We start from the raw sequence: 137,337 nt of genomic DNA on the forward strand, positions 1-137,337 counted from the left end.
CATGTGAGCTGGTGATAAGATTGCTATCTTTCTAGACAAGATTAAGTTCAAGAGTTTTAGCTGTGTTTAAGACTTCAGCTGAGATTTTTTTAAAAAAATGCTTCCAGTTTAATATAATTTTATGTACATCCTTCCAAATGTTTTTCCTTTTCATTTTCAGTCATTATGCTGAAATTTATTAGGCTAAATTTATTCTACATCTTCCTTTTAATTTATGGAGAACGCATCAAAATGTTTCTGAAACATTTAGTGAAATATCAGATGATCTTTCTGATTTAAAAAAGGGATTTTTTTAAAGTCTAAAATTCAGGAAGTTGGCTTACCAAAGCTAAACATACTATAATTTTAAAAGTTTAGGATTGCTTCAGAATGTGAAATTAATAAATAACAAGGTGTACCTATAATTTAGAAAAATATACCCTCTCCCCTTTATTTCTTTTACTACTATTTTTATGAAAACGATAGAAATGTACAGAGCAAAATGGACCCTTTCATTCTTAAAATCTTCTCTTTTTTTCTGTGTGTTTATAATTTGGAACCGTTCAAGGTAGCATTTCTCAGAGTGTGGAACACAAGACCCTCAGAGTGTGTTTCAAGGAACAGAAGACCTTCAAGACTGCCCCAAAAGGTACCTCACCAAACCAAAGCTTTCTCATTAACTAAGGGCAGAAATGTCTGGGAGACTCACGGTGAGATGGTAATGCAACCTGGAGGCCCTGTAAGAATGGAAGGTAATGAAAGAATGTTCTTAAATTTATCTACCCCAGTGTTGCCTGCTTTGCAAGTATATCTGTTAATATCCATCGATTGTCCGTTGGGAAATACTGACCAAGTTTTTCCTAGTTATTTAACCCTTAAATATTTTTCCTCTTCAGAGAAGAGAGGCAGTATAATTAGATATTTGGATTTTGGACTCAGACAGCCTGAGTTCTAACTTCAATTCTGTGACCTTGAGCAAATGACTTAACCTCTTTGAATGTCAGTCTTTCTGTCTCTAAAATGGACATCGTAATAGTACCAATCTTATGGAGTTGTTTGTAAGACAGATCTTCTTTAAAGTACCTAGTACACTGCCTGGCATGTAGAAAGCTCTCAGATTTTTATACTTGTGATTGTACTGTTACTATTAGAGAAGGCTTGGGAATATATACATCTTAGGTACTCACAACAATGGGAGTCAAATTATTGTGATTTTCATCATCTTGACCTTTTCATATATAGGCAATAGGTTTGGGCGGATAACAGATCTTTCTAAAAGGCCAAGTTTTGCATCTGGATTCTGCTCCAAATGTCATCTACCATACTCAAGGTTAAAGAATTCAGTCTCACTGAGACCAGACTGTTTAACATAGTTTAGTTATCTAAGCTAACAAGTTTATCTTCCTTATCCTTCTGTCCTTTCAACCCATTCCCTTTCTTTTTTTATTTTTAAGCATTTCAGCTCCAGTATTGCTTTGATTAATGTCTCATGTTTCCTTCTCTCTTTTATCCAGCATCAACTGATTTATGGTGACCTGGCCATGTTTTGTTAATCCACCAATTCAAGAAATATTTACTGAGTACTTACATGGTCCCTGAATTTATGTATCATACTGAGCACCGAATTCTAGGATCTAGCTTTGGCAAAAGACAGAATCTGAATGCTTACATGAGGGGAAAAAAATGAAAAGAAAACACAGCTTCTTTAGCAAGTTACCTGAAAAATAGCTGAAATTCAAGAAGCGCTTTGACTAGGAGTGAGAGATTGTGCACACAGCGCACAATCTGAGATTGTGACTGAGATGCACTGAGATTGTGACTCAGTGGCAAAGGTTGAATTTTTCTATCACAAGCACACCTCTTTCCCAAATGCTCTCTCCCTGAAAGCTGCTGACAGAGCTTTGGCAAAAGATCATCCTCCCCTTGGCTGATAAGCTAAGCCCTGTTTTATATTTAACTCACTCCAGCGCAGGAGGGGTGGGGTGAGGGATGCGTTGTTTATAAGAGGAGCCGTGACAATGTTCTCGTCAGCCTTCTTCCTCCAGCTCAGCCCCTCTTCTGGAGTCCTTACTCCACCCCCTTGTTTCCACATTCATCCTGTGGCTAGTGGGAACGTGAAGGCAGAGGAAAAGACGCAAGAAGCCAGAGAGAGGTTTGCGAAAGGCGAAAGCAGGCTGCCAAACCAGGGAATTACTTCCAACTGGAAAAGGACTGCTGACGTTAGTTAGTTAAATTTAACATCCTTTCATGTGTAACATTTGACTTTGGAAACAAAAATGATCTTGGAGGAGGGATCATCTTGGGAAGGCTCTAAGAGGTACTGCATTAAGACGAAACATGTGGCCATTATCTGCGCAGTGGTGGTGGCTGTCGGAGTGATAGTAGGACTTTCTGTGGGTTTGACCAGATCGTGTGGCTCCACAGAGACTGGACAGGGCACGACGCAGGCGCCTTCCCACCTGCCTCCCGTTACCAGCCCTCCACAGGACCAGGGGGTCTGCCCGGCCAGTGAGAATGAAAGCGGAGGCTGGAAAGATTTCCGGCTGCCGGACTTCATCAGCCCCGTGCACTACGACCTCGAGGTGAAGCCCCTGATGGAGGAGGACACGTACACGGGCAGCGTGGACATCTCCATCAACGTGAGCTCTCCCACCCGCTACCTGTGGCTACATCTGCGGGAGACGAGGATCACCAAGCTCCCGGTGCTGCGGAGGCCGTCTGGGGAGCAGGTTCAAGTCAGGCAGTGCTTCGAATACAAGAAGCAGGAGTATGTGGTGGTGGAAGCAGAGGAAGAGCTTGCGCCCAGCGCTGGCGAGGGTCCCTACCACCTGATCATGGAGTTCGCCGGCTGGCTGAACGGCTCGCTCGTGGGATTTTACAGAACGACATACGTGGAGAAAGGACAAACCAAGTAAAAAAAAATTTTTTGCTTTGTTTTTCCAAAGCTTTTATCTTTGCTTCCCGTTTCTCTTCCTTTCCTCTTTTCACCTTTCACTTATTTTCATGGCCTGATCTTTATCTAAACTTGACTGCGTTCCTGCCTGTTTCTCTGGGAAGCAAAAACTCGCCCTGTTGTGTTTTCAAAGCCTATCACAAAATTTGAAACTATTGAATGAGCTGCATGGAGTCCAAAAAATCAGTGTAAGTCCTTTTTTTTCATCAGGAAAAATCATAATATACTGCATTTTATTCTTAATATTTATATAACTACCTGAAACTTTAAAAATATATGTTTTTGGTAACTTTCACTGGTGATATTTGTGGGCTATATGGCAATGATTTTAAGCTGAACTTTTAAAATGATATCACACTAAATTTAAGTGAAAATCAGTAAATATCAATTTTAATTTTTTGTTTTATTGGAGACTAAACATTGAAAGAGTATATAAAATTCATGTAACTGTCTTTGTGTTTTCACTTAAGAAAGGTACGGCTGTGTCTTTTTTATCTCATATGGCCAGAACTATGTTTTACTCGATAAATACTCATTGAGTCCATGCATCAGTAGTAGCACATGGATAAATCTTTAGGCTTATTATCTGCCATGCAGTATACAGTAGTTATGCTAAGTCTTTTGTGACAAAAAAGATATATTAAGCAATTAAGGACATAAAAATATCCCCACACACAGAGCCCTTCAACTATACCTGTATATATATTTGCATTTCCTGAGACAAATAGTTACTTGTCTTTCATTTAGTTAGAGGCTATTACTTAGAGCTATATCAAAGACATAAATTCTCTCAATGAATTAAAAAAACCTTCACCCTGTGGGTATGGTTCTTGCATCAGAGAGGAAGGTTACACCTGAGGTACCACTGAACTTGAAACTGTTTTGACGTTTACCTCCTTAGATTCTGAACAAGTGAATAATGAAGAAACCTTAAAATTTGGCAACCGAAACTAAGGTTGGCAACTAAAAACGTATAAGCAAATATCTGATAATCAATCAAACTTGGTATATACAATACAAAGTATTTACATTCCAAAAAAAAAAAGGAAAAGAAACCTTATATCACTGTTTAGAGAAAGTTTAAGGCCAGCCCTCTGAATATCCCTTTCCTATGTGTTTGAAGCATTTTATAGAGCAAAGCAAATCTTTTGATCAAAATGCTTCCTGTTTTTTATCAGAAAGACCAAGGGATTAAACTAAAATATTTAGATATTCTTATTGTGTGGTATAGTATTAAACTGAGTAGACTAGAAATGATAGTTTGAAAAAATATTTGGAGGGATCATGTTTATATAGATAGCATATATTAATATTACTAGCAATAAAACAAGCTTCTTTATTGTTTATGTATTTTTCTGTTTATAAAAATTGCAAATGTTGAAAGCATAGAAATTATAAAAAGGAAAATTAAAAGAATGTATAAATAATTTCACCATCCAGTGGTAAGCCCTGTTAACATGCTAATGTATATTCTAATTTTTTTAGGTAATCAAAATTGCAATTAAGTTATCTCTACATATCTCTCCATCCATATGCCTTTTAACTGAATATATTATAAGCATTTCCCTTTATTAAATATTTTCAAGAATCTGATTTTAAAGATTGAGCAATATTCCACTCCATGAATGCACTGTTATTTTTTAAAACCAATTCACTATTGCTAGACATCTGAGTAGCTTCCAGTGTTTTATTACTATAAACAAGTCAGAAAGAACAGAGCTGTAAGTACATTTGTAAGTGTATTTACAGTGTATTTCCTTATGTTAGGATGTAGTCTGAAAAATAAAATTGCTGGGTCAAAGTAAAAATATGCCAAGAAACTTGTAACATTTATTTTGGTTAGTTATTTCATAAAATATATTAATGAGACATTCACTACAGAAAACTTGAGAATCAAAAAATTATTAGAAAAATCCATCTATAACCCCATCACTCAAGTATAGTAATTGTTAGTATTTAGGCAGATAGTTTTCTAGTCATTTTTTTCTGGACACAAACATAGCATTATTATGCTTTATATAATGTTGTGTAACATGTTTTTACAATATATCAACACTTTAACATTTATTTGGTGTTCTTCTGCACATGACTTAGTGCATACACGATAGTCCATGGTCTGAATATAATGTAACTTATTCAACTTTCCCATTAGATTTGGGCACTTAAATCACTCCCACTTTTTTTTACCTATAAACACCTATAAAATGTAATAAACAGCCTTTTAAAAAACTAGGAATAATATTTTCTCATATTTCTATAGGAAAATTCTTAGGAAATTGGCTCAAACTATGTAGAAGGAAATGGCAACCCACTCCAGTGTTCTTGCCTGGAGAATCCCAGGGACTGGGGAGGGTCGCACACGAGTCGGACATGACTGAAGTGACTTAGTAGCAGCAGCAGCATGTATGTATGAGCACATGTGTGTGTGTGTATACATACATCTACACATATATAACACATGTGCATGTGCTTATGTATATGTATGTATCTCCAAACTGACTTTCAAAAATATGTCCCAAATTACATTCCCACAAACAATTAATAAAGTACCTATTTCTCTGAGTCTCACTAACAATAAAATGATTTAAGTGTTTGCAATTTGGGAGAGGAAAAGGAATATCTAAAGATATATCTACCTCTAAAGAACATCTACCTTCAAGAGATTCTAAAAATCTGTTAGTGTAAAGTGAAAACAAGTCAAAACTTTTAAATGATTATTGCTAAGAGTTTAAAATTGCTTCTTGGGTTGTGAAAACAACAAAAATTGCATCTGAGTAAAGCCATCAAAATACTTTATAAAAATTCTATACACTATAGGAAGGCCAAAAAATAAGGAACACAGTTCCACCCATAAGTTTCTGTTATGTATTTCATATGTTTAAAAATTACTGTATGCTAACATATATTATTCATTCTGAATCTTTGGATTATTTTACCATATGAGTTAATTTTATAATAAATATACACTTGAGAGCTGACATTTTGAAACTTAGCTGTTGAGAAAATACTCAGAAGTACTAAGTGACCGCAAGGTGGGGGGAAGGCCAGTGGTCAGTTAGGCTCCCTTGGAGGACTGGTGTCCCCAAGTTTGTCTGTTTTCATTGGTAGCAGTTGAGGCTCTCACATTACACAGGATGCAGCCAGTTCTGTACTGCATTCATGATTTTGGAACGATTCTGGCACATACTCAGTAACCTCATTTAGGCTCAGTGGAATACTTTTTGTTTTTCTTATTATGAAATATTTCAAGTGTATGAGAAAAGTGTATTGTTTTCTTTCTTTTCTTTCTTTCAATAATGTTTTGACAATGCAGGTCTCCAGTGGGTTTCATACAAAATGCAGAGAAGAGCCACAAGAGTGTGTTCAGGGGGAATAGCACCATTCTTTCATAGCACATAGTGAACTTTGTAATATTTGATGCTTATACAATTTCAAATGCCATCAGAGTAATACATTTTTATGTATACTGTCAAGATTATATTTTCTAGCTTTTCTGCCTTATTGTAAAATTAACTCTGGGATTGAGTATGTGTGGTATGGGATATTACTGTTGGAACTGCAGTGTAAACTAAAGTGCACTCAATAATAACCAAAATTACTTGATTTCTGTAAATACAACGGAGACTTGGACTTCACAGAAAGGAGACAACTGTCTGAGCTTCTTTCCATCAAAATTCAGAGGCAAATGGAGACTTGGAGAAGAAGGTAGAGCCAGTTCAGAGTTCCCTAGCTATAATAACCATACCATCTCACTGGGGACAGAGTTGTAGTGAGGCTTGAGAGGAGAAAGTTTGAGAAACTTAACAGCTACTTTTTCTACCAGCTGGTCTGTTCCTTTGGGTCTGAGGAAAACCACTTCAAAGGACTGAGACCTTTGGAATGATTTCCTGCCCACACCACTAAACCCTCTTAACACTCTCAACAGTTACATAGGATTCCCAGTTATTCTCTTCTCAGAGTTCCCCTCTACTCACCTCTTCAGCATTTCCTTCTCTACATCTGGATTGCTCTTACACAGCATTTCCTAATTATCTGTTCCACAGAGTTCTAGTTGCATGAAGGCATTAATAGATATTGCCAGAAAAAAGCAGGGGAGTTATTCTGTGGCCAAAGTTGTTTGGGAAATAATACTGAATACAAAATGATTTTTTTTTAATGGTGGGACTTTTCAGAGACTTTTATATGATAAAGTTTATGACAAACCTCTAGAAGCGGCCATAGTATGCAGTTTCCCAACCACATAACCGTGGAATCGTCTGTGGCCCCTGAGTGGGGTCTCTGTGTCTCTCTTGTTCACTACCTAGCCCACAGAGAGAACTTAACTATTATTGAATGAATGTATAGAAGCATTTTCACGTAGGCTCTCACATAACTAGTGTGCTCTGGCAAATTCTGGGGCCCACTGCATCGCCACAGCTCCTTTCCTGTAGAGGAATCCAGTTTCCACCACCGACGCCTTCACTTCCCCACTAAGCATGGAAAACTTCTTTTGGTTCTTTTTCTCCCCATCTCATGTCAAAGGCAAGAGGAGCTGGCAAAATCTCTTTTTTTGACTTAGGAATGACATCTTCATACTTTAAGGACTGACAATCATTGGAATTGATAGGAATTACAACAAGAACTTAAAGAAGGACAGACAGTTTTCAGTTTGGGTTTTCTGGGGTTTTGGCAGAGGATGAGACAGGTAGTATCACTGACTCAATGGACATGACTTTGAGCAAACTGTGGGAGACAGTGAAGGACAGGGGAGCCTGGCGTGCGGCAGTCCATGAGGTTGCAAAAAGAGTTGGACACAACTGAACAACAACAGTATTGCTGGGATTGAAGCTGAATTTTGATGTAATGGTGGGATTTCAATAGGCAGAGACAGGTAATAAGGTAAAAGCAGGCAAAAAGGAAAGGCACTAAGTCAAAAAAGCAGATTAAGGAGAAGAAATACGTTTGTAGGAGAGGTTTATATGAAGAGGCTAACTAGAGATAAGTCTGGAAAACCCATTGGGAAAAAAAGTAAGGATAATTAATTAATGAGAGGCATTATGCAGAAAATGTTAACCCATGACTATTTACATGGAGAGAAAAGAACTAAATCTATACATGAGTATATGAGAGAAACTGCAGGTATCCAGGAAAGAGATGATAAAGATCAGGTAGGACAGCGACTTCAGGACAGGCAGAAGAGAATACAATGAAGGCAACGTAGTCAGGATTGGCAGACTAGCTGGCTATAGGGAAGAGATGAATTAAAGTTACAGATCAAGGATGCTCCAGAAGTCTGATCTGATAGCCCACCTTTCACTGATATTAGAAACAGAAGAACCAGGTTTAGAAGGGAAGGCCATGAGTTTGGTGTCAGATGTGCTGAATGTTAGATATCTAGGAAGAGATGTCTAGAAGGCATTTGGATAAATAAATCTGAAGTACAAGGTTAGGACTTGCGATAAAGATGTAAGAGTTAAGTGGAAACATGGCAGAAAAGAAATCAGTGGGATGGTCATAATTATGGGTGTGTGTGTGTATGTGTGTGATATGCTCACACATGGATATGTATACTCACTGTAGTTCTGCTCTTGAAATTTTAACTGTATGTTGGTTTATTCATTATATTCTTAGATTTTTATGTCAAGTTATTGGTATGCCCATTATCAATAAAGAACAGATTGGGGGGGAGGCCTTGTTTACTTGTTGCAGGATGCACAGTAATTTCCTTTATGTTGGAAGCAAGGAAACAAAAAGAAATTTTACTTGAGTATCCTCCACTTAGGAAAAAAGCCATTGGAAAATAAAATAATTAACTGGTTCAAATCGCCATAAAAATAGGTTGGAGTCTGGATAATAATCTAAATGGGTTGTTTTGCACTGATCAGCTCCCATACTTAATTCTGGAACCCCATACTAAGTCTGCAATGATAGTTGTGGCTGCCTCACCTGCATCAGAAGTCCTTCGTTTAAGTTTTCACCCAGACCTTGCTGTTCACTCTGCTGGCTCAAGTTATTAAACTACTGAACGTAGCCTGACAGGCTTCACTGGAAACGGTGTGCCAGATGATTTATGAGGCCGTCAAGCAGTTGTTTTTATTTTCAGTTGATTCCAAGTGAACAGCTTGGTGCTTGCATCATCACTTCCTCTCCCTTCAGCTTTCTCTGAGGTTACCTTAATCTCCCACACTCAGAGAAGTCAGAGGAATGCCTTCCCTTTTGTAAAACTAACAGGCTACACAGAATTATATTTTTAATGTGCTGGGTCTAGTAAGTGACTTATTAACATGACATGGAGAGGCTCCTGTAGAAAAATGGTCTGCCTCAGCATTTTTGCCTAGCATTGTAATTATTCAGGACATACCCAAGAGTTACTCCTGAGCGTACTGTGATTAGCCAGGCTTTTTCCATTAAATTTGCAAAACAATTCATCTAATTTTAAAAAGAAGCTCTTATCACTGAATAACACCTCTCCAAAGAAGTCACTGTCTGAAATGGTTTTGTATGGCTATCTCATATACATTGTTTTCAAATTTGCATATATTTAGAAAACTTTAGTAACTCTGATGGAATTTAGCATATACAAATAGGGCCTTTTTTAAAAACTGAAGAATACTTGATTTATAATATTAGCTTCAGGTTTATAGTATAGAGATTCAATATTTTTACAGATGATATTCCATGTAAAATTATTATAAAATATTGGCTATATTCCCTGTGCTGTGCAATATATCCTGAGCACCTGTTTCATTCATAGTGGTTCACACCTCTTAATCCCCTCCCCTTATCTTGCCTCTCCCTGCCTCCCTCTTCCCACTGGTAACCACTAGCTTGTTCTCTATATCTGTGAGTCTGTTTCTGTTTTGTTATATTTGTTTATTTTTTAGATTCCACATATAGGTGACAACACAATATCGGTCTTTCTCTGTCTGACTTACTCCATTAAACGTAATACCCTTCAGGTCTATGGATATTGTTGCAAATAGCACTCTCATTCTTTTCAATGGTTGAACAATATTCACTGTATACACATACACCACATCATCTTTATCTATTCATTTGTTGATGACACTTAGGTTGTTTTCATATCATGGCTATGAACATTGAAGTGCATCTATCTTTTCAAATTAGTGTTTTCACTTTTTTTCCAGATAGATCCCCAGGACTGAAATTACTGGATCATATGGTAGTTCTATTTTTATTGTTTTGAGGAACCTCCATACTGCTTTCCACAGTGACATTGGTAAATGTACCAATTTACATTCCCTCCAACGTCCTACCAGGGCTCCCTTTTCTCCACATCCTTACCAACATTTATTATTTGTATTTTCTGTATTCCTGCTGTCAATGTGGTGTATCACATTGATTGATTTATGGATCTTGAACCATCCTTCCATCCCTAGAATAAATCCTACTCGATGATGGTGTCTGATCTTTTTTATTATTGAATTCAGTTTGCTAATATTTTGTTGAGGATTTTTATATCTATATTCATCTGAGATATTGGGTTATAATTTTCTTTTTTGTACTGTTTTTGCCTATTTTCAGTATCAAATTAATGGTGGCTTTGTGGAATGAGTTTGGAAGTGTTCCCTTCTCTTTAATTTTTTTAGACTATTTTGAGAAGGATAGATATTAAGTCTTCTCTCCATATATATATATATTCTATACTGGTAGAATTCCCCTGTGAAGCTGTCTAGTCCTGGATTTTTGTTTGCTAGGAGTTTTTTTAAATTGGTCTGTTCAGATTGTCTATTTGTTTCTAATTCAGTCTGGAAGATTCTATGTCTCTAGAAATTTATCCATTTCTTCTAGGTTGTTCAATTTATTGCTTTATGCTTTATAGCTGTTCATAATACTCTCATGCTTTTTAATCTCTGTTATATTGGTTATAATTTCTCTTCTTTCATTTCTTATTTTGTTAATTGGTGTCCTCTTTTTTCTTGGTGAATCTGGCTAAATATTTATAAATTTTGTTTATCTTTCCAAGGAACAGCTCTTGGTTTTATTGATCTTTTCTATTTTTTTTAGGTTTCTATTTATTTCCTTCTGATCTTTATTATTTCCTTCTTTCTGCTGACATTGGGCTCTGTTCTTTTCTTTCAGGTTGTTTATTTGAGACTTTTCTTGTTTCTTGAGGTAGGCATGTGTTTCTATAAACTTTTCTTTTAGAACAGTTTTTGCTACATCCCATAGATAGATAGTTTTTATTTTCATTTGTCTCAAGGTATTTTCTGATTTCCTCTTTGATTTCCTGATTGAAACATTGGGGTTTTTTTTCAGTAGCATGTTTTTCAGTCTCCACCTGTTTGTGTTTTTTCTCATTTTTATTCCTGTAAATGATACCTTTGGTTTCATAATGCTGTAGTCAGAAAAAATGCTCGATATAACTTCTGTCCTCTTAAATTTGTTTAGACTTGTTTTGTGGCCTAACATACATCCTGGAGAACACTGCATGTACTCTTGAAAAGAATGTGTTCTGCTGTTCTTGGATGTAATGTCCTACAGACACATATTAAGCACAACTAGTCCAAGCTGTCATTTAAGATCACTGATTTCTTAATGGTTTTCTATCTAACAATCCTATCTGAATGACTGTCCACTGATGTAAGTGATGTGATCAAGTCCTTACTTATTATTGTACTATTGTCAATTTCTCTTTTTGTCTGTTACTGTTTGCTTTATATATTTAAGTATTCCTATAATGGGTTCATATGCGTTGTTCTTCAGTTGCTAACTTGTGTCCGACTCTTTGTGACCTCACGAACTGCAGCACACCAGGCTTCCATGTCTTTCACTATCTCCTGGAGTTTGCTCAAAGTTAAGTCCACTGAGTTGATGATGCTGTCCAATCATCTCATCCTCTGTCATCCTCTTCTCCTCCTGCCCTCAATCTTTCCCAGCATCAGAGTCGGTTTTCCAGTGAGTCAGTTCTTTGCATCAGGTGGCCAAAGTATTGGAGCTTCAGCTTCAGCATCAGTGAATATTCAGGGTTGATTTCCTTTAGGATTGAGTAGTTTGATCTCCTTGCTGTCCAAAGGACTCTCAAGAGTCTTCTCCAGCACCACAATTTGAAACATCAATTCTTCGGCTCTCAGCCTTCTTTATGGTCCATAGTTTCTTCTTGTACTGATCCTCTATCATTATAAAATGCCTTGTCTTTTGTTATAGACTCTATTTTCAGTCTACTTTGTTTCATATGAGTATTGCTATCCCAGCTTTCTTGACATTTCCATGTACATTAAGTATCTTTTTTTAATCCCCTCACTTTCATCTGTGTGTGTCTTCAGCTCTGAAGCAAGTCTCTTGTAAGCAACATGTAGAAGGGTCTTGCTTTTTGTATATATAGTTGTATATTATTTATACACAAAGTAATTTTGTTCCAGTACAGATATTTCTGCCTAATGAATATATTTTGAAATCTGTTGTGAAAAGTGCTATATCAGATAGCATAGTTAGCCTTCTATAGGAAAGAAAATAAAGTGTATTCTAATACTGTTGTGAAAATTTCAAGGGAGTTTCTAATACATTACTACATGTGATCTACCACTTTTCCTTCCCCTATAACTCTGTGGAAAGGCCAGATGTGCTCTGGTAACCAGGTTTTATAGATGAAGACACTAAATAGTAGGTTTTGTGACTTGCACAAAATCACACTTAAAGGGCTGGAGTAGGATTAGAATCTAGGAATTTTTACTTTTAGAAGAGGGTTTTCCCTATAAAATCACATAGGCTCTGAACTTTAAAAATGAAAAAAAAAAAAGAAATCCACATTTTGTAGCCCTTCTGGTTGATGAATGTCACTATATGTATACCAGTGTAAGTCCAGATCACTATGATTGAGTGGGACTTGCTGTAATTAACATTTGCTGACAGGACCACCAGACCACCAACATGGACCAAACATACGACACAGAGATCTCACCAATACCGCCCCATTCCACTTCCAAAGGTAGGCTCTGATGTACTGTAATATAGTAAGGCATCTTTCCCCTACAATCAAGCACAATCTCTTTTAAAGAGAGATTGTGAGCAAAGGATGGAAAATTCTTCTTAGATGCTTAGGAGTACATACTGTAGCACAGACACTGAAACCAAATATTTGAAAAACTACCCAATGGCTGTTGCTTAGAATAGTATTATTCCATTATTCCACTCCTTCATCACGCCACCTCCCCCACACATGCAGGTGCATGCACACGCACATGCTCACGTGTGCACACACACACACACACACACTCTCTCTCTCTCTCTCTCATATTCCCAAATTAGTTGGCTGGCTTATTTCTGGGATGTGACTAAACTGAAACATTCTTGCAGAGAGTAACTTTTCCTTTTCTTTTGTCTGAGAAAGAAATCAGAATCTGGAAGAATTCAGAAGAAAAAACAGGCCGACTAAACATGGAGTTGGAGCTAATGAATCTTATTATAAACCCTCAGTACTCTGGGAAAGTGTACAGATTTCTTTATGTTCTGATGCATTTGAGATTCACACTTCCCTTGTAGCTCAGTCAGTAAAGAATCTGCCTGCAGTGCAGGAGATCCGGGTTCGATCCCTGGGTTGGGAAGATCCCCTGGAGAAGGAAATGGCGACCCACTCCAGTCTCCTTGCCTGGAAAATCTCATGGACAGAGGAGCCTGGTGGGCTGCAGTCCATGGGGTTGTGAAGAGTTGGGCACGACTGAGCAAGCACTTACTTACTTAACAGTCTCGGGTGTTAGAAACTTCGATTGACTAGTTAAACTGTTATCATCACAAAAACTAATCAGTAATACTGGGACTGTTTGGATAACTTTCTGTTTTGAAATAATTTCAAACTTAACAGGAAAGTTACAATAATAATACAAGGAATTGTAGGAACACAACCAATGGTTTACATTTTGTCCTATTTTCTCTCTTCCCCACAGCCCCACATCTCTGTCTCTCTCTTTAGACTATGTTGAAACATTGTCTTCCTTTATCTCTTCACATTCAGTATATGTTTTTTAAGTACAGAACCTTTTCTAACATAAACCACAGTGCAGTTATCAGAACCAGAACATTAAACATGGATATAATTTTTGTGATGAGTTCTGGGTCCTTTTATTGGAGAGTGGTAACGGGAACTAGTTGTGCTCACTGCTACAAGCGTGTTATTTCGTCTAGTCCTGTTCAGCAGACAAAGATAGGGAACACGTGTCTTGTATATTTTTATGTCCATTTACATATTTACAAAAAAATCATTGAATTTAAACTGATCCTTCAGTTACAGTTCAGTCTCAAGGTCTAGTCTCCTTTTTTTTTAAAAACAAATTCATAACTCTCTTCCCCAGCAGTTAGAAACCTGCCTTCCGTCATCTTCTTCTTTTTTTCTTTTTTAATTTGCTCAAACTCAGAATATAGAAAAGTTTGTTTTTTCATTGCTAACTCATATCACTGCAACAATCCAAACCTACTTACTGGAACTCAATATTGATTTACAGTTATTTTAAGATAGATTTTATATATATTAAGTGCACAAATGTAATGGGAACAATCTAATGAATTTTGAGAAATGTACACATCTTTGTTAATCACACCCATAATAAAGTATAGACTTTTTTCAATCATCCCAGAAAGTTGTCCCCTCAGTCAACAGTATCCCAAAAGACAGCCCTTTTCCAGTTTTATTTTTCAGAGATTAGTTTTATTGGCTAAGTTTTTAACAAGTAATTTTTATATCCAGAGGGTTTTAAAAGGAACTTCAAAAATATTTTAATTTCTTGTAGATGAATGTTGACCTATGACATATTAGTTTTTAGATAAATTATGTATATAATGCATCCTTGAATCCAAATAAAGTGCAGACTTTTACTATGGCCTCTGCTGATCATTTAGTCCCTCCAGTTCACTGTACTTCAGCTACTCTGGACATCTTTCAGGTCCTCAACCACAGTAAATTCTTTTCCACTTTAGCAACTATGCACTTGTTGTTCCCTCTATTAAAGAAACACATTTTCCTTAATCTTCACCTATCTGGGGTTTTCTCATCATTTAAATCTCAGCAAACCATCACATCCGACAAGAGACTGTCCCTGACTATTCTGCCTTATATTGCCCACCACTTTTCCTGGGTCATTCTCTGTCACTTTCCTTGTTTTATTTTCTGCATAGCTCTTATGACTCTCTTTATCTATCTATCCTTTGTTATATCCTCAGTATGTAGAATGATACCTGGTAAATGTATGTGTGTGTCTGTGTATGAAAGAGTGGGTTTAACAAATATTTATTGGATGAATGCAGGATGTAATAATTTGTTATTCTTTATGAAATACCTTCATTAGTCCCTCAGAATTCTGAAGGACAAAATATTTTTCTTATATAAATTATTAATGAATATGTCAACATTTCTATTTTACACTTTTTACTCTGCTTAGTCTTCAAATGAGCCAATGTACAATCTTACTGTACTATAACTACATATAAAAAGTATATATTCATTGATTTTTTTTGAGCAATTACTCAAAAAAAATAGTCCCACTTTGAAATGATGGAAACATTATAAAGTAACATTTTAGTTTAATAACGTATATGCCTAGTTAGAGCCATGAAAGAATATTGTCTCTTTCCAAAAGGAGTTTTAAATCTGGCCAAAGATTGCTTCACTGGGAGATTGTTCAGGGACTGCTTTGCATAGAAATGAAACTAAGGGTTTTGTCCCTGGTGTAACATAAGTAAGAAAGAATGTGCTATTAGGGACAGGATCTGTGGACTCTAGAATATACTCCTCTACTCCATGACAGAACACAGCTGTTCACACTTACAAGGACAGCTACAAGCAAGCCTTTGAGTTTGGCTTTGTGTTTATTTACTTGTCACTTGATAGCTTTAGGATGGAAAGAATGATAGCACATAAATTGGATTGATTTTTGCTCATCACAGATTTTTAGTTATGGGACCAAAATACTTAACTATTCATATAAAATAACCAAAGCAGTTTCTGAATTTTCATTTGTTAACCTAAAAATTCCAGTGAAGACTTTGACAACTATTTGATAGATTTCTGGATGGACACTTGCTTTAAGAAATGCAAGAGTTGATTACATAGTTGATTGTTTTCTATAGGAATAGAGGCTGTCAGAAGAGGCAACATATATTTTGTTTGTGTGTTTGTTTCTAAGGAGCATAGCAGCCACTGATCATGAACCAACAGATGCCAGGAAATCCTTCCCTTGTTTTGATGAGCCCAACAAAAAGGCAACATATACAATATCCATTGTCCACTCCAAAGAATATAAGGCACTTTCAAATATGCCAGTGGAGGTGAGTATTTTAAATTCTTTTAAAATTTATGCAGATAGTGTGTTTATAATATCAGGTAAATTTCCTGATTTGCTGTGAGAGAACCTACTGAATTCTAAAATAAATGTGCTCTAATAGCTTATTTAGAGGCTTGAAAATACATTTGGGCAATCTCTTATCTTTGAGTACTAAGAGTCTTTAATTCAAGATATTACAATCTAGTCAAAATACCATGTTGGGTTTTCTAAGCAAGAATGGATACAGTAGACATATGTCAGCTAGGCTCTGCTTAAATGAAAGAATCCCCTAATCATGACAATTAAAGGCAAACAAATGGAATTACAGATTTAAAAATATTCAGGGGCCTAGTCTTCTTGGTTTCTAAAAAAAAAAAATCATCACTTAAATGTTGAAATATAGCTACCAACTCCAGGGATCACCATGCCCATAGGTATTCTAGTGAACAAGAAATACTCATTAAATGTTAAAAAAAAAAAAGGCTACAATAAATTCTGTTTGTATAATTATTAACATGACTCTTCCCTCTGTTCCAGCTCCTCAACCCTATAATGGATAACGCACTTAACTAAAGGATCATTACCTCAAGGTTGAGGTTTATTATGCCTTATATCTTTGACATGTGAAAGGGTGAAGCTCATCCTTAGATATAATTGTCACCTACCCAATACCAGAAAAGCACTGTGTCTACATTACACTTCCCATCTTTCTGATCCACTATCTGAAGTATAATCACTGAAATCATCCTCTTTAATTACAGATATTCCTCAAAAAAGCAAACAAAAGCCTTAAGGTTAAATGCAAGCTTTTCAACGTTTCTTCTAGTGTCAGACTGCTAGGCAATAGGGTTTTGACTGGAGAAGAAAGAGGAAAAGATGAACTTAAAGGATGATACACTAATCCAGAGGACTGGGTCAGAGTACAATGCCATCAGAATTCTTGGCATGTGAGGGTGGGAGGAAGAATGCAAACTTTACTAACTGCTGTTTAAGGTTCTGCCACAGGACCTTTTTGTCGTGCAGAGTACACACTTCTTCACCTTCACCTAGTTTCAGAAACTAGCCCTGGAGGAAGGTGCATAGCCTTAGGATATCAGAACTGCTATGAGGTTTTTATCACAGAGTAACTGCTGGGGCTTCAACTCTTCTCTACAAGCACATGCTTGCCTTGTCTATCAGGCATCAAGCTCTAATCCAGCCTCCCTCTCTTAAACCCTTTTTAACTTCCCACTGTAGAGTGACTCACTGTGGTTGCAGGGCATGTGGAAGTGTTTACACAGTGGGCAGCAGGAATTAGGACTGGTGACTGGCAGTGAGGAAGGCAAAGTGGCATGGACAGAAAGCCAGACAGATGGAGTTGGTAGCTGCAGCAAGTGATACAGTCTTTCTCTCTCTCCATGGTAACCAAGGCAGTGACTTTAGTGACCATACCTAGGTCTCTGATGGAGACAACCAGAGACAACCCGACCTCCTGCTATGCCTGGCACAGCTAATGCCCTCTTGCATGTAGTCAAATTAGCAAATACCTGCTTAGTTCTTCCTGTGTGCAAGGCACTGATCACTAGCCTATTCTTCACTAAGCGGTCATGGTGTATGCTCAAATATTATGGTCAGGATTTTGTGTTTAATGCAGAAAGATAAACTCCTGTCTAGTTTATATCACAAAGTTGAACTTCTCCCTAAGAAACCTCATACAGTATATAGTTCAATCACAGTCTCACAGTACTAAAAATAAAATGAATTTTCCTCCAGTCTTTTCAACATCACCATTTAGGGGTAAAATTTCTTGCTACTATTAAGCTTTGACAAGCTTTTTTTCTGACTGGAAAGCCAGGTTTAGAGTAACTGTTTGTCTTGTCCATGATTGATCATTTTATAAATAAAAGATTATCTTTTGCTTTCAATAGAAAGAAGAGTCGGTGGATGATAAATGGAATCGGACAACTTTCCAGAAGTCTGTTCCCATGAGTACTTACCTGGTGTGCTTTGCGGTACATCAGTTTGACTCTGTAACGAGGATATCAAACAGGGGGATACCTGTGAGTACCACTATATTTTTAAAAATTTACCAACTATGCATTTGTGATTGTCTACTTTTTTTGAACAGTTTCTTTTTACCCCACACTAGAAAAGCCCATTAGTCACCAAGGTCTGTGAGTCTGATGAAACACTGAACAATATAGAAAAATGTAAGCTGAAAGGACCCAGGTGAAAAATAAACAAAACAGCCATAGGAATGGATGGCCTTGAATTGTTTCAGGAGAAAATTCACTATAAATCCAAAGCTAGTTTCTAAGGATATCAGCACAAAGGTATTAAATATTTGTGCATGCTCAACTCAGTAAAATGATTGGGTTTATGTGTTTGGGTGGCGTCCAAGATGGAGGCCAGAGGGAAAGGAGGAAATCCGAGGTAGATGAATATCCTTCAGGTAGCTAAGTACTGAGATGTTTGTGGTGCCATCCCAATATGTAATTCAACATTAAGACTGCAGCAAGGTATCAAAAACAATTTTCTTAAAAATGTAAGAAAATACAAATAAGCTTTTAAAAAAAATCAAAATGATGAACTTAATAATTCTCTTGAAAAATTAAATCCTAAATACTTTTACCTAATTATTACCTAATTATTTTTCTCTTATTGGAGGCCCTCGTTCTGCTCATGCCCTAAACTTGCTATCTAATGGTTAGTCTGCCTCTGTGCCATATAGTATACATATGAAACATTATATTCTTTGTAGTATAATTTTATAAGGAAGAAATCATCACTCCCACTTTACAAATGAGAAAACTGAAATAATGGGTTTAAGTAATTTTCTCAAAATCATGCAACCGGCAAGTGTGGAGACTCAAATTCCAGATTCTTTTCCAACAATGTACCCTGCTGTAAACCTCCTGAAATGTGACATCCTGAAAAATATCTTTACCTCTTCACCAGTCACTGGAGGGAAGAGGTACTTCTCCCTCCATCCTATCTATAGAAGACAGCTAGCCAGAGTTTTCCCTCCTGCAAAAACCTGTGGGGCTCTTCAAAATGGAACAGAACCTTGCAGGAGAACTTAAAGGCATCTAGTGTGAATGTCAGTCCAAGGTAAATTTTGCCTCGATGGCATTTGACTGGCTCCCTACCCATTCACTCTAAAGTGAAATCTAGCTCTTAGCACCCAAGCACAGATGCTCCAGTACAATTTCCCACTCCAGAGAGAATTACAGGAAAACCACACCACTTTTATCTACTTAAAAGTAACCTCAGTGGGAACCCACATTATTCTCATAGTACTACATTCTTATAGCTAAACAGACAGCCTAAGACAAACCGGCATATGAGGAAAACAAGCAACATAAAAGAGAAAATCCAAGACAAATAAACAGCCAAGCACAGTGTGAGCAAATAGTAATAGTTAGAAACCAAAAAAAGCCATAAAGATTAAACATTCTCACACACCCAGCCTTTAATTATTACTCTCAGAGATTCAAGAAGATATGACCACCGTAAAATAAAAACAGAAAACTATGAGAAAACAATCAGAAATAGTAGTCAGAGTTTAAGAACATAACTTTCAAAGCATGACATGGCTGTAACCCCCAGGAACTTGTTGCTAATTCTTCCAAACCCAGAGCCCAGTAGGCCGATAGGTTTAGTTCCTGCCAACTGCTCTGTGTTTTTATCCACTCCACAGAGATGCTTATGTTGTTTGAAGACCTGATGTGTCTTGTGGGCTTTCCACTTTTATGTTGCAACTGTCATTTCTGTTTGGTAGGAGCAGTGTGGTTCCTCTTTAGTTGCTAAGTCATGTCTGTCTCCTTCTGACCCCAGGGACTATAGCCCACCAGGCTCCTCTGTCCATGGGATTCTCCAGGCAAGAATACTGGAGTGGGTTGTCATTTCCTTCTCCAGGGGATCTTCCCGACCCAGGGATTGAACCCACGTACCCCGCATTGGCGAGTGGATTCTTTACCGCTGAGCCACTGGGGAAGCCTGTTAGGAGAAGTAGGGGTATATTAAAGCATTAATATGCTGTATGCTCTAGAACCAAAGTCTCCATATTACTGGTCCCCCTAACAAATGAAGTTGGTTTTTGTGTAATACAACATTTTTAGTAGAAATTTCATGAATCAGAAAACCGTTCTTATCCACTCCACTTCTGACAGTATTATTCTGGTACATGTATCACCTGCTTTCACAATCAGGTTATACTGTACAATCCAAGACTCTACAATACCCTGACTGAAGTCACCATTCTGGCAAGAACTACTTTACATCAATAAAAACCAAGTCAAAGCCTAATGTTCTTCTGATAGCAGATATTAGTATCTGAACCATTCACTATGTTTAAAATGTCCTTGTTGCTCTTGAAGATTAGGGACCCAACCCTAAAAAATTGTTAGGAAAAAAGGTAATCAAGTTTGGAATGCAGTTCAAAAGACTTAACTCTGCATATTTCCTTTTGTGACTGTCAGTTGCATTACACTTTTATTGAGGTATAGTTGGTTTATAATATTATATAAAGTTCAGATGTACAACATAGCAATTCATAATTTTAAAGGTTATACTTTATTTGTGGTTATTATAAAATTTTGGCTATATTCCTGGGGCTGTACAATATTTATTTTATATATAGTTGTTTGTACCATTTAATTCCCTACCTATATTTTGCCCCTCCCTTTTTCTCTCTCCCCACTGGTAACCACTAGTTTGTTTTCTATATCTGTGAGTCCGTTTTCTTTTCTCTTATATTCACGTTTGTTTCATTTTTTCAGATTCCACATATAAGTGACATCAGAGAGTATTTGTTTCCCTCTGTCTGACTTATTTCACTAAGCATAATACACTCCAATCCATCCATGTTGTTGCAAACGTCAAAATTTCTTTCCTTTTTGGCTGAGTAGTATTTCATTGTGTATATATACATACCACACACTCTTCATTCATCTGTTCCGGTCATTTAGTTTGCTTCCGTATCTTGGCTATTGTAAATAAGCTCCTATGAAAACTGTGGTGCATATATATTTCTGAATTAATGTTTTTGTTTCCTTTGAATGTATACCCAGCAGTGTAGTTGCTGGACCATATGGTAACTCTATCTTTAGTTTTTTGAGGAACCTCCACACTGTTTTCCACAGTGGCTGCTCCAATCTGTATTCCCACCAACAGTGTACAAGGTTTCCCTTTTCTCCATATTCTCAAAAACATTTGCTATTTGTGGTACATTTTCAGAATGAATTTGATTTTTACAACATTTTTATTTCAATTTTTTTAAATTTCTTTACTGGAAGGACTATTCTAAATTAAGGGCTATCAATCTTCCCTGAAGGAATGCATGTAATTCAGGAAGCCACAGAAGATTGCTAATGATTCTTATTCTTTATTTAAATTTACAAAAATAATATTAACAAAGAAGTATATAAAATTCTGTGAGGTAAGTTAGATTTTTTCATGTTAATTATTTGTTTTGAAAAAACTCTACTGCAGTCATGATCATCACTACGCATCAAACTACTCAAATTTTGACTTAGATGAGAAGTGAGCAGCCAGTAAATGTTCTGTGTAGCCTAAATGATGATTCTGGGCTGCGTCTCAAACAGCACCTCATGCCGGCCGAGCTCTGGGACTCAGAGTCCTGAACACATGTTGAAACTTCAAAGCCACAGCAAGAACACAGTCCTAAGCCACCCAAACTTTGAGCCAAGGGTTTTCCATATTTATAATAATTTATCTATGGATAAGGGACAATCTAAAACTTAGGAAGAGTCTATCTATCACATTCCTGTGATAAAGCAGGACCACAAACAAAACTTAAAGAACCAAAAGATCACAATTATTATACCTGAGTATCCCTCCTCCCCAAATTTCCGTCTACTGCTGGGAGAATACCTAGAAGGACATGCTTCCCAGGTGGTGCTAGTGGTAAAGAATCCACCTGCCAATGCAGGCAACTAAGAGACACGGGTTAGATCCCTGGGTTGGGAAGACCTTCTGGAGAAGGGCATGGCAACCAACCCACTCCAGTCTTCTTGCCTGGAAAATCCCATGGACAGAGGAACCTGGCAGGCTACGGTCTATCGGGTCACAAAGAGTCGGACATGACTGAAGCAAATTAGCACACATGCAAAGTTATAAAATTAAACACATTGATGACATTCAGTAATACTAACTATGTAACTTAAACATGAGTTTACAGAATTAAAAAAGGTCAGATTCTTTTCTCTTTCTCATCCTGGCTTTATCAGCTTTGATAATAAAACTGAGGTTCCCCCCAACATTTTGTCAGTCTTTATTGAGCACCTACTATGTGCACAAATAGCATGCTAAGTCCTAAAGGGAGTGAAATATGATAGGGAGTGCTAAGATATCTACACCTCAATGGACATGTGAAACGTAGGTGGTCACCACTGTCCACGGTCACCCAACTGTGTTTTAAGGTCTTTGATCATACCATCCCTTTGGTGCCAAAGATCTCAGCTTCTAAAACAGGAAAAACAAAAACAGGGCGCTCTGCAAGAGTCATGGGCCACATAAAGGAGTGTGTCTATTTGGAACAATTCAGACAAGATGGAAAAATCTCAAGAGATGAACAGGTGCTAAGTCTGATGGATGATCAGCAGTGGAGAGGCAGGCTGTTGTCAATGGGTAGAGTGACCAAATATTTTATTATTTAGAGAACCGAAATAATAGAGGTGTCATGAATTATGCTGGGGTAAGAGGTGTAAACAGATAAACAACAGACTTAGAATCCCAGGACACTTCTGGGCAAACTTGGATATTTGGTCACCTCTGTCCATAGAAGACACTCAGCAGACAAAGGCAATAAAAACACGGTCCCAGGCACAGTGGGCCTGCAGGGCTCACAGGCGGCGGTGGGAACCCTGCAGGTGCTGGCTGGACTTCTGACGAGCTGGTAGTGGCCAGTTTGATTCCTTTTTGTTCACATGGTCTTTCCAAGTTCACTGCCTTTATCTCAGACTCTAAGACACCCTTCCAGAGTCTTGCGCCTTCAACCTTACTACCCCTGTCCTGGGGTAGTCATTTATTGACACACAGCCCTCTGGACCTGCCTCCAGTCTCTTTCCAATCTATTGTTAAAGCATAAACTCTGTGGTTTACTTTTCCCCTTGCCTTCTGTTTTTATTGCTAAAGCCTTTTCCAACCAGGCTCTTGCAAATCAAAAGGTTTTGGCTTTCAAATTAATTTGTGTGGGTGTGAAAAGCCTATTCTGGACTTAACATTTTATTTTTTCCCTCTTCATTCTCCTAGTATTCCTAACAGTAATCCTAATGGTGTTCCTAATGGATATCCCACATATAAGGAAGTACGGACAAACAAAATTACAGGGGATAATCATTCAATGTATTATCTCTGATGATACTAACGTTCTTGATGGAACACATAAAAACTATTATGTGTCAAGTATTGCTTATGCATTAGCTTATTTAATGCTCACATTAACTATTAGTTACGTACTACTGTTATCTCTATTTTGTTACTTGGAAAAGTCAGGCTTCATTCTTAAGAGTAGAGAAAAGAAGCAATACAATATAGTAAAAAACAGACTTTGTGCTGAAGTTTAGTGTCAGTTTTGTCTGCATTTTTCTTGTGTATACATTTTCCTCATATATACAATTGGAAGTTTACTTTTAAAACTCTTCGAACTCTAAAATTTGAGATAGAAGTTTACAATCCTTATCTAAAATCTTTGTGATTAGTTGCATGTTGGAATTCAGAAATTTTTAGATTTGTGAAAGGCAGTATGTACAAATATTGAGTATTATTGAGTAACTGCAGTGGGATCTTGGGGCAGCTCCTTATAATCAAATAGTAGTATTTCTACAGCAATACTTTTGTAGTGAGAAAAATAAGTTATTAAAAAAAAATTTCTCTCCGTTCTGGTCAGATGATACCACCAACTTAATTTGCTGAGAACATATTAAAAAAAAACTTTGGATTTTCAAAACTCTTTGGATTCTGTAATCGTGGAAACTGGGCTAATGAAAGCATTGGAGTAAAGATATCATTAGTGATGCAAAATATTATACTCTATTATTATTATTAATAGTGCCAGATTAATAGGATTGATGTGCATGGTAAGTGTCAGATTACCTGGAAATTTTTAAGTACTCAGTAAGACTAATAATTAACCATAATGATTACACATAAAAGAAGTGACGGCAACCAATTAGAATAAATTCTTGTGGACTTAAATTCCATTTCTCAAATTCCTGGAGACCCTTAATTAAAGGGATAATATTAACAACTCTAAAAGCCTTCTTGGGTAGGGTTCCCACGTGATAAGAGAAAGGCAACAACAACACTGATAAAACAGATGAAGCGCACCTCCCAAAAGAATAATCAACTGCATATAGACCAGGAAGCACAGATTTTACATCTGATGCTAGCTCAATGGGTTCAGTGCTTTGAGTATGCCAAATAGTATCCAACAGGTCTTCCCTGTAGCTCAGATGGTAAAGAATCTGCCTACAATGCAGGAGATCCCTGGGTTGGGAAAATCCCTGGAGAAGGAAATGGCAACCCACTGCAGTATTCTTGCCTGGCAAATCCCATGGACAGAGGAGCCTGGTGGACTACAGTCCATGGGGTTGCAAAGAATCAGACACGACGGAGCGATTAACACTACTACACCAATAGTATCCAACAGTGGTATATCTCAGTAATTTAGTCCACTTAGAGAATTTAGTATCTAAAACTAAATATATGCATTCAAGTTAGGTAGGTTCTTGAAGACTTACACACTTCATAGATAGCTGTAGTTATTAAGCTTATATAAAACCTTTACATTTAGCCTTTAATAAAATATTTAAATAGTAAAGGCATATGTGACTTTTTAGAAATTAAGAAGAAAGAATATACATGCATATCTTCCTTACCCCATGCTATTTCACTATGGCTAGTCACATGCTTAAAAAAAAATCATCTCAGTAAAGCAAGCATGTAAACTTAGAACAATAGTTTATTACAAAGCAACGACAATTCAGGAGTAACTGACTGAACTTTGTCATGGACAGAAGTGCTGAAGCTTAGCAGATGATGGGGGGGAGTTAACTACTCCTCCCAAAGCCTACAGAAAGCTATCTTTAAAATAAAAATATGTTTGTGATATATAGCAGATAGGACATACAGATATGCTCTGGCTAATACTCTTATAAGGTTAATGGGCTGTGTCTTTATATTCTGTGATTGCTTATCTCAGTTAATCAAATTGCTTACCTCAGCTTACCTCTGTTGATCAAAGTTGATCAAATATGACCATATCTCAGTGGCCATAAAAGATGACGCATCAAAATAAAGGTCATCAATCACAGGTGATCTGCAGACTGGCAAGACTGTAAAGACAAAACATACTTCTCTGTGATGTTGAGTTTCTCAGAAATAAAAGAGGAAGGTGTTACTTTTATTTTTATTGGATTTACATGAACACAACTCTATTTAAGGACACTGCATTCCTGTTGCTGCTGACAACAGAAATATGAAGAGTAAGGAAAACCTGATTACATTGTCTCAGAAGCCTTTTGATTGAAGGAAGTCACTCTACCAGCATGGGCAATAAGAACATACTGGCAGAAAAAGCAGTCTTTCTCCTCCCCACTGCTCCACCTAATGTGGGAGACCTGCCTGTTATCGCCTCTTCCTCTTTTTAACCCTCTTTCACTCTCCAAATATTATGGGCAACATAAATGTACAGAGTGTGTAGATAACAGCAGAGTGAGTCAAGAGAAACTACCATTTCTGAAATTTTTAACAGAAGAGAACAGAAAGTCTGAGGAAGTCCTGACATACTAATCAGCTCACCGGTGAAAAATTCTGAGAACCTCAGTTTACGACATGGTAATGCTATATGAACATGATGGTTTTGATTTCATAGGGGGCAATTACCTTCACTTTGTTCGGTGACCACCAACGGGATCCTCAGCTTTACTTAGCATCTTGGAAAATGCTTGTCGTTGTTCACAAAGAGAACAGGAGGGCGGTGGCAGTGAGGAAATGTACCACCTCTTCTGGAAAACAAAAATTTTAAAATAAATAAAAATGAAACCTAAAAGAAAGGCTGATAAATGAGTGAATTTTGTAGGCTTTTGAGATGAAGATGAATACAACTTTATTTATGCAAATAAAGCAAGAATGTTAATCACCCAGTATCTGGGAGAACATTAGGCACTGGTAATTTAAGATGATTTTAGAAACTCACACCTTAAATGATTGGATCTTTCCTTTAGTTCTTCACTTCTAAGAAAAGACGGCTAAAGGGGTGAGCCTAAAAGAATAGCAAAACTAACAATGCATTTGAAATAATAAAAAAGGAAAAGAGTAGGCATAATTTTTCATTTTTCCTTATTAAAAAGTGATGAGGCCCTAGTTCTAGTTAGGTAGACAGGCTTAAACTTACCAGATGACTGCATCTTTTGCTTTATTTGAGGTTTTAGAATCAGGCCTCAAGTTCAACAAATACAGTTCATTTGAATTCCTCACAAACTTTGTTAAAAAGACTGCTTTCTTAGAGCAGTTTTAAGTTTACAACTAAATGAAGAGGAAGGTACAAAGATTTTATTTAAGCTCCCCCCCCACCAGCTCCCACACATGCATATCCTTCCTCATTATTAATACCCCTCCTCCAAACAGTACATTTGCTACCAAGGATGAAGCTATACTGAACCATCATAATACCCAAAGTCCATAGTTTACTTTAGGGTTCATTCTTGGTGTTGTTTATTCTATGTATTTGTACAAATGTATAATATCCATCATTACTGTATCATGCAGAGTGTTTTCACTGCTCTAAAAATCTGTGCTCTACCTATTAATCTCTCCACCCTTCACCCCTCAGCCTGCCAACCACTCATCTCTTTACTGTCTCCATAGCTTTGACTCTTCCAAAATGCCATATAGTTGGAATCATACAGTATGTAGCCCTTTCAGATTGGTTTCTTTCATTTATTAATATGCATTTAAGGTTCCTCCCTGTTTTTTTGTGATGGTTTCATAGTTAATTTCTTTTTAGCACTGTATAATATTCCATTGTTCACAGTTATGTGGTACATGAGAAACATCTTGGGTGCTTCCAAGTTTTGGCAGTTATGACCAATACTGCTATAAACATTTTTGTGCAAGATATGTTTTAAACTCCTTTGGGTAAATACAAAGGTGCACAATTGTTGGGCCATATGGTAAAAGTATGTTTAATTTTATAAGAAACTGCCAAAACTGTCTTCCAAAGTGGCTGTACCATTTTGCATTCTCACCAGCAATGTATAGGAGTTCCTATTGTTCCACAGCCTCATCAGCATTTGGTGGTGTCAGTGTTTTGAATTTTGGCATTTTAGTAAGTTTGTAGTGGTATCTCATTGTTATTTTAATTTGCATCTCCTTGATGAATATGATATGAATCAGCTTTTCACATACCTACTTGCCATATGTATATCTTCCCTGGTAAGGTGTCTGTTAAGGCCTTTGGCCCATTTTTTAAAATCAGGTTGTTTGCCTTCTTCTTCTCTTAATAATTAATTATCAGATGGACCTTTCATAAATATTTCCTCCCAGTCTATGCCTTATCTTCTCATTCTTTTGACACTGCCTTTCACAGAGCAAAAGTTTTAATGAAGCCCAGCTTATCAGCTTTTCTTTCATAGATTATGCCTTTGGTTTTGAAGCTAAGAAATCACCTTCATATCCAACATCATCTATTGATAGATTTCTATGTTATCTTAAAGAAGTTTTATGGTTTTGTGTTTTATATTTAGGTATGCAATCAATTTTAAGTTAATATTTGTGAAGGGTGTAAGGGCTGTGTCTAGATTCACTTTTTTCCATGTGGATGTTCAGTTATTCCAGCATCATTTCTTGAGACTGTCTGTGCTCCGATGCGTTGCCTCTACTCCTCTGTCAAATAACAATTGACTATTTTTATGTGGGTCTATTTCTAGGCTCTCTATTGTCTTGTACTGATCTATTTTTCTATTGTTTTGTTAATACCACACTGTCTTGATTACTGTAGCATTACAGTAAGTCTTGGAGTCAGATAGTATCAATTTTTCATTATTGTTTTTCTCCTCCAATATTGTGCTGGCTACTCTGGGTTATACATGCTTAGAACTGGGGAGTAAAAAGTCTATCCTTGGTTTGATTTATAAATTATATCATGGCATAAAATAATATCCTGGGTATTTAGAGATGTAGCTTATCAAGATGCCTCCCTCTTAAGAAAATTTTGAATCACTGTATTTTAGACTCTGAGAGTAGAACAGTTAAAATATCAAAATGGTAATTTGGTGGCAATGAATAGAAAAGCATAAATGGAAAACATGTATGTAAGGGCTCTTTAGATAAGAAAAATCATATGCCTCATTTCCTCAAAGACAAATTACACAGAGATACATAGCTAGATACATAAATATTAAGATGACAATATATGCTCTAAGTGGAAAAAAGTAATAATAGTTTACAGATATATCATACACTATGCCAACCATTGTGTCTTTTGTTATTTATAGTTCTTGATGAAATTACTCAGTGAGTTAGGCAGTATTCTTCTCCTTTACACCTGAGTCTCAGAGATGTGAAGTGATTTGCCCAAGGCTATGCAGAACGGGGATTCAATTAGACTTGTCTGGCTCCAAAGCCCACCTTCTTTCTACTATGTCATGTATCATAGTTTTTGTGTTTTACCAAATGAAGAATTTTCACTGAATTTTTCTGTCTTTTAATAGCTCACTATATATGTCCAGCCAGAGCAAAAGCACACAGCTGAATATGCTGCAAACATAACTAAAAGTGTGTTTGACTATTTTGAAAACTACTTTGCTATGAATTATTCTCTTCCTAAATTAGGTGAGAACCATTTTTTTAATTTTCTTATTTTTAATATTGCCTTTGTTTTCATCTAAGTTAATTCACTTCCTCCACTTTTAGTATCCTGAGTTAATGGTTATCTGTTAGTCTTTTTATCATATGCCTACACTATTTGTCTAACACTTACTGGATGCTGAAAGATTCATTCTGGATTCCTCCAAGAGTAATGTCTATTCTCTCTGTTCTTACCTGATAAATGTATTTTATTTCCAAATAAAGATTAAACTACAGACACTGATAATGATGGAGCCAGAATGAGCAACCTAGATTTGTTGATTTCAAAATTAGTACCCATCCCAATAGCTTACATTGCCTTCCTACCATCAGTGAGTTAACAGATAATAGGGATAAATAATGCTGTTAGAGTCATATGTACTTCCAGTCTTTCCATAGTTGTAGAAGACTAATTCTAGATTCTCCAGCAGTTAAAATGAGCTGGTGCTCCTACTGTAAATATTTTTTCTAATATGAAGGATGGGGGAACATGTTTTCTTTTGAAAATAAAAACAGTGCTATAATCAAAATGGTGTGGATGATACATCTATCAATAACAGAAACACTTTATTAGTAAGTTCAAGTGGTATAAGCAAAGACTGTAAATGTAACACCCATACTGTAGGAATGAAATGAAGACAACAACAAAAAAACCAACCAACCAACAACTGACTTCTCTTTTTCTATTTCTGCCCTTACTTTAATAAATTACCAATGCAAAGCAACTGGAATGCCAAATTCTCTACATGGGAATGCTGTGGCTCTGAAAAACTTTGTGGAAGCTCCTCCCCCCTTTCTTTTGTTTGCTTCACAACTATCAGAGAAGGAGCCAGGAAGAGAAATACTTCACAAAAATCAGCATAATATCTAATAAAATATTAAGCACATTAATTTAAAAGTCTTTTTCTGTTTATTTCTCTTGTACCACCCATGATAGCCTGGAAAGTGGAATTCTCACCATTTTATTCCTTACAGCATATCCTCCAAAACAGAAGCTTGGTATTATCTAAATGAAAGTCATGGGAAAAAAGCTAATAAAAATGAAATACAGAAAGAAACAAAAGACATAAAATTATAGAGGACTTGAAAAGAGCATTGCCAATCATATTCTTAAAAAATAAAAGACACTGATTTCTGGAGTCAACAGGAAAAGTTCCATGGAAATTTTGAGCACATTAAAGACTAAAAAGTTTATACAAATAGATGATTGTTTTTCACTCTGAGGAATTATTTTTAGCCTGTTAAAAAACATTCATCTAAAGAACTTAATTTGGTAAGAAATGTTATGAACAAAATGGAAAGAATGTATTTCTCACTGGACTCTTTTTCCATAGATAAAATTGCTATTCCAGATTTCGGCACTGGGGCTATGGAGAACTGGGGACTCATCACTTACAGAGAAACAAACCTGCTTTATGACCCTAAGGAATCCGCCTCATCAAACCAACAGAGGGTGGCCGCTGTGATAGCCCATGAGCTTGTGCATCAGGTATAGAGCCTTAGCATCAACCAGGGGGAAATAAAGCAGGAAGTAAATGCTGAGTATGACGTCTGCTACTTCTATGTCACTGCAAATTCCTAGGCCTCTGTACCATAGGCATGGGAAATTTAACTATCTCTTTATTACTTATAATTTCAGTGGTTTGGAAATATCGTGACCATGGAATGGTGGGAAGACTTGTGGCTAAATGAAGGATTTGCCTCCTTCTTTGAGTACCTGGGAGTAGCCCATGCAGAAACAGACTGGCAAATGGTGAGCTTGAAACACATACATTTCAAATCTCTATTATCCTCATGCCAAGCAGACTGGAGACTTTGGACTATGACAAAGGCCCTGAGTTGGGGACCACGTGCAGTATTGAACTGGGAATTGCACTGGGAGGATGGGGTGGAGCCAGCTGGCTCCAGTGACTACACCATGCTCAGAGCCTACACCCAAGCACTAGAGAGCAGCTGAACACCACAAGCCTAGGATGCCGCTGGTAGAGTCATTCAAGAACATACGCCAAGGCAGGCAAAAATATCTAGCTTAAACCGTGTGAACTCTGGTTCAAGAAAGTGCCTGTAGTTCTAACCCTTTGAAAAACGTCTAAGCCTAATTTTATAAATGACTTCCCTTACACAGTTTGCTGAAATGATGTGGCAAAGAGATAAGCACATAAACTTAGTAGTTAGACTCAGGTTTAAATCCTGGATGCATCATTTTAAGGTGTGTTACAGGGAATGTGACCTTGAGCAAGTTATATAGTCTCTCTAAGACCGTTCTATCTTCCATTAAAGAAGAACATTGTTCTCTATCTTGTAAGCTTAAAAGCGCCCGGAAAAATGTACAGGTAATTACTATTATTATACTGTGTGTCCCCCAGGAGCCCGGAACAGAGGCTTCTATGAACTCATATTGTTTTCCTGAAAAGCTATATCTGTTTTCAAGTATATTTAGATGGTGTAAGTATCTCCAGGGGATCTTCCCGACCCAGGAATCAAACCCAGGTCTCCCACATTGCAGGCAGACGCTTTACACATCGCAAGCCACCAGGCTTATCAGTCTGTGTATATAAAAGTGTTAAGCATGTAGACATGTGAAAGAAGCGTTACAGAAGGTTGTCTACTATATAGACCACTGCCCTCTACTGGACAGAATGAGAAGACCATTATATGCTTGAAGTCTAAGTTGGCACTGCTGCTAAGTCACATCAGTCGTGTCCGTCTCTGTGCGACCCCACAGACAGCAGCCCACCAGGCTCCCCCGTCCCTGGGATTCTCCAGGCAAGAACCCTGGAGTGGGTTGCCATTTCCTTCTCCAGTGCATGAAAGTGAAAAGTGAAAGTGAAGTCGTTCAGTCGTGTCTGACTCTTCGAGACCCCATGGACTGTAGCCCTCCAGGCTCCTCCGTCCATGGGATTTCCCAGGCAAGAGTAGTGGAGTGGGTTGCCATTGCCTTCGAACTTCTTTAAGTTTGCACAACCTGGTTTAAAAACTAAAACCACTACAATATTGTAAAGTAATTAGCCTCCAACTAATAAAAATAAATTAAAAAAAAAAAACTAAAAAATTAATTTGCAACAATTGCTTCCTTAAAATTTAATCTACATCAGGATTTTTCATCTGGAACTATTGGGCCAGATATTTCTTTGTTGTGGGGGGGTGTTCTGTGTATTGTAGGCTATTTAGCAGCATCCCTGGCCTGTATCTATTAGATTCGGGTAACTCTCCATCCCAGTTGTAAAACCCCAAATTTCCCCACATATTTTCATATGTCACTTGGACAAAGTTCCCCTAGCTGAAGACCATTCATTTATGTTGAAAAATGCTGATTTTGTAATTTATTGAAATTAAACTATATAAATGAAAAGCTATTTTGTCCTTTACTTTTTATAAAGTAACCCTCTGTAAATCAAGATATAAGAAATTATAACATTTTAATATTACTATATTATGCATAATATAATATGTAATATTTTAACATTTAATTTTTAATGTTTCAAAAACACCAATTAAATATTAGAAGAATTTAGTATTCAGTTCTTAAATGAAATGTAATCATATGATCCAACTCATTCATTCTTCATCCATTCATTCATTCTTCATTCAATGAACACTATAGAGGACCCAAAACTAAATAAAACACACACACTTCCTGCCCTTATAAAAGCTCCCAATTTAGGGTCTGGTGGTGGAGGGGATAGATGAACAAAGATGCATTGTAAGAAAGCTTGCTAAGTACCACAATAGAGGAGCCTCATTTCACAGGTGAAAACTCTGATGCCCAGGAAGGTAATATAAGTTTGCAATATTACATAGACAATTGGTAACACAATCAAGACTAGAGTCAAATTTACCGACATTGAGAATAAGATTCTTTCTTCTTACCAAAACATTTTAGGGGCACAAAAATTAAAATCTAAATCAAATTACCTTGATTGACAGTCATCATTTGACAATAGTATCCTGCCTATTATTAATGGAATTCGCAAACTTGGAAAATGTAAACTAATATAGCATGCTCCCTTTTGGAAATATTTTTTGATTAAGTAAGACCAATAAAACTTTTGATTTTTTATTAGCAGTGCTTTATTAGAGCTAGATTTCAGATTCTAACTAATTAAGGATCAAAATGATTATAGGAGCTAATGTGTTAAGATTTCACTCTGTGCCAGGTACTATGTCAAATGCTTGCATGCATTGTCTCATTAAATCCTCGGCACATTTCTGAAAAGTAGCTGCCATCATTACTCCTATTTAATGAGTGAGGGAAATTACTTAAACTTGCATGTCGAGATAATGAGCTTTGAACCCACAAAGTTTGACTATAGGGCTAGACCTCTCAACCACTCTATTTTGCTGTGAAAACCTAGGGTTGGAATGAGAAGGTAACTATTAGAACTAATGCAAAAGTTAGTATTTTCTTCAATAATGAATACTACAAATTCCAATGATTAGTTGGCAGAAAAGACCCCTAAAACATCCTTTTTTGGTAGATCAACATTCTTCCTTACTTCTCAGACAAATTTGTGAGGTGATACCATCATTCCTGTTGCGCAGATATGGAAACAGAGCCTGAGAAGTTTGGTACATGTCTGAAAGACATACAGAAATAGCAGAAACAATTTATAAATGCTTGTGTCTTTTTGGCCAGCCATATAGGGGAAAAGTCAAAGCAATTATATGTAGGGGAAGGGAATGGAATCAGTGTAGAATCAGTGTAGAAAAATCAATGCCAAATATGATTAATTGACCACCTAATGCTTGCTTTAAATAACATGAGTCAATCTTTATTATATAAATATTTTATATATAAACCAGTATAAAGTGCTATATTTCTTTGTTTCATTGTCATTTCAGCGTGATCAGATGATACTTGACGATGTATTACCTGTGCAAGAGGATGATTCTTTGATATCTTCACACCCAATTGTAGTCACTGTGACAACTCCTGATGAAATAACATCTGTTTTTGATGGAATTTCCTATAGTAAGGTGGGGAAAATATGACACTGTTTTGAATGTCTTCCTGTTTAATGGCCTTTTCCTTAGCAAATGCCTAAAAATGGTATGAATGGTTAGATTATGTTAATGGGTTTGGGGAAATAGTGAAGAACTTATTCCAGTGCTGAATATTCCACAGTTTGCAGTTTTCAGTGGAAATGATCAATGCTGGTCATTGTCACAGAATTCTGAATCAGATTTTTTTAAAGTTTCTCTTTTCACTTTTGCTAAAAATGGCTCTCATTCTGATAACTGAACATTTATACTTTAAACATCCAATTTAAAATTATTTGATTTGATTATTTGAATGACAATAAATCTTTTTCTGTAGTCAATGAGAAATGCCATATACATGGACACCTTTTCTAGTAGAATGCTTCCAGTAAGTACTTAAATCCAAGTCCATTTAAGGAATACTTTCATCTGGTTTCGTATAAGATTTAAAGATGAATGACTTTTGTTAGCATGTGATAGATGCGGCATCTTTATCCACTAAAATTCTATGAAAGGTGTTGAAAATCCATAGTGACCCAAAGTTCCATGCTACCCATTTTCTCTTACAAGTTTTTCTTCTGTAGCTTCTCCTGAAAACATATTCCACACCTGTATGCAGCATATTTTAGTCAGTTTTCTACCTCAGCTTCTTATGGTTTATCGACTATACTAAGTTATCCAAAAACCACTGTAAACTAATACATTTTATTGTTCTAGGTGATACCCAAAGTTTTATTTAAGACAAACTATGATAATTATTAAAATGAATAGTAGATAAAATTGGCTTGAGTGAAAAATACCATATATTAGTATTTGAAGCTTACAGCATCGTATTTTTTGGCTTTCCCTCTCATATATTTTCATGGCATTTTTAGGCTTCCTTTATTCGTTTTTCTTTTACATTATCAATGATTCTTTTTATTGTTCAGTTAAAATGGAAACTTTGAATCTACTTATAGTATATTCTAATAATTCATGGAGAGACATTTATATTTATTAAATGACTTTCTTCCTAAGTCCCAGATATTCCATGGGTTTACGGTATTAGGTCAGAAATAAATACATGTTTCTAAGCCTTTAGCCTTCCACTAGGTACAAAAATAACTTATATTTTAATAAATTACAGTAAAAATTGCTAATTTAAATGAGTAAGCAATGTTTCTCTGGTCAGGTACTTGAAAATTGATTTTTAAATCTATTTTGGCTATTGTTATTGTTTAGTCACTAAGTTGTGTCCGACTCTTTACAACCCCATGGATTATAGCCCGCCAGGCTCCTCTGTCCATGGGGTTTCCCAGGCAAGAATATTGATGTGGGATGTCATTTCCTTTTCCAGGGGATCTTCCCAACACAGGGAATGAAACTAGGTCTCCTGCAGTAGCAGGTGGATTCTTTACTACTAAGTCACCAGGAAGCCCTTTAAATCTACCAATAAAGTGTTTTAGAGTTAATCTTATAACATATGAAAAGCAAGTAGAGAGCAGAGGTATTCATCAGATGCTTCAGACTAAATAAAACCAAGTGAGATAAACCATTTTGGAAGAGAAGCATTTTATGCCTAAATTATATGTCTTCGTGTGTGGATAGTGCTCAGTTGTGTCTGACTCTTTGCGATTCCATAGACTCGCCAGGCTCCGCTGTCCATGGGATTTTCCAGCAAGAATACTGGAGTGGGTTGCCATTTCCTTCTCCAGGGAATCTTCCCAGCCCAGGGGTTAAACTTGCGTCTCTTGTGTCTCCTGCACTGGCAGGCGGGTTCTTTACCACTGAGACACCTGGGCTTCAGTAAATTATATGTCTAATCTATATTAGAAATCATATGTCTAATCTATATTAGAAATCATATGTCTAATCTATATTAGAAATTATATGTCTAATCTATATTGAACTATATGACCTGATTAATTCCTCAACTATTTACTCCCCTCTGTTAAATATAAGTTCTCCAAATATTCCAATATACCTAAGAAGTAGCCAGAATTTTATCCTGAAATTGCTTTCTTTGTTCAAAGAAGATGACTTGATACTTCCCCCCCCCCCAAGTTTCTCTTTCATTAGGAAAGCCCCATCTACTGGTTCATGTGGCGAAGTGCAATAATTATTTGAATCTCAGGTTTCTGGAAGGATGGCCCTTGTATCCTTTTTTCCCTGCCTTTTAGTTATTTTAGAAGCATAGATATGGGGGTATGCCAGATGGTATTTTCACCCTAGAATCACAGATTGATAACCATTTAGCAGAGTCATCTTGAAGACATTATCCCACAAATATGATCATGAGATACTAGTCCCAGTAGACATCACTGATATTTGTTTCTTTTATATATCCTATATTAGTTTTTCTTGCCATTCTTTTACATCATAGGGAGCTTCCATTCTGAGAATGCTTGAAAACTGGATAACACCAGAGAAATTTCAAGCAGGATGTCAGGTATGATTTATTACTTTTAATACTATTAAAAAACTACACTGGTATGTGACTGATGAATGTTAAGATATGTGGTTAAGGACAATTCCCCTTTTACTTTTACTTTCCTTGTTCAGGAATAGATAATATTGCAAACTCAAAAAAAGTGATTTCACATACAGTCTGTTACCTACATTGTGTCTGTAACTGTCACTTAGCACAAGTTTCACAGAGAAGTTAAACAGATTACTTAGTGTTATTTTTGATATCCTTTACAGGGTTAGGGCTTGGAAAATGTCCTTTCCCTTCCTAAGATATTAGTAATAGAAACACTGTTTCATTTTGTGCTTACCAGTAACAACTGAGGGACTATTATCGAGCGATCTAGGTCATCATGAACTTTTGACTAGAATGACTATATTGTGATTATTCAAAGTGAAGAAGAAAATGTCAGTATAGAATATTTAAAAGCACTAATCTAGATAAAATGAGTTACTTTTAGTATACTATAAGCTGCAATCCTCTCACTCAGAAGAAGCAAGAAACTGACTTGAAAACCAGCAACAGCCGTGATGAAAACCACACAGTGATCCAGGACTCAGAAGTCTCTTCACTGTAACCTCAGGCAAATCTCTTCTCTCTAGACACCAGTTTCCTTCACCCCCAAAATGTGAGAGTCGGATAAAATAGTATTTAAGGTTCCTTTCAGTCCCAAGATTGCATGCTTCTCAGTACAAGACACTGTGAATATACAAAGAAGTTCCTTGAAATTAATTTTAAGCAGAAACTAGTCACTAAAAATCATCATTAACAGGTAGCTGTGATTATAATTATTACTATTTCAAGTGTCCAGTTATTTTACTAAGAACGAATGACCTACACAAAACTCGGGAGCGAGTTAGACAAAGAACCTGCGCATCTCATTTCCTCTCCCTTCCTTTGCCTGCCCTCCAGTGGCAGTACTGAGCAGTCGGCCGACCAAAAGAACAAATACGAAGGCAGCGTTTCAAACTGGCTTCCACCCTCTCCCAGGTATCTTGGAGCAGTCCTGCTAGTGTTGTTTTATCTCTCCATGGCTAAAAAAAGGAACTTAGAGGACAACATGACTTAGGTATAGCACCTCTTGAAAGTTAGAGCAACTTAGAGTGAAAATGATATGTGCAAAGTCAACCACTGGTTTATTTTCTTTGAAGACTCAAAGACCACTTAAGAAGGTTCTGTTTCCATCAAAGACATCCATATTTTAAACAGGACAATTCTAGAGCATAACAGAGAAGTGATTACAGCAGGAATTTTGGAAGGTTTCCTGGAGAACCACAAGTAGTACCCAATTATGAGATTAGAAGACTAGGAATTTTCTTTAGGAATATCACAGTATCCCTGAAAACTCATATGCAGAGAGGTTTGGGGACCAGAACTGACAAAATGGGGAACTTTCTAGTTAAAAATATTTTGTATTTGTATTGTAAAAATATTTGAAAAACGAAGGCTTACACTTTAAAGTAATTTCCACAATTTATCCATTATCATCATCATGATTATTATTATTCCAAAGACTGTATATTCATTTCTTTAGAACAAAAGTCTGCAAACTACTCCTATAGCTTGTGGGCCAAATCCAGTCTATCACCCATTTTTGTAAGGTCTGCAAATGAAAATCATTTCTACATTTTTAAATGGCTGGAAAAAATCAAAAGAAGCATATTTCATGACATGTGAACATTGCATGGAAGTCAAATATTAGTGCATAAATAATGCTTCACTAGAAAACAGCCTTGATTACTCACTTACATATTATCTTGGCTGCTTTGGGGCTACGGAGGCAGAGTTGAGTAGTTGTGACAGAGACTTATATGGCTCACAACACTTAAAATCTTTACAGCTTTTTATGGAAGAAGTTTGCCGAGAGCCCTGGCTTAGAGCCAAGCTTACCAGTTTTTATCTTTGCATATCACTTAAACCACTCATGAGTGATGGGACTGTCTAGGGTCTGAGATGAGAAAGCAGTACTGGTGTAAATAAAGGTAAGGGATCAGCTGGTAGTGGACAGTTTAACACTAGTAAGTGAACATCATAGAATCATGAGTCTTTTTTCCCTAGCAGATCAAAAATGTTACGGTCTGTTGACTGTCTGCTGAACACTCAACTGTCCTTAAGTACCTCGCATTGTATATCCTGAAAAAATTAAACTTTTCCTCTCCTGTTCACAATTCCATTAGACTAAAAAAAAAAATTATCCCATTAATAATAAAAAGTATTTCTTATGCTTTACAAATAAATCATTATTTGTACAGTGTTTTTATAGGTTATGAAATGTTTTACATACAGAATATCATTCGATTTTCATTCTAGGTATACTTGCTATATTATACATTAGAATGAGATTGTTGAACTGTTCACTGATGTTGTGAAAGTATGGAAAAAGCAAACATTGACTTCTGAAATATTTATCTTTCACATGCAGAATTACTTGAAAAAATACAAATTTCAGAATGCCAAAACTTCAGATTTCTGGGAAGCACTTGAAGAGGTAATGAGAAGTATATCCTCAAAAATTTCTTTGATTAACAAATGATTTATCAATCATTTCTTTATCTGATTATTCTATCCTTTTATCTCCCCTTATTTGTTGATTGATTATTCTCTCTCTCTTTTTTTTAATCTTAGGCAAGTAATCTCCCAGTGAAAGAAGTAATGGATACCTGGACCAATCAGATGGGTTACCCTGTACTTAATGTGGACAATATGAAGAACATCACACAGAAACGTTTTCTGTTGGACTCGAGAGCTAATTCTTCTGAGCCACATTCAGCTTTTGGGTATGACTCTATAATGCACTTCAGGGGAAATTTGATGGAAATACTGGCAATTCATTTAGAACTTGTTCTTTGGTACCTGATTCATAAGCACAGTGTCTTTATGGAAATAAAGACATTTAGAAATAGCTCAGTCATCTCTGGGTTCAAAATGGTGGACTGAGCACGTGCATGCAAGTCTTATTCTTCCCAGAAATGACTGAATAAGGAAATAGAAATACTAAAAGAAATAAACTCAGAGATGTAAAGAAAGCAGAGAGGAAAGGCTAAGTGCATCATAGACTCCTAGATGAAGAAAAGCAGAGGGAGGGATATAGACAGAAAACAAACTGAGAGGGTGCAGCCAGAGGAGGAGACTTGAGCAGAGCTGGCAGCTGAGTTCCCCTGCCCTCGATGGGCCTGGGCTGAGAGTCAGCACTCAGAGTGGACGGCAGGAGTGAGAGGTGAGGTGGGAAGTAGGGCAGTTAGGAAGTCTGCACTCAGGACCATTGTGTTGGCCAGACCCCTCTCCCTCCACTTTCCCTTCACTGACTGCCATTCTTTCCTCTGCACAGAGCTCTCAAAAGTCTGTCAAAGACCCAGCAAAAACCCAGAGGGCTTTTTTTTTTTTTTTTTTTCTGAACAAATTGACTAAAACAATGGAGGAGAGCTAAGGATTTCCATTTGGCTGGTGCACGCAGAGTAAAGCTTTCCTCCTTGTGGCATTGGTAGGATGAATGGGCTGGAGCAGCCAGCTCCACTCACACATACACAGAGCCTCTAGTCAGACTTCCTGTTCAGCGGAGAAGTCTGTCTCAAAAATATAACTCTCTTCTCAACAGTAGAGGGGTTACATACAAGACACCAAGAATAATCAATTTAGTCCTTCTTTCTTAAACATGAGTGAACGATAAAAGATAACAAGATGCATGAAAAAAATCTAAAAACATAAAAGTTAAAATCTCACATGAACAAACAATAAACCCATCTCAATAAGAGACATAATCAAAATAAAAAATAAATTTATGAAATATATTGAGATCAAAGCTCTTATACACATTAACTAAGAGCAGATTTTTTTGAAAGGACAAACTAAAAATATAAAAGAGCTATGAAAGATTAAAATTTCAGTTGTCAAAGAAATTAATAGACCAATTAGAAAAAAACTTGGAGAATTCTCTAAAAGTACAGGACAAGCATACACAGAACTGGTAAATGTGAAAGAGAAGATAAATATGAAAAAAACCTAGCACCAACTAATAGAAGTCTCTCAAGAAAGGAAAACAGAGAAACTTAATGGGCATATTATATCAAAGAAATAATAAAAGACACAAGGATTCTGATTTAAAAGTCCCATTGAGTACACAGTACAAAATGGTAAAAACCAAAACATATTTAGCTACAGCCTCATGAAATTTCAGAGAATAAGGGTACATGAGTTACTGTGACATTAGAATTCTTCACAACAGCTCTGAACACAAGAAGAAAATAAAGCAGACATTTAAAATGTAGATGCAAAAAATATTTTCAACCTCCGATTCTCTACCCAGTCCCTAAACCAAATGTAACAGCATAGTGAAGGCATTTTCTGACATGCAGCCCCAGAAAATACTTTCCACACAGCACTTAGAAAGTTACTGAGGTTACACTCTAGGCAAACTGGAGCAGAGAGAAAAAATATGAATATATAAAAACAGGAAGACACAGGATCCAGGAAACAGTGTATCTGTCCTAGGAGATCCATGAAAGGAAATGCAGATCAGTAGCCATCCAGTGGGTTCCCAGTGCCCCAGGAGGACTGGAGCTGAGTTAGGTGATCTGCAGGAAAAAAGACAGTATGATTGGGAGGATGGCAAAATTGAGGAGTTGGTGAAGGCCTATCAGTTTGGTCAACTATAAAGAAGAAAAATTAGAAAAAAAAATCAAGGCCGTATGTAAAAATTGTGACACACCCCCCCCCCCAAAAAAAAGAAGCAGGTAGAATGATTTTATGCTACTGATAAAGTATAAGGAAAAGGAGTCTCCTGCGCTGGCAGGTGGATACTTTACCACTGAGCTACCAGGGAAGCCCAAAAAGGAGTCTATTTTACCCTTATAAAATAAGATGTTAGGGGAAAGTTTTATTTAAGTGACTCAAGAGCTATGAAATCAAACCATAGAAAAGGAAATATAACTCCAACACACTTCTTGGCCAACAATAGGTATACAGCATAACTCCATATATGTTATTTATTGTCTTTTAGTTTTTTTTATAATCAACCAATGGATAACATGTTAAAATTTTGTTCTGGTGGCAGGTTATATTGTACATATAAACAGTTTTAACACTGTAACAAGAAAAAAGATAATTGACAGAAGAAAGGAGGTGGAAAAGGAAGAGAAGGTGGAAGAGTGTTGGGATACTGATTCAGGGATGGACTGAAGCTGGTTTTAATCCCAACTCAGAGATATTATGCCAGCAGCCTGAAGCTGGTCATGATGTGAGTTAATAGAAATCAGCAAATAATACATTCCACCTCCCACTCTACCTGTTAAAGGGAGAAAGAAAAAGAAAGCAGTGAAAGTGAATTAAATCACCCTCTTTGGTGGGTGAGTTAATAAATACTACCTAAATAATACAGAGGTATTCACAGTTACAGGATTAGACATTTAAAAGAGGGTGCTTCTGAGAGAGGTGCTGGCCTGTGGGTAGGGTGGAGGAGACTGTGGCTTTTCAATAGCAGTTTTTCTAGTTTTTGATTGAGGATCTTTTTATTTACAATGCATAAATGAAATTCTCCCAAACATTTTAACAGTGACAAAACCAATTAAATTATTTTGTATATTTTATTTACAAGCAACTTCTAAACAATACTACTTAGTGAAGTGAAAATGAAAGTCCCTCAGTTGTGTCCCACTCTTTGCAACTCCATGGAGTATATCCAGTTCGTGGAATTCTCCAGGCCAGAATTCTGGAGTGGGTAGCCTTTCCCTTCTCCGGGGGATCTTCCCAACCCAGGGACTGAACCCAGGTCTCCTGCATTGCAGGCAGATTCTTTACCAACTGAGTTATCACAGAAGCCCCCGACAATACTTAAAATGTTATTAAATTCCATTTATAATTTCAAATATAAACACCTAAAGACACAGATTTATAAATCTAATTAAAAGATACTTTTCTATACATTTTTATGGACATAACAAATGAAAATTCACAAATATGACATATCAATTCTTGGACATTTTCAACACATTAAGCTTTAAAAACAACAACAACAAAAATAATCAAACCTTTAACTTTACAAAATGAGACTTTCCTAGCACATAAAAAGATGCTCAGCATTACTAAATATCAGAGAAACGCAAGTCAAAACTACACTGAGGTATCACCTCACACAGGTCAGAATGAAGCACCAAAAGGCCTACAAACAATAACTGCTGGAGAGGGAATGGAGAAAAGGGAATGCTGTTACACTGTTTGTGGAAATGTAAATTGGTACAAATACTATGGAGAACAGTATGATGTTTTCTTAAACTAAAAACAGAACTACCAGATGATCCAACAATCCTACTACTGGGCATATATCTGGAGAAAGCCGTAATTTAAAAAGATAACATTCACCCCAATGTTCATTGCAGCACTATTTATAATAGCCAAGACATAGAAGCAATCTGAATGTCCATCAACAGAAGAATGGATAAAGAACATGTGGTATGTGTATATACTACTACTCAGCCATAAAGGAACAAAATAGTGCCACTTGAAGCAATATGGACAGACCTAGAGATTATCATACTAGGTGAAGTTAAGTCAGGGAAAGACAAATATCATATGATATCACTCATATGTGGAATCATATTTGGAACAGACACAGATTTCAAAAATACACTTAGGGTTACTAAAGGGGAAACACGGTGGGGGAGAATAAATTAGGAGCTTGGGATTAACATACACACACTGTATATAAAATAGATGGCCAACAGGAACCTACTGTATAGCACATGGAACTCCACTCAATATTCAATAATCACCTATATGGGAAAAGAATCTGAAAAAGAATGATATATGTATATGTATAACTGAATCACTATGCCATATACCTGAGACTGACATTGTAAGTCAATTATATTCCAATAAAAGTACAATAACAAAAAAATCCCCAGCACAATCAGATTTTTCTAGACATTTAAACATGACTACTGAGTTAAGATATTCTAAGGATTTCAGTTAAAATTACAAATCCAATGTGTCAATCATTCCCTCTAATTTGCCAGATTTCTTAAACATCTCAAATATTGTAACAGCTGACAAAATATGTGCCACACAGCCAGGGGTTTCCAAACTTATCACCCTTGCATGACAACAGCTTTTACAAGAGTTAACACTATAACCATCGCTATATAATTAGTTATTTTTGTAGACATGAATGGAGTGCCAACTGCCCCCACACCTGCAGGGTCTCCCAGCCATGGGGCTGGCCACAGGAACCTAGGTGTGCCACTTTGGGGATATCATCTCAGACCCCCTACCCAAGTGAGCCCCCTCCTGGACAGGATTCTGGCTAAATGTGACCCATACACTTCATCCCCTGGACACCATTCTAACTTCATCCATGCTGATTTTAATTGTCTTTTAGCTTAACACTTGCTTTGGGTGGAGACAATTTTGTACCCACCAGACTCCAGATGGCTTCTAATCTCCACTGCCTGATTTCTATTGTAAAGACCCTTCACCTTCTTCCTCTCATTTTAAATAGTCTCGCTGACCTTATCTTACAGTCGCATATGTAAAGCATCACAAGATCACTTATTCAATAGCAATTAGGATAATATGAGGAAGGAGAATTACAGGGTATAAAGAAAGTGTCTCAGGAAGTGTTTAAGCTAGTAACTGTAAACTGTTTCTTTTATAGTTAGTTGTATGTTCCAGCAAATTATCAATAGATTGGCCCATTTTAATATTTCTATAAAGCCTCTGGATATTAAAATTTTAAAAACATTTCTCTCTCGCAAAACGAGCTCCCACTTGGAAGTTTCACAGTAATTATTCTCTCTTGCCATACATGTCCACTGATACACTGAGCCTGAGGCAAGAGGTGTGGTGGAGTAGAGATGGCTACAGAAGACGTTCTGTCTTGAGGAAGTGATTCTTAAACTGAGTAAAAATTGGTGTTGAGGGTGACTGTCAGGGTTGTCACCATAGAAAACACGTATGAAGGCTCTAACGTTGAAAAGGAGCATTAAACATACGATGTGCAATACTGATGGGGCGTTTACTAGGTAGCTGGCACAGTTTTAAGTACTGTAGAGTATTTTATTATAACAGATGGAGAAATTTAGGCAGAACATGATTAAACAGCTTATTCAAGGTTGCACAGAGTGTAAGTGACTGCTCCAAGAACCGGGTGACAAAGAGGCTCTGGGAAGAGTTGGGGGACTGGGGGATAAAGCTGGAGAGGAAGGCGGGGGCCAGGCATGCAGACCATGTTAAAGATTCTGAACAAGAGTGTGCAAATTCAAGGAAGTTAAGGCGAGGACAGGCAGGATCACGTTTACATTTTTCAAAGTTCCCCTCTAGTGTACTATGGACAACAGATCACGTGGGGCCAGTGTGGATTCAGGGAGACCTGTGTGGATGATATCATAGCGGGTGACCCCTGTGAGAGATGATGGAGTTGCTGGGGCCTGCACCAGGAGAGTGGCTAGGGCTGGAGGCATGTGGCAGATGTTTCAAAGATTGACTTGAGTTAAAATTTCCAATTAAAGAATAAGCAGTGTACAGGGAATCGAATCGGATGGATTTGCAAGGAACAATCTCTTTTTAGAACATTGTTTTCATCGTGTTTATAGGGGTCATAGTCATATTTCTAGAGAACTGAAAAAGCTTCATAGACCCACGTTATGATACATATTCCATGCAGTAGGGAACAGAATCTGTTTCTTGGCTTCCAATTCAGGACTTTGAGAATTAACTTACATTAACAGTACCTTAGGTATTTCCAAAAATTCAAATTGCCAAAAACTTTCTGTCCAAGGCATGGAGGATGAAGAACACTCAGAATTAATAAGCTACTTCCAATAAACTGGTTGGCACTTAAACCAGAGAAGCCAGTGGTGGTCACCTTGTTGAAACCTGTTACCAGTCTCCCACCCGGAAAACCTCAGACACTCAGCTCTCCCACAGTAAATGAAATTCAGAGAAACTGGATATCTTGCAGAACGCAGGTTCTGAAAATTAATAGTTCACACCAAAATAAAGGGAAATTTGAGTTTTTAGGCCCAATGAAGTCAGTCAGGGAGTGTCTGTATATCCTTTATTTTGGAGAGGAAAGATTATGCTGGAGAAGACTCTTTTGTTCATCCTTTCCTCTTCATAATATGTGAATCATTTGATACTTAGGTCTGAGCTGTTATCAGGTAACAGTTCAATTACATAAACCTACATAATTTATGTGATCATTCTAATAACTATAAATTGTTTTTTTTACAGTTACTGTTTATGTTCTAGCAGATCAGATTGGCTATCTTTAATACTGCTATTTAATAGTCTTTGAACATAAAAAAATTTTTAAGTATATTTCTTTCTTGAGAAACAAACTTTCATTGGGAAACTTTCACGGTAGTTATTCCCTTCTCTCATTCACATCCACTGATTTGTTAAGTCAAAGACAGCCAGTGGTGTTTTTAAACCTGTGGAATTGGATTTTTTAAAACTACTCCTGCATTATGGATCCCTCTCCAAACAAAAAAACTTTATTGCCAATGGAACTAAGCATATCAGCCAGTCTAAAATCACTTTTAAAAGTTATAATAAATCTTTAAATTGCATTCAGGCTCCTCTGTCCATGGGATTCTCCAGGCAAGAATACTAGAGTGGGTTGCCATGCCCTCTTCCAGGGGATCTTCCCCACCCAGGGATTGAACTAAAGTCTCCCACACTGCAGGCAGATTCTTTACTGCCTGAGCCACAAGGGAAGCCCCATGAAGATTTAGAACACCAAATTATACTAACATTTATACTTTTCTTTAGTCTGAACCTTCAGATACTTAGAAAAAAATTTTTAGATTAATAGATGCATGATTTTTAGTGATCATTTATCATAAAATCAATCTATTTGTTCCCTTTCTAAAAAAAGTTACAAATTATATACACATAGGAAAATAAACCTAGAAAACACAGGCTATACTCCTAAGAACATTTCTTTAAAATCTGTAGTGGTTCCTGAACAAATAAGAGAGAAAAAAGACATCATATAAAAAGCTGTCATTCCTTATTTTTCAATTTGATTTAAAAGCTAGATCATAATTTATGCCTAATACCCCCAGAAAGGAATCTTTTTTCCCCTCCAATCCTAGTATTCACTTGCTCTCTGTTCAGATATATTCCTGTCTGGTAGACAACATTAATTCATACTATAAACTAAAGGACCTCTTCCCTTTTCTCACTGCTGAAATCCAACATTAGGGAATTCTTGCTGATCAGAAACTTTTTATAACCTAAATGGCTCAGAAGTATGTAAGTTATTGTTCTAACGCTATGGCCTCAACCCATCCATTAGAAATGGGTGAGTTTCACGTCTCCATCAGAAAGAGTTCTCTATGGGACAGGTTTACATGTCTTTGGTGGTCTAGTCAATGTAAACAGGTGGAAGAATGCTAGCAGGTATAGTGGGGCAAAATTAGTTTCCTTATTTTGAAAATTAGATTGGCCATATTTATACTGCCAGAAACTGTTATATTGTTTTACATATTTCTTTTTTTTTAACTTATTTTTTAATTGGAGGAAAATTGCTTTATGATGTTGTGTTGGGTATAATTTATATATATATATATACACACACACACATATATGGGCTTCCCTGGTGGCCCAGACGGTAAAGGATCTGCCTGCAATGTGGGATACCTCAGTTAGATCCCTGGGTTGGGAAGATCCCCTGGAGGAGGGCATGGCAACCCACTCCAGTATTCTTGCCTGGAGAATCCCCATGGACAGAGGAACCTGGCAGGCTACAGTCCATGGGGTTGCTAAGAGTTAGACATGACTGAGCAATTAAGCACATACACACACACATATATATTCCCTGTTAGATATTTAAAAAGTGAATTATACCTTTAAAAATATACTCTTGAATTTTAGATAACATATAAGAAACTCTATCATTTGATTTATGTAATTTCTATTTCTTGATATTTTATACTCTCAAATCTATTGTTTTACTCAGATTATAATAGATCCTGCAAGTGGTTCCAAAACTATAAAATTACATAGCCTTAACCCTCTAACTTTTTTTGTCTTATGATGCTCTTAGAGACATCAGAGTAATATTTTTTTTACATGACCTTAGAAATATGTCTTATGCTTACTCTCAGGGACAGCCTAGTCCCAGACACCATGTCTTAGAGGGGATAGTGAAGTGTGAAATCCTAACTGTATACATAGGGTATCCAGACACTGCAGAATCTGTTGTTTCAGTTGGGTTGGCATGGGGGAAAGGTGAGGAGATTGAAATGTTAGTCTACATAGCAAAGCCAAATCAGCAGAGCAGTGAAAGGGTGAAATCTGTAGGTAGGATATGACTTTAAAAAAACCTTTGTCTATCTGTTGAGAAGTTATAAGGTATCATTCTTAGGCTCACTGAAATCAGACTCTGATCATTCAAGTGAGAGTGACTCATAAGGAAATCTAGGAAAGGCTAGTGGGGGGTTGGCAGAGGAATATCAAACAGCAAAATACAACAGGAGGGTGCTGTCCAGGGTAACTACCCTGTAAGGAAGTTCTAGAGACTGCCTCAACGTGGTCCTGCCAGATGGGGCAAAGAACATTCTCATGCTCAGCCATCATTGGCTAAAGACTGCACCCAAGGATGTACATTTTCAGGAACTTCTGGATTTCCTTGATCAGGCAGCCAGAGAGCAGTCCTCTGACGGACAGACCTGGTGCTGGCTGTTGGCAGGGAAAGCACATTGGAATCTACAACTGGAAGTACAAACATGACGAATTCAAGGGGATAAGGCTGGACCACTGACAATGTCTCCCATAAGATCCAAGAGACAGTTTATGTATTGGCTCTGTGAAACTTACAGCCGAAAATATTCAAATGCAAAAAAATCCTTCAAGAAAGCTAGTAAAAGCTCAATCTATAAAACATTTCACTAATTATAAACCAAAGGATTACTTCTTTCATGCAGATGACAAACACACATCTCTCTGAATTATATAGATTTCACTAGATCTTGAAAAGGAGAAATATCATTCCCCCATTCTCTGTTAGGGACTTGAATGATCACAGATCATTGGTCCACTTTGAGATAAAACCTAAACCCAAACTCAGATTCATCTTTTCTCTAGATCACCTGTATTTTCTGACTGGTAAGGTATGATAATGAGAACAACCAAAAAGACACTTAAGATCTCTTTTAAGAGATTTCAAGAGTAAATATCTGGCATACATATTGTATCAAAATACAAAGCTCATCTCCCCCCGTGGCTCCACGAGAAAATACTAAGGAGCTAAAGAAAACACTAAAAATCCCTGAAACGTGCTTGCCCAGTGATTTTCTTTGCAGCACACTGGTTCACATGATTCTAAATAGGAGATATTTAAAGAGCATGAGACATTTTAAGGGATGATGGTGGTGGTATCATTTCAATGTAATTTCTAAAATATTTTATTTCCTTCACAGCATTTTAATTCTTTACTTCTGAATTCTAACAATGCATTATATTCCTTGACAGGAACTATAGCATATTAGAGTGCATACGAGTATGTATGTGAATGCTCAGTTTTCTTATATAATATATATAATTATTATATTTATGCAATACCTCTATTCCAAAGTCTGAAGGCATTTTATTGAAATAATCTTCACCTTAGCTAATTTTATGAAACAGATTTCCAAATTTTAAAGATTTATATAAATTGAAAGCAATTATATAGCCTATCCTTACCATAAAAAGAGTATGATGTATTAACTGTGTTAATTGTATACTATACACTGGACAATCACTTATGAAGAAAATATGCTTGTCTATTGCCTTTTATGCTTGTCTATTTTTACTTTGGAAATGTTTTTTTGTTTTAGTAATAAAAGTTAAATTTTTCTTTTTAAAAAACTAGTTACACGTGGAATATTCCAGTTAAATGGATTGAAGACGATGAACAAAGGATTACATTATACAATAGGTCAGAAACAGGAGGTAAATATTGTCAATTGATTTATTTCTTCCTTGAATTAATGTACTACATTAGATAAGTATGTGTAAAGAAACAACAGTAAAACTGGAACTTATGAGTTAAATTTCAGCTAAAAGAAATCTCTTAAATAACCAATTATTTAATTGGTTAAATAATTAACCAATGAGCCCAAATCCTTATCTGTAATAATGAGAATTTTTTGCGTTAAGAAATTCTTTGTAATGATTTACCTACCATAACCGACACAATAATAAATACCTACATTCAAAGAGAAGGGTCATATAACCAACCATTAGAAGATCAATATATCAGTTTTCTTCTTTCCGTTCCTCTCTTCCCTCTTTTTTTCCTTCCTTTCTTTTTTCCTTTTCTCTTCCTTTCTTTTTTAAAATATCAAATGTCACTGAATTTCTTAAAATGTTATGTGACAAGCCTGACTTTTAAAATACTGCCATTAAATCAGACCTAATATTTTTCTCAAATCAGCATGACACTAGAATTTTTAATGACACTAAATTATTTTTTCTAAGCTGTAAGTTGTCACCAGCAGCTCAAGGGACTATCTATATCTATACCCATTCATCTACCCATCCATCCATCCATCCATCCATCTCCCTAAGTAAACGCCTTGGCCCCTGCCTGTGTTAAAATTCAGCTGTGACTGTTCTACCCACTTAAGTCAACTAGAAATATATTTCTGTATTCTATATCCATTCATTTGTATTTTCTTTTCTTGAAAAATTTTAGAGTTATATGAAAACAAGGAGACCTTATCACATGTTTTTTACTACAGATCACTGAAAAAATAATAAAAAAGGCAAGTTTTAGCAACCATCCAGGAAGAATCCTGCTTTCTATACTTCTGCTAGTGTGCTTGTTTTGTGCTTCAAAAGTCGCTTCTTATCTAAAACAAAATGAGACTCTTCTTCATCCCATCCCATGAGGACTTGGTTTCCAAATAGCATTTGGCATGGACTTTCACCCATTGCTTCTCAAGAATAAAAGCAGATCATCTACCCTCCATTTACATATGCCTGTTTGCTCATGCAAAATATTCTAAAATAGTAATTCATTACCTCTGGCAAGTAAATTTTTACCCTATTCCCAATAGATTAAAGAAAAAAGCTTTATTGAGATACAATTCTCATAGTATAAAATTCCCCCATTTAAAGTGTGCAATCCAGTTTTTATTACATTCACAGATATGTGTAACCATCACCACAGTCTATTCTACAGCAGTTCAGTCACCTCAAAAAGAAATTCCACACCCTTTAGCTATCAACTCCTCTCTTCTCCTATACTCCCAGCCTTAAGCAACAACTAACCTATTTTTTGTCTTCATAGATTTGGTTATTATGGACATTTCATATAAATGGAATGATATCTATAGCATTTTGTGAGTGGCTCCTTTCACCTAGCTTGTTTTCAAGTTCATCTATGTCAAAGCATGTATCAGAACTTCATTTCTTTTTATTGCCAAGTTATAGTCATATCATATTGATATACCACCTTTTGTTTATCTGTTCATCAGTTGATGAGCATATGGATTGTTTCTGTCTTGTGGCTATTATGAATAATATTCCTATACACATTTGGGTATAAATTTCTATGTGGCTCCAATAAGGTTTTTTCAGCTTTGTTTCTTTTTTAATTTTTATTATAAATCATTCGTGATTTTAAAAATAATTGCATTTATTTGTGTATGTTTGGCTGTGCGGGGTCTCCGTTGTGACCAGGCTTTTCTCCAGCTGCGTTCAGCAGGATCGCTCTCTGGTTGCAGTGCGGGCTTCCCACTGGGGCGGCTTCTCCTATCGCAAAGCAGGGGCTCTAGGGCTCGCGGGCTTCGGTAGTTCTGGCTCTCCAGCTCTAGAGCACAGGCTCGATGGTTGCGGCCCACAGGCTTAGTTACTCCATGGCACGTGGGATTTTCCCCGGGTCACAGATCCAACCTGTGTCTCCTGCATTGGCAGGCAGATGCTTTACCACTGAGCCACCAGGGAAGCCCTATTTTGTAATTTTTAGTTTGTACTATAAACTCTACCAGCTTCGCTATTGTCAAGGTAAGACCCTTTACTGTTGCCTTTACAACAAAAACTTTCCCTCGGTCATTTATACTAACTTTAATTGATGTAGTCATCAATTTCTCCTAAATTCTTCTAGAATACCCAGATCAGTATTTTATATAGGATAATATTGTTTGCATACCAAGATCTTTTCTGACCTTTTTCTTACTTAAGCCAAAGGAAAATAGAGACAGAAAAAAATACAGTAAAAAAAAAATGTTTAATAGCACCTATAAACAACATAATGAGGCTAGGATTCCCTTGGGAAATTTTCAGTGGATTTGGCTGAAATATTACTACATATTTTCCCCATTGGTCTCCACTGGTTAACTGAAGATTGGAGGAACATCTGGGAATCTTCTTGATTTGATGTTTACAAATTTAAAAGCATGGATAATTTATTTTCACTAATACAATCTATCCAGAATTTTCATAAACTGAGGTTTTCATAAAAGTAAAACTTCCAGGTAACTAAAGTTTATTCCAGTGGTCCACAAAATAGATTTCAGGAGTTAATAATAAACATTTTTCTTATATGTATTATGTCCTTATTAGACACAATATTTTAATAATGAACTTAGTCCTTAATTAATTAAAATATTAATTAATTCTTTCAATGGCGAAGGAAATGGCAACCCACTCCAGTATTCTTGCCTGGAAAATCCCATGGACTGAGGATCCTGGTAGGCTACAGTCCATGGGGTCGCAAAGAGTCGGACACTACTGAGCGACTTCACTTCACTTAACTAACGGGCCAGACACAGGGGTCGGTACAGAGATAATGCTGAGGGGAAAATCCCCACAATTCTTACTTTGTAGCACTTACTGTCTAGGGAGGGTGTGAACGAGTCAGCAGGCAAATACAACATCATGTCATAAGGGCCTGGTGTGGTAAGAGCCAAAGGGGCTCCCAGCAGAAATACAAGTGGAGATTTGGAAGTTGAGGAAAGTTTGTAAAGAAAGGGACATCTGTCTGAGGGTTAGGGGGACTAAAGGCAGAGTTTACGTTGATAATAGGATTGACTGAGTATAGACTCAAACAGTGCCATGGACAGAAAATGTTTGTATGAAAGTGAGAGTGCAAAGGGCTCTCTGGGCAGCCTCTATCCCTCTGTCATTAGATTTGAGACATTTCTTTTGCTGTAACTACCGACTTTTATCTGTCCCTCCCCTCCCTGTAGAATATTTCTTGAGAAATGGAGCTTATTTTTTGTCGTTGTGTGGTTGTTCCATATCACCAGCAGATACCTAGTAACTGTTAATTGAAGGAATGAATGAAGTGGCTCTCATGTCCACAGAGCTTTGATGACAAATCTATCTTTATCTGCAATTTCAGAATCATGACTGGTCATTTAGCCAGAAGCAAATTAGACATCTCTCCCTACTTCAAAGTGCCTGCTCCATTTTTAGGCTATGCAGTAAGTTCCTGTTTCCTGTTTAGGGACATCTTCAACTCCCAGCTCAGAGCGCAGATGACAACATGTCCTGAGGGTACTGAATGGGCATTCAGCTCAGGTTACCAGCCCCACCTCCTTCTTCTTGGTTTCTTTGGTGATTCATCAGCTAGAAATTTCCCAGGCAATAGTGGGGCTTCCCCTCAGGTCTTTTATTCACATTTGTGTTATGCACAATATTTTAAACATGAAAACAATTAGACATGTACTTTGTAACAAAGAAGAGGCTCTTCATCTCAGGGCCTTCTCTGGCAATTCTAACCTACCTTGAATAATCTCTCCTCTTATTGTTGAGAGCATATTTTATGCTATTAGTTTCATCAGTCCTTAGTATTATTCCTTAGAGTTTAAGCAACATCATTATTAAGGTTCATATTCTCTGTCTTGTCTTTTTATGTAAATTATAAGCTCTTTGAAGATACACACTGCACATCATACTCCCTGTCTCCTGCTCACCCTATTCCCTCAAGGTGCTGTGGACATCTTTAGATGTGCTAAGGATTCAGCAAGTCCTTTCTTAATTAAGGCTTATTTGCCTGAAGACTGCTGTGCTTCTAGAGGTTGCCTATGTGTAGTGAATGCCTCTATCTTTAGCAGCAGTTACTATACTGTCTATTGTCAATGCATCTACATTAGTAGTATACCACCTTTTTGTTTTTAATCTGCTGCTTTCCAACATTTAGAAGACTTATAGATTAGCATACGATATCAGACAACCAATCTTGCTAAAACATATTTAAAAATAGGGATTCATGAGCATATAGAGTCTAAAAGATAGTTTTAGGGCATAGGAGTAGAATAGACTTTGTGATGACTATTTTCACAACTCTTTCATATTATGTATTATGGATGATTTAGATAACCAAATTCTATCATATAAATATTCCTAAAATTTTATGGTAGTTATATTTAAATATTTCATATCAAAATAGTGATGTGCATATATTTTTCTAATTTAATGAGAGAGAGAGAAAGAAAAGAAATCCATAATCATTCATTATGGATTCAGTTTTGCAGATTCAGAAGCTCAGTTTGTTTAATTCAGCACTGGTCAACCAAGTCTTGAAAGACTTATTCACATGAACCATACATATAAGAATGCTAATTTGTTAATTTACACAAATAAAAATATACTGGCTAACATGAACTAGAATATTCACTTCAGCTAATTAGGTATCTCTTTCAGGAAAAAAGTTTACTTAATTAGGGTAAAGGGAGAGCTAAGTTACGTCAATTATTTTAAAGATGTCAATCAAGCTGTGACAGCTTTGTATATTGCATTAACCAGCGGAGCCTAATTATTCCATATATTGGCTATCAGTAGTAGTTCAATGCAATAAAAATTTCTGATTCATGTAACAGTCCAGTGGAGGTGTTCCTGACCTGCTGCCTCTCCTAGGTAGCTCACTCCCAGATAATGACTTAGAATTCCTGTCTTTTTCCTTCTTATGGCTCCACTTCCTCTCTCTCTCTACAAACTAATATTAGACTTCTGTGCTGGATCTTTTGCATCTGATCAGAAGACAGAGGAAGATAACGGAGGGACCAGACCTAGAAGTGCATCTATTATTTCTGCCCACACTTTATGCCCCAGTGTCAATCATATGTTGCCACCTAACTGCAAGGGAGGCTGATAAATATAGTCTAGCTGTGTACCTCGAGGAAAAGGGAATAGTGTGGTAAACAGCCAACAGATTTCTCCACATACACTCTTTTCTGTAAGAGCAGATCTGTCAAATGCTCTGGCATACATGTACCAGCTTCCCTAGGCAGACTAGGGACACATCAACAGATCTTCACTATCCCACTCTCTTTTGCAGTTATTTCTTCCCAGTCACCAAAACCCCTGCCCGTGATAATCCTTCATCACGACAGTCACATTGCATTTTTCCCCCAATTCCTGCTTATTATGTATTACATATTAATCCTATATCTTTCTTTTCAGGGAGATTCTCTAGGCTTCTTGCTGAGATTTAGATGGGGCTCTGTAATTATTACTAATACAATAATTGAAATTTCCTTGAATAAGTAATTTGTTGAGAACATTGTCACAAATGGATAACCAATCCATTTTACAATGGATCATGTTAGTGTTTGTTGCAGAGATTAAACTTTTTTTCCTTACCCCAAATTCCAAGTAGTGCATCCTACTTGAAATTTTTAGATCTCCGAATATAATTTGTATGTCATTAGTAAAAAATACTATTCTTATACCTTTCAGCTGTTTTACTATTAAGAGATACACAAATTTAATAAAATAGATATGAACTATAATTTTACACAGAAAGATAATTTGCTTAAAGGATTGATGGAACACAGTATTTGTGTCACCAAAGAAAAAAATGTTTCTTTCTCTAGAAATTTCAGGCTATCACAAGCTGTCTAGTTGACTGAATTTTGTTATAATTATTTACATAAAACAGTATATTAAAGAACTAGTATGCATGCTTTGTTATTGAAATCTATCTAAGTTGAAATTAGCCTCTGGATGAAATTTTGAAAAGATAATTACCAGACAAAAGGAAAAAAAATTTTAGAAAGAGCTGCTACCCAGAAAGAATCCATTTACCACTCTTATGCATAAAACTAGCAAGAAACTGTACAAAACAATTTATAAGTTGTATGATTACTATGTGGCCATTAAATCTACATCTTCATATATATAAAATGAAATTGCAAAGTGTTTACAATATAATTTCAAGTGAAAAGGATTAATAATCAAAAACACAGTAAAGTTGTCTATATGTATTGTGTCTTCACATGTGCATATATGTGGACGATAAACACAGATGTACATATACACACAAGATAAAAACATAATGTCAACTGGTGGTGGATAATTTTTGTATTCTTCATTATACTCTTTTTTTATTTTCCAAATACATATTTGAAACCATAAAGAACAAATACTGCTGTTATAGTCAGGAAAATCTTAATAGCAACTGGAGAAACAGAATAGTGAAACATGCACCATTTACTTCTATGTACTGCCTGGAACAGGCATCAGTATTTTATCCCACTTACTTAGTAAGTATGCAACTAAACAACCCAACAGTATTTTGTTGTTGTCAGCTGTTCCAGGAGTAGCATGAACTTGGAAAGTCCAGTAACTACTGACTTCCTGGACCTCAGCTTCCTCATCCATAAAGTGAGAAAAATCACAGTAACTCTAGACAGGCTTAACTAGGTATATATAAAGCGCACTAAAATACTGCTGCATTTAGATGGATAGCCAGGAACTTCTCAATGTTATTTATATTTGCTCTGCTATTTATAGAACTGGCGGCATATCCCCTTTCATAATAATGGGGATAGCTACCATCTGTTGGACACAGAACTATGTAGCCAACACTTTACCTATGTTATCTTATTTAATCTTCACAATAGCCCTGTGAGGGATTTTTATCCCTGTTTCCCTCATGGTGAACTGAGACACAGAGAGGTCAAGTGATTTGGCCAAGATCACACAGCTAGTAAGTCAGAGAGCAGAGATTTTATCCGAGATCTGTCAGACTCGAAAGTTCATGCTCTTTCCCCTGTAACATATGGCTCTGTGCTTAGCAAGAGGCTCTCCTCCTGATACAAACATTCAAAGTGTATGGCTGCCAAAAGATTAGCTTCCTTTCAACAACCTGTCCGTGGGAGAATGACAAAGAAAGATAAATACTACATGAGTGAGGTAAAGGTTTACAATTTGTCAAGAACCTACTATGAATGTTCCTGAAGAAACTTATTGTCTTGTTGAAGTGTTTACTCATGTATTATGAAAAACTACTGTGTCGTTGGATATCTTCCAAACCTTGTGAGCACTTCCAAAATGTAAATCACCTTTCCTCCCAAACTGACTCATCTTCGTCTATTCCTTCTGTAACGGCAACACCATTATTCATCCAGTCATGCACGTCATTTTCCCCTCTAATTGTCCACATCAAGTCAGAAAAGATAGTGTTGATTTTACTCGTGATGTGTCTCTTGAATACATCATCTATTTTCATCATCTCCATATTAAGGTAAGCCCTCATTTTCTCTTGCCCTAGATTATTATAGTAGACTCTAGAATCTCCTTCCAATATCTCCTTCCCATAATACCATCAAAATTATCTTTCTAGAAACAGACCTGAGTATATTGTTCACCCGTCTAAAAGTCTTCTCTTTTCTTACTGTCTCTCAGAAGATGGACTTAATACAGCATGTGGCTCTTCACACTGAAGCCCCACTTTTACTTCCAGCCTCATATCCTATTTTCCAATATCATACCCCATGTTATTATTACATTAAACTATCTGAAGTTATTTAAATATACTAAGTATTCCCACATCATTACTTAAATTGCATGTTGCCCATACAGACAAGAGTATAGGAGTTAAGACGTATATGAGTAATGCTAACCAAACACTGGTCATACAGAGCATAAATACTATTTGGAGTTCAGTTCAGTTCAGCTCAGTGTCTGACTCTTTGAAACCCCATGGACTGCAGTATGCCAGGCTTCCCTGTCCTTCACCAACTCCTGGAGCTTGCTCAAACTCATGTCCACTGAGTCAGTGACACCCTCCAACCATCTTATCCTCTGTCAACCCCTTCTCCTCCTGCCTTATTTTGAGTAGTTTTTACTTAAAATATCTTTATTCCTTCAATGTTGAGCTTCCAAAATCTATATCCTAGAGCCTTATGTAAATTCTAAATACTACTTTAGAAATAAAGTTAATTTGGTAAATCTATTGATGAAAAGACATTGATATAATCAATTGAAATATGGAAGTAGAAGGCTTTACAAAAATAAATAAAATTGGGAGAACAAGTATGAAATGGACTACAAGATCAAAAATGCTGTATTTGGATTTTAGTCCTATTGCAAGCCTTCTTGACATTTGAAAAAAAATTGTTGCTGACTCTCAAATAATTATTCTGCTTAGTAATCACCATATCCATCAATTAGAATATTGATTTTAATTAACCAGAGTATTCTTTTATATGTTTACATTTTTATCCCCTTCCCAAGCTATCCCAGTGAATATTCTTTGTGTAATTAATCCATCATGATTAAGAATGTATGGATTACCCCCAAAGGGCATGGAGTTCTCTGTCTTTAAGTATTGTTGGGTTTTTTAATTTTTTTATTGAGGAATTGACAAGCACAGAATTATTTCACCCATATGACAAGCTTCTGCCAGTAAGAAATAATAATAAGTCACAAATTACACGGCACTTATTTACATTACTTATTTCTTTTTCAGCTCACACACTACAATGACATGTTAAAGTTAGGCAATAAGAATAATAAGAATTAGACTTTGGGGCTTTGAATCCATATCAAACTTGACTCTTCAGGCTACCATTTCTTTTCTTTTTGCCCTCTGAGTCTAATTTCTGTGTGTTTACAGTAGGTGCAGACATTTTTCTCACTAGTGTTTATTTACTACCACAGGAATCACTTTGGAATCTACTCATAGTGGAAATGCTTTTCTCAAAATAAACCCTGATCATATTGGGTTTTATCGTGTAAATTATGAAGTATCAACTTGGGAATGGATAGCTACCAATCTTTCCCTCCACCACACGGTAAGAGTAGAAATGGTTGTGAATTGTTTTACTTTTGTTCTGAGAATAGCATCTTAGTGATATTAATTTTTCAGTATATTTTGCTTTAAGAGTCATGTTTCCTGCCTTTTTTTCTTTCTCTTCCCAGGACTTTTCTTCTGCTGATCGTGCAAGTTTTATTGATGATGCTTTTGCCTTGGCACGGTAGGTTTCAGAATGAGAGTCAATTCTGTAAAATACTATGGATCTTGTCATAAATTTCTTTTAAAATGAATTACAACAAAGTTTGAGTATTAATTTATAGTTTAAAGTATCCAAAACCACTATTTACAACATTATTATTTTACATAACTTTCTTCTTTAAAACTAATATGAGCCTTATAGCCAAAATACTGATATCAGCCCTTAACAGACACAAAACCTCACCTACCCTATTGACTTTAAGTGAGGTTTGACTAATCTGAGTTCTTGAGCTAATTAGGAGCAACACTTACAAATGCTCAAAAGTGCACTGTTATAATTTGATTTAATAAAAAGACAAACAATGTGTTTCATAAACTCATCTCTGTGAGCCCAAGCCCACTGTAAGATTTTATGGCTAGAGTTTTCAAATATTATTCAGGTCATTGGGGTAAGAAGAATGAGACATGGTGCTCTAGGATTGATATAATTAAGGTGTCATTTCAAAAATTTGAATTTTTTCTCATGGCCTAAAGGTAGTTACACTTAGAAAAAAAAATCAACATAGACTGGGGTCATGTAAGAGTAGTAACCATAGCACCTTTGAGATTTATTTTTCAGATTGACTAACACTAGTAATTTGGCCAGTATTTTTTGAATTTCTGGCACTTCTGTAGGAGCTAGGGGCACACCCAACTTGCTTTTCTGGCTTTGTAGTAGCCTCATTTTAGACACAAGCAATATACTGACAATGAGATGCTAGTTCCCCTTCTCTGAGTTGGGTGTTCCTTTTATGGGCCCCTGTGTTTCCAATAATATTAATTGTCATTGCTTATTAATTATCCATCTCACCTACCAAATTATAAGTTTCATGAAGGTAGGCACCTGGATCATGTTCCTCTTCATTTTATCCCCAGCTCCTAACTGTGCCTGGCCCCTGGTTGATGCTCATTAAATAGGAACTGAATACATGGCTAGAAGGATAATATAACAGCACTAAAGGCATGGGAGAACTATTTTACATGGACTCCCTAGATACTGCAAGTTAGAAATCCTTTGTGACATTTTTAAGGGGGAAATTTATAGGGAATTAAAAACAAGCTCTCAAACACATTAAAATCCTGGCTCTGTATAACCTTGAGAGAGTTTCTTAACTTGTCTCTGCTTCAGTTCGTTTCCTTATTAGTAAAATGGATATGAACTTAGAAGAGTCTTGTGAGGAATAAGTGAGAGAATGTACACAAAGGACCCCAACCATTGTCCATTCTTTAGGAAGTGCCCAATAGATCATAGTGCTTGACCGAAAGGCACCCACCATTGATTAGCAGCAGCAAAGAAGCATTTGGTAGCTCAGTGGTGAAGAATCCACCTGTCAATGCAGGGGACACAGGTTTCATCCCTGGGTCAGGAAGATAGCCTAGAGAAGGAAATGACAGCCCACTCCAGTATTCTTGCCTCAGAAATCTCATGGACAGAGGAGCCTGGCAGACTACATTCCCTGGGATCGCACAGAGTTGGACACAATTTAGCAACTACACAAGACAGGCATTTTAGAAAAGCTCTTCTAAATTTGTAATCTAGACTCTATTGTAGGTAATAAAACTTGATTCTCTTTGGTGAACCTCCGAGTTTAATCTCCTGGCTATGTAACAGATTATTTTAATTATGTTATGGTATGTCAATCCTTCATTTGATAAATATTTATTGAGCACCTACTCTGTTCCTGGCACTATGTAGGTTGGGAAAATTAAGTGGTGATATGGTGAAAGAAAATGATCCACCTTTTAGGGAATTCCCTGGTGGTGCAGTGGTTAGGACTCTGCACTGTCACTGCTGAGGGCATGGGTTCAATCCCTGGTCCAGCAATTAAGAAATTGAAAGCTGCATGGTGTGGCCAAAAAAAAAAAAAAACTTTTTTAAGCATAACAGGACTATTACATTTTTTTTTTTCTTAAAACTCTCCTGTATATGGATGGTGACTTTTTCCAAAGCTTAGAATCTTGTATCTTTACAGTTTAATTTCCATCATAACACAATGCAGACAGTTCTTTTGCTTTAAGAAGTGAAAGCCTCCAGAATAGCTTTCTCTGAGGAATGGTGTACAAAGTGGATAACTCACACAATTGAACAATCTTCCTGCATTTGTTCAGCTGCTTGACCATAGCCCCATTAAATTTTGAAGAGCTTCAGAAAGGAAGAAAGTGAAACAAATTTGAAAGTCAAAAAGCATGCAGAATCACACAGCACCAATCCAGAAGAAAATACCTGAGCTGTCATCTGAAACATTGCCTGAGCTACTGAGTTATCACCCAATTTCTGTCTGCAACACATGAGGAAAAATGGACTCAGAGAGAAACAGGCCCCCACCTGTATTAGTTAGAGTCTGTTCCAAATCACTCAAACTTCAGAGAAAAATAGAAATGCGTAGATAGGTAAGTGCATGAGGTAGGATTAGAATTCACACAGTTCTACTCTGATATTCAAAAAGAAATGAACTATTATGTTTCATCAGTAAAAGGGCAGATCTAAAAATAAATATATTCTTGATTCCCCTGCCCCCAAATGTGAGGAGCCAGGACTCTTAACTGCTCTCCAGCTGGGCACATCTGCTGAAGACAAGGAGTAAGAATTCACCCAGTCACTTTGAGTCCCCACGACAGGTTCAGCTCAACCATATGCCCTGCCTAGTTATACCCTCAAAGTTTTTAAGTTCCTTTAAAGTTTCTCCCAGCCCCCACTCAGGCTAGTTTCTCCGCAATGAGAACAAGGTGCCTGATCTCTCCGTTTTGCTACATGGAGCTCTTGCTTCTTACCATGTCACCTCTGATTGTCCACCGCAAGGAGCACAGAGGGGGCCGACGAGGGGAGATCCTGACATGCTGTCTACTTTGGGATATGTGCTATCTTATGGCCCATTCCATGGCCAACGGTCTTTCTTCTGCAGTTCCCTGAGGTGAGGAAGTGAAAACTTCCGAACCACATCTAGTCTATAGCAGGTATTCACGTGTCCTTTCCCCTGACAAAGTCTGGAGAGACGGGCCACCTCATGCAGTCCTATCTCTTTACTCTGATGTTAAAACAGTAGTCAACTACAGTCTCTCATCCTTTAGATTTGTTGGGGATCAGATACAGGGCCACTGTGTCCACATGAGTTCCAGGATACACAGATAAAACTCTTCAAGTGGTTCCATGAAAACCTCTTCTAGTCTGGGTGTGAGGGGGGAAGCATCTTACAGTCTTGTCCTCCGTGAGAGGATAGCACTTGCGTACACTGATGGAATCCTCCAGAAGTGTGTGTTAGTTGCTCAGTCGTGTCTGACTCTTTGTGACCCCATGGACTGTGTAGCCCGCCAGGCTCCTCTGTCCATGGAATTCTCCAGACAAGAGTACTGGAGTAGGTAGGCATTTCCTACTCCAAAAGCCCTCTTCTAAAATGTCTCTCTCTCCCTGTTAGGCATTCCAGTCTCTTTCCCAGGCTGTAGTGGGCTATCAGCTGAGGGTCACAGAAAGTTCAGAAAGTTGCTGAACAACTGACCGTGTCAATCCCGATTGGGTGGGCCCACATCTTACTTTAGAGCATAGGCCAAGGGGCTTGGTATGGGGGGGCCTTGCCAAAATTGAGACAGAAAGAATCCTTTTTTGTCTACCTGTTACAGTAGAGTTTTATCTTTTCAATAGCTTATTTGGCACTTTGCAGCCCACTGTGTGCCAAAGCCATGAGAGGCACCCGTGAAAGCAGAGTGCTGGCTGGCCAGCACACGGGAGGCAGCAGGAGTTTCTAGCTGAGCAAAGGATGGCAGAGAAGGCCGTTTCAAGGGCCGCCTAAACTAATGATGCAATCAGACTTTTGCCAGACTTCACGGTACTGTGGCTCCAACCATGTCCAAGGTGAGGGCCAGGTTAGCAAATAAAGACCACAAAGTGGACATCAGCCATGCCAAGGTTACAGACCTCTAGGCTCACCAGATTACCTTTTTATAGATGCTTACAGAGCTGACCAGACCACGGCATAGAACTAGATAAGTAACTTTTCCCACCCTGTTGAGGACTGCCTTTTAAAGAAGGGAGAAGTGAGTTGCTGGGGAAAGACTCCAGAGGGATCTAGTTGATTGCAAGGAGACTGTTTTAAGCCAGAAATCTGAATTTAATTAGAAAGTTAACGTTGAGAGACCAAACACATGCGAAGTTTTCAAGTCTCCACACCACCTGAAGGCTTTGCTGAACTTGAGACCATAGGGTCAGATCCCTCTACCTAACCACCTCTCTCAACCATTTCTACTGTCCCATTCAAAGGCTGTTGTTTGGTAAGACATTGGGCTGAACTCGACCGTCTTGGAGAAGGACTATGCAGTCTTTCCAGGTCACACCCAGGAAAGCAAATCCAAACCTTTTGTTCCAAGATTCCCCAAACTTCTGAGTACCTCGGCCCAAGACAGAGCAAGCATTTCCTCAAAAGACCTTTTTGTTTTCTTCTTCATAGCATTTTGTGGGAACTTTCTTTAAGTTATAGCCTCCATCCTCTCTACAAGATAGACTGTAGGTCAATTCTAGGATCAAAGTTCCTCAGGCTGGACTCTTACTATAAATGGAAGATTTTTGAATAAGGAAAATTCTCAACCAAATCTGGCTTTCACAACTGCTGTTGGTCTACAGATTTAATAAATAGGGTTGGAGACTCAAAGTGAGTAAAAATGCTGTCTTGAGTTCCCTCAAAGCAGAGTCTGAAATGGAGGTTCATGAACACGTGGTTTATTGAAAGAGGACTCTCATGAGGTAGGGAGTGTGAGAAGCAGGGTGGGGCAGGGGAAAAGCTGAGCAATGATGACATGGTCTTAGCTCGAGTCTAGCTTTGCCAGATTCCACTAGGAAGCCATTCATGAATTGTACTACACAGTGACCCAGCTTGAGGGAAGCAGACTGGCCTGTTGCATTCCTGCATCAGACAATCAATGCCCAGGGGTAGGGGTTGCATAACCTTTTAAGCAAGATGGATGTATTTGGTCAAGGGCTATTCTCTGAAGAAAAAGTGCAGCTATGAGCCAAAACAGCACTGTAAGGGGACCTGGGAGGGAAGGGCACTGCAGATGTCTTTGTTCTAAAAACTGATTCTTCACACACGGTCCCAGTAGTATCAGCATTGCTGGGAACTTGTGAGAAATGAGAATTCTTAGGCCCTACACCAGACCTGCTGAGTCACAAATTCTAGAGATGGGGCCCGAGTGTTAGAAAACCTTCCAGATGTTGCTGATACATGCTCAAACTTGAGAATCATGATCCTAAAAGACACTGCTCTTCCTTGGAAGTATCGAATACCACAGAATAGCATGATGTGGGAGAAGGCAATGGCACCCCACTCCAGTACTCTTGCCTGGAAAATCCCATGGACGGAGGAGCCTAGTAGGCTGCAGTCCCTGGGGTCACTAAGAGTTGGACATGACTGAGCGGCTGGCTTCACTTTCACTTTTCACTTTCATACACTGGAGAAGGAAATGACAACCCACTCCAGTGTTCTTGCCTGGAGGATCCCAGGGACGGAGGAGCCTCGTGGGCTGCCGCCTATGGGGTCGCACAGAGTCGGCCAGGACTGAAGCAACTTAGCAGCAGTAGCAGCAGCATGATGTGTGGGAAATGAACAGGGCATCAACTTAATTCTCAAAATATTATCTCTATAATAATTGACAATTTATTCTCAGTCCAGTGTTCTGACCAAGTGACTCAGCCTTAAAAAAAACAAGTGATACCAGTGCAATGATTGCATAGCTATCAAATATGTTGAAAAAACAAGGCACTAGGATAGGATATCAATTTTTAAACAGTTAAATATATAACATTTATATATATTTATAAAATGGGCCTCTAAATTTCACCTGCTATAAATTTACAGCCCACTAGGTTTTTGAATTACCTATTATTCTTCATAAACTTTCATTAGCCTTCGCCAATTTGATCCTCAGAGCAACAACTATTCAGAGTTATTCTAAGAAAATACTGACTGGACAAAGCTGTTGCTCTATCCATCCAGGAAACTAGAGAATTATTAAAATTAGAAAATTCTCAAGTTTCAAATTGCAACATAAAATTCTACAATCACTTTCTACTCAACAAACATTCTCAATAAAGTACTCCATTTCTCAATATTAGTTATACTTTTATTAAGACAAGTTGAATGCTCCAAAATATAAATTGTTTTAAAAAGATCATAAAAAAGTTTTAGCACCATAAAAAAGCTGAGCACCAAAGAATTGATGCTTTTGAACTGTGGTGCTGGAGAAGACTCTTGAAAGTCCCTTGGACAGCAAGGAAATCAAACCAGTCAATCCTACAGGAAATCAACCCTAAATAGTCATTGGAAGGACTGATGAAACCGAAGCTCCAGTATTTTGGCCACCTGATGCGAATAGCCGACCCATTAGAAAAGACCCTGATGCTGGCAAGGATTTAAGGCAGGAGGAAAAGGGGATGACAGAGGATTAGATGGTTGGATGGCATCACCGACTCAATGGACATGAATTTGAACAAGCTCCAGGAGATGGTAAAGGACAGGGAAGCCTGGCGTGCTGCAGTCCACGGAGTCACAAAGAGTTGGAAACAATTGAGTGACTGAACAACAACAAATAAGATCAAGATCTGAGAAAATAGGAGAAATCGGCTCTCTGAACTGAAAACAAACTTTGTGTTATATCACACTAGTACAAATCATATGATGCTGAAAGTGTTTATTCTTACCTAGATCTCCAATACCATTTTATCTTATCAATTCAGGAGAGAAATCAAGATATGATTACATTATTCCTCATTCACAAAAAATGATCTCAAACATAACATCACTCAATGCACCAGTACGACTTCAGTTCAATTCAGTCGCTCAGTCGTGTCCGACTCTTTGCGATCCTAAGAATCACAGCACGCCAGGCCTCCCTGTCCATCACCAACTCCCAGAGTTTACTCAAACTCATGCCCATCGAGTCGGTGATGCCATCCAGCCATCTCATCCTCTGTCGCCCCCTTCTCCTCCTGCCCCCAATCCCTCTCTGCATCAGGGTCTTTTCCAATGAGTCAACTCTTCGCATGAAGTGGCCAAAGTATTGGAGTTTCAGCTTCAGCAACAGTCCCTCCAATGAACACCCAGGACTGATCTCCTTTAGGATGGACTGGTTGGATCTCCTTGCAGTCCAAGGGACTCTCAAGAGTCTTCTCCAAACCACAGTTCAAAAGCATCAATTCTTCGGCGCTCAGCTTTCTTCATAGTCCAACTCTCACATCCATACATGACCACTGGAAAAACCATAGCCTTGACCAGACGGAACTTTGTTGGCAAAGTAATGTCTCTGCTTTTTAATATGCTATCTAAGTTGGTCATAACTTTCCTTTCAAGGAGTAAGCGTCTTTTAATTTCATGGCTGCAGTCACCATCTGCAGTGATTTTGGAGCCCCAAAAAATAAAGTCTGACACTGTTTCCACTGTCTCCCCATGAGGTGATGGGACGAGATTCCACGATCTTAGTTTTCTGAATGTTAAGCTTTAAGCCAACTTTTTCACTCCTCAGTAATTTAAAGTTTATTATTTAACTGAAACTTTCAAAATGTAATTTGGAAAGACAGGATTCCCACCTAAGAGTCTTTACAAAACCTAGGCTAAAATTTCAGGCATAACAGATTTCTGAGAATATTATTTCAAAAGGTTCCAAAATCTTTTCTAAGGAGGAATAAGTTGGACTCTTTAAACACTAAAGTGTCAATAGTAATTTCACATTGTTTTGAGGAACAAAATCCATTTTTATTTACAAATATTACTGGGAAATGTATTAAAAGGAGATGTACTCCTTAAAACATTTCAATTGAATGTTTCAATTGATGATTCACAAGTACTATTATATTTCTTATTCATGTCAAATATAAAAAATTCAATAAGGTACATTTATAATGGTGCGTTTGTATATTAAAATCAGCTAGTGAACCTAATGTTTAAAAGTTTCTATTTGTCAATATTAACCATATAACTAAATGGCTTTTGTTTTATCTAAAATTCTGCCACAGCAATTTTTCAATGCATACCTTAATGTTTTGTCTTCCCCTTTATTGTTGAACATATGAAAACATTAATACATCATTGTGAAGAAACCTCTTTGATTGGACCTTTATAGTAATGCATTTTCTTAATTGTTTAATTGAAGGATTCTCATTAACATTGAAGTCTATGATGCCCACATTAGTACTTTCAGTCAAAGGAAACCAATCTATTGGTTTTAATTTACTGTGGGATTTTTTTTTCTTTCTTAGAGCTCAGCTTCTAAATTATAAGGAGGCTCTGAACTTGACCAAGTATCTCAAAGAAGAAAAGGAATATTTACCATGGCACAGAGTCATTTCAGCTGTAACCTATATTATTAGCATGTTTGAAGATGATAAAGAGCTATACCCTGTGATTGAGGTAATGCTAATGCTATAGCTCATGAAAGTAGATGTTTAGTCCCATTGGTAGAATAGGAAATTTCTGAGAGAAGGAACTCCTGGGAAACACAAAAGCAAATCTTGACTGCCAAGTAAAATCAAAGGAAATTACAATGACTTGACTAATCAAATCAAAGAGATGTTCTTTTCTTTCAGCTTGAAGTGTATCAGTATTTCTGGTTCGGTATACCACTTAAAGGTGCATTTTAGTGTTAGAAGAAATACAATAGTCAATATTTTATTTAAAACAAATAATGTTTTAAACCATAGATACAAACTAGATCCTATTTTTAATGGATTTATCTACGTTAAAATGAATTTATTCTTATCAAAATATAACATCATTTTCCTTATTATTACTGCTGTTATTTCCACATTGAGATTTTATTATGACAGTCATTCAGACTACTTTTCTTGACTTTGTGATTTCTGTAGCACTTTCTGATTACAAGGACACTTGTAATTTTAAACAAATTCTGGATTCCAATTTCTAGCTCTTCCATTTTCTTTATGAAAGAAATTGGAAAAATGATTTCATATTTCTTTATTTTCTTTGTACAATAGGAAGTTAGTACTTGACTGCCCATGGTAATGGGATAGTAAGAATCATATAATATAAATATCCTTTGTAGATCTTAAGTCAATATACAAATATTAGTTACTATTTCATTAATACTTGAGCAATCTTTAGTATGATAAGTCTATCAGGTGTTATTCTATTTATTAAAATGTCAGCTAAGAAGTGGAGGTTAAAAGGGGATGACCCAAAGTTCTATATATTAGAGAGTGATCCAGAATGTTCTTATGTTCAGGACTGAAGTAAAATTGCTATGTGATAAAAACTGGAATATATTCCTTTCCTAAGTACAGGCCCAAAGTTCTCTGAACTAGTAGGGGAAAAGATTACCGCTGGGAACTGTAGATAATAATAAATGGGAGACTGTTGCTAAATAGTAAATTATTACTCACTGCACATGGTGCTTTTATTTCAGAAATACTTCCGAGATCAAGTGAAGCCCATTGCAGATTTTCTGGGATGGAATGATACTGGAGACCACCTCACAAAGTAATTTTTTTACCTTTTTAAAAATTAACTTTTGTTTAATATTTGTGTGTGTTAAGATATGTTGAAAAGTGCTCAAGGCCCCAGCTCTGTGTGTGTTTGTTTTCTTAGATTACTCCGTGCCTCTGTGTTAGGACTGGCGTGCAAGATGGGAGACAGTGATGCCTTGAACAATGCTTCCCAGTTATTTCAGGAGTGGCTAACTGGGACTGTAAGGTGACTGTTCCCATGATTTCATATCTAGAAGACTTTAAACTGAGAAATGAGGAATTAAATCTCTGAAACACTGTTTCTTCTTCTAGCCTTCCTGTAAATCTCAGGCTTCTGGTATATCGGTATGGTATGCAGAACTCTGGCAATGAGACTTCATGGAATTACACTCTAGAGCAATACCAGAAAACTTCATTAGCTCAAGAAAAAGAAAAGCTACTGTATGGATTAGCATCAGTGAAGAATGTTACTCTTTTGTCAAGGTAAGCTGGAACTTTTTAAAAATTACATGAATGGTACTTGATAGTTTACATGTCACAGTCTCTTTAAAATGCTAATTAATGGAAGATACATTTCCAATAAAGTCTATTAAAAAATTATTTTCCTGGCAAGAAACAAAATATCCATGTAAGAGTGGCTTAAAAAATAAAGACACATTATCTCATATAAAAAATTCTAGAGGTAGATAACTTCCAGTCATGTACAGTGATTCAACATTTTATCCAAGACCAGGGCTCTTTCTCTTTCTTTTCTGCTATCTTCAACATGTTGGATGTTTTATGACTTCCAGAGCTCCAAATATTTTGTCTTCACATAAATATGTTCAATGGAAGAAAGACAGGAGCAAAAGAGCTCCTCCTCACAAGACTCTGTCTTTTATGATAAGAGGTCAGTTATCTCCACTTCCTCTCATAATCCAGCACTAGGTCACCTTTGATCATTCTGGGTGATTCTCTGGGTCTACCACTTGATCACTTGCTGACTACGACGAACTCAAGTTCCTTTGAGTGACTTGGGCCAATCATGCTACTCTGACGATGGGGTAGCAATTTGCCCTCCCTAGAATCAAAGATCAGTTCAGTTCAGTCGCTCAGTCATGTCCGACTCTTTGCGACCCCATGAATTGCAGTACGCCAGGCCTCCCTGTCCATCACCAACTCCCAGAGTTTACTCAAACTCATGTCCATTGAGTCGGTGATGCCATCCAGCCATCTCATCCTCTGTCGTCCCCTTCTCCTTTTCCCCCCAACCCCTCCCAGCATCAGGGTCTTTTCCAATGAGTCAACTCTTCGCATGAGGTGGCCAAAGTATTGGAGTTTCAGCTTCAGCATCAGTCCTTCCAATGAACACCCAGGACTGATCTCCTTTAGGATGGATACCTTGATCCAAACCCAGGACGAAACTGGTTTCTGTCAGCAGAGGACTGTCCACCACAACATGCATGCACACACAAATAGTTATTTACATTATACTCAAAATATACAAAGACCACTTGAAGCCCATCTATGAATGTTCTCCCACTTCACACCTATGTCCCAAATCAACTAGTTTCTGCCTTATTCATTTTTTGCTTGTATAGATAATGAGTTATTTGCTTCATTCATTTAACCAACACTTAAGATATCCTTTCTATGTATAGGTATGTAGATTGTGGGAATAAAAATGAAAAAGAATAATATCTATTCTTGAGAAACTTATAGGTTCATGGGAGAGGCAGAATATAAATAGTAAATGATAGTGCAAGAACAAATTTGTAAGAGCTACCAGAAACTGTTTGTTTTTACTTAGCAGGGCCAACAATATACTTTCACTATCTCACCTCAGGGCTATATGTGAAGTCTCCTTCTCTCTGGCCTAAGATAGTCTATCTATCAGAACTTGATCATCTTGACATTCTACAAAACATCATATTGATTCATTACTTGGCTGTCATGGTGTTAATTGTATATGATGATAAAATTAGCAAGTACTTAGATGCCTTGTGTGTGTGTTCAGTTATGCCCAATTCTTTTCAACCCCATGGACTGTAGCCCACCAGGCTCCTCTGTCCACAGAATTTTCCAGGCAGGAATACAGGGGTGGGTTGCCATTTCCTACTCCAAGGGATCTTCCTGACCCAAGGATCAAACCACGTCTCTTGGATCTCCTGCATTGGCAGGCAAATTCTTTACCACCGTGCCACCTGGGAAGCTCCACTTAGATGCCTTACTAATATTCTTACAAACTAGAGGATAAAAGATAAATTGTACAAAATTCAGGAGTGCCCCACTCCAGTGCAGTTTATGGAAGTTTATTAGAGCATGCTCAGATATTCCCTCTGGGTACAGCCATGGAATAAAGTGAATAAAAATCTATTTGGTCACTTAATTTATCTTGGACTTATTTGCTTTATACTCTAATTATAGTCAACTAATTTAACCATACAGATTATATTAGAAAGTTGTTTTTTACAATCTTCAGTTCAGTTCAGTTGCTCAGTCATGTCTGACTCTTTGCAACCCCATGGACTGCAGCACGCCAGGCCTCCCTGTCCATCACCAACTCCCAGAGTTTACTTAAACTCATGTCCATTGAGTCGGTGATGCCATCCAACCATCTCAACCTCTGTCGTCCCCTTCTCCTCCCACCTTCAATCTTTCCCAGCATCAGGGTCTTTTCCGATGAGTCAGTTCTTCATATCAGGTGGCCAAAGTATTGGAGTTTCAGCTGCAGCATCAGTCCTTCCAATGAATATTCAGGACTGATTTCCTTTAGGATGGACTGGTTGGATCTCCTTGCAGTCCAAGGGACTCTCAAGAGTCTTCTCCAACACCACAGTTCAAAAGCGTCAGTTAAGACTTAACTGTAATCCCATATAAAATAAGAATATAAGGACCTCCCTGGTGGTGCAGGGGTGAAGAATCTGCCTGCCAATGCAGATGTGGATTTGAGTCCTGATCCAGGAAGACCTCACATGCTGCAGAGCAGCTAAGCTCATGGACCACAACTACTGAGCCCGTGCTCTAGAGCCCTGGAGGTACAATTACTGAGCCCACACACCACAACTACCAAAGCCCACATGCCCTAGAGCCCGTGCTCTACAATGAGAGAAGTCACCACAATGAGATGCACCGCTACTAGAGAAAAACCTGTGCGGCAAGGAAGACCCAGCACAGCCAAAATTTTATAATTTTATAAAATTATGAAAAATAAAGAGTATCAGTATTTTATTAGTTCCTTTTTTAGTTTAATGGAATAATAGGCAAATGGAGGAAGTGCTTCTATTAAATAAATACAATTAATTTTTTAAATTAATAGTTAAAATTGTGGGTTTTAGCTGTTATAGTACTTCCAAAATAACTGAAATTTTCATACAGTTTACAATTCAGTAGTCCTCAAAATTTAAAACAGTTAAGTATTTTAGAAAATATTAAATTATGTTTTATTATTTTTCTTATTTGTTTCAGTTGATGACTCAAGAATTAAATTACTGGAATGAAAGCTATGTTCTATTGGAATATAGCTAAGGGTGAACACTGAAAGTTCATTTTGAATTGCTTTTCCATTTGACTTCTTTTAGGTATTTGGATTTACTCAAGGACCCAAACCTTATTAAAACGCAGGATGTGTTTACAGTCATTCAATACATCTCATATAACAGCTATGGGAAGACTATGGCCTGGAATTGGATACAACTCAACTGGGAATATCTAGTCAACAGGTGAGGTGATCAGATAATGATTTGTTGTTCTCTTTGTCTGATACCATCTACAAGTTCTTTTTTCTCTTTTTTGTGCTTTCTCTGACATCTATACAATATCTGAAATGGTATATTGTCAGAAGTAAAGCATCATGGTATTTTCCCTCCAGGGAAGCAATATACTAGTTTAAGCATAATTCCTTTCTTGGAAAGTAGTGTTTCCAACTGATCAATAGATTTCTGAAATCTTCAAACATGCCTAAATTGCATCTGAGTCATCAGAGAAGACCCTAAAGGAGTTTCCTGTAGTTCATACAGTAAAGAATCTGCCTGAAATGCGGAAGACCCAGGTTTGATCCCTGGGTAGGGAAGGTCCTCTGGAGAAGGGAATGGCAACTCAGTCCAGTGTTCTTGCTGGAGAATCCCATGGACAGAGGAGCCTGGTGGGCTATAGTCCATGGGCTCGCAGAGTCAGACACGACCGAGCAACTAAGCATACACTTGTGATTTATTTCAAATAATGCATATTTCATTTAAAAAGTTAGTTCATTGTTTGCCTCTTAAAAAATTAAGAAGTAGGAAAAAACAGGTTTGTATGATCATAAAAGTCAAAAACAGTTGACCTTAAATTTATTAGACCTAAAGTTTAATTTTTTCAGGACAAATAAATTAATGAACTATTTCCAGTGCTAGTTAAACTCCTCTCCCAAGGCTTTTAATATTTCTTCATCGTATGATAATCTAATTCTCATATTATTTCAAGTAGCCTAAATCATATAATAACCATATGTGAGAAACAAACAAAAAAGCCCAATATTAATTATGGTTAATTTGAAAAAGTATAATTTCCCCATTAAGATAGGATAAGACAAATAAAACAGAAATGAGCCAAGCTTCAGTCAAATATTTTCAAACTCTTAAACATTTTCCAGACTTCAGAATGAGTGGTTTTACTGCCTCTGTTTCTAAATAATTTATAGTCATCTTAAAATAAATAATCTGCTTTGTTACAAAGCTTTTGCTTTATGATTTTTATGATAGCTGATGACCAACCACTAATGTCCTTTCCAGTTTGAGACTTAACCACAAAGTTCCAAAAACACTTCAGAAATTATTATTTGCTTTTATTTATTCCACTAAACACTTACATGAAACTGTGAAGCTGAATGAACTCAATAATTCAATATTGTGTGGTGATAAAGTTTGACTTTAATTTATGATTATGAATGAAAAATTAAGTCAATGGGACATGACTGAAATCATAACTACTTCATACCATATAATATTAAATCAGAGATTATTTTTACATAATGATTTTTCAAAATATTTAAGATATAATTAAATCCTTATTTTAGTTTTAAAAATAATCAATATTATAAATATACAGCATCAGTTCAGTTCAGTTCAGTTGCTCAGTCGAGTCCGACTCTTTGCGACCCCATGAATTGCAGCATGCCAGGCCTCCCTATCCATCACCATCTCCCAGAGTCTACCCAAACCCATGCCCATCGAGTCGGTGATGCCATCCAGCCATCTCATCCTCTGTCATCCCCTTCTCCTCCTGCTCCCAACCCCTCCCTGCATCAGGGTCTTTTCCAATGAGTCAACTCTTCGCATGAAGTGGCCAAAGTATTGGAGTTTCAGCTTCAACATCAGTCCTTCCAATGAACACCCAGGACTGATCTCCTTTAGGATGGACTGGTTGGATCTCCTTGCAGTCCAAGGGACTCTCAAGAGTCTTCTCCAACACCACAGTTCAAAAGCATCAATTTTTCAGCACTCAGCTTTCTTCACAGTCCAACTCTCACATCCATACATGACCACTGGAGAAACCATAGCCTTGACCAGACGGACCTTTGTTGGCAAAGTAATGTCTCTACTTTTTAACATGCTATCTAAGTTGGTCATAACTGTCCTTCCAAGGAGTAAGCGTCTTTTAATTTCATGGCTGCAGTCACCATCTGCAGCGATTTTGGAGCCCAAAAAATAAAGTCTGACACTGTTTCCACTGTTTCCCCATCTATTTCCCATGAAGTGATGGGACCAGATGCCATGATCTTAGTTTTCTGAATGTTACATATTTCCCCTTAAATGGTATTAGTTTCTTGGAATAAGCATATTTATATTAAATGTTGAAATATGACTGAGAATTAAAAATAACATCAAAGAAGCCTATTTAAAGACATAAAAAGATAGCAACAATATAGGATAATGTAAAAAACAGCAGATTATAAAAACATATGTCTAATATCATTCCATCTCTGTAAATAAACAAACATCCATGGAAAAATGACTCAAGGGAAAATAGCTATGTGACAATAGGGATTATTTTTAGGTGGTGTGATTATGGGTGATGTCTGTATCCTTATTTTTGCTTCTCTATATTTTGTGCAAAATAATATATACCCATTTTATGATAAGAAAATTGAAATTTTAAAAAAGGAAATCATACTAAGTTCCTATAATGATATTTTACAGATTCGAAGAAAGTCTGTTATTACAGCTAACAGTTTTTCCAGTGATTTTCTATAATTTCTATAACATTTATCTTCTGTTTTATTCTTTGTGACTAAAACTTAAAGAATATATTTAGAAACTAGCAATGAATAGATTGAATAAAAACTGCAACTACCTATGCAAATTCTCAGTCATATTTCAACATGTAAATTTAACATGTAAATAAACATCTTAGTTTATTTAGCTAATCTCCATCGCTTGGATAATAAAATTGTTCAAAATTTTCCACTGTATAAATAATGCACTAATGAACATCTTTGAAACTGAACTTCTTCGTTCTCTTTGAATGTCCTTGACAATTTCCTTAGGATACAAATAATACTAGAAGCAATACTGCTGAGTTAAAAGATGTGTTCATTTTTAGAGCTTCTGATGAATATTGCAAAACTGTCTCCCAGAACAAACTTTACTATTAACTTTGCCTACTTTCCAACCCTTGCCAATACTCAGTGCTATCATTTAAAAATATTCTTATTAATTGAGTACATGAAAACTGGTATCTCATTTTAAATAATAATTCTTTCATTCAATAAACATGATGGAGCACATACTATGTGCTAGGCTCTGTGCTTGGCACTAAAGGTACAATAGTGTACAAGGAGAAAAAGATCTGGTTCTCTGTTTTCATGGAGTTTAGAGTCTAATGATGAAGAGCAATATTAAGTAAAGTGAAAGTGTTAGTCATTCAGTCATGTTCGACTCTTTGTGACCCTATGGACTGTAGCCCACCAGGTTCCTCTGTCCATGGAATTCTCCAGGCAAGAATACTGGAGCAAGTAGCCATTCCCTTCTGCAAAGGATTTTCCCAACCCAGGGATCAAACCCAGGTCTCCTGCACTGCAGGCAGATCCTTTGCCATCTGAGCCACCAGGGAAGCCTGTGATAGTAAGCAAAGAATCACATAAATACATGTATAATTAAAACTGTAATAACTACAGATAGAAAAGATTCTGGGTACACCGAAAGAGTGTAATGGGGAAACTGACCAAGTCAAGAGAAGTTGGAGGTTAAGGGCTTCCCTAAGGGAGTGATGACTGAGCTGAATTCTGAAAGAAGGGCAGGAGTAAATTAGATGAACAGGAGGTGAGCGTTCTTGGCTGAAAAGAGGAAAGCTCAGGGCTAAGCTTTTGGGGATCACATTAAGATTTGGGCTTTTCTAAAAGCAATGATAAGTCAGTAATGGGTTTTAAGTAAGAAAGTAAAATGATCAATTTTGTTTTCAAAAGAAAGCTCTAGTGGTAAAGCCTAAATGGGGAACATTGGGAAAGCAATTATAGAGCTACTAGAGTAATCCTAATAAAAGATGGTGGTAGATTATACTGTGGATGTAATGATAAAGATGAAAACATAAGAACAACCTTTAGAATTTGGTAGATTAGAAGTTAGAAAGCTTATTCAGCTTATATGCAGAATACATCATGCGAAATGCTGGGCTGGATGAAGCACAGGCTGGAATCAAGATTGCCGGGAGAAATATCAATAACCTCAGATATGCAGATGACACCACATTTCTGGCAGAAAACGAAGAGGAACTAAAGAGCCTCTTGATGAAAGTGAAAGAGGAGAGTGAAAATCCTGGCTTAAAACTCAACATTCAAAAAACTAAGATCATGGCATCTGGTCCCATCACTTCATGGCAAATAGATGGGGAAACAATGGAAACAGTAAGAGACCTTATTTTCTTGGGCTCCAAAATTACTGCAGATGGTGACTGCAGCCATGACATTAAAAGACACTCGCTCCTTGGAAGAAAAGCTATGACCAACCTAGACAGCATATTAAAAAGTAGAGACATTATTTTGCCAACAAAGGTCTGTCTAGTCAAAGCTATGGTTTTTCCAGTAGTCATGTATGGATGTGAGAGTTGGACTATAAAGAAAGCTGAGTGCCGAAGAATTGATGCTTTTGAACTGTGGTATTGGTGAAGACTCTTGAGAGTCCCTTGGATTACAAGGAGATCCAACCAGTCAATCCTAAAGGAAATCAGTCCTGAATATTTATTGGAAAAACTGATGCTGAAGCTGAAATTCCAATACTTTGGCCTCCTGATGTGAAGAACTGACTCATTGGAAAAGACCCTGATGCTGGGAAAGATTGAAGGCACGAGGAAAAGGGGATGACCGAGGATGAGATGGTTGGATGGCATCACCAACTCGATGGACATGAGTTTGAGCATGCTCCAGGAGTTGGTGATGGACAGGGAAGCCTGGCGTGCTGCAATCCATGGGGTTGCAAAGAGTTGAACACAACTGATCCACTGAACTGACTGAGATAATAATGGAAGGCAAGTGAGGTGACGAAAATAAAATGTCTAGATTTCTAGAAAAGATAAAGTTTTCAGAATAACAGTGAGTTCAGGTGTGTGTGTGTGTGTGTGTATTGAACTATAAGAAAGTTTAGGGCTTAAGCAAAAATGTTATTGAAAAATGGTATATCATGGAATTTAAACTATTTTAGGAAAAAAGCGAAAGCAAAGGAAAAGCTGATGATCTTGAAGAAAGTAGGGATAGAGATGCTCAGTGGACCAGAAATCCAGATAAAGTCAAAGAATGAGGGTAAATTATGTCATGGAGCATACATAAATTAATGATTTTAGAGGTAGAGTACTTATGGATGATCACAAATTATGATGATGGAAATTGATGGCTGGAGTAGAGTGGAGAAAATATCATTGGAAATGAGGAGGTCAAGAAACTAAGGAGTTAAGCTGTTGTATCTTCATCTAAGTGAACCTTGAAGTCATGGCCTGGGGTAGAAAAGACAACTAGGAGTCAGATGCCAAAGTGTATCATAAATGAGATGAAGGGGAATAGTCTGAAGAAGCGGAGGGTCTTAAAGAGTGAAGGAATAATGGTTTGTAATCCATAACGGGGAGCATGATCACACCAATTCCTTTTCTGACCTGGTGCTACAGAGGATACAGGAAAAGAAACATTCTCCAAATGAGTAGTAGTATTCCCTGTAAAGGGGTAGCTCCAAAGGGCTAGGTGAAGGGTTTGAGAGGCTGGGTAACTCTAGACGGCCAAGTCAGAGGCAAGGAGGTACACACATGACAGGTGCAGGGTCATGCCTGAGTCTTACATTTTGGATAATGACTGGTGATATTAAGTAAAGGGAAATTGTTTGCCTTAGACTTCTAAGAGAATAAAGACAAAAGACATAATGGATTTAAATTCAGTGGTGTCTGTGATAAGAGTGATCACTGGACCTAGTATACTGAAATTGTGGGTAATCATTAGAACATTTCATCTGTTTCCATTGGGTACATTTTCTCTTTACATTTCTTTTGCAAACTGATGATTCATTCTTTTGCTAATTTCATGTTGGCATATTTCTCCCTATTACCAATCTGAAAGTGTGTCCCTGGCGGCTCAACTGGTAAAGAATCCACCTGCAATGAGGGAGACCTGGGTTCGATCCCTGGGTTGGGAAGATCCCCGGAGAAGGGAAGGGCTACCCACTCCAGTATTCTGGCCTGGAGAATTCCATGGACTGTATAGTCCATGGGGTCGCAAAGAGTCAGACACGACTGAGCGACTTTCACCAGTCTGAAAGGGTTCTTTATATAGTCAAAATATTTGCTCTTTTTACAACAAAATAATAAATTTTTACTTTTAATTTTATGGCAGACTTCCTTTCGCATAAATTTTTTAAGGTATGTGTATGTGACAAACTATTAGTTTTTATCTTCATGATTTCTGCTTTTCATGTGATACTTTTTAAATGTAAAATGTAAAATTTCTCCTCCTGTTTACTTATATGCTTACTTTATATGTTGATGTATTTCCTTTATCCTTTCCCAACATTCCAAAAATTCAAGGTTTATAGATAATTCTTGTGATTGTTTTCTTTACACTGTGATTAATTGGGATGAAATTTTACCTGCATCACTGTCATTTGCCTTTGGTTTTTAAGGAAATTTGTGATTCTTTTTAAGAGAGAAATGCAAAAGGTATAGGAACAGAATATAATCGCTAAAGTTTTTGCACTTAGCTTCAAATGTCTTTGCTTAGCAGGCTGATATAGATCATAATGCCAAATATGCAAGTAGCCAATAAAGCTTTATGGAAGCAGAATAAATAACCTATATTCAAATTTCTGTATCTGCAGGAAGACACATAGATTATTAGTTAAGATAAAGGTGACAGGGCTATTCTCCTGTAACAGAAACACAGAAATACAGCAGCTTAAAGGGCACATGTAATGATTTCTCATTCAGATTGGTCTCCTGAAGTGAGCATTCCAAGTTGTCAGGGAGGTTGTGCTCCATGAGGCCCAGGGCCTTATTCTGTGTAGTTGAAATCTGGAAGAAGGGGAAGGAAGAAAAGATCAAAGGCAAGCAATTTTCCTTTACTTCCCTAACAAGAAGGTGGAAGTTGAGCCTACCACTTCTGTTTATGTTCCATTGATGAGAACTGGATCACCTGTTTGCACCTAGCTAATAGGAAGGCTGAGACACGTAATCTGACTATGGTTCTTATGTGTGCAGGAAAAAGGAGAATTTGGGGAATATAACAACCAGTCTACCATTTCTGGGAAAGTGGTGTGGATCTGTCTATAAAAAAAAAAAAAAGTGCAGAAGTTGCTGCGAATTTCTCCTGAATAGAATTATTTTAAATTAAATATGTTTACTTGCTGTTTTATACTTACTGTACTTTGAAAATTACTTTTAACAAGCTCTCAAAATAAAAAGGACATGTCTGCATCTAGAGGAAAGATTTAAAGTTCTGAGCACTAATGTAGCCTTTTCCACCCCTAAATTTCTCTTCAGGTATACACTCAATAACAGAAACCTTGGCCGGATTGTCACCATAGCAGAGCCATTCAACACCGAACTGCAACTGTGGCAGGTAGGGAGATAAATTCCCCTATACTTGTCAAGGAAGGAACAGAATTAATTTTTTTTTTCAAGTAGAAATGATATTTTCTCTATTCAGATTCTAGAAGACAAGGAAAAAGTAATAATTCTTATAGATAATTAAATGTACATCTATTTTTTTTCTAAACTAAAAAAATTTCAAATAACCAAGAAATAAAGTTTAAAAGTTGAGAAAGGTGAGGCCTGGGGAGGCTTAGGCTCGTGGCCCATGAGACCATACAGTTTAGTAAGCCATGAGCAGTTCATCTCCCCTTTCCAGATAAGTGTAATCCTGGGATAAGCTGGTCAAGATTTGATTCCTTTCAGAATTCAGAGTTTTGGAATTTCAAAACTAAGCCCAAGTCTTTCAGATTTTGGATACCTCGGTTCCTCTGGGGTGGAGGGGTGAGGGGGTGTTCATTAACGTTAGACAGAGACTGTATGAATTTTCAGTATCTGTTTAAGATATTGGAATGTTACATCCTTCTGTGAAACAAAATAATTCTTATTTTTGTAAATAGCAGATACTACTATGGTTAAGTTTGGGAGAGGGTTTTGGAGGGAAGAGGGAAAACAAACCAAATTTAACAGAGATTTTTTGATGAGCCCTCAATGAGTGAACTGAAAGTATATAAAACAGTCTAGACTCTTGCAACAAGAGCTTAGACTCTAAGCAAAGCCATCATTCCACAGTACAGATTTTCCAGGAAACACCTTGGGGGAACGTGCAGAAAACTGAGAAACCTACAGAAGCAAAGAGAGCATGCCAGCCACCACTGTGCCGCTCTCCTTCCCTAACACATCAGGGCCTCTTTTGTCTCTTTTGCGGGACATGCTGCCAGGCGTCCAAAGCCAGGGGTCATGACTACTAATCTGAGAGATGGGCTCAATCTGAATGATGCATCAGAAGATGTACCTTAATGTTGTTCAGTGATACTGAATTTACAGGGAAGAAGGAAACAAATCCAGAATGTAAATAAAATCCCTGAAGAATAATTGGACTTAAAATTACTTTCTTAATTATTGCCTTCTCTTTTATAGATCAAGAGCTTTTTCGAAAGATATCCTGAAGCTGGAGCGGGACAAAAACCTAGGGAGCAAGTACTGGAAACAGTGGAAAACAATATCGAGTGGCTAAAACAAAACAGGGATACCATAAGAAATTGGTTTCTTGATTTGAATGGTTAATGTGTCCAAATATCATATTTTAATTTTGTGACTCTATTGTTTCTCCTGTTAAATATTTGGTGGCCTAATTTACAAGCACTATGGAAGGAGTTTTATATATAGATACTACTTTCATTAAGTACTGTGTTTATATGTCTTGCAAAAGCTTTTAAATTGTTCCTTTTTGTTTATGAAGGAAGATACTAATAGAGTAGTTAATGTACTCAGGGATTTCTTCTAAGCATACTTCGTAGGAGATTCTTTACAAACTGAAGATAATTTAATAGCCATTTTAAGGTCTTTAAATATCATTCTTTGTATCTTAAATCTGTGAAAATAGAACAATTTGGTCATAGCTTTACATTTTTAGTACCAAAGAAACACCACTTAATCTTCTCTCTTGAATGATTTTTAAAGTTTAAATACCAGTACTTGAGGGACCAATATTACCATCTTAATGTTTATTTTATTATTCAGAATTACACAGATCCAGCATCATTGTATTCACAATATGTTTTTACTCTTTTAAATACTATCAAAGTAACCTGGGTTTAAATTTTACTCAAGGATTGCATGAATTAGCCAAAGAAATACCTGACTCTTACCTTTGTTCTTATAAAATCAACAAAAGAATTCTCCTCTCCTTTTTAAAATAAATCTGAATGGTTACCTTGAAAAAATACATTGTTTTCCAGTGTTCCTTTACTCTGGAATAATAATGACTGTGACTGTAGTATTCCCCCAATACTTTAGCAGTAGGCAATAAGATTCAAGAACCCAGTCTTTCTCATGCTTAGTTTTCTGTCATCTTGCTCCATTCCCTCCAAAGTTCCTTCAAATAAGCTATGAAATTAAGGGGAAGATAGTGATTAAATCCTACATGGATTTTAGAGGCAAAGGGCTAAATAATTGGAAACTTATTAGGCAAGAGAGAAGGGTGATCATTCCATAAACCTAAATGGAATTAGAATTTAGCTTTGATCTAACCTAGCAGTCTTTAAGTGTGAAAATAAGGAAACCCATGGATGTTCCCAACATGACTCTGCATATATGAGGATATATCTTCTTAGATATAACTTTAATGTGAAAACCTTTATGTCCTAATCCATACAGAATCAGTTCCATTCACTTCAGTCGATCAGTCGTGTCCGACTCTTTGTGACCCCATGGACAGGAGCATGCCAGGCCTTCTTGTTCATCACCAATTCATACAGAATAGCACTAATCAAATTTATATTCTGATTTGACTAAAGATCAATTTTGTAGGAGCTGGTGGCAAGAACATGTTTAATATGGCACTTGATGCCTAGTAGATCCACAACACAAGTCCAGTAGACAGAAAAGATAGTAAATTAGTATGTTCCAATCTGCTGTATCTAGAAAATCTAAATTTATTTGGAACCTTCAGAAGTATAATTTAAGATTGGTTTGATGATAATTGAAACACATGGAAACAATCAAAACCCTACCTTTTACTTTACATAAAAAATGTTCCCTAATCAAGGACTCTCAAACTTTGTAAACTTTCCTATTGCTGCGTCTTAATTTTTACTTCTCAATCCGCATAGCTAAACTGTCAAAGTCAAATGTGGACTGGGGGGAGGAGGAAGGAGACAAAAAAAAGAAGATATTTTCAGACTAAAACTTTTAAAATATTGTTTTAAATTACTTCAGAAGAAAAAAACATTAACATCATAAATCATCAGAAAAAAAAAAAAAATCCCACTATCCTCATGGGGATTAACACCCTAACTTCATATTGACCATAATCAAAACCAGCACTTAAAGTCTATATATTGTTTCAACTGGATAAATAAGGAAGTGGGATGTTTTATCCTTCTGCTTTATGCAATAAATTCTTTTTTTTTTTTTATTATTATTATTTTTTTTTTCCAGTGGGTTTTGTCATACATTGATATGAGTCAGCCATGGATTTACATGTATTCCCAATCCCGATCCCCCCTCCCACCTCCCTCTCCACCCGATTCCTCTGGGTCTTCCCAGTGCACCAGGCCGGAGCACTTGTCTCATGCATCCCACCTGGGCTGGTGATCTGTTTCACCATAGATAGTATACATGCTGTTCTTTTGAAATATCCCACCCTCACATTCTCCCACAAAGTTCAAAAGTCTGTTCTGTATTTCTGTGTCTCTTTTTCTGTTTTATAGGGTTATCGTTATCACCTTTCTAAATTCCATATATATGTGTTAGCATACACAAAAATAAACTCAAAATGGATTAAAGATCTAAATGTAAGACCAGAAACTATAAAACTCCTAGAGGAGAACATAGGCAAAACACTCTCCGACATAAATCACAGCAAGATCCTCTATGACCCACCTCCCAGAATATTGGAAATAAAAGCAAAACTAAACAAATGGGACCTAATGAAACTTAAAAGTTTTGCACTACAAAGGAAACTATAAGTAAGGTGAAAAGACAGCCCTCAGATTGGGAGAAAATAATAGCAAATGAAGAAACAGACAAAGGATTAATCTCAAAAATATACAAGCAACTCCTGCAGCTCAATTCCAGAAAAATAAATGACCCAATCAAAAAATGGGCCAAAGAACTAAACAGACATTTCTCCAAAGAAGACATACAGATGGCTAACAAACACATGAAAAGATGCTCAACATCACTCATTATTAGAGAAATGCAAAGCAATAAATTCTTAAAAGAAAAAAATTTGAAGGAGATGGTGCATGAAACAGATTCCCAACTTGCCTATAAACACTAAACTTGAGAATGAATTGCTTAGTTCTCTTTACCCCATATTGAAAAAGAACTGCACACTGTGTTTATAACTCCATTAGCCAATCAGGCCCTTCACAAACAGTATCTGGTTTTTAAAGGCTGATGACCAATAGATAGATCTATGCCAAGAAGAGTTTGCTACTGTGCTTTTTTGGTTGTGTCATGAATTTTACAGGGAAAAATTTTAGTATGTTGTATCCAAAATTAAACCACAATAAACCATCAACTTTAAAGAATTAACAGGAAGAAATGATCAGCAAAGTCATGTAGCAAGAAGCAGGGCCAGTAATAATTATTGCCTCCTTCTAGGCAGTTTATTCCTATATTGCAGATCACTGCTATGCACCCACACAAGTATAAACTAGGAGCTTATAAAATAAACTATGAACATATAAGTGACAGGCAGGGAAGTTCTGGGGAGCAGAGATATATTGGTAGGTTGAAGGCAATGGTACTCCTACAGTTTACCCTCCACATAGATAAAGTGTTATTCCAAAAATAGATAAATATAAGGTGGGAAGAGAAATCTAGAATGGTAATTCTCAAAGGGAGAATAAGCACGGAACAGAAGAAGAGTAGAATTACCAATGAAACTTCCTAAACTGCTAAATAATACTAATAGTGACAGTAACAATAACAAAAAATTCCTTTCTAATACCAAGCCCTATTCTAAACACAAGCACTCCACACATACATCAATCTCTATATTTGAACTTTAGAAAAACCCATGGGATAGGTACTGTTAATATCCTCATTTTACAGATGGAGAAATAGAGAAGTCACACAATTTGCCCAAGGCCAAAAAGTTAGTGTATGGCATGAGCCAGGACTTGAACTTAGTTTATCACCAGAATCTATGTACTTAACCACATATTAAAGTAGAAACGAGTGTTTTAAAGTTAGTCACCTTAATTTGAGTTTCAGCGACTTGCCTTTAATCTCCCTATTGTTCAGTTTCCTCATATATAAAGTGAGGACAAAAATAATCACCACATCACTGGGTGGTTGTGAGGATTAAATGCAAAAACACAGGTAAGGGAGGCATTATATGGAAAATGATGATCACTCAATTAACATTAGATGCTATTATTTTTGCTATTGTGATATCTCCTAGTCTTCACTTAAGACACCAGTTTGGCAAATAAAATAAAGTTGGGTTCAGGAATAACAACCTAAGCAACTGAAGGCACGAAGGAAAGGCAATGTGTCAAACTGTGCTATTGCTCAGTAGCAGTCACTGTCCATCCCTGAAGAGGATTCCACCATCTCACCCCACTGTGAGATAGCTCAGCACAGCCATGTGACTTACTTCGGCTGGTGAAATGTTGGCGAGACTGATGTGTGTCAATCTCAGGCAGAAATGTCCAGAGTCAGCAATGGTTTGCCACATTCTCAGTTTTCCTTCTGCCACTAGATCCAGCAATGTTCCAGATAGGGGCTGTTCTATTTGCCTGAATTTCAGGAGGAAAACAATAAAACAACAAAAATGACAAACCGTTAGCTAGTATGATCAAGAAAAAAGTGAGAAGACTTAAATTACTGAAATAAGGAAGGAAAGAGGAGGCATCGCTATCAAATTTACAGAGATAAGAATTAAAGAGAACTCTATGCATAGCCACACACCAACAAATCAGATAACTTAGATTAAATGAACAAATTCCTAGAAAAACACAAACTATCAAACTGACTCAAGGAGAAACAGACAACTTAAATAGACCTATAACAACAGAGATTGATTTAGTAATTAAAAACAAAAACTTGCCATAAAGAAAAGCCCAGGATCAGATGGTTTCCTTCATGAATCTTACCAAATATTTAAGGAAAAATTAGCACCAATCCTTCACAAATTTGCCAAAAATAGACAAGGAGGGAACACTTCTCAATTCTATGAGGTCATTAACACAATGATACCAAAACCAGGCAAAGACATCACAAGAAAAAAATCCCCCAAACTACAGATCAACATCCTTTTTTACTATATGCACAAAAGCTCTCAACAAAATACTAACAAACCAAATCTAGCAAAAAAGAAAAATGATTAAAGACCATGACCAAGTGCCAAGTGGAATTTATCCAAGAATGTAAGATTGTTTTGACACACGAAAATCAATCAATGTGATGTACTATATTGATGGAATAAGGACAAAAACCACATGATCATTCCCGTGGTGCAGAAGAAACATTTGAAAAAATCCAGTACCCTTTCATGATAAGACATTCAACAAGCTAGGAATAGAAGGGAACTCCTTCAACCTGAAAAACAGCATCTATGAAATACCAGCAGCCAACATCACACTTACAGCTGAAAAGACTGAATGCTTTGCCCTTAAGATCAGTAACAAGACAAGGACGTGCCTGCTTGCAACTTTACTTAACACTGGAGTGGAACTCTTGCAAAGGAAATTACGAAAGGAAAGGAAATAAAAGACATCCAGGGCTTCCCTGGTGGCTCAGTGGTAAAGAATCCACCTGTCACTGCAGGATTCATGAATTCCATCCCTGATTCAGGAAGATCTCACATGCCACGGAGCAACTAAGCCAGAGGGCCACAACTATTGAGCCTGTGCTCTAGAACTTGGGAGCTGCAACTACTGAAGCCCGTGAGCACTGGAGCCCATGCTCCTCAACAGGAGAAGCCACGGCAATGAGAAGCCTGCTCACCACAACTAGAGAGTAGCCCCTGCTCGCTGCAACTAAAGAAAGTCCGCACAGCAATGAAGATCCAGCATAGCCAAAAATGAATAAATTTTAAAAATTATTTTTAAAAAGATATCCAAATTAGAAAAAAGAAAATGATCTTTATCATCAAATGACATAATCTTGCACATAGAATATCCTAAAGAATACATGCACATACACACACACAGATGATTACCACTAAATGAATTCAGCAAAGTTGCAGGATACAAATTAATTGCATTTCAATACCCTAGCAATGAAAAATAAGGAAATAAAATTAGTTACATTCCAAGACCATCTAAAAGGATAACATACTAAGCAACAAATTTAACAAAAGAAGTCCAAGACTTGTAGACTTAAAACTAGGAAATATTGTTTAAAAAAAATAAAGATCTCAATACATGGAAGGACATCTCAGGTTCATAGATTGGAAGACATAATACTGTGAAAATAGCAATACTCCCCAATCTACAGATTCAACATAATCCCTAAAAATTGTCACCTCGCTTTTTTGCAGAAACTGAAAACCTGATCATAAAATTCATATTGAAATGAACACAGAATAAACAAAGGAATCTTCAAAGTAAGAACAGGCTGTAGAACTCACATTTCTCAAATTTAAAACTTACTACTCAACTACAATAATCAATAGAATATGATACTGCCATAAGGAGAGACATATAGGTCAATGTAATAGAATTGAGAGTCCAGAAATAAATACTTACATATATGGTCACTTGATTCTTTACAAGACAATAATAATGTAGAAAAAATCTTTTCAATAAATGGTGTTAGGATAACTGGATATCCACATGCAAATAAAATGAAGTTGGAACGCTTTCTTACATCATACACAAAAATCAACTCAAAATACATCATAAACCTAAAAGCTAAAACTACAAAAGAACAAAATGAAACAAAAAACATGCAAGTAAGTAAATCTTTGTGATCTTGGATTAGACAATGATTTCTTAGTCATGATACCAAAAGCATAAACAAGAAAATAAAACAATAGACAAATTGGTCTATATCAAAATCAAAACTTTATTGCTGCAAATGGTACTATCAGGAGAGTTATAAGACAAACCACAGTACCAAAGAAAATATTTGTAAATCAAAAATCCTCATTAGGGACTGGTATGAAGAACAATACTGCATAAGAACCTGGAATGTTAGGTCCATGAATCACAGTAAATTGGTCATAGTCAAGCAGATGGCAAAAGTGAACATCAACATTTTAGGAATCAGTGAAGTAAAATGGATGGCAATGGGCGAATTTAATTCAGATGACCATTACATCTACTACTGTGGGTGAGAATCACTTAGAAGAAATGGAACAGCCCCCATAGTCAACAAAACAGTCTGAAGCGCAGTACTTAGGTGCAATCTCGCAAATGACAGAATGATCACAGTTCATTTCCAAGGGAAGTCATTCATCATCACAGTAATCTAAGTCTATGTCCCAACCACTAATGCCAAAGAAGCTGAACAGTTCTACGAAAATTTACAACACCTTCTAGAACTAACACCAAAAAAAGATGTCCTTTTCAGCAAGGGGGTTTGGAATGCAAAAGTAGGAAGTCAAGAGATACCTGGGAATAAAAGGCAAGTTTGGCCTTGGAGTACAAAATAGAAAAGGGCAAAGGCTAACAAGTTTTGCCAAGAGAACATGCTGGTCATAGCAAACCCCCTCTTCCAACAACATAAGAGATGACTCTACACATGGACATCAGTTCAGTTCAGTTCAGTCGCTCAGTCATGTCCAACTCTTTGTGACCCCATGAACCACAGCACGCCAGGCCTCCCTGTCTGTCACCAACTCCAGGAGTCCACCCAAATCCATGTCCATTGAGTCGGTCATACCATTCAACCATCTCATCCTCTGTCGTCCCCTTCTCCTCCCACCTTCAATCTTTCCCAGCATCAGGGTCTTTTCCAGTGAGTCAGCTCTTCGCATCAGGTGGCCAAAGTACTGGAGTTTCAGCTTCAGCATCAGTCCTTCCAATGAACACCCAGGACTGATCTCCTTTAGGGTGGACTGGATGGACCTCCTTGCAGTCCAAGGGACTCTCAAGAGTCTTCTCCAACACCACAGTTCAAAAGCATCAATTCCTCGGCACTCAGCTTTCTTTATAGTCCAACTCTCACATTCATACATGACCACTGTAAAACCATAGCCTTGACTAGACGGACCTTTGTTGGCAAAGTAATGTCTCTGCTTTTTAATATACTGTCTAGGTTGGTCATAACTTTCCTTCCAAGGAGCAAGCATCTGTAGTGATTTTAGAGCCCAGAAAAATAGTCAGCCACTGTTTCCCCATCTATTTGCCATGAAGTGATGGGACCAGATGCCATGATCTTAGTTTTCTGAATGATGAGCTTTAAGCCAACTTTTTCACTCTCCTCTTTCACTTTCATCAAGAGGCTCTTTAGTTCTTCTTCGCTTTCTGCCATAAGGGTGGTGTCATCTGCATATCTGAGGTTATTGATATTTCTCCCAGAAATCTTGATTCCAGCTTGTGCTTCCTCCAGCCCAGCATTTCTCATGATGTACTCTGTATATAAGTTACATAAGCAGGGTGACAAAATACAGCCTTGACATACTCCTTTTCCTATTTGGAACCAGTCTGTTGTTCCATGTCCAGTTCTAACTGTTGCTTCCTGACTGGCATACAGGTTTCTCAAGAGGCAGGTCAGGTGGTCTGCTCACACTTTATTGTGATCCACACAGTCAAAGGCTTTAGCACAGTCAATAAAGCAGAAGTAGATGTTTTTCTGGAACTCTGTTGCTTTTTCAACGATCCAGCAGATGTTGACAATTTGATCTCTGGTTCCTCTGCCTTTTCTAAATCCAGCTTGAACATCTGGAAGTTCACGACTGACATATTGCTGAAGCCTGGCTTGGAGAATTTTAAGCATCACTTTACTAGTGTGTGAGATAAGTGCAACTGTGCGGTAGTTTGAGCATCCTTTGGCATAGGCTTTCTTTGGGACTGGAATGAAAACTGACCTTTTCCAGTCCTGTGGCCACTGCTGAGTTTTCCAAATTTGCTGGCATATTGAGTGCAGCACTTTCACAGCATATTTTGGGATTTGAAATAGCTCAACTGGAATTCCATCACCTCCACTAGCTTTGTTTGTAGTGATGCTTCCTAAGGCCCACTTGACTTCACATTCCAGGATGTCTGGCTATAGGTGAGTGATCACACCATCGTGATTATCTGGGTCATGAAGATCTTTTTTGTACAGTTCTTCTGTGTATTCTTATCACCTCTTCTTAATATCTTCTGCTTCTGTTAGGTCCCTATCATTTCTGTCCTTTATTGAGCCCATTTTTGCATGAAATGTTCCTTTGATATCTCTAATTTTCTTGAAGAGATCTCTAGTCTTTCCCATTCTATTGTTTTCTTCTATTTCTTTGCAGTGATTGATGAGGAAGGCTTTCTTATCTCTCCTTGCTATTCTTTGGAACTCTGCATTCAAATGGGAATATCTTTCCTTTTCTCCTTTGCTTTTACTTCCTTTCTTTTCACAGCTATTTGTAAGGCCTCCTCAGACAGTCTTTTTGTTTTTTTGCATTTCTTTTTCTTGGGGATGGTCTTGATTTCTGTCTCCTGTACAATGTCATGAACCTCTGTCCATAGATCATCAGGCTCTCTGTCTATCAGACCTAGTCCCTTAAATCTATTTCTCACTTCCACTGTATAGTCACAAGGGATTTGATTTAGGTCATATGTGGATGGTCTAGTGGTTTTCTCCACTTTCTTCAATTTAAGTCTGAATCTGTCAATAAGGAGTTCATGATCTGAGCCACAATCAGTTCCCGGTCTCTTTTTTTGCTGACTGTATAGAGCTTCTCCATCTTGTGGCACATGAGCGCGGCGGCTGTGACGGCACACATGGACATCACCAGATGGTTAATACTGAAGTCAGATTGATTATATTCTTTGCAGCCAAAAATAGAGAAGCTATATACAGTCAGCAAAAACAATACTGGGAGTTGACTGTGGTCCAGAACATCAGGTCCTTATTGCAAAATTCAGGCTTAAATCGAAGAAAGTAGGGAAAACCACTAGACCATTCAGGTATGACCTAAATCAAATCCCTTATGATTATACAGTGGAGATGATTAGATTCATGGGATTAGAGCTGGTAGGCAGAGTGCCTGAAAAACTAGGACAGAGGTTTGTAACATTATATAGGAGGTGGTGAGCAAAACCATCCCCAAGAAAAAGAAATGCAAGAAGACAAAGTGGTTGTCTGAGGAGGCCTACAAAGAGCTGAGAAAAGAAGAGAAGCAAAAGGCAAAGGAGTAAGGGAAAGATATCCAACTGAATGCAGAGTTCCAGAGAATAGCAAGGAGAGATAAGAAAGCTTTCTTAAGTGAACAGTGCAAAGAAATAGAGGAATACGATAGAATGGGAAAGACTAGAGATCTCTTCAAGAAAGTTGGAGATACCAAGGGAACATTTCATGCAAAGATGGGCACAATAAAGGACAAAACAGCAAGGACCTAACACAAGCAGAAGAGATTAATACGTGGCAAGAACGCACAAAAGAACTACACGTAAAAGATCTTAATGATCTGGATAACCATGATTATGTGGTCACTGACTTAGAGCCAAACATCCTGGAGTGTGAAGTCAAGCGGGCCTTAGGAAGTGTTACTATGAACAAAGCTAGTGGAGGTTTTGGGATTCCAGCCTAGCTATTTCAAATCCTAAAAGATGATGCTGTTAAAGGGTTGCACTCAATATACCAACAAATTTGGAAAACTGAGCAGTGGCCACAGGACTGGAAAAGGTCAGTTTTCATTCCAATCGCAAAGAAAGCCTATGCCAAAGAATGTCCAAATTACTGTACAATTGCACCCATTTCACATGCTAGCAAGATTATGCTCAAAATCCTTTAAGCTAGGCTGCAGCATGAACTGAGAACTGAGAACTTCCAGATGTTCAAGCTGGATTTAGAAAAGGCAGAGGAACCAGAGATCAAATTGCCAATATCTGCTGGATCGCAGAAAAAGCAATGGAATTCCAAAAAAAAAACCAAAAAACAAAAACAACTACTGTTTTATTGACTACACTAAAGCCTTTGATTGTGTAGATCACAACAAACTCTGGAAAATTTTTAGAGATGGGAATTCCAGATCCACTTACCTATCCCCAGAAATCCGTATGCAGGTCAAGAAGCAACAGTTACAACCAGACATGGAACAGTGGACTGGTTCAAAATTGGGAAAGGAGTACATAAAAGCTGTATATTGTCACATTGCTTATTTTATTTCCATGTAGAGTACATAATGAGAAAAGCCAGGCTGGATGGCTCATAAGCTGGAATCAAGATTGCCAGGAGAAATATCAATAACCTCAGATACGCAGATCACACCACCATAATGGCACAAAGAGTAAACAGCCTCATGATGAAGGTGAAAGAGGACAGTAAAAAAGCTGGCTTAAAACTCAACATTCAAAAAACTAAGATCATGGCATCCGGTCCCATCACTCTATGGCAAATAGATGGGGAAACAAAGGAAACTGTGACAGATTTTATTTTCTTGGGCTCCAAAATCACTGTGCACTAGTGATTGCAGCCATGAAACTAAAAGACACTTGCTACTTGGAAGAAAAGCTATGACAAACCTAAACAGGATATTAAAAAGCAGAGACATCACTTTGCTAACAAAGGCCCATATACTCAAAGCTATGGTTTTTCCAGTCGTCATGTACGGATATGAGAGTTGGACCACAAAGAAGGCTGAGCACCAAAGAATGATGCTTTTGCACTGTGGTGCTGGAGAACACTCTTGAGAGTCCCTTGGATTTCAAGGAGATCAAACTAGTCAATCCTAATAGAAATCACCCTGAATATTCACTGGAAGGACTGATGCTGATACTGATGCTCCAATAATTTGGCCACCTGATGCAAAGAGCTGACTCATTGGAAAAGACCCTGATGCTGAGAAAGATTGAGGGCAGGAGAGGAAGGGGGCAACAGGGGATAAGATGGTTGAATGGCATCACCAACTCAACAGACATGAGTTTGATTAAACTCTGGGAGATAGTGAAGGACAGGGAAGCCTGGCATGCTGTAGTTCATGGGGCCTCAAAGAGGCAAACATGATTTAGTGAATGAATAAACCAAAAAATGAAGAATATATAAAGAACTCTTACAACTCCACAATAAAAAGATGACCCAATTAAAAATGGGCAAAAGACTTGCATAACTATTTTTCTAAAGATAGACAAATATCCAATAAGTACATGAAAAGATGCTCAACATTATAAACCACTGCTGCTGCTGCTGCCACTGCCAAGTCGCTTCAGTCGTGTCCGACTCTGTGCGACCCCATAGACGGCAGCCCACCAGGCTTCCCCGTCCCTGGGATTCTCCAGGCAAGAATACTGGAGTGGGTTGCCATTTCCTTCTCCAATGCATGAAAGTGAAAAGTGAAAGTGAAGTCGCTCAGTTGTGTCAGACTCTTAGCGACCCCATGGACTGTAGCCCACCAGTCTTCTCTGCCCATGGGATTTTCTAGGCAAGAGTACTGGAGTGGGGTGCCAATGCTTTCTCCATTATAAACCACTAGTGAAACGCAAATTAAAACCACAGTGAGATACCACTTCACACCCACTAGGATGGCAATAATAAAAAAGACAGACAATAACAACTGTTGGCAAGGATATGGAGAAATTGGAACCTTCATACACTGCTAGTAGGAATTTAAAGCAGCTGCTTTGGAAAACAGTTTGGTAGTTCTTCAAAATATTAGACATAGAGTTACTATAAACCCAGAAATTTTACTTCAATATATAAATCCAAGAAAAATGAAAACAAATATCCACACAAAAAGTTGTATGCAAATGTTTATAGTAACATTATTCATAATAATCAAAATGAAACAAATCAAATTATGAATGAATTTTAAAAAGATGGTATATACCTGTAGTGAAATATTATAGAAGAGGAATGATTCTAACACATAACACACATGAACCTTGAAAATCATAACTGTACACTTTAAATGGGTGAATTTAATGGTATGTGTATGTCTCAATAAGACGTTTTTAAAAGTCACCCAGAAATTGAAAAAAAGAGAAGGAATATCTCCAAATATACAAAATCAAAGCTTATTTATTTCTGCCTACCAGATCAACCAAACTAAAGAGACTGAAAATTCAGTGTTGATGAGGGGATGGTTCGGAAATGGACCTCTCATCACTGCTGGTAGCAGTGTGGATTGGAACAGTGTTTTAAATGGGAGTTTGGTAACATATTTTATCATTTTAAATATGCTTTTCCTTTCAGCCAGCAATACAATTTCTAGAAATTTATCCTTTAGATGCTGTATAAAAATACTTGCATGGTAGAAAAGGATGAAAGGATTTTCACTGCAGAGACCTTAAAGTGAAGAACCTATGGCAGTTTCTAAGATTGTTAAACAAATTATGATGCTCCCTTACACTAGAATAAGATACCAGCATTCATTCTCATATGCTCTACCTTCTCTTCCATTATGGCTAAGCTCCTATTTAAGGCTAATGTACTAGGTCTCATCTTTGTTCAACTTCTCAAAGCATTGTACTAGTAAATAAGTCTACATTCTCTCTCTTATACCATCAGTGTTTCCTTACCTACTACATTCTTTGCATCAGCAGAGAACCATGCTATTATTTCCCCCCAAATTAAAATATACCCCCCCAGTCTCTAAACCCTATTTTTCTTCCTGATCTCTCCTTCTACTCCCTGAAAACTTCTCTTAAGAGTTATCCATGCTTGTTTAGAGAAGAATTTAGCAGAAACTATCAGATTTTAAATGTGTATGCCATCAGACCTAGCAATTCCACTATTAGGGATCCCTTTTATATAAATACTTAATAGATATTCATTTATGTTCAAGATTTTATCAGAGAATAAAAGACAAAAAACAAAACAGAGTTGTCTAGGCTCATCTAAAATTTCTTCCTTCCTCCAACTAATAAAAATAAAAAAATAAATGGAAAAAAATAAATAAATAAAATTTCTTCCTTGAGCCCATTCTAATTGGGCTTTCATCCCCACTATTCCTCATAAACTGCTTGTTGAGGTCAGGATTTGCTAAATTCAAAAATCAGTTCTCAAACCAATTCTACAAAAAGCCAAGATAATAGTGCCCAAATATACAGCGAACTGATATAACTTAATCCAAAGTTAAACTTTAAAACTTCTAGACAAATGAAATGGACTATACACTCTTCAGATAACCTCTCAAAAATACTACTTTCAACTGAGTTTTGATGTTTTATCAAAGTAGCAGTGAGCTGGAGTACAGATTTTCTCTCTTGCTACTTTAACCGTCAAATGAACTGAGGGAATTGCTGACACATTTTTATGAAGTTGAGATGCAGCTGTCTGAATACACTTACACTCCAAATGTAGAACAAAGGTAGGATTTCCCCATATCAATAATTTTGCAACTAGCTAAGATACAGGCTAACTATTAAGGTACCAAAATTACAAGATGTAGAACATGGCTCCAATCATTTTAGCCTGTAAAAGATGTAAAGAAAGTATTGCTAAGTTCCTTCCTCAGCCATCTTCCCATAGAAGGAAAAAAAAAAAACAAAACTCTTGATACAGAATCATAAAATCTATAACTTTAATTAATATAGCTTTGCAATCAACACTTCAAGATAAATTGAAGATGTATTTTAATTTGAAGGATCTATGTCAAATTTACAACAATGCTTATCCCTGAGTGATGTAAATGATTCCTATCCAAGAAATTAAAAGTCTAGGTATAAGAATCAATAAATGATCAAATAAATGTATACTATTCCTAAAGATTTATCCACAACATGATGATAAGGAGATTAAATGATCTGATTTTTCAGAAAAGTCTAAATTTGAATTTTATCAAGAAGGAAGATATAAAAAGTTTAGACAAAATTCCAGGTAAAATAACACATGCATAATTTGGGGTAAGTAAAAGGCTGTGCTTTTTTTTTAAATTTTAAATATAAAGTGATAAGCTATACTCTGGATCCAGCAATGATTAGTCATTGACTATATATAAATTATCAAAGTTTAGCTTAAACATTTAAATGAAATGTCCAGTCATAACTTGAGAATAGCACAGAGCAACACAGGATCTACAACATTCAGAGAAGCCAGGGGATGGCGACTGCACCAATGAAATTAAAAGACGCTTTCTCCTTGGAGCAAAGCTATGACAAACCTATGCAGCGTATTAAAAAGAAGAGACATCACTTTGCCGACAAAGGTCCATATAGTCAAAGCTACGCTTTTTCCAGTGGTCGTGTATGGATGTGAAAGCTGGACAGTAAAGAGGGTGAGCACTGCAGAATTGATGCTTTTGAACTGTGGTGTTGGAGAAGACTCTTGAGAGTCCCTTGGAGAGCAAGGAGTAAAACCAATCAATCCAAAAGGATATCAACCCTGAATATTCATTAGAAGGACTGATAGTGAGCTCCAATACTTTGGCCACATGATGCAAAGAGCCAACTCATTGGAAAAGACCCTGATGCTGGGAAAGATTGAAGGCAGGAGGAGAAGGGGACGACAGAGGATGAGATGGTTGGGTGGCATCATTGATTCAATGGATATGAGTTTGAGTAGACTCTGAGAGATGGTGAAGGACAGGGAAGTCTGGCATGCTGCAGTTCATGGGGCCTCAAAGAGTTAGACATGACTTAGCAACTGAACAACAGCTAACAGTGTCCTAGAGATCACTGGGATGTAATCTTCTAAATTTATTCACCAAATTCATTTTTCGTCTAACACTGCCTCAGAATCTATCCTAAATTCTGGTTCTACCTGCCATGCTTAGATTTTCTCATGTGGATGTTTTTATTTTCATATATCTTGTTGATATTGGGAAAGGAGAGTCTTTATTTTGAAACACAAGATCCAATGTGGGCACTTGATTTCATATACAGCTTAGAGATTTAGCCATAGTTTTAGCTGTGCCTTATTTGTTAACTGCCAGTCTTTTTCATCCATAAACTGTCAATCAGTTCAGTTCAGTCACTCAATTGTGTCCAACTCTATGACCCCATGGACTGCAGCATGCCAGGCTTCCCTGTCCATCACCAACTCCTGGAGCTTACTCAAACCCATGTCCATTGAGTCGAGGATGACATCCTCAACTAAATGGACTTTGTTGGCAAAGTAATGTCTCTGCTTTTTAATATGCTACCTAGGTTGGTCATAGCTTTCCTTCCAAGGAGTAAGCGTCTTTTAATTTCATGGCTGCAATCACCATCTGCAGTGATTCTGGAGCCCAAAAAAATCAAGTCTGACACTGTTTCCACTGTTTCCCCATCTATTTCCCATGAAGTAATGGGACCAGACGCCATGATCTTAGTTTTCTGAATGATGAGCTTTAGGCCAACTTTTTCATTCTCCTCTTTCACTTTCATCAGAAGGCTCTTTAGTTCCTCTTCGCTTTCTGCCATAAGGGTGGTGTCATCTGCATATCTGAGGTTATTGACATTTCTCCCAGTAATCTTGATTCCAACTTGTGCTTCTTCCAGCCCAGCGTTTCTCATGATGTACTCTGCATATAAGTTAAATAAACAGGATAACAATATACAGCCTTGACGTACTCCTTTTCCTATTTGGAACCAGTCTGTTGTTCCATGTCCAGTTCTAACTGTTGCTTCCTGACCTGCATATAGGTTTCTCAAGAGGCAGGTCAGGTGGTCTGGTATTCCCATCCCTTGAAGAATTTTCCACAGTTTAGGGTGGTGTCATCTACATATCTGAGGTTATTGATATTTCTCCCGGCAATCTTGATTCCAGCTTGTGCTTCATGCAGCCTAGCATCTGGCATGATGTACTCTGCATATAAGTTAAATGAGCAGGGTGACAATAAACAGCCTTGATGTATTCCTTTCCCAATTTGGAACCAGTCTGTTGTTCTATGTCCGGTTCTAACTGTTGCTTCTTGGCCTGCGAACAGATTTCTCAGGAGACAGATAAGGTGGTCTGGTATTCCCATATCTTTAAGAATTGTCCACAGTTTGTTGTGATCCACACAGTCAAAGGCTTGGCATAGTCAGTAAAGCAGAAGTAGATGTTTTTCTCAAATTCTCTTGCTTTTTTTGATGATTCAGCAGATATTGGCAATTTGATTTGTGGCTCCTCTGTCTTTTCCAAATCCAGCTTGAACATTTGGAAGCTCTTGGTTCACATACTGTTGAAGTGTGGATTAGAGAACTTTGAACATTACTTTGCTAGCATGTGAGATGAGTGCAGTGGTAGTTTGAACACTCTTTGGCATTGCCTTTCTTTGGGATTTGAATGAAAACTGACCTTTTCCGGCCCTGTGGCCACTGCTGAGTTTTCCAAATTTGCTGGCATACTGAATGCAGCACTTTCCAGCATCATCTTTTTGGATTTGAAATAGCTCAACTGGAATCCCATCACCTCCACTAGCTTTGTTCCTAGTGATGCTTCCTAAGACCCACTTGACTTCGCAGTCCAGGATGTCTGGCTCTAGGTGAGTGATAACACCATTGTGGTTATCTAGGTCATGAAGATCTTTTTTATATAGTTCTTTTGTGTATTCTTGCCACATCTTCTTAATATCTTCTGCTTCTGTTTGGTCCATACCGTGTCTGTCCTTTATTGTGCCCATCTTTGCATGAAATATTCCCTTGGTATCTCCAAATTTCTTGAAGAGATCTCTAGTCTTTCCCATTCTATTGTTTTCCTCTATTTCTTTACATTGATTATTGAGGAAGGCTTTCTTATCTCTCCCTGCTATTCTTTGCAACTCTGCATTCAAATGGGTATATCTTTCCTTTTCTTCTTTGCCTTTCACTTCTCTTCTTTTCTCAGCTATTTGTAAGACCTCCTCAGACATCCATTTTGCCTTTTTGCATTTCTTTTTCTTGGTGATGGTCTTGAGTACTGTTGCCTGTACAATTTCAGGAACCTCCATTCATAGTTCTTCAGACACTTCATAAGATCTAATCCCTTGAATCTGTTTGTCACTTCCACTGTATAATCATAAGGGATTTGATTTAGGTCATACCTGAATGGTCCAGTGGTTTTCCCTACTTTCTTCAACTTAAATCTGAATTTGCCAATAAGGAGTTCATGATCTGAGCCACAGTCAGCTCCCAGTCTTGTTTTTGTGGACTATATAGAGCTTCTCCATCTTTGGGTGCAAAGAATATAATCAATCTGATTTTGGTATTGACCATCTAGTGGTGTCCATGTGTAGAGTCTTCTCTTGTGTTGTTAGAAGAGGGTGTCTGTGATAAGCAGTGCATTCTCTTGGCAAAACTCTGTTAGCCTTTGCCCTGCTTCCTTTGGTACTTCAAGGCCAAATTTGCCTATTACTCCAAGTATCTCTTGACCTCCTACTCTTGCATTCCAGTCCCCTATATTGAAAAGGACATCTTTTGAGGGTGTTAGTTCTAGAAGGTCTTGTAGGTCTTCAAAGAACCATTCAACTTTAGCTTCTTCAGCATTACTGGTCCGGGCATAGGTTTGGATTACTGTGATATGGTTTGCCTTGAAAACGAACAGAGATCATTCTGTCATTTTTGAGAATGCATCCCAGTACTGCATTTCAGACTCTTTTGTTGACTTTGAGGGCTACTCCATTTCTTCTAAGGGATTATTGCCCACAGTAGTAAATATAATGGTCATCTGAGTTATATTCACCCATTCCAGTCCATTTTAGTTCACTGATTCCTAAAATGTTGATGTTCACTCTTGCCATCTCCTGTTTGACCACTTCCTATTTACCTTGATTCATGGACCTAACATTCCAGTGTGTGCATGGAACCTTTTGTAGAAGGTCGCCATTATCTTCATTACCTCCACTATAATTTTGGCTTGAGGTCAAACAACAGGGAGGGAACACAGCCCCGCCCATCAACAGAAAATTGGATTAAAGATTTAGTGAGAATGGCCCTGCCTATCAGAACATGACCTAGTTTCTCTCTCAGTCAGTCTCTCCCATCAGTTCAGTTCAGTCTGTTAGTCATGTCTGACTCTTTGCAACCCCATGGACTGCAGCAGGCCAGGCTTCCCTGTCCATCACCAATTCCTGGAGCTTACTCAAACTCATGACCATCAAGTTGGTGATGCCATCCAACCATCTCATCCTCTGTTGTCCCCTTCTCCTCCCACCTTCAATCTTTCCCAGCATCAGGGTCTTTTCAAATGAGTCAGGTTGTCATATCAGGTGGCCAAAGTATTGGAGTTTCAGCTTCAGCATCAGCCCTTCCAATGAATATTCAGGACTGATTTCCTTTAGGATGAACTGGTTGGATCTCCTTGCAGTCCAAGGGACTCTCAAGAGTCTTCTCCAACACCACAGTTCAAAAGCATCAATTTTTTTGGTGCTCTCCCATCAGGAAGCTTCCATAAGCCACGTATCCTTATCCATTAGAGAGCAGACACAATGAAAACCACAGTCACAGAAAACTAATCAAACCGATCACAGGGACCACAGCCTTGTCTAATTCAATGAGCCATGCTGTGTAGAGCCACCCAAGATGGACAGGTCATGGTGGAGACTTCTGATAACACATGGTCCACTGGAGAAGGGAATGGCAAACCACTTCAGCATTCTTGCCTTGAGAAACCCATGAACAGTATGAAAAGGCAAAAAATAGGACACTGAAAGATGAACTCCCCCAGTCAGTAGGTGCCCAATATACTACTGGAGATCAGTGGAGAAATGACTCCAGAAAGAATGAAAAGATGGAGTGAAAGCGAAAATAACACCCAGTTGTGGATGTGACTGATGATGGTAGTAAACTCTGATGTTGTAAAGAACACTGTCAATAGACAACAGGAAATTTATAAATCAAGGGTGTAGCTATCCACAAAGCAAACTCAAGAATTAGGGTGATTTTTGGATTATTTCAGAGATGGTAGAAGAGAAATATTCTTTCTTGAAATTTTTCAGACTATTGGTGTAAGTGCTGAGTTCCTAGGAAACTGGAAAAAAATCCCTTTCCTTTCTCCCCAGATGTTAGAATGGAGGAGGAAATGGCAACCCACTTCAGTATTCTTGCCTGGAAAATCCCATGGACGGAGGAGCCTGGCGGCTGCAGTCCATAAAGTCACATAGAGTCGGACACGACTGAAGTGACTAAGCAACAGCAGAAAATGTTATGAATGAAAGTATTTCCACACCTAATGTGTCCTTCAATGTAGAAGTATCTTCTAATGGAGCAAAAGTACTGATTCCTCCTCTGCCCCTGTATTCCATCCCACATATTTCAGAGCAGGATCCTTCTTTGTCCCTTGATTCACTTCTCACATCCTGGGCATATTTGGGTCAATTCACACTTCTTTCCTCTTCCAGAAGTCTACCTGTCCAGAGAGTGTATGTTCTGACATGTTTTCAGAAATAAAGCAAACTCAGCAATAAAGGCTCCCTGTGGGGGGAGGGGGAGTAGGGGAAATGGACATGAATTTGCCCAGGTAGTTGTGGCAGAGTAGTGAGTCTACCTGACTGTCTGTGTTTGTCATTTTTACTGCCATTTTTTACTAAACTATGTCCTCCAACCTAGCCTTTATCTATAGCAACTCCTTATTTGTCTCTCAGTTGGCTGAGAATTCAGCTAGGAGGAAAGCTAAGCTAAGTCACTCCAGTCGTGTCTGACTCTGTGCGACCCCATAGACGGCAGCCCACCAGGCTCCCCCGTCCCTGGGATTCTCCAGGCAAGAACACTGGAGTGGGTTGCCATTTCCTTCTCCAATGCGTGAAAGAGAAAAGTGAAAGCGAAGTCGCTCAGTCATGTCCGACTCTTCGAGACCCCCATGGACTGCAGCCTACCAGGCTCCTCCGTCCATGGGATTTTCCAGGCAAGAGTACTGGAGTGGGGTGCCACTGGAGGAAGGGGGCATATAAATTGCTGATGGACTAAAACTCAAGTGGAATCCTTCCCAGCGTTGCACAAAACTATATCTACTCAACCACATCAGCTAACTGATATAAAGCTAACTGATATAATATGAGGTTTTTAGATACCAAGTAGGATTCTCTGACTAGCATTATTCAGAAATATTTCCAATTATCTACTATTTTGCCTCTGAAGATATATCTTTACATGTACATTAGTAAGTAGAAATAAGCTGTTAGCTTTCAACTGATGTTTGAATAGTAAAAGTTAACCTTGAACAGTAATTTAAAGCACTGGCCTACTATAAAGAGTGAAGTAAGTCAGAAAGAGAAAGATAAATACCATATTCTAACACATATATATGGAATCTAGAAAAATGGTACTGAAGAAATTACTTGCAGGGCAGCAATGGAGACACAGACATAGAGAATAGACTTATGGACATGGGGAGAGGGGAGGAGAGGATGAGATGTATGGAAAGAATAACACGGAAACTTACCTTACCAGATATAAAATAGATAGCCAAAGGGAATTTGCTGAATGGCTCAGGAAACTCAAACAGGGGCTCTGTATCAACCTAGAGGGGTGGGGTGGGGAGGGAGACGGGAGGGAGGTTCAAAAGTGAGGGGATATATGTACACCTGTGGCTGATTCATGTTGAGGTTTGACAGAAAACAACAAAAGTCTGTAAAGCAATTATCCTTCAATTAAAAAATAAATTAAGTTAAAAAAAAGAGTTGACCAAGTTAAACAGAGCCAATAAATTTATTAAACAAATTAATAACTGAGGAAGAGTACACAAATCTCCTGTATAGAAGTTCACATAATTGATGTAGATATTCCATTCATCTTCTCCTGTAAGAACTCCAAAATTGCAATTTACTGCTGAACAACCATCAATGGGAGAATGTTGGATCCCACCAGAAAAAGATACCCCACGTCCAAGGGCAAAGAAGCCCTACCAAGATGGTAGGAGGGGCAAAATCCTGTTTAGAATCAAACCCCATAATCCATTCTGGTCCATTTTATTTCACTGATTTCTAAAATGTCAAAGTTCACTCTTGCCATCTCCTGTTTGACCACTTCCAATTTACCTTGATTCATGGACCTAACATTCCAGGTTCCTATGCAATATTGTTCTTTATAGCATCGGACCTTGCTTCCATCACCATTCACATACACAACTGGATATTGTTTTCACTCTGGCTCCGTCTCCTCATTCTTTCTGGAGTTATTTCTCCACTGTTCTCCAGTAGCATACTGGGCACCTACTGATCGGGAGAGTTCACCTTTCAGTGTCAAATCTTTTTGCCTTTTCATACTGTTCATGGGGTTCTCAAGGCAAGAGTGCTTAAGTGGTTTGCCATTCCCTTCTCCAGTGGACCACGTTTTATCAGAACTCTCCACCATGATCTATCCAGTGAATGAATACATTCAAGGGATTAGATCTGATAGACAGAATGCCTGAAGAACTATGGACGGAGGTTCATGACATTGTACAGGAGGCAGTGATCAAGACCATCCCCAAGAAAGAGAAATGCAAAAGGGCAAAATGGTTGTCTGAGGAGGCCTTACAAATAGATGAGTAAAGAAGAGAGGCTAAAGGCAATGCAGGAAAGGAAAGATATACCCATTTGAATAAAGAGTTCCAAAGAAGAGAAAGGAGAGATAAGAAAACTTCTCCTCAGTGAACAATGCAAATAAACAGAGGAAAACAATGGAATGGGAAAGACTTGAGATCTCTTGAAGAAAATCAGAGATAACAAGGGAAAATTTCATGCAAAGATGGGCACAATAAAGGACAGAAACAGTATGCACCTAACAGAAGCAGAAGATATTAGAAGAGGTGACAAGAATACACAGAACTATACAAAAAGGATCTTAATGACCCAGACAACCATGATGGTGTGATCACTCACCTAGAGCCAGACATCCTGGAATGTGAAGTCAGGTGGGCCTTAGGAAGCATCACTACGAACAAAGCTACTGGAGGTTATGGAATTCCAGTTGAGCTATTTCAAATCCTAAAAGATGATGCTGTGAAAGTGCTGCACTCAGTATGCCAGCAAATTTGGAAAACTCAGCAGTGGCCACAGGGCCGGAAAAGGTCAGTTTTCATTCCAATCCCAAAGTAGGGCAATGCCAAAGAATGCTCAAACTACTGCGCAACTGCACTCATCTCACAAGCTACAAAGTAATGCTCAAAGTTCTCCAAGCCAGGCTTCAACAGTACGTGAACCAAGAACTTCCAGATGTTCAAGCTGGATTTACAAAAGAGAGAGGAGCCATAGATCAAATTGCCAACATCTGCTGAATCATCAAAAAAGCAAGAGAATTTGAGAAAAACATCTACTTCTGCTTTACTGACTATGCCAAGCCTTTGACTGTGTGGATCACAACAAACTGTGGACAATTCTTAAAGATATGGGAATACCAGACCACCTTGTCTGTCTCCTGAGAAATCTGTATGCAGGCCAAGAAGCAACAGTTAGAACCGGACATAGAACAACAGACTGGTTCCAAATTGGGAAAGGAATACATCAAGGCTGTTTATTGTCACCCTGCTCATTTAACTTATATGCAGAGTACATCATGTGAAACGCTGGGCTGGAAGAAGCACAAGCTGGAATCAAGATTGCCGGGAGAAATATCAATAACCTCAGATATGCAGATGACACCACCCTTTTGGCAGAAAGTGAAGAGGAACTAAAGAGCTTCTTGATGAAAGTGAAAGAGGAGAGTGAAAAAGCTGGCTTAAAACTCAACATTCAAAAAACTAAGATCATGGCATCTGGTCCCACCACTTCATGGCAAATAGATGGGGATACAATGGAAACTGTGACAGACTTTATTTTGGGGGGCTCCAGAATCACTGCAGATGGTGACTGCAAACATGAAATTAAAAGACATCTACTCCTTGGAAGAAAAGCTATGACCAACCTAGACAGCATATTAAAAAGCAGAGACATTACTTTGCCAACAAAGGTCCATCAAGTCAAACCTATGGTTTTCCCAGTAGTCATGTACAGATGTGAGGGTTAGACCATTAAAAAAAAGCTGAGTGCCGAAGAATTGATGCTTTTGAACTATGGTGTTGGAGAAGACTCTTTAGAGTCCCTTGGACTGTGAGGAGATCCAACCAGTCCATCCTAAATGAAATCAGTCCTTATTGTTCATTGGCAGGACTGATGCTGAAGCTGAAGCTCCAATACTTTGGCCACCTGATGCAAAGAACTGACTCACTGGAAAATACTCTGATGTTGGGAGACATTGAAAGCAAGAGGAGAAGGGGACAACCGGGGATGAGATGGTTGGATGGCATTACTGACTGGATGGACATGAGTTTGAGCAAGCTCTGGGAGTTGGTGAAGGGCAGGGGAGCCTGGCATGCTGCAGTCCATGGGGTCACAAAGAGTCGGATATGACTGAGTGAATGAAGTGAACTGATTCTGCTCTCAAGGAGGTGGAGCATATCTTCCCTATCCTTAAGTGCAGTCTGTGCACAATGAACTCCTTACAGAGTATAGGATGGAAAGGGGGAAAAAAGACACCTCTAAGGTGGAGGCCCCGACAAACAGTACCTCAGTCAGGTATTCCATGCCAGCATCAGTGATAAATCATATCAATGGTGTGCACCTTTGGTATAATGTGATGAGATGTTCACCTCTCTCGTCATTCTCCCGAAATCCATAACCATAATCTAATCATGTGGGAAAACAAGAGGCAAACTGCAACTGAGGGACAATGTACAAAGTCTTGACACCTGACTCGTTCTCAAAACTGTCAAAAGCATCAAAAACAATAAAAGTCTGAGAAACTGTTACAAACAAAAGGCACTGCAAAGATGTACAGCAATTAAATGCAATTATGGTATCTTGAATGGGATCCTGATACAGAAAAGAGGCAACAGATAAAAATGAAGGAAATCAAAATAAGTATGGAATTAAGCTGATGAAAATAAAATTCAAGAACTACTTATCAAATGTACGAATGATTCCTTAACATATCCTTGTTCTTGCTAAACTTCTTCGAGCAGGATGAACTGAAAGAGGATAGGCTTTGCCATGAATCAGATCAAATCTGATCTTAGCTTCACCCCTTGATAGCTGTTGGATCCTGAACAAGTTTCTTTTAACTTCACCAAGCCTATTTCCTCATTTTAAAAAGGTGCTATATCTGCTCCATAAGATTATTGTTAGGATAAAATGAGATAACTGTACATAACCTAGCACAGTAATTGGCACATAGTAGGAGCTCAGTAAATGCTAAAATCCAACCTGTTCGCAAGTTGCAATGAGACCTAAAAGCCTAAAAGGGCAGTTCTTGTATGTCATGTAGAAAGTTGAATGTTTACTTTAAATCTCATGTTGTAGATTAATACTTTGCCATATGACACTTAAGTGGCGGATATCACTTGTCAGAAATTAAAATATTTTGAATGCAATATGCATGCCCTGGATGAGCAATAAAGTCTTTCTCAGCTGTTAGAACTTTTCATAAATCTTCACCTTGTATTCGTTTGGTCTTTGCTTATTTGAGATCTAATTATATGTGGCCTATTTGAAAAGTTCTTTCTGAATATCTCTTATCTTATTAAAAAAGAGAGCAGGTAAAAGTGAATGACCATTTAATTCACTATAATGGTTAATAAGAAAAGTGACAGACAATGCATTTTGGTCATGAACTGTGCCTTAATAAAAAGTGAGTTTTCAGACTTCCTGGTGGTCCAGTAGTTAAGAATCCACTGTGCAATGCTGGGCATAGGCATCGGATCCTTGGCTGGGGAACCAAGATCCCACATGATGCAGAGCAGCTAAGCCCGAGTGCCGCAACTACTGAATCTCTGTGCCACAACTAGAGAGTCTGTGAGCCACAGCGAAAAATCCCACATGACGGAACTAAGACCCAACCTGATGCAGAAAAACAAATAAAAAAATTTTTTAAGATTATATTTTTTAAAGTGAGTTTTCTTTCTAATTGCAAAAAAAGGAAATTCAGTAACAGCAACCAAAAGCATTCCAGGCCTACATCCCATACTGAAATACAAAAGTATAAGCCAAAAGTAAAAGCGTTTCATCTTCTATTTAGATACCAACAACTAAACAGAATTGATATGAACCTGAAAATATGTGATAATCATAATTTTTTTGTATAAAAGAACTGTTAGTAGCAAAAAGACATCAACATGTGAATAGCAAAGCAGTGCAATTTCCAAAGTCATCTCCTGTTACATACTGACTGTGGAAAAAAACTCATTTCACGAGATTAGTCCTCTCATATTAAGAATTAAGAGCATCCTCTAGTGGCAGGTTAAGGATTTTACAGAATGGCCTTGCAGAAACCAAAATGCCTTTTAGTTCTTCACTCTGAGCAGAAAGTACTTTCATCAAAGGAACCTGGGGAAGTTCAGGGGCAAATTTGCTAATTAACTTTATCAAATAATAATTTCATCCCCACTTTTACTGTTCTTAATAGTTATGTTAGGCAGGAAGTTAAATAACTCCTTGGTAAAGAATCCACCTGCAAGTCAGGATACCCTGGTTTGATTCCTAGGTCAGGAAGATCCCCTGGAGAAGGGATAGTCTACCCACTCCAGTATTCTTGGGCTTCCCTGTGGCTCAGCTGGTAAAGAATCTGCCTGCAATGCAGGAGACCTCGTTCGATCCTTGGGTTGGGAAGATTCCCTGGAGAAGGGAAAGGCTATCCACTCCAGTATTCTGGCCTAGAGAATTCCACGGACTGTATAACCAATGGGGTCGCAAAGAGCTGGACACGACTGAGCGACTTTCACCTCACTTCAATGAGCAACTAGGGGTGGCCTAGCTGAAAAGTATGCAAGCTGATCTCCAAACCCCATCCCAGACACAGAGGGAAATCTCACAGACATGCAACAAAATAACCACAGAGACTTTTACAACTCCTGCACATATTCCCTAGGCACATAGTGGATACAAACTAACCACAGGGGCTTCCTCTAGTGACCCTAGACAGCTAGGAGTCCATTAAGGGTTTATAAATATTCTATACATATATACATCAGATTATAACACACTGAAATATGGGAAGATGTGTGCAATAGAGCCTGTTAGATAACTTGAAACTGTCAATCAGCCTTGAGCATATGCCCATTTGCATTCCCTTTCTTGATCTGTGTTGGGTACAAGCCCTAGTTTGCACAGGGCACAACCAAAAGGAGGAAAGGGCAAGCATAAAAAGAGGAAAGCCAAGCAGGGTTATTACAATGACTTCTCTGGAGTCAGTCTACTCCTGCGTTTTGGGAGTGAATGTTTAACAAAATATCTATCTGCTTGATCTGTAACTGAGCTGTAACTTGTCAGTTGCTTTAAACCCTTTAGTCGGTTGTTCCAGATTTTTGTTGTGAAAGCAACTGAGAGATAAACTTACCTGACAATTACATTGTGTGTTCTTTTTCAATATGTGTAGTTTTGATAACCACATTCAAGGAGTTTCCTGGGGGCGGGGGGGGGGCGTCCAGTGGTTAGGACCCCTCTGTACCTCCATTGCTACAGCACTGGTTTCAATCTCTAGTCTGAGAACTAAGATCCTGCAAGCAGTGTGGTGTGGCCAAAAATAAATAAAAACCACATGACCTTCTAGAACTAACACTCAAAAAAGATGTTCTTTTCATCATAGGGGACTGAAATGCAAAAGTAGGAAGTCAAGAGATACCTGGAGTAATAGGCAAATTTGGCTTTGAAGTACAAAATGAGGCAGGGCAAAGGCTAACAGAGTTTTGCCAAGAGAATGCACTGGTCATCACAAACACCCTCTTCCAACAACACAAGAGAAGACTCTATACATAGACATAACCAGATGGTCAACACCGAAATCAGGTTGATTATATGCTGTGCAGCTGAAGATGGAGAAGCTCGATATAGTCCGCAAAAACAAGACTGGGAGCTGACTGAGGCTCAGATCATGAACTCCAGGTTGCCAAATTCAGACTTAAATTGAAGAAAGTCGGGAAAACCACCAGACCATTCATGTATGACCTAAATCAAATCCCTTACGATTATACAGTGGAAGTGGCAAATAGATTCAAGAGATTAGATCTGATAGAGTACCTGAAGAACTTTGGACAGAGGTTCCTGACCATTGTACAGGAGGCAGTGATCAAGACCATCCCCAAGAAAAAAATGCAAAAAGGCAAAACGGTTGTCTGAGGAGGCTTTACAGATAGCTGAGAAAAGAAGAGAAGTGAAAGGCAAAGGAGAAAAGGGAAGATATACCCATTTGAATGCAGAATTCCAAAGAATGGCAAGGAGAGATAAGAAAGCCTTCCTCAGGGATCAAGGCAAAGAAACAGAGGAAAACAATAGAATGGGAAAGACTAGAGATCTCAAGAAAACTGGAGACACCAAGGGAATATTTCATACAAAGATGGGCACAATAAAGGACAGAAATGGTATGGACCTAACAGAAGCAGAAGATATTAAGAAGAGGTGGCAAGAATACGCAGAAGAACTATGTAAAAAAGATTTTCATGACCCAGATAATCACAATGGTGTTATCACTCACCTAGAGCCAGACATCCTGGAATGTGAAGTCAGGTGAGCCTTAGGAAGCATCACTATGAACAAAGTGAGTGGAGGTGATAGGATTCCAACTGAACTATTTCAAATCCTAAAAGATGATGCTGGAAAGTGCTGCACTCAATATACCAGCAAATTTGGAAAACTCAGCAGTGGCCACAGGACTGGAAAAGGTCAGTTTTCATTCCAATCCCAAAGAAAGGCAATGCCAAAGAATGTTCAAATTACCACACAACTGTACTCATCTCACACGCTAGCAAAGTAATGCTCAAAATTCTACAAGCCATGTTTCAACAGTATGTGAACCGTGAAATTCCAGATACTCAAGCTGGATTTAGGAAAGGCAGAGGAACCAGAGATCAAATTGCCAACATCTGTTGGATCATTGAAAAAGCAAGAGAATTCCAGAAAAACATCTACTTCTAATTTATTGATTATACCAAAGCCTTTGACTGTGTGGATCACAACAAACTGTGGAAAATTCTTAAAGATATGGGGATACCAGACCACCTTACCTGCCTCCTGAGAAAGCTGTATGCAGTTTGCGAAGCAACAGTTAGAACCAGACATGGAACAACGGTCTGGTTCCAAATTGGGAAAGAAATATGTCAAGGCTGTATATTATTACCCTGCTTACTTAATTTATATGCAGAATACATTATGCAAAATGCTGGGCTGAAGGAAGCACAGACTTGCTTGGAATCTTGTCTTGGAATCAGTCTTGGAATCAAGACTGCTGGGAGAAATATCAATAACCTCAGATACGCAGATGACACCACCCTTATGGCAGAAAGTGAAGAGGAACTGAAGAGCCTCTTGATGAAAGTGAAAGACGAGGGTGAAAAAGCTGACTTAAAACTCAACATCCAAAAAACTAAGATCATGGCATCTGGTCCCATCACCTCACGGCAAATAGATGGGGAAACAATGGAAACAGAGACAGACTTTATTTTCTTGGGCTCTAAAATCACTGCAGATGGTGACTGTAGCCATGAAATTAAAAGATGCTTGTTCCCTGGAAGAAAAGTTATGACTAACCCAGACAGCATACTGAAAAGCAGAGACATTACTTTGTCGACAAAGGTCCATCTAGTCAGAGCTATGGTTTTTCCAGTAGTCATGTATGGATGTGAGAGTTGGACTATAAAGAAAGCTGAGTGCCAAAGAATTGATGCATTTGAACTGTGGTGTTGGAGAAGACTCTTGAGGGACCCTTGGATTACAAGGAGAGCTAACAGTCAATCCTAAAGGAAATCAGTCCTGAATATTCACTGGAAGGACTGATGCTGAGGCTGAAGCTCCAATACTTTGGCCACCTGATGCAAAGAACCGACTCGTTGGAAAAGACCCTGATGCTGGGGAATATTGAAGGCAGGAGAAGGGCACAACAGAGGATGAGATGGTTGGATGGCATCACCGACTGGATGGACGTGAGTTCGAGCAAGCTCTGGGAGTTGGTGATGGACAGGGAAGCCTGGCATGCTGCAGACCATGGAGTCAAAAAGAGGTTGGACACAACTGAGCAACTGAACTGAACCTCAATTCTTTGTAGATAGAGATAGCCTATTAACTGAATGGGCCATTTATTGTCAGAATCATGCGTGTGTGGGTTTGTGTGTGTATTACACATGCAGTATTCAACTTCAAGGAATGAAAGCGCTGATAAAACCTCCCTGAAGCCAGACAGGTTTGATGAAGTCCAACTTAAGTCCAATTCTTACTTATCCTTTTCATCTCCCTAAGTCAAAGGTCATCAGCAACAGAAATACTCAGGAGAACAGAAATGTCTTCTCCATCTGAGAACCAATGAACCTTTCCTGATCTCATTTCATGTTTTCAAAGGGGGTCCTTTTCTCAGTACAAGAGAAAGGCTGGGAATATACCAAATAAATGTCTTCTCGTTTTATACTCTTGCCCTTCTCCTTCCTCTGAACTCTTCTATACTCATCCAAACCCTTGATTTCTCATTCCTTATTAAATTAAAATAAGTAAATCAATGTTCTTCCTCATCAGTTATTTCTACAAAGACAGAGATGTCACCTTTGGATAAAGCTCAACTGTAGTGCTGGGATGCGAGGTTTGCCTATAGCGACGGCTCAGCTGCTTTGGCGCAAACAACGTTCAAAATGCCACACACGGGGACAACTGGAAAGTTTCAGGAATGCCCAGCGGCAGACATCCGTCAAGGTCCCACAAAGGACAGTGCCGGGGACCCGGGAGAGTCGCCGAGAACGGTGACAGGAATTGCAGATGGAGTCTTCCTCCCTGCAGTCTGACCGTGGGTCCCCTCCCCTGACTTGTAATCGGGCGCCAACGCCAGGGAACGTGTGGGACGCGGAGCCCGCAAACCTCACCCGCCTGCCCGCTGTGTGCATGCGCTTCTGGCTCTCTGGAGCCTGGACCACCGTCTGCTCCACGCCCGGAGCGCCGGCGAGCGAGGCCGAGCCGCGCCCTGCGCCCGCACACCCAGCCCGGGCCCCGCCTCGCGCTCCACCGCCTACCCACCCCACCGCCGCCCAGCCCCAGGCTGGCTCGGGGCGCCGGCCCAGGCCTCCCGCCGGCCGGGCGCCGCTCCGCCTGGGAGCGAGGAGCCAGGGGCGCGCGCGGAGAGGCCCGGGGGCGAGCGCGAAGCTGCGGGTCCTCAGAGTAAACGGCGCGCTCGGCCGAAGAGGGGAGGGAGGAAGGCTCCAGAAAGGCAGAGGGCCCTCAAGCCCTGAGCGGGACCTACCTAGCTGAGCTCCGGGCGCCGGAATCCCCGCCCCGCCCGCGGGCGCGCGCCGCCGTCCGGGGCGGGGCCTCTGCCCTCGGGGGGTCCGGGGGTTCCCGGGAAGGGCCGGCCGCCAGACCTCGGTTGCCCCTCACCTGGACTCAGTCGTGTCTCCAGGGAGAAGCTGCCAATTGTTCCTTCCCTTGAGAAGGAAGCGTGGAAACAAAATCTGTAAAACCTTGACAGGCCCCTGACTCCCTTGAGTTCCTCCTGAAATGACTTCCAGGGAGAGTGAGTCATAAAACAATATTACCTTCTTTCATATAATTAATATAATCATTTAATTTTTAGAGTTTCTCTGTTTGTCTTTCACGGATGCTTTCAAATAAATCAATCTAGACTATATTTTATTATATTTTATTTATTAAAAATTTCTACCTCCTCGTGGGAGTGCTGCGATGATAAATTAATATTTGCTAAGTGCCTGGAAGGTGAAAACTACATAAAACTTGATGGAGTTACTCTATTATTATTGATACAGGAAAACTAACTTGATGGGATTGGTAACCCATACCATCTGCTTTATTAACTGAAATTACAATGTAAAAAGGCTTTGCCTATTGAGGCAAAGTGGTCAAGTACAGAACTAATGATCCAAGTGATTCAAATTCCCCTCAAAAAGGAATCCTGCTTTGAAAGAAAAGTTGAGCCTTCTGACTGATTTGGTTTTGTTTTATTCTATTATTACTGGTGTATTTAAATTAATTAGGTATATAAATGTAATCAGCTGGACAACTTCTCAATTTTAATTTCTCCTTCCTGTGGTTTAAAATGAATTATTTGATGGCCAGGTCTTGCATTAACAAATTGAGAATTAAATAGTGCTCTCCTTTCACTGCAACCCCCTCTTTTACTTTATATTCAAGTATTGTGATAGAAATTTAAATAAAATTCCAAAGAACGTCAAGTATTTTTGCATGTGCCATCATTAGTTGCACAACATTTCTGATTAATAGAGAGGGATAAGGCTAAAAATGTCTGATTTTTCTGGTAACCAGAGCAAAAACAGTCATTATGTCTAGACTTGAATTTCCATTTAAACTTACTTCTACTGTATTTTAACTATAAGAACAATTGCTTTAAATCACCCTCTTTATTTTGCTGAAGTAACGTGGTCATAACCCTGGAGATAACTTGGTACCAAATGTGTTTCCAAAGTAATACGAAGGGTTTTAGGAATAAATAATTTTTTCAATGCAGTTTTTTAATGTACGAATAGTGTGCTGAAATATCCAGCAAGCAGCTCAAATCGATCATTATGAAACTTCCCAATGTTTAAGCACAGAAAGCATTAAAATTTATATAATACAGCAAAAGCAGACCAGATCACTATCATTAACCTGATAGTCATAATCATTTATATCATTTATTAAATTAGTGCAGCCATGCCAGAAAGTGAAGTAATACTGTGAATTCACTAGAGGGAGCAATTCTTTTTAGTAAATTAGTATTATTTATATATTTAGTAGTCCTAGATTGGATCTGGACATTTAACATAAATTGGGAATAAAGATATGCAGAATTCCAGGAGATCTCAGTGAAGAGGCACTGTCACTCCAAGGGCTGTTGAGAGATTTTCTTGAACATTTGAGAAGAAAAGAGAACTTGAAAACACAAGATAAAGTGCAAGATAGTGATATTCAAACTGAACATCTGTCAGGGATTCCATTTTGTTTTAATTTTCACACATTCATGTTAGTGTTAGTCGCTCAGTCGTGCCCGACTCTTTGTGACCCCATGGACTGCAGCCCAACAGGCTCCTATGTCCATGAGATTTTCAGGCAAGAATGCTGGAGTGGATTGCCATTTCCTTCTCCAGGGGGTCTTCCCAACCCAGGGATCAAACCCAGGTACCCTGCACTGCAGGCAGATTCTTTACTAACTGAGCTACAAGTGAAGCCCACATTCATATTTTTAGACAAAACGTTACTGCCTGTTAAAATTGGCATACGTATGATCCATTAAAAGTTCAACATCAATCACAGTAACAATGGCTAGTTTCCAGCTGTCTGAAATAAATGAAAATAAACTTCAGATTCCATAAAAAAAATTACTTATTCTTGTTAGCCATGTAAATGACAGATGTTCAGACCTACTCACATTTCTGTTGCACATTTCTGTTTTTTAGCTCTTTGTGATTTGACATCAACTCATTTACATTAGCATTCTATTTGATATATTTCATGCTTGGGATTTTAACCAGAAAAACATTAAATGATTCCATATTAATTTAAAAATTAATTTTAAATTTATATGAGTTAATAAGTAGTATTTATACAACTGTGCCTACCTGTATAAAGTTTTAAAATTACCTATAAAATGATGTTTAATGATACAGATTTGGCCCTTGAAAACAAAATAAGCTGAGTTGCTATTGTTGAATTGATGCCAAACTTAGTAATAAATACTAAAGATGCTACATTTTTTAAATGTTTGTTTAATTTCATTTGTAAAATAATTCATTCAATTCCTATTTAATGAATTTATACCTGATTCTGTTAGGATCTGAGGATATACAAAGATATATAAGATCTAGTTTAACTCATAGTTTAGTTTTTGTTTTTAACATAAAATTTCCCCCATAATTTAATTACATTTACGTTTAAAAAAAACTGTGTCTGCTAAGTCGCTTAGTCGTGTCCGACTCTTTGGAACTCCATGGACTGTAGCACGAGGCTCCTCTTTCCATGGGATTCTCCAGGCACCAATACTGGAGTGGGTTGCCATGCCCTCCTCCAGGGGATCTTCCTGACCCAGGGATCGAAACCCATCTCTTATGTCTCCTGCATTAGCAGTCAGCTTCTTCACTACTCAGCCACCTGGGAACCAACCCCCCCCCCCCACCTCCGCCCTCGCCCACCCCAACCCGGGCGCACACACACGCTAGTACTTAAAAATCTCCCTCCAATCTTTTGTTGAAAGGAGTGGCTTTTCTGCCTTTTTTTTTTTTTCTAGTGGGAAACCATCATAAGAGCTCAGAGCTAAACAAAAGTTTTGCATGCGTGCTAAGTTGCGTCTGACTCTGCAACCCTCCGGGCTGTAGCCCACCAGGCTCCTCTGTCCATGGAATTCTCCAGACAAGAATGCTGGAGCGGGTTGCCGTACCCTCCTCCAGGAGATCTTCCTGCCCCAGGGATTGAACCTGAATCTCTTGCGCCTTCTGCCTTGATAGGCAGATTCTTAACCACTAGCGCCACCTGGGAAGCCCCAGCGAAGTTTTAGAGTCTTCCAATAAATGTGACATGTTTAGAATATAAATGATCGATTTTAGCATTTCCAAGTATTTACTGGAATTTATTTGCATGTCGATGGGCCAGACGTTTTTCAAACTGCCTTCCTCAAAGCACTTTTTAAAGAAATGCAATCTGAATACCTGAGCTATTGAATAGATTATTGAATTGATGGGTTTGGTCTTATTTTTGCCTAAAAATAAGCGAAGAGGATAGGTAACCATGAATCCCTGGTAATGGTCAGTGTATTCCACACTGAATCTCTCTTCTTTCCCATTATACCATCTAAAATGATATGTATTTATTTCTCCAGTGTTGTTTTAATGCACTGAGTTAATGATAGACTCTTATGAGCTATAATGTATTGAAAATTCTATGAAATTTATACTCTAAAATATGAAGATATGTATCATTTGTTGCACTGATAGTGTCAATTAAATTGTAAATATCAAAGCCACAAAAGGAGAACCAATTTATTAGGGCAAAGGATCACACACGTTGAGGATGGATTAATTGTCTTTCAGGCAAACACTGAAAATTTACTTTAAGCTATGTCTTAAAGAAAACGGATATTGAACTTTCAAAATATTCTGTGTGTCGGTAACAATGAGATATTTTGATATTGGCATATGATTTATTTAAAAAATGGTTGAGAAAAGAGAAATACATTCATTCTACATTTTAAAATTTATTTTCTTTTTAAAATTTTAGGAAATTCCCAGCAGTTCAGTGATTAGGATTCTGTGCTTCTACCACAGTGGATGTGGATTCAATCTCTGGTCAAGGAAATAAGGTCCTGCATGCCAAAAAAAAAAAAGTAATAAAAATAAAAATTATCTGAGGTTAGCTTCCCTTATAGGAAATAAACACATAGCAATGCAAAATTATACTCCACATTCAAAGACATTCAACATTTTAGTTAGTTTATGCTATAATGTCCTTAAAACTAAATCTTCAAACATAGGTTAACAGTGCCTTTTCAATTAAAAAGCCCTCAGACTTTCTAAGAAGGGAACTAAATATATTAATTTTTCAGTATTTTAAATATTTAACATTGCCACATGGCACTTGTAAGTAGCCATCTAGTATGAAATAGTGGATGCTCCTATCATTCATTATCAGAAATACACTTTTTATGTTTTCTAGATTCTAAACCCAGACCAATTCAGTTTTTAAAGAAACTGTGTTTAATTGCAATATATGATGAAAATGAGTATTCTCCATTCTTCTTAATGATAACTAATATTACCTCATTTGCCACCACTAAAAAAAGCAAATTATACCTATTTGGAAAGCCTTAGCCCTTTGCTTTTTGTGTATTTGCAGTTTATAAATGTTAATCCCAGTGGATCCCAAGGATAAGTGAAGATTCATAGGCTAGAAACATTTTGTAAGAAGTGAGAAAAAGCAGACATTCCCCCTCAGTTACATAGCAAAAAACTTAAGAACTTTGAACTACAATCTAAAAATCTTGCCACATTAAATAAGATTTTGAAAGGCAAGTATCCATGTTCAAATGTTGATATATTTATGAATAGTTTGCCTTATATATTTTTCTTCTTAATCTATACTGGTAATATAAAATAAAAATAATGATGAGAGAAAAATAACTCAGGAGGATCATTGATAAGATGTTAAACATGAGCTTTTTCTAAGACAGCAACCTAAGAATGGGCTTTTACATTCCCTGGGAAGCGCTCAGGACACTGAACCTGTGTAACATAAAAAAATAAAAAATGTTTACTTTAGACTTAAGGTTGGCATTTTAATATGCATTATTCAGTGCACATATGATCACTGTCCTAATAAATTTGAGAAATGAAATATTTTTTAAAAAGCATTTCACAGTTATCAGAAACATCTTCAAAGCACAATAGATAACAAATCAGTGTTTGCATAACATTCATGTATGTTCTACGTAAGTATTAATCCCAATTTATAGATAATAAAACTGAGAAAATGTTCTTTAATAACTTCAGAGACGATTGGTGAAGAGTATAGTTTTGTTTTCTATGTTTCTGTTTAGAGAAATATTATTACATTAGACAAAATTATCTAATAAAATGTTACAAGCATATTGTTGTTTTTATAATTGCAAATATTTTCTTAGCAATAATTCTGAAGTTATTTAAGGATAAGGACATCAACTCACTCATCTTCTGTATATTTTTTGTTTTTCTTATTTAAGTATAGTTGATTTACAATGTTATATTGGTTTCAGACATATAGCATAGTGATTCAATATTTTTATAGATTATACTCCACTTAAAATTATTACAAAATATTTACTATATTCCCTGTGTTGTACAATATATGCTTGTAGCTTATTACTTTTTACGTAGTAGTTTAAAACTCCTGTGTAGTTTTCCTTCTTATTACTCTAGAAAAAGTAATATAGCTCTTAAAAAAACCCCAAATTGTGCATATTACATTAAGATTTAAGAAACCTCAGGTCTTTTCCCAACTCTATTATCAACAGTTATATGACTCTGCTTAGTTGATTGAAAGCTTAACACTTACAGAAACATATAGGGCACATAATGGATCCCTTAGATGTTCCTAAAACAGTAGATAATGAAATTATTCTCAGTGGGGAAAATGATTTGATTTATGCTCACCTTCTTTGTACTTTGTGATAGACAAGTTGACTTTAAATCTTATAAATCAATCTAATCCACAATGTCCTGCTTTAAAATGAGGCCAAAACAATTGAATCTTAGCTTCAGAAAATACATCTATCCCAGGGAAGTTTTTTAAATCTTCAGAACTAATAGAGTATCTTTCTTCTATAGTCATCTCTGCTTTGTTTCTGGATGCTCATGTAATTGGGAAAACATGAATTACACTCCATGGCCCTGCAAAACGTCTACTGTGTCACCTGTGATGAAACTGCTACAAGATTTTAGAGGTTCATGTATGGGAGTTCCTATAAATCTGCTCTTATTGTAGGTAACTGAATAAATATATCTTAGGACAGATGAGAAAGTAGCCTTGAAGACAGTTTGCAGAGTTTATCCAACATCCTAATCCAGGATTTTTCTGTTCTGCATTTTTATAGGTGATGATCTAGCCTGTGTCTCAATTCTTCCAGTGAAGAAATTGTTCTTTAGTTAGAGAACTGGAAGCATCCGAAAATGCTTCTCTGTGTTGTTTAACATCTGTTGTTCTATACCTTTTAGCCTTTTGCTCTTATTCTCCCCATTTAAGGAACATAGGGCATGCTGGATATATCTATTACCTGCTTCCTGTGCTAACACTTTAAACACATGTACAAATGCCATGTCACCCCAAAGTCTACTCAAAGCACCCCCAGGTATTCTCACACACACTAGTTGTTTTCACATACTCTTCATGTTCCTTTTTGTTGTCTTCACTATCCTGATAGTCTTTTAGTGCTCTCAATGTGTTTGCTAATGTCTTTCAAAGTCTATGACTCACACTACATACAATATCTTAAGTTGATTTAAGTCTAGAAGTGAACTATTACCATAGCTGATATGGAACCTTTATTCAGTTGATGCAGTCAAAAAATACAAAATATTCTTAAGCAGTCATTTCAACTATTGCCTCATCATGAAATTCGGAGAAGGCAATGGCACCCCACTCCAGTATCTTGCCTGGAAAATCCCATGGACGGAGGAGCCTGGTAGGCTGTGGTCCATGGGGTCACTAGGAGTTGGACATGACTGACCGACTTCACTTTCACTTTTCACTTTCATGCATTGGAGAAAGAAATGGCAACCCACTCCAGTGTTCTTGCCTGGAGAATCCCAGGGACGGCGGAGCCTGGTGGGCTGCCGTCTACGGGGTCGCATAGAGTTGGACACGACTGAAGCGACTTAGCAGCAGCAGCAGCAGCATGAAATTGCAGTTCACTGATTTACTTACCTGTTATTTCATTAAAATTACCCCAAATTTTAGTGGCTAAAAACAACAATGAGCAGTTATTATCTTTCACAGTTTCTGTGGCTGAAGAATTTGAGAGCAACTTAGCTGGGTAATCCTGGTTTAGTGTCTTTCATGAGGCTACAGTTAAAATCTTAGCTAGGTCTACAATCCTCTGAAAGCTTGACTAGGGTTGGTGGATCTGCTTCTAAGATGGCTTGCTTATATAGCAGTCAAATTCATGCTGGCTCAGTTCCTCACCATGGATATGTCCTTAGGGTTGCTTAAGTGTCCTCATGAAATGATGTGATTTCTGACTTCCCTGAGAGTGAGTGATCTAAGAGAGAGCAAAGGCAGAAGTCACAATATCCTTTATGTCCTAGTCTTGGCAGCCACATATTGTCATTTCCATAATATTAATATACTACTGGTTACGCAAGTCAGTCCTATCCAGTGTGAGAGGGGAAGGACTCAACAGGGGCATTAATATCAGGCAGCAAGAATTACTTGGGGCCATGTTGGGGGTTGACCCTTGAGTCCATCCTCTATCCCTCACTGACTAATCTCCCACAGACAAGTTGTACTCACACCTTCTCAAGACCACCAAAAGTTTTATCCCATTACATCATCATCTCAAAATCTAGAATCTTTGTTGGTCTCAGTGAGGCCCAGATATGGATGAAGTTCTTTGGGTATGGTTCCTTGAGAACAGTTCATTGGTCTGAAAAACCTGTGAATTAAAGAGATAAGATATCTGTCCACCCACCTCCAACACCACCACCCCCTCCCCCCGCCAGCATACAATGATGGAAGATAGGATAGCGTCCCTTATGTCTCTTGCATTGGCAGGCGGGTTCTTTACCACTAGTACCACCTGGGTAGCCATAACCATTATATACGTTCCTGTTCAAAGGGCAAAAAGCAAGAGAAATATAGGAATCCCTGGTTCATAGTAATTCTATAGTCTAGCTAGGCAAATGTTGGAAGTTCTTTCATTAGAACTTATTCCTACTGCTCTCTGGGAATGACTTTCCATGACTCTTGGCTCTGACTTTTAAGCTCTTGGTTTCTACCTTCTGAGTCAACTGATTTTTCCATGAAAGGTAGCCTAGGTTTGGATCTGTGTAGTTTTCTCAGTCTGGTTCCTGCCTATAGGTCCAAAGACTCTTTTCCTTTTGTTCTGTTTCTGTTCCTTTCAGTCCAAGCTGCTGATGTTTCTAACAATTAAATACTTTTTTAAATGGGTCTCCTGTGAATCTTACTATATTTCATTATGCAAAAGCCACACCTACATATCTGCTTGAGATAATCCCTTATCTATGTAGAGTTTCTACTGAGATTACTGATGTACAGTACCCTTAAGCTTCCTAGAAGCCCTAATGTCTGTCTGGCCAACTCTCCTGAGTGATGATCTTAGCTCTTTCTAAAATCTTAGCGAAGGATTTTATAGTCATATCCTCAACTTCATTTTTATACAGTGATTGTCTGACAGTGCCTGGAGTTGATCTTTGCTTAGAAGCCAATTCTTTGTTTCCCATTGGTGCCCATCTTGAGAGGCTGGGAATTTTCAAGACTAACAAGTCTTGGCATTTTTTGGTTTAACAGTTGTTCTTTTAGCTTATCTTCCCCCTCTTTCCTTTGACCATAAATAGCGAGAAGAAATCAAGGAACACCTTTAGCACTCAGAAAGAACACTTTATCATATATTTTACTAGATCCATTTTTCTAGTTCCTACATCACTGCAGGCGACAGTGTTGCTCAACTTTTTGTCACTAAATTAAAAACTATCCTCTTCCAGTTTCCAGTAACATTTTCCTCACTAGCAGTCTCCTCAAAAGCCATCAGACTTGTAAAAACAGTCTGTTCAAATATTTTCAATTTGTACTGGTACTTTCTTCAACATCTTTTCACTTCTGCTACTGCCTCATTCCAATGCCTCTCCCTCATTTTTAGGATTTGGTATGGCAGCAACCCACTTCCAAATCTATTAACATGTAGCAAATTACTACAAAATTCACTGGCTGAAAACAACAATATCTCAGTTCCCCTGAGTTAGGAATTTGCGAGCAGCTTAGCTAAGTGGTTCCTAGTTCAAAGTCTACTGTGAGGTTGGATTCAAGAGAGTGGCTGAGATTGTAGCCATCTGTAAGTTTGACTGGGGCTGTAGGTTCTGCTTGAGAGATGCTCCCTCACATGGTTGGGAAGTTCAGACTGGGTGTTGGCAGGTAGCCTCAGAGCCTCACCACGTGGGTTTCTTCATAAGGCTGCCTAAGTGTCCTCCTGAGATGGCAGCTACTTCTCCCTGAGAGAAAGTGATCCAAAGAAAAAGCTGCTTTATCTTTTATGCCCCAACCTTGGAAGCCACACATGATCATTTCCACAAATCCTATTAGCTACATGGATTAACTTTATTTAATGTGAAAGGAGACTGCAAGATGTGAATTATAGGAGCCTGGAATAATTGGAATCATCATGAAAGCTGGCTACTCTATCCACTAAAATCCCTGATAATTTAGCATTTAGGAGTTTCAATTAAGCCAACTTCATCACTTTGGGTATTTATTGATTTTTTTTAACTATAAAAATTACTTATATCTATCATTAAATTCCAATAGTAGTTTCAATTCTATATTTCAACCTATTCAGATCTTTTTGAATGTTAGTTCTGTCATATCAGCAAGACTCCTCAGCTTTGAATTATTGATAAGTGGGTTATATTGTGGAATTTCAAAAGTGCAACTTATTGATAAAAGAACTTACTAAATACTTGTGCCTCTAGGCACAAGCTGGAATCAAGATTGCCAGGAGAAATATCAATAACCTCAGATATGCAGATGACACCACCCTTATGGCAGAAAGTGAAGAGGAACTAAAAAGCCTCTTGATGAAAGTGAAAGAGGAGAGTGAAAAAGTTGGCTTAAAGCTCATCATTCAGAAAACTAAGATCATGGCATCTGGTCTCATCACTTCATGGCAAATAGATGGGGAAACAGTGGAAACAGTGTCAGACTTTATTATTTAGAGCTCCAAAATCACTGCAGATGGTGATTGCAGCCATGAAATTAAAAGATGCTTACTCCTTGGAAGGAAAGTTATGACCAACCTAGACAGCATATTAAAAAGCAGAGACATTACTTTGCCAACAAAGTCTATCTAGTCAAGGCTATGGTTTTTCCAGTGTTCATGTATGGATGTGAGAGTTGGACTGTGAAGAAAGCTGAGCACCGAAAAATTGATGCTTTTGAACTGTGGTGTTGGAGAAGATTCTTGAGAGTCCCTTGGACTGCAAGGAGATCCAACCAGTCCATCCTAAAGGAGATCAGTCCTGGGTGTTCATTGGAAGGACTGATGCTAAAGCTGAAACTCCAATACTTTGGCCACCTTATGTGAAGAGTTGACTCATTGAAAAAGACCCTGATGCTGGGAGGGATTGGGGGCAGGAGAAGAAGGGGACAACAGAGGATGAGATGGTTGGATGGCATTACCGACTCAATGGACATGAGTTTGGGTAAACTCCTGGAGTTGGTGATGGACAGGGAGGCCTGGTGTGCTGCGATTCATGGGGTCGCAAAGAGTTAGACACGACAGAGTGACTGAACTGAACTGAACTGAGGCCTATTTAGACTTTTAAAGTTGATAAAGTAAGTACATATATCTTTACCTGCACCATTATAGAAATTACACATACATTATTAAGTTAGTTTTCTATAAATAGGGGTCCAGTCCTTCCATGCACCATGACAATATACTATGCTAAATAGTGGGCAGCTCCAACTTCATCAGTAAACTCTAATACATTTTGAAAGACTGATGAATCAGATAGACAAAGCCCTCAAGAAATAAATACTAAAGATTATAGTGTTTTAAAATTTCTAATTTGGTAACCCAAAACATGTAACCTATTTGCTATGGATGTACACAAAATATTAGCCTTTGGCAAAATTATGAGATAAGATAAATTCATTATCCTTTGCCCACTAAACTGCTTTGTCATTGTTTTCTTCCCCTGTATTTAGCAAGATGCCCTATGCCCAACTGATGCTTAAAAATAGTTTTTGATTAATAAATTATTAAGAAATCATGAATTTCCCTCCCTCAAGTTTCTTGGTACCCACTTCCTCTTGTCTGTATCAGCACCTTACCAAAGTCTGCCCGCAGTGTTCCAAGATAAGAGAGCTTTTTTTCAAGCTCTATCAGCTTTTGACTATTTTTGGTTTTTAAAAGAAGTTGGACAATCTAATGACATTTAGGGAGCTTTTGTTTTTGAAGTCTGAATCCATATCAAGCTATCTAATGGTGTGGATTTTCTTATACAGTTGACAAATAAATGAAAAGTTTTTGTCAAGTTTTGGCTGCCTTAAAAGTCAGAATAGGTTGCCACCAACTTGACTTCTCAGTAAAATCAGTCTTGGCTGAACATACAGTTGGGGAATTTTTACCAGGAAAACCTAGACTTCCTGATGTTGGGATTCCAAAAATGTATTTCTCCCTATCTGCCTTGCCATGGTTCCTTTTCTTATTCACCCAACTTAAGAAATTACTCTTCAAATGAATAGCATTTCCATATTTCTGCTAATGGCATCATCATTCAGTCAGAATAACTGAAGTTTGTAACTCAGATACTTGAAGTTTATCTGAATTTGTCCTTTCCCTAAACCCTCTCATCCAATGTAGTTTTTTTGTTACCTTTCTTAGCTCTATCTTTTCTCACTATCAATATCACAGTTTAAATCTTCCACCACTTCCCCAGGTTGGATTATTCTTGGTTCATGAAGCTCATCCCATGGCTGCTATTAAATCTTTATCATGCTGTATCCTTGCCTGAAATGCTCTTCCTCCATTTCTATTAAAACTCTGCCCATTTTTTCAAAGTAAAAATTTAAAAAAAAAATCTCAAACATGCTTTCTTCATCCTCCCAACCAGAAGTACACTCACTCTTTTCTGAAAGTCCAAGGTACTTTGTATCACTCATAAGGTACTTACTCAGTTCTAACTTAGGTTTCAGTTATATGCTTATGTGATTTATCTCTTCTTATATATCTTAAACTTTCTACCTACATAGGTTGCATCATTCTATGTGTCATAGTTAGCACGTCTACATTACTTAGAGGTGTTTCTGAGTTAGAACCTTCATGGAATCAGTTGAGTAAGTGTTATCAATTGATTCAGGTTAACGAGTAGAAACAAAGTAGTATGGTTAAGAGAAAAACCTTTGGAGGTCAAACAATCCCAGGTTTAAATTTAGTTTCACCAGTTTCTAGTTAGGTGACTTTAGGCAAATTAATCTCTTGGCATCTCAATTTCCTCATTAGTAAAATGGGAATCTGTTGTTGTTTAGGCACCAAGTTGTTTCCAACTCTTTTGCAACCCCAGCGACTAGCTGATCAGGATCCTCTGTCCATGGGGTTTCTCAGGCAAGAATACTGGAGTGGGTGGACATTTCCTTCTCCAGGAGATATTCCTGACCCACGGATCAAACCTGCATCTCCTGCATTGGCAGGTGGATTCTTTACCACTGAGCCACCAGGGAAGCCCCAAAATGGGAATAACAGTACCTATTTCATGGATTTGTTATCATAAAAGATGTTGGATATAGAACACTTGCCTTAATAAATTATTATTAGCTTTGTAACCTCTGTTGTTTCTAGCACAGAATCTTACAACAGTATTTGATAACTTTTTATTAAATGAACTATTTAGAAAACAAAACATTATGAATTTATTAAATATTTTAAATATATGTGTATATTTCACAATTAAGAAAAATATTAGAAAGTTAGAGAATACAGAATAAAAACTGGAAAAGCAAAGTAAAAATTCAAGAAATTACATTTTTTTAAAAAGTAAGCAAGAAAATTTTAATTTTTGATGCAGACTTATAGTCTTAACTCTACAGAATATGCTTGGAACACCTTTAAATTTTCCAATGGGAAAAATCTAATTACCCATTTATAATTAAAACAGTTCACATCTTAAATTACATATAAAATTTGTGTTTAAATACTGTAGCTTATGGGAGGCCCAGTCAGACTCCAGAATCTCAGTCACTGAGGAATTTCTGTGCTGGACCACCCACTGCGAAAGTGAAAAGTTGGTACCTTTGCCAGCGTGGAAATTTCTTCAGAAGAGAGCTCTAAGCTGTCACAACTATTTTCCCCCAGGAAGAGTGAGGTGGGGAAAAACACATGAGAAATTACTGGACAGACACTACTTGTCCAAGTTTCAAAGTAATAGTCAAAGGTGGAATTAATGCCTTTAACACTACAGCTCTCCCAAACTTAAGTCTGTTTATATAGATTTGGGCTGACTTGTTTCAGTCCGCTTCGTTGGAGGATACAGACTTACATGAATAAAGCTAGAATTTCAAGGCAAGTCACGCTATTTAGTTATAGTTCAATCTGGACTTTTTGTTCATTTTTCATCGCCTTTTTAAAAATGTCTTTAGAAACAAGTCATTCAGATAGTAATATTGAAATAGCATTTACATTTGAAGGCTTGCTTCAAGTTTCTTGGGATAACCTTTTATTATGAAAGCAAAAGAGACACCCACATGGTGCTTAAACCTGGAGAAGGTATAGAAAGGTGCATAGAATGAGTCTTTGCTCATAATTTTCCTAATTCATAAAGACTAATATTTAACATCTTTTACATGAAATGTATTATCTCATCTATAATTAGAAACAGTCTGAAAATCTGGTTTCTTAGACTAATGCAGAACAGATGTTTGTGATAGTGCCTGAAATATAATAGACCTTCAATAAATATTATTGTGTTGGCAAAAAAGCTGGACAGGTGTAAGTGTGTGTGTTTATGTACACAACTCTCCTTCACCCCCTCAATACTTCCCAGGCAGTGTTAGCAAAAAGCCACTGGAAGATGAGATTTTCTATGTAAGTAGAAAGTATATATACTTTATACATACTTTCTATGTAAATACTTTCTTATAAGTAAGTTATACTAACTTTCTACATAAGTATAACTCTGGAGCCCCTGGGGACTGAACAGTCTATCTCAAATCCCGGGTCCAAAGGCACTTTCTTCCACTCTCATTAGGGGAGATGACTATTTATGGGGGTGGGGTGGGCACTGCTGAAGTAAGAACTCCTTGGGTTACACATAACAGAAACCAAATTTGAACTACCATGGGCAAAACAAGTAATATGCTGACCTGAGCAGGAAAATATCAGGAAGGGCGTGGATTCAGCTGGACTTCCAGGATCACAGGAACACAGACACCGCTAAACTCTCTCCAGCCAGCTCTCATTTCTGTTCCTCTGAGTCAGCTTTCTCTTACTAGACACTGCAACCTTCTGTCCTAAAGAACCTGACTTTTGATGTCTCATCTCTTCATTTTGTGAAAAAGACTGCTTTTCTTCTTTATATCTCACTTGAAAACTCTCAGGATAGGACCAGAGTTACCAGCCTTTGGGTCATATGCACGAACAGAATGACCAGTTCTATAATCGGCAGCCCAACTAGAAGGACAGAGTTTGAGTAAAGAGAAGAGCAGTTCCTCCTGAAGGCAGTCAGCTCTGTTTCCAGGAGTATGACGCTGGACAGACAAAGAAATTATTCTTAAAATTATATATTTAAAAATCAGAATTGTGTTTACTAAATATGAAATTAAAAATTTTCCAGTTGCTTATTTTCTATAAAAATATTTTTCTGCCTCTTAGTATTTATCTCATGTGTCTTCTGTCTCAATTTTTTTTTATACAGCATTGTTAAGTCCAACCCTTTCTTCCTTTCAAATCTGTACTTAAGATTCACCTCCTTGAACTTCTGATAAAATGTGGAGAATTGAACACATTTGTTTATCTTTATTTTTCCCCAAATACAATTAAAATGGAAGCAGAAAAGGAAAAAATAGAATAAAACTCTAAATGCAAAGGAGAAGGGAAAAGACTGTAACAGATGAAAAGTGACAGACTTTCAGAAGACAGGAGGTAGATACCCTGCATCACTTATCTGTAGCAATGTAACAAATTATTCCAAAACTTAGCACGTTAAAGCAATACACATTTATTATTTCACAGAGTTTTGAGAGTCAGGAATCTGGAAGGAGTTTAGGTTGCAGTCAAGTTGGCCAGGGCTGCAGACATTTGAAGAACTGGTGAATCCTCTTCCAAACTCACATACATGGTTGTTAGCAGGAGTTTTCAGTTCCTCACCATAAAGCTGCTCGTGAAATACTAACTACAATGGGGGAAGTGTAACAATACAATAGAGAAACTAGCAGACCCCACCTTCATTACGGTGTCAATGTAACATCACCAAATATTGTCTAAGTGGGTATTGCGTGCCTAAGGACACAGCATCACTTCAATAACATGGAAGATACGCAATCTGAATCTAATCACCTGAAAATATCATGCACACACACAAAAAATTGAAACATTCTTCAAAATAACTGGCCTATAATCTTCAAAGGTGTTAATTCATGGAAGTGTGTTATACGCTTTGATATGGGTGTGGGAGCACACAAGAGGAGCACCTTAACCTGATTCACTGTCAAGCTGTCAGTGAGGCCTTTTCCAGACTAAGGATGTCTAGGCTGAGATCTAGAGTCAGTCTCCAAAGAGGCAATGGAAGTGAGAGGTGAGAAAGAAGGAAGCAGGTTTTAGTCTACAAGACCAAGAAAAAAGTCACTTGATCGTATGCCAACTGATGTCTCTCTGTGTATGTATCCTTTCTTTAATACTAGCAAGTTTGCTCCTCTTCCTATCATACCGAAAATATCACATTTCAAAATATCTTAGGTTGTGTCTATTGCTTTAGTCTAAGATATGTACCTTGAAACACATGTGAAAAGTGTAGAACAACTTTGCCTTTGATTGCCTTAGTCACTGTAATCATCGTTTGTTCAAACACTATTCATCTCAAAAACTGAGCAATATCATCCTCATAGCACGTTTCATATATTTCCTTAACATGTGCGCCTTTTATGAAGGGTGTTTTCTGATCACATCAACAGGAAATGATGCAGAAGACTAAATTCTTTCACAGTGGCAGTTTGCTAAGTGGTTAGGAGAACCAGCCTCTTGTCAGATTGTGCCTGATTTGAGTCCTGTTCTAGGCTCAATTCTGCCATTCATTAACCAGGTAGCCTGAGGCAAGTTACTTTTGAGCTTAATTTTTCTCATCTGTCAAATAAGAAAGTAATAGTACCTAATTTATAGGATTGTTGTGAGAACTGATTGAGATAATATATGAAAATCATATTGCTCAGTGACTCAGAAAAAGAACTCAATAATTCAGATCTTCTGTATCACTCTTTATATACATTTAGAAAAACTTCTAGTAAAATAAGATCAAAATACAATGGTAAACATATATGTAGACTGCTATCAAGATAATGTTGGCCCATTATTTTATGAGGGTGTAGATAGTTTTGTTTTTTTTTTTAAATGATGCTTATAGTGCCTGGACCAATCAGAGATATTTGTCTACTTTATCACATTTTGTAAGTTCCCAATCATCCTCCTTCTTGATTTTTTTAATCTTCAATAATCTAACCCTCCTTAGGGTGCCTTCTAAGAAACAGCCAGGCCAGGGCTAGTGATTCTCCAGGAGAAACTGGGGTCTTTGAAAACTCTACAGGCACTGCAAAACCAACTTCACTGTAACTCCCTACCAGTCCAATCTTTACCTCATGTATGTATTTGTTCATTTATTTGACATGATAAGGCAAAACATTTATTTTCTGGTATAATAAAAAATATTAAGTGCTTCAGAAGTGTCTTATCAAAAGTAATGCCACTCTCCCATTGGTATACTAAAGCATGTTTATTTTTTACAGTAGCAGCTGGAAAGTGGGAGTGGATGGGATAAGTGATCTAAGGGATATTTTGTCACCAATAAACTAATAAAAAATATTTGAAGCTTACTGGGCAAGAATTAACAGAGATAAAAATAGCTATGGTTTGTTTAACTTATGTCTTTAATCAGTGTCTAATTGGGTTAACAGTTTTTTGTTGTTTTTAGGTCGACTAAAATTCTTAACTTCTCAAATTTCTTCATCTCTTACTATAAAAGTGAAAAAACAATTTATTCCAAGTATATTTTGATGCATTGAATTTTACTGTATATTTGTGAATAGTGAAACTGTCAAAAGTGTAAAATAATTGTGAGAGCTGGAGATCATAAACTCTTTATTAGTAAAGTGATCCTAGGTTTTGACATTGTAAGCTGGAAAATTCTGTCATCTGTGTATCTCCATAGACCCCTCCATGCACACACATACATCTCCTTTCTGTCCCCATCACCACACACATGTCCCAAGCTATATATTTTTTAATTTTTTATTTTAATAAAGATATATTAAACATTAAACATTACATTAAAGTATCTTATGAACCCTGGTAAGAAATATATGATTCATCATCATCCTAAAAATGCTGACATAAATATGATAGTAGTGATGATAAAAAAGATTAAGATGAAATTTCTTCTATAGAATTCCTTTACATATTTGATTTGTTGAGAAAAGATTAGAGATCAATTAGAATTAATCTGAGATTTAATTTATGACAATTTAACATTTTAATATCTTTGAACTTTAATTTTGTAAACAAAGTTTTAATTATACTGTTTGATCAGTTTGCATTTATTGAACATCTACTATATAGCAAGCACTATGCCAGGCTCCCACAAAAAGCTTAAAAGAAAATGACCCCTGAAATCTTAACTCACATTAAAACATCCCACATAGTAATTGACAAAGGCATAATATGGGGAAAAAAATAGTTTTCTACAATGGAATATTACTCAGCCATAAAAATAATGAAATAATGCCATTTGCAGTAACATGGATGGACTAGAGTTTGTCACACTAAGTGAGGTAAGCCAGACAGAGAAAGACAAAAAGTCATGTGATATTGCTTATATGTGGGGTCTAAAAAAAAGTGATACAAATGAACTAATTTACAAAACGGAAGTAGAACCACATGCATAGACAACAAACTTATGGTTACCACAGGAGAAAGTCGGGGGATAAATTAGGAGTTTGGGATTAACATATACACACTACTATTTTTTTTTTAAAATACTGCTAAGCATCTTTTGCAGCACAAATACTGCCAAGATAATAAGACTAGGATATAACACAAAAAAATTAAATGCTTTTTTAAGTGGAAAAATTCAGAGAACTCACAGTAGCATATAAACTCTACACAGGACTATTATGTTTTCACCTGCAATGTATAATTTTTACAATGTGTACAAACCCACAAGTGATAGCTTAAGGCAGAGAAGGTACTTCCAAAATGAGACTACTAAACTGAATTGAGATTTACTACTTTGGTAGTCATAATGCTAAGGTTAATGCTGCCTGGGATGAAAGGAGTGTGCTCACTGAACCTTCCAGGATACCCAGGATGCAATGCAGCTTTTTAAAAGCCTCTGATGCTAGGAAAAGACAGACTCACATCGAGTGCTTTACCTATTGACTCTGACACATTTACTGTTTATCCAAGCGCTCCATATTTATAAATACAAATGGTTTACAAGAAGACTCTCAATTAAATAAAACATTTCCTATCTGGAAGAGTAAATACTACAAACAATCTGAAGCCTTAATTCAAATGGGGACAAGCAGAGGATACTTATTTCAGTAGCAGCTAGAATTCTGGGGAGAGGCTCCAGAGCAAAAAAGGAATACATGAAGAAGGCAGGAAATAATAGGAAGGCAAAGAAAGGGATGTGGAGAGGTACTGAAATCCCATGGATGAGGCTGTATTGTTAGCTCTTCCTACTTCCCCGTTCTCTGACAAAGCACTGCATGTGATGCAAGGCCCAGCAGAGATTTGGTGCTGCCAGGCTGCTCCAGCCACTGTGGCCTCATCTTCTCTCTGCCATCACTGTGGCCCTCACCCAGATTCCTTTCTTGTCAAACTTGTATCCAATCACCCAAGCCCTGTAGTCTATGACCTCTTGGTCAAACTGTCTGTTACCCAGGACACAAATAGATTGAGGGTGTCAGATAACATGGTAATTTGGTGAGGGAGGAGACAGTTGGAGCACAGTAATGCCCCTTTCCCCAACCATACACATCTTTTAAGGTATCAATAAATGTCCTTTGTCCATCTATGTTTCTCTGTATCTCCAAGTCACCAGAGGACAATTGAGTGTGATTCCTACCTTTTAAAAAATTCATTTCCTTTGATCTGTTCATTCTCTCTGGGAAGCTAATGGCTAGAACATTTGAGTCAATTCTCTTTTTCTTGGGGGAAGAGGAGTAGCACAAAGCTGGGTGATGATAAAGTGCGCTGTATTGCTCCATGGGCATGACAAAGAATGTCGTGTGCACTGAAGTTAGAGCTGTGTGTGACATTGCATGAAGCAATGGACATCCTGCAACCACATCTTAAATTCAAAGCCATTTCTTCTGGAACTGATTAGTACCCAACTAATACATACACATAAGAATACTCCCACATGCGTGATGCCTGCTGACTCTCTGAAAAACCTTGCTCACCAGTGTCTCAGCTGCCACCCTCCCCCATCCCTGGAAACTCTCGGGATCACTATGAACACACTGAAGGAGAAGCAGTGGCCTTTCAAGAAGCTAGGGCATGACCACGAGAGTAATGGAATGATGCAGAGTTCACCCCAGACATCCAAACCACCACTGGCACTTTATCACACACCCAAACACAAAGATTTGGGTGAATGCTCTCAGTAAAAATTATGAGCTGATATGGTGGAGGTGGGGAGGGGAGGGAAGTTTACCTGTTCAAAAAAATATTTTCTGAGAGGTTATTATGGGTCATGCACTCTATTTTGAGTAAAGCAGTTATTAATACATAGAAATAAACCAATCTTCTTAAGAGGTTCAAGAACTGTTGTGCACATTGGTTGGCGATTCCTGAAAGCTTTTGTAACATCACATCTTTCTCCTGTTTGTACCCACTTTATCTCTTTCCTTGAATGGGGGAGAGGGAAAGAAGGAGTCAGAGAGGCAGAGACAGACATACAGAAAGGGAATCACCTTTGCATTCAGGGATTTGCTAATGTTTTCAGGTGAGGGCACAAGAACTCAGGAGGTGCACTGCTTCTCCAGCTCTTGTTATCTTCTTGTAAGTTCTGTACATTGGCCTGGGCACGTGGATCTAACACGCAAGTCAGTACCCTTGTAACTCTCTATCATTTATGTTTAAAGAAACAAGAGGTCTGAGTAGGAAAACGGCAGGACCGGGCGAGTGCGGCTTGGGGTGGGACCTGAACTTGGGATTTCAGCCCGAAACCTCTGGCCAGGGCTTGCGCGGTCTCAAGACTCGCGACCCGGACACCCGCCCCTTGCGCCGCCCACTGCACGCCTCCACTCGGGCCCAGCTCCCGCTCGGCTCCCTGCGCACCCAGCCCTGCCTCCCGGGGTCCACCTGGAGGCGCCGGAGCTGGGGCTTGATCTCCGGAATCAACCGCTCAGCCTGGGCTGTCCAGATCCCCTGAGCTGCGACTCCTCCTGGAACCGTAGCTGCTCCCATTAACCTTTGGAAGAGAGAAAAAACTCTTCCAGACCTTTCTGTGTACCTCAAGTGTGGGAGGAAAGGACGTGAGCTTGTGTTAGAAGGTGTAGACATTGGGCTCCTCAAGGAGAAAGACTGATCCGGGAACTCTGAGCCCTGCAGCCCCCACTAGACCCAGGCCGCCGGCAGCCGTCCTTGGGGAAGTGGCCGCCAGGAGGGTCGGTGCGTCCGACCGGTAACATGGCCGAGGCAGCACTAGACGCCGAGCTCGCTATGGGTTCTCTTTCCCAGGATCGGATAGATGATTCATTTTTATACGTAATGTTTTACCCCACTCTATAGCTCCGACTGGTTAATGTTCAACCCTGGGGCTTCGAGGGGCAGCTTGGAGGGAGGCAGCCAGGGAAGACCCATTCAAGGTATATGGCCGCTTGGGAGCGAAGGCGAAGAAGCCCCAGAGAGGGTGAGGGGGATGCGGTGTGGCGGGGTGGGGGGGCTCTCCTCCGGCCAGGGCCTCCCTAAGCCGACTCCCAGAGGGCAGACAAGCAGGCGGATCCGCGGTCAGAGCCCAGCGCGCGTCCCTGGAAGCGCAGCCGGGAGGCCGCGCCCTGGCCGGGCCCCGACCGCCCACGACGCCGCCGCCCAGGCCCTGAGCGGCGCGTGCAGGGGCGGCGGGCGCTTCGGCCCAGCGGGACTCTGAGGGCAAGCTGTGGCTCCCGGGCCGCCTGGGTCCGACGCTCGCCCGGGGCGGCAGGCAGGCTAGGCAAGCCGCGGGAGGCGGGGTGGGGGTGGGGGGGCGGCGGCAGCTGCGGATTAGATTCCGGTTTTGTTGTCCGGAGGGACCCGAGAAGAGTCCCCGGAGGTGCGTAGGTTGCCCTCTGGGCCGCCGCTTCTCCGGGTGCCTCTGAAAATACCGTCAGGGTCATGCGAGGCGGCACGTCTGGCCACCGCCCTTCTCCCACGTCGCCGGCCAAAAAAATGGAACATCAAGATAAAGCAGCTGTTGTGGTCAATAGCAAGTGGTGCCGGAGCCACAGTTGGGCGGCAGGGAGGCCCAGGGTGATGCCGCCCCCCGGGCGCACGTTCAGGTGGAGCGGCGGCTCCGCGGGTCCCCCGCAGGGCTGGGCCGCGTGGCCCTGCAGAATCCAGGGGTCCAGAACGCCCGGGTCAGCTGTCCAGGCTGGCACTCCGGGCGCAGGGCTGCACGAGGCAGGCAGGCTCCGGGCTGGGGAGGGGAGCTTCGCGCCGGGAGCTGCAGCCCTGAATTTGCAGACGGGAGTTTTTCGCCCCTGTCGGAGAATCTGACAAACAAGATCTTGCCTCATCAGATAAGAGTGGCTCCTATGATTTCACGGGTTTTAGGCTGGGGTGGAGGCATTGAGGTTAGGAGAGCCCTGTGAATGAACATCGCCCGGAGGCCCAGCGCCCGCCTAAGAAGGGTTTTATTTTACTTTCTTTTGTTGGATATTATCTTATTTCCTAACAAAGTGACCTGACTTCTGTCGCCTTGGGCTCTGGCAGTTGGCAAATCCCTTTCTGTGGCGCTGGGGACAGCCAGCAGGATCTCCACCTCTGCCGTGCCCACATGCAGGGGTGTATCAGTCAGACTCACGGTCCATCCAACACGGGCGGCCGCGTGAAGTGACACTGGAGAAGGCTGTTCATCCGGGAGGACCGAGGAAGATGCCATCAAGTTTCATCTGGGTGCAGTAACCCCACCCAGATATCCGCACAGAGAAGCAGGGTTGAGTGGACTGGGTTGCTGATACTAAGCAGAACGGAGAAAGTGCCCCCAAACCAGGTTACCATTAGTCTTGGTTCCAAGTCACGTTCCATATGCTGTTCCACCGACTTTTCAGGGACAGCACAAAAGACTCCAGGTCTCATCTCCCCAAAGGAACGAAGATAAAGGTTCCTGCCCAGGACTGCCTGCAGGGGGGACTGCTGCAAATTATTCGAGGAGTCAGAAAGACTTCGCTGCTCCTGGACAGAGGAAGCATTGGGAGAGGGAGTCTCGGAGCTCAAAGGAAACTACCCCAAGCCTTAGTCCTGGTACAAGTGAGCAGGTCATTTTCTAAGTTGTTAGAGAACAAGCAAGCAAGCATATAAACAAAAAGCCCACTTTGGAGTGGATAAAGAAAACAGAAGAGGGAAAAGATAGGGGGAGAAAAAGATAGAAAGCAAGGGGTGGGGCAAACACCTTAAACATTTTTGCAGGAACAACAGAATAGGAGAAATAGCTCAGGAAAGATCCATCAATGTCAGAGGATGGTGATACACACCCTGCTCAGGGAGGGCCCAGTGAGTCTGAACTTCTCTTAGCCCTTCTGAGAGGAGAAAGAAAATGCAGCCCCCCACCCAGCCCCCTAAAAGTAAACACCTTTACCGTATACTCATTAATGTTTCTAAATTTTTTCTTTTAAAAGGAGATGGTTCTTTCAATCATTCTTTGACTGAGTAACTTTAGTTTCCTCTATCTCCAGTTTTCTACAACTGCCATTGAATTGTTAACAGCGCACTGTTACAACAGGAGTAGCAATTATTTTTTTTTAAAAGGTAATTAAGTAGAATTAAATACATCTTTAATGGGCTATTTTATTTCTTCCAGGCCTTCTCTAATCTTCAAACAAAATCTAAAATCAACATTTATATAAAATGCATAAAATGCTCAGCACGGAAGTGAATGGAGTTATGCATCCCATGCACAATAAATTCTGTTTTCTATCTTTTCAGTTAGAAAGACAATGAGAAGTATTCCTTTTAGGGGTGGGGTGGGGCCAGTGATAAATAAACTTAAGATCAAAGTAAAAACCTGAAAAAGTAAATTAGGAATGTGTCTAAAATCAGATTTCCTCACAACCCATTTTTAAAAAAAAATCTCATCTTCAATATTTTTTTTTTCAATTTCAGTTAAAATGCAACTTTCAGATTAGGAAGGCTGGGAGAGAAAGGAGAGCTTTTAAAATTTCCTTCTGAAAATCTGCTATAAGAAATTTCTCCCGTTTACTTCCAGACCTCTCTTTCCTCCATCAGCCACGATTCTGGCTGTGCTCCTTGGGCTCAGATTAACTGCAGCTTGCAAAGGGGTTTTATTAGACAATCAGTGGGGGCTCTATATTCATAAATGCCTCTGATCTGATTACACCCCCCCCCCCCTTTATTTTTCATTCCTCTCAAAAAATTTAAGCAGCGAGCCGGGGACTTCCAGTTTTGCAGCTTCTGTGAGCGGCCGGAGGCTGGGGAGCCCTGGCGACGGCGGCGAGGGCGCCCGTGGATTAGGGTGTGGATTGCAGGACAGACCTTTGTTTGGTCACATTCTCGACGGGGGTGCGGGGGAGGGTCGTTCTCCTTCGAGATCGCGCTAGATTTTTATAGACTAGCTTTAAAAGAACTCGCCGCTCTTCCTAGGGTTAATTTATGGGGCTTTCGAGGAATATTGGGACTTTTAAGACTTTTTTTTTTCCATTAATTTTTTTTTTCTTGGTTCTCCTAAAGTGACTCCCGGGTTTCAGCACCTCGCAGGAAGAGGGTGGGGGTGGGAGAAAGAAGAGGGCCAGGAGGAAAAGGGGAGGATGAGCCTCCTAACCAAACCGCCTACAGGGCCCAGGCTGCACAACGTATTTTTAAAAATTACATTTCTAATCATGCTGTGGGCCGTAAAACTCAGATTTAGGAAGTGGGGGGAAATTGAAACAAATGTGGGCTCTATCTACCTTTTCCCAGGTCTCCACCAATTTGAATTCAGTATTAGGGAGAAGAAGAGTTTGGGGCCTTAAAAATTTAAGTTTAAAAAAGGTGGACAGACCAGAGAAAGGATTAGAGTAACAGGTGAGGGGGGCGGGAAGGAAAAGCCCCTGGACCGCGAACTGTCTGCGCGGGGTTCCTGCCCTAGCCCTCCCCAGCCTCAGGGGCCCAGAGATGGGCGACCAGGGCTGAAGGCTCGAGATGCCTGGACTCCTGGGGGCCCCGACCTCCAGCTCGCCATCTTTGATCCCAAGAGGAGGAGGCTGGTGTTCATGCTATAGATTACGTTAAAGGTTCCTTTAAGCACTTTAATACACAACTAGCTCAGAAATCATTAAGAGACCTAGAGAAGGAGAAAAAATACCCTCACACTCACCGGTAATAAATGTTGACCTGCAGCAAAAATCGATTGAGTGGAACCGAGGTGGTGGCAGTAACGATGGCTGGGGGGGTGGGGGGGACCCGCGTGGAAGCGGGAGGGGCGAGGGAACCGACTCCGGCAGCTCGGGAACTAGGCTATTCTCACTTGAAGGGAAAAGGAGGTGCAGAAAGGGGCTGAAAGGCGAGCCAGGGTGGGTTGGGAAAGGGAGGTGAGGAGGGTCATTCTCCCTTCTGGGAGTCCTGGGAAAGGCGCTGAGGTGGGAGTAAGGGCCTCTCTTCAGTCTCCCAAGTCTCCGCCCCCAGCCCGCACCACTCAAGTCGGGGAAGTGACAAGTCTTCCCCAACCTCGACTTCCATTTTTGTTTCCTGCGGATTGATTGATTTCCTCGAAATAAGAGTTCAGTTTCAGCACAAGCCGACTAGGCCGAGATCCACCTCCTCACCCGAGCTCCCAAGTCACTCTAGGGCCTGCAGACGCCAATCCTCCCAGCAGGTCTTGTTAGCGCATCCAGCCCCCCAGCCCCAAATCCCCGTTCCCCGGCCCCTCCCCCGCCGCCCCTCCCCCGCCCCCGAGCCCGGCCGAGGCTCCGCGAGGCTGAGACCGACCAGCCCCGCGCCTCCAGAAGCCAAAGTCCGCCCGTGGGGACCGTTTTCCTCTCCACTGCTCCCAAGTGAACAACAAGGACGGCGGTGAACCTCGTCCAAAGGGCTTTTATCTGCCCTCCACTGCCGCGTGATCCCTCCGCAGGTCGGAGGCAGAGCTTAAAAAAGAAAGAAAGTTAATGTGCATTAAGCACTGATCTTAAATCGGGGACATTATCTGCGATCTCTTTAAGTGGCAGCAGCAGTCGCATGCAGAACAAAGACTCGGTGTCTGAGCTCCAAAAGCTTATAGGTAGAGTCTCGGTCAGATAAAAGCAACCTAAGCGCAAAAACACAGGTTTTCTCGGCCCCGGAAAACCGGCGGCTACTTTTCGCTCCGGATTCCCCAGGGTGATGTTTGTCGTCGTCGCCCACCGCGGGGGCAGGAGGGGCGGTGATTCGAAGAGCAAAGACCTCAGAACTTGCCCCCCAACCCCCCGCCCCCAACACACCGACCTCCCTTGCGCCACGGTTATGAAGTCTTTGGGACTAAGTCGTATTTGCTACTATTTGTGACAAAATTAAATTTCACATTAAAAAAGAAAAAAGCTGAAAATCACCAACAAAAGAAGAGTGGGTGCTTAACGCTCTTTTAAACACACCGACCTCATTCCCCGTTTAGATGTCAGAGGATGGGAGGGAGGGCCAGGGCTGTAATTCATCTTGATTTGCTTCATTGTCCCGCAGTTTGCAAACTATAATCCTGTATAATTTCAGGAACAAGCAGGTTTAGAATTAATGGGTCAATATTATTTAAAACAAAACACGGGGAGCATGACCTTTGCCTCAACTACATATTGCTCGACAAGACTCAGGAAACTCCACTCTAACCTCTCAACCCCTGGACTCTTTGAGAAACTAAAGGGCTGTGGTTATTAGAAATGGGCTTTGTTTCTTTTAATGTCTCAAAAGGATTTGGAAATAGTAATGTAACATAACATGAAGAATCTCTCTACTTAAGCCTGAAAGATAAACGTGGAGGCCTAAATATTTTGAACTG

At 38.4% G+C, this 137,337-nt stretch overlaps 1 protein-coding gene and 1 long non-coding RNA gene across 2 annotated transcripts; one reads left to right on the forward strand and one right to left on the reverse strand.

Moving 5' to 3' along the window:
• Positions 1–1,943: 1,943 nt before the first annotated feature.
• LOC122422268 (glutamyl aminopeptidase) lies at positions 1,944–81,037 on the forward strand. The gene is made up of 20 exons (XM_043438629.1): positions 1,944–2,890; positions 16,048–16,189; positions 18,093–18,224; positions 28,902–29,022; positions 30,372–30,526; positions 30,677–30,790; positions 33,880–34,014; positions 36,380–36,445; positions 38,886–38,951; positions 39,089–39,240; positions 49,314–49,393; positions 58,337–58,470; positions 58,598–58,653; positions 66,910–67,060; positions 68,073–68,146; positions 68,255–68,359; positions 68,446–68,616; positions 71,694–71,834; positions 79,102–79,180; positions 80,230–81,037. Exons 1-20 carry the CDS (start codon positions 2,256–2,258, stop codon positions 80,374–80,376), a joined length of 2,856 nt encoding a protein of 951 aa, XP_043294564.1. The 5' UTR covers positions 1,944–2,255; the 3' UTR covers positions 80,377–81,037.
• LOC122422269 lies at positions 25,359–110,977 on the reverse strand. Its single transcript, XR_006263759.1, has 4 exons — positions 110,949–110,977; positions 84,422–84,563; positions 26,074–26,195; positions 25,359–25,523 (listed from the first exon to the last, which is right to left on the reverse strand). It is a non-coding gene; the product is annotated as an uncharacterized LOC122422269 (long non-coding RNA).
• Positions 110,978–137,337: the final 26,360 nt, after the last annotated feature.

This window comes from Cervus canadensis, chromosome 19 (genome assembly GCF_019320065.1).
Source record: "Cervus canadensis isolate Bull #8, Minnesota chromosome 19, ASM1932006v1, whole genome shotgun sequence".
NCBI lineage: Eukaryota > Metazoa > Chordata > Mammalia > Artiodactyla > Cervidae > Cervus > Cervus canadensis.

Coding starts and splice junctions, on each gene's coding strand:
- LOC122422268 (XM_043438629.1), top strand. CDS start 2,256: ATGATCTTGGAGGAGGGATCATCTTGGGAAGGCTCTAAGAGGTACTGC. Junction 34,015..36,379: donor ATGGAATTTCCTATAGTAAG/GTGGGGAAAATA, acceptor TTTACATCATAG/GGAGCTTCCATTCTGAGAAT. Junction 67,061..68,072: donor AGCTATACCCTGTGATTGAG/GTAATGCTAATG, acceptor CTTTTATTTCAG/AAATACTTCCGAGATCAAGT.